The sequence below is a fragment of the Rhineura floridana genome, chromosome 17, assembly GCF_030035675.1.
Source record: "Rhineura floridana isolate rRhiFlo1 chromosome 17, rRhiFlo1.hap2, whole genome shotgun sequence".
NCBI classification, from domain to species: domain Eukaryota; kingdom Metazoa; phylum Chordata; class Lepidosauria; order Squamata; family Rhineuridae; genus Rhineura; species Rhineura floridana.
This window is the reverse complement of record NC_084496.1, coordinates 20,433,514-20,555,409: the sequence shown is the minus strand read 5'-3', so window position 1 is coordinate 20,555,409 and position 121,896 is coordinate 20,433,514. Positions and strand designations below refer to the sequence as shown.

Genomic DNA, 121,896 nt, shown 5'->3' with positions numbered 1-121,896 from the left:
TTAGGATGTTTGTCTCCAACTCTGTAGGTGCCTAGGAAGCTGCCTTATACTCAGACCATTTGTCTATCTAGCTCAGTATTGTCTACGCTGACAGCAGCTGTCCGGTGGTTCTCCAGAGTTTCAGTCAAGTCCTCCTGGTCCTAACTGGAGATGCCAAGAATTGAACCTGGGACCTTCTTCCTGTAAAACTGATGCGTTATCACTGAGCTATAGCCCTTCCCCATTTGTTTTTTACCCCTGTGAATAATTGCTCTGCATGTATTGCAGAAAATAGGCACATTTATTTCCAATTGTCATTAGAAATGTAGGCATTTCATTCAAGCGCTCTGGATGCTTTTCCTGTGAACAGACACTGTCTTCAAAGATGAATGCTGTTTCTTGCTAGTTTTTTTTTGCAAGAGAGACAATGTTGGGCTTTCCTCTTGTGGTGTTACACCAGTGGTGAAAATTCTAATGTAAGTAACTAGTATATCAGGGAGACATCTAGGCTATAGAACTCCTTTCTGCAGGGAATTCTTTCCACAGGGAAGAACTCAGGCATGCAGATCACCACCACCTCCTGTGGTCCTGAAGTGGTAGAGTCCAGGAAGTGATTTACCCATTGGATTCTGCAGATCGTATAAACTGGCTCTTGAAGGAGGCATGCCCATGGGAATTGTGCAGGGGAAGGACCTCAAAAATTCAAGCAGCTTCCTTAAGTGTGGAGTGTGGGCTTGCTCCTGTAGTATCTCATTGCCTCCCAGTTCAGCTCAGGTCATCTGCATCTTTTCTTGTGAGGGAGAGCATATTATTTGGAAGTGACCATCCTCAGGGGTAGGGTTGGTTCCTGCATTCCCTGCGCCTGCTATCCCTGCAGCAGTGGTGTCCCCTTGTGTTCCAAGTTGGTAAGTCCTATGACATGCCCTGGTTTCTTGAATGGCGGGGCTTGACTCGGGGAAGCAGAAGCCGCAGGTTTCAATGGGCTCTGGGGTCTGGCTGCCACTGGATCCACTCCTTACACTTCCTGCTTCCATTAAATGATCTGGAAAATAAGCCCATGTGCATTAGCATGGGAGGCATCCCAGAAGCTGCCAGTACATTGTAGGGGGTCATGTTAGATTAAGACAGGTGTGGAGAACCCTTGGCCCACCAGACGTTGCCGAACTACAACTCCCATCATCCCTGGTCATTGGTCATGCTTGCTACAGCTGCACCTCAAATGATCAAGGGGATGGAGCAACTTCCTTAGGAGGAAAGGTTGGAGAGTTTGGCGCTTTTTAGTTTAGAGAAAAGGCGATTATGAGGTGACATGATAAAAGTGTATAAAATTATGCATGGCACAGAGAAAGCGGACAAAGAAAAGTTTTTCTCCCTTTCTCACACTAGAACTCACTGACATCCAATGAAGCTGAGCGTTGGAAGATTCAGGACAGGCAAAAGAAAGGACTTCTTCACACCGTGCATAATTAAACTATGGAATTCGCTTACACAGGAGGCAACAATGGCCACCAACTTGAATGGCTTTAAAAGAGGATTAGAGAAATTTATGGAGGATATAAATGGCTACTAGCCATGATGGCCATGCTCTGCCTCCACGGTCGGAGGCAGCCTGCACCTGAAAACCAGTTGCCAGTAGATGCAGAAGAGGAGAGTGCTCTTGCACCCTGCTTGCTGGCTTCCTGTAGGCATCTGGTTGGCCACTGTGAAAAAAGGATGCTGGACTAGATGGGCCACTGGCCTGATCCAGCAGGCTCTTCTTATGCTCTTATGCTGGGATTCAGCAACATCTGGAGGATTAAAGGTTGCCCACCCCTGAATTAGGAGCAAGGAGACCAGAACTGAAATCTCAACTCGGCAATGAAGATCACTGAGTGACCTTGGGCCAGTCATTCTCTCTGTCTTAACCTTATCTCACAGGGTTGTTGTGATAATAAAATCGGGAGGAGAGAACCATGAACTCCTTGAGTTTCTTGATGCAAAGGTGGGATATTAAATACAGCAAATAGCAATGTAGTAAATAAATGATTCATGCATTAGAGCTTTGGTTCCCAAGCCTTTTACCCCACGGACCCCTTGAAAATTGCTGAGGGCCTTGGCAGACCACTTAATGATTTTTCTGCTTGTTGTAGCAACTGTAATGCACTGTGCTAGATGCTGTATGATTTTAAGTGTATTTTCATTGCTTCATTTGTTTCATTTGACCAATGCTCTCATATTACTGAATTACAAATGGTACATTGTAATTTCATTCTGCCTGGTATTTTTTTTTGAAACACTCAAACTCAAAATCACTTATTGGAAGGTGACAGTGGTTTTATGTTGGGAAATGTTTGTAAGAAACATAAAAAACCGAAACACGTTGCTTGCATAAGTATTCAACCCATGTGCTGTGGAAGCTCCCAGTTTACACAGATGAAAGAAATGGCCCTATCGAGGACACAATTACCTTACCATTGGTCTCCACCTGTGAACCATTAAAGTTGCTGTCACATTGTCAGGATAAAAATCCCACTGTTGAAGGCTCATTGGTCAGGCTGTGGATCTCAAGGAAAATGAAGACCAACGAGCATTCTGCAGAAGTGAGAGATAATGTAATACAAATGCATAGATTAAGAAAAGGGTCCAACATAATCAAGTGTTTGGATATCCCAGTGAGCACAGTTGGATCAATAATGAGGATGTGGAAGCTGCATCACACCACCCAGGCTTTGACAAAAAACGGCAGTCCCTCAAAACTCAGTGCTTGAACAACAAGACGTGAGAGAAGCCACAGAGAGGCCAACAACTTTGAAGGAGCTACAGAGTTCAGTGACTGGGAGTGGAGTAATGGTGCCCCAGTCAACCGTATTGAGAGCTCTGCATAACACTGGCCTGTATGGGAGGGTGGCAAGAAAGAAGCCGTTACTCAAAAAGTACCATCTGAAAGCACATCTGGAGTTTGCCAGAAAGCATGAGAGTGTTCCAGCTGCAATGTGGGAAAAGGTTTTGTGGTCAGATGAGACCAAAACAGAGCTTTTTGCCCAAAATTCAAAGTGCTATGTGTGGCACAAACCTAACACTGCCCATGCCTCAAGACACACCATCCTTACAGTGAAGTATGGTGGTGGCAGCATCATGCTGTGGGGATGCATCTCATCAGCAGGGACTGGGCATCTTGTTAAAATCGAAGGAAGAATGGATGGAGCAAAATACAGGGAAATACGCAAGAGAACCTGCTTCAGTCCACTAAGAAACAAGCTTGGGAGGAAATTCAGTTTTCAGCACAACAATGATCCCAAGTACCAAGGCTAAAGCAACATTGGAGTGGCTCAAGAACAAAAACGTGAATGTCCTACAATGGCCCAGTCAAAGTCCTGATCTCAATTCCATTGAGGATCCGTGACGCTCTTTGAAAATTGTGGTCCACAAGCAACTCCAGCCAACCTGAACAACCTGGAGTGAATCTGCCAAGAAGAATGGGCCAAAATTCCCTCCAACACTCTGTGGAAAGCTGGTACATATTTACCCCAAAAATCTTAAAGCTGTTATTGCCACGGAAGGTGACTCTATCAAATACTAATGTGTAGGGGTTGAATACTTATGCAAGCAACATGTTTCAGTTTTTATGTTTCTTACAAACATTTCCCAACGTAAAACCAATGTCACCTTACTATAACTGATTTTGAGTTTCAGTGTTTCAAAATAAAATATAATGCAGAATGAAATTACAATGTACCATTTGTAATTCAGTAATATGAGAGCCTTGGCCACGGATCTGATTACTTTTGCACTGTATTATATCCATAGAATTCACATTGTAATACCATAAAATACAATATCAGAAACGAAAGAAGCAATACAATTAAAAATACAATTAAAAGTCAATATCAATATTCAATGCGATGGATGCTCCATCTTCCATTTTCACCCACAAATCCACGGCATGCTGGGGACTACTTAAATGAAGCTTGTGGACCACTGGTGATTCATGGACCACAGTTTGGCAAGCCCTGAGTTAGAAGAAGGCTAAATACGTAAAAGAGACAATGACAACGGGCTGTACCAGTCCACAATTGTGTGATGCAAGTGAGGTATCCAGTAACCTCAAGCATACCGTTTGCTTAGGAAAAAGTGCAAGCCCTTATGGCAAAGAAACAGTTGGCAAATGTATGGAGACCAAGGCTGATGAAATCTCAGAAGACGGGTTGGGCTAAAGGAAGATATGTGGTGATTAGCGGGGGGTGGGGGTGGGGCTTCCATTCTCGGCATAGCTTTTTGTGGTTCCTTCTGGCTAGCAGAAGCAGGAGACAAACATAGTTTAAAGTGGGTTAAATAATTTATACAGATTTCCGTGGCACAGAGTAAGTGTGTGTGTGTGAGAGAGAGACAGAGACAGAGAGTGTTTAGGCTGTCACATGCTTAAAGAGAGATAGACGTTTGATTTATCGTATTTGATCACCTAATCTATTAAAATGCAGAAATTCACATCTGGATAGACAGTTCAAAAGGGGAGGGGAAATCATCATTTTAGGGTTTTTTAGTGACCTGAAACACATGCAAGCACTTTCTCCTGTGTATGAGTCACATTATTTGTAAAATTTAATTTTTATTTTAAAGGTGGTTTTTCTATTAATCTAATGAATTAATTTACTATGGGGTCACATCCTTATGCAGGATGACTTAGTGAGGCATAAACACAACTCAAGTCTTTTACAGGCAGTAGAATGCTGAAGTGGAAAATCATACTACACCACTTTTTAGACTGTCCATGTGAAATCACATTTTAAAAAAAATGTTTCTTCATATGTAAAATGCACTTCCCTGTAAACAGGGTTCTAACTCAGCCAACTCCCTGCTTTACTCTTCTTGCAGGGAAAGATTGCTTTTTTTTAATGTAGGGGGAGCATTCAACAATGTGTTTGCCACACCTGCTATCTAAAGTGTACAGTCCACGGCACCACCGTCAGATTCTGCTGCACGTATAAATCTGATCTAGTTCTATGATGGACAGTGTACGTTCTTGCGTTGGGGGGGTGCGTTTGGGAAATCTGAATTCTGCCACCTTGGATAAAATTTGAGAAAGTCTTTACCTTTTGGGTTGTCTTTCATTTTGTGACAAGCGATGGTGCTGGCTCGGCAGGTCACCTTGTCCCCCTGTTTTCTAAAGTAGACCCAAATCAACAGCAAGGAAAAGAGCAATGTACACAGACAGACTCCCAAGACCATGTAGACAGCCATCTTCTGGTCACACATAGGGTCCAGCTTGCAGTGGACACTCTGGAGAGCAGCCAGCGCTGGTAAGGTGGGTGCAGGTCCCTCTGAAATTCATGGATGGAGAGAGAGTTAACAGCTGCTTATCTAACAGGCATGTTAGCCTACACTGTGGAGCTTTGGTGAACATTCTGTGTATAGTATCTAACCCAGGGAAAGGGGTTAGATGCCCGAGGACCATATTTCATTTTGGACAACTTTCCAGAGGCCATCTGCCAAATGTCCGTGGCGGGCGGGGCCAGAGGCAAAAGTGAGCAAAGCAATGAATGTAAATTTTACGTATGTACAGTAGAGTAGGTTTTCTACACACACTCCTCTCTTTCATCCTGACAAGCAAGAGGCATTATCAGAGTTGCAGCAAACATTCTAGCCAGGCCCCTCCCTCTCCTCCTCCCAGCAGCAGTGACTCATCTCCTGGGAGGTCAAGTAAATGCCTCTACCCCATTACGCCATCTGACACTGGTTAAAAACGCACAGAAATGGCAGAGAACAATCTTTTGGGGGTGATGAAATGCAAAAGCTCCTCAAAAGACAGGAAAATGACAGGAAAGCAGCCAAAATTATCTCCCATGGCAGCGGTTCAACAAGCTCAGAGCACATCCCCTCCCCCTAATCCTGGGAACTGTAGTTTGATAAGGATGCTGCGAATTGTACCTGTGTGAGGGGTAAACTACAATTCCCACAATTCTTTGGGAGGAACAAAGTGCTCTAAATGTATGATGTGTATGCAGTCATTGATTGCTCTCCCCTGTGTTCCTGCAAAGGGTGTGCAGAGTACCCAGGAGAAGCCTTCCTCGCTGACCTCAAAGAAAAGAGCTCATAATCACGGGAAGCCCTCTTAAGTATACGTTCTGATCCCAAGCCATCTAGGTCTTAACAGCCCTCTGAGCCTGGAAATTAATCGGTAGCAATGGACTGAAACAACCGAGAAGTCATGTGCTCCAGAAGGACTGGCCCTGAACTATCCATCTACAGCATTTTTGAACTGACATCTGCACTATACATTTAAAGCAGTATCATGCCACTTTAAACAGTCATGGCTTCCCCAGAGAATCCTGGCAACTAGTTTGCTAAGGGTGCTGAGAGTTGTTAGGAGACCCCTGTTCTCATAGAGCTTCAATCCCTCATCCCAGGGAAGTCTGACAATTGTAGCTCCACCAGGGGAATAGGGGTCTCCTGATAACTCTCAGAACTCTTAATTTATTACATTTACCAGGATGCTTTGGGGGAAGCCATGACTGTTTAAAGTGGTATGATACTGCTTTAAATGCACAGTGCAGAGGGGGCCTTAAAGGGCCAATATTAGGGGTAGCCTGTGAGCCTCTAAATATTGTTGGACTCCAACTTTCACCAATCCCAGCCAGCATGTTCAATGGGCAGAAATGCTGGGTCCAGCAACATCTGGAGGACCACAGGTTAGCTGTTCTTAAATGTTTTTCAAAGGCAGCCTTGAGGCATGTGAGGCTGCAGCAATCTTATGCATACTTACATGAGAGTAAATCCCATTACAACAATAGGGCTATACTTCTGAGTGAATGCATTTAGGATCGCACTGTAAGTCATGAGTTTTCATTACCGGAGTTATGAACATGTTTCCGCAGCTTTTGATAGGTAAGTTACATCCAAGATTTAGTGTGAGGTCCAAACTAGGCCACTGACTACGTCATTGCAAACAAACATTTGACTGTGCCAGGTATGTATGACACAGCACAAATCCTTTTGCTTTTAAGAAATAAACAGCGGCAACAACACCTGTGCTGACAAGATTACTATAGTTCTGAGGTTTATAGGAAGTAAGGGCCCTTCCACAATGATGTAACTTTTCCAAATGATTCTGCAACATATTGATGCAATAATAGTGCATTTGTAGTGGATTTATTCTGGACTGTCCACACTTCATACTGCTTTATTAGGTGTTCTGCAATGCTTCCCCAGTGGTACCTACTGCATTATTGCTGTCCGGAAAGGCACTCTTGCGCTGTAGTGCAACAAAAGCAGGATAAAATGTAGAACATTTGTGGTATAAAAAGCTGCAGGATTTCAGCAGGAAGGTATGGGACATGCACCAATTGGAACAGAAGCAGTATGACCACTCTGAAACGTTTGCAGGAGGAAACAGTATTGAAAGCTGGGTTGTGTATAACTGCCCCAATGCCACCATGAGCACAAATCATCACGAATGCACACTAAAAAGGATGTCTGGAGGGGCACTATGTACAACATATGTTTTTAGAATATACTGCTTTTAAAGAAAAAAATATTGAATATATCTACAAGTGAGACTTTGAACTATTCTGTGCACTTGCCCCCCTCACCAGTGGGGAGGGTTTGCAGCTCAAAGATAAGTGCACATGCTTTGCATCCAGAAGGTTTCAGGTTCAATGCCTGGCATCTCCAGTCAAAAGGATCAGGAGGCAGGTGATGGGAAAGACTCTGACTGAGATCCTGTAGAGTTGCTGCCAGTCAGAGTAGATGATGCTGGGTTAAATGGACAAATGGTCTGACTTGGTAAGTCATAAGGCAGTGTCCAGCAAAATCTGGTGCTCCTGATTTGGGGAAACTCTGCAGATTTTAGTGGCTTTTGAAATCCAACAGTATAACCATTCTTCCCTTTCTATACTAGATACTAAATTAAACCACCAGCAGCAGCAGCTTAGAATTCTTTATTTTATTCCCTTCCTAGTTTTTCAGTTTCCACGCATGTCTTCTGACGTGAATGCTTTGCAACCTAATCCCAGTGTGCATTTGGGGGTGAGGTGTATTCACGCTTTGGTGTTGGGAAAGGCCCTCTGTGCATGCCTAGAGGCACGTTCTGCGACTGAGAATGGAGAGTGGAAAATTGAACCCTGCCTTTCAGCTGGGGTGTGCAGAATGCAACCCAGGTGCTTACTTCTGCAAAACGGCTGACATTCGCTGGGGTGCTGTCCACAGATGCTAGCGCAATTTATGCACGTTCTCAGGAGCTGATCATAGAAAAAGCCCACACGTTTGCTGCAGTCCATGGAACCTGAAGAGACAAAACAAGGTTTGCATCCATTGTATTAAATAAATAATGAGCAAGATGCTCCAGTTGTGAGTCAGCATCCTCCCCCCCCCCAATTCCATCCAATCTTGGGCTAGCCTGCAGTTCATTGGCTACCAGCTCATGTTGCCATGGGAACAGCAGCATCCTTGAGTTAGGCTAAAGTTGGAAGAGAGATTGCTCTCCTCCATTCCCTGCATGCTAGAGCATCTGGCTTGCCAGACGGTTCACCTTGCTCAGTGTAGGTTTTTGCACCAGTTTCCAGCTGTTAACTCAGTCTGCATCCATCGGGCATGGTTGCTGTGCTTTTCAGATGTTGCAAAGTGCTTCTTATCAGAAATAAGTGATGACGATAATCATAATTATGATTTTTATCTGCTTCATAAACTAGCTCATTGTAATTATTTTTTTCAGGGATGAAGAGCCTGTGGCCCTTCCCCAAACATTACTAGACTCCCAACTCCTGTCAGCCCCCACCATCATAGCCAATTTGTCAGGGATGATGGAAGTTGTAGTCCCAAATATTTTATTATTTATTTATTAGATTTCTATCCCGCCCTTCCTCCCAGTAGGAGCCCAGGGTGGCAAACAAAAGCACTAAAAACACTCTAAAACATCATAAAAACAGACTTTAAAATATATTATAACAAAACACCTTTAAAAAAATATGGAGATTAGCAGGTTTCACATCCTTGTGTTAACGGTCTTCACCAATTAGTCTCAGTAATCCATGCCAGTTCTAATTAGGGTTGCAACTATATTCAATTAATTGGTAGATTAATAGATTAAAACATTTTCAGACAAAGAAAATATGCTGCTTGGTTCAGAAATACGGTGTTTTCATATATGCAAATATAATAGATTAATCAACTAAAACTCATGTGAGTAATTGGTTAAAATTCTTTAAACTGGATTGCAGCCCGAGCTTTGATGCATTTCATCTCTACAGTCCTTGATAATATAAATGCAATTCCAGTAATCAGCAATCATAATAAATGTATGTCAGGTTCTTTCTAATATTCTATGCAAATGCTAAGTGTGTTCAAAAAGCTTCACATCCATTTATTTATTAAAATTGATGTCACTTGATTGTAAAAAGCCTCTAATGACACCTATTCCCCTCACAGAGCTGCAATAGTCAGATTTCCCTGGGAAGAGGAATTAACTGTTAAACCACTCTGAGAATTGTAACTCTGTGAGGAGAATAGGGCATCTCCTAACAATCCTCAGCACCCTTCCCAAACAACAGCTCCCAGGATTCTTTGGGGGAAGCCATGATTCTTTAAAGTGGTATGATACAACTTTAAATATATAATGCAGATGAGATCACATTCTTCCTCACTATGGAGAAATGTGCTGCATTTCTATTTAAATCATAGTTGTTATTGTTAAATTTACATCTATACTTACGAAGTGGCATGTGCACATTTTATCAGGGCCGGCACCAGAGGGCAGCCAGATTGGGCCCTGGCTGAGGGCCCCTGAAGGGCCCCTCCATAAGGTGGGTGGGTGGGTGGGTGGGTAGCGCTCCCTTCTGCAATTTGCAGCAGCGTCGGCTCCCGACCCTGCCATGGATCGGAGAGAGGGAGATCCCAGGGTCCTCCCGTACTACCACGCAGGCCCGCGATGCCCGCCTGCATGCTCCACCTATCTCTCCCTTAAAGTAAATGCTGGCTACGCTGTGGGTGCAAGCCTGCCCTCAACCAAGATGGCAGCCAAGGTTTTCCTAAGGGGCTAATGCCCCTGCAGCCATCTTGGTTGACAGCAGGTATGTGCACATGTAGCACGCATGTGCACCATCAACCAAGATGGTGGCTGAGGCACCAGCCCCTTATGGAAACCTCGGCCACCATCATCTTGGTTGATGGCAGGCATGCGCACACAGCGAGGGCAGCATTAACTTAAAAAGAAAGGTAGGTAGGTGGAGCATGCGTGTGGGTGCCGGGACCCGGCATGCCTGGTGCTGGCCTTGCATTTTATGCAAATATGTGTTCTCTCATCTTTTATTTTATTTGGGGGGGGAATGCATATAAGTGGCCACCCTACCCATCTCCCCCATTTCCTGCCCACATGTTTCTGGCAAGGAGAGCCAGGGGCCACATGATCACCTTGTTTGGGACCCTCGAGGGCATCTGGTATTTCAGAGCTGTCATTGTGAGGGCAAGATCACAATTTAATTTCAATTGAACTGATTTTCTTATTTGTGAAATGCTTTGGAGAGGCAGCACGGTTAAGAAGTATGCAAATATGGCAATGCTTTTTTAAAAAATAGAAAAACACATTTTCTGGACACTCACTGCAGATGTCGGCACATCCCTTGGACTGGATTGGCTGACACGCAATGGTGCAGGGCATGCACTTCTGCAAGAGCTCGTCCCAGAACTGCTCCTTCGGGCACAGCATGGCAACCCAGCAACACTGGAAATAGACAGGGGTGGGGTGAAAATCCCATTGCAAATGGCAAGGGTTCCAGGCTTGCTGTCTGGAAAGGAAAAACCAGAAGACTGTAAAGACTGAGACTAGTGGTAACCAAATCTGTCCATTTTAGATTCTCTCAGTTTCTCATTTTTCCTATCAGTTCAGTTCAGTTCTCCACATTAACACATCAGTGTGTGAATATTTTTTCAGTCCTCATGTAATTTTGTCTAATATACATGGTTTTAAAGTCAGGGAAATTCACCAGCATTTTAGTCTAATTTCTCCTAATATGCACAAGTTTATATGTAATTTTACATACAATGTAATTGTAACTGACATCTTTGCGAAGCAATTTTCCCTATTATAATGCATTTTTGTATGTCCGTTTCATGGACATATGCAATTTTATACTCACTTTACCACAGTACATACATTTTTGGAAGCATTATTTGGCTGGAGAACTGCCTTGCAATGGGTGGTTCTCAAATTGTTTTGGAAAGTGCAAATTAGTGAGGTTTGCCTTTAAGTGAGAACTTAAATCGAATTTCTCTCCCATCCCTGAGAGGGTTCTTCCCATCAGGACTTTATTTTGTCATGCAAACCAGCTGCAGGTGGTTTTAGGTTGACCTGTGTTATCCTTTTCTTTCCCAGTCATTTCTTTGCTCAGAATTCTTCCCCCACCACCCAATCTGGTCTTCTCCCGCAGAGGTGAACAATACAGTTCCCCATAGCTTTCCCCACTCAGGAAGAAAAGTAGCTTGTTGATAGTGATTTTTTTTCAGAGGTCAAATGGCCAGGAAAGAAAAAGGTTAATTTTCTGTCTTTCTCTTTGCCCCCTATCCCCCAACCTAAAACCACCTGCAGCTGTCTTACATGGCTAAAAGAAACCTCTTGTGGAAAAAACACTGTGGAAAGTTCAGTTCTGCAAAGACAGCACTTGAGAACGCTCCAGGACCCTTCAAGCACTGAGTGACATAGGAAGCTGCCTCACACAGAGTTTCTGGCTCAGTTTCATATATCCCAGGCACACAGGACCACCTAACTATCAATCACCTGACATCATTATGATGTCAGCTGGTTGAGAGCTGGGTGGTCCTGACCACCTGTTGAGGTCCTGTGGGGGTGAGGAGACGTAGCAAGCAGGACTGAAACACACACACTCCATGCCATTCAGCTGATGCACAGGCAGTTTAATCCTGCTTTCTGCAGGCTTCGGGTATGTGAGTAGGGTTGCCAGGTAGAAGATCTCTTGGTAGCCAGGCCCACCCTCCAAGACGTCTTCTGTATCTTTACAAGTTGTGCAGGGGGAAGGGAAAATTCCACCTTGTGGTTTTTCCCATTACAGGGTTGCAAGAACACATGCACTTGGCTGACTTTCTCTTCTCCTAAAGATACAGGATCAGTCTCAGGCCATGAACCTGGCAACCCTATAGATGAGGGAGTTCCCTGTGGTGGGCTCCCTCATGCACCTAGTCCAAAGCAGGATTGAACTCCCTGCCCATCAGAAAGGGAGGGTGCAATGAGGGATGTTTTATACAGAGTTTATACTGGAAGCTGTCTTATACAGAGCCAAAAGTTTGTTTCTCCTAGCGCAGTGTCAGAGGTTCCCAAGCTGTGGTCCATGAGCTTAATTCAGGTGGTCCACATCAGTGGATTTGTGGTTGAAGATGGCAGATCTATCAGATTGAATATTCCTACTAATTTTATATTTTATTGTATTGTATTACTATTTGAATCCTGTAGAATTACAGTTGCTACAACAGGCAGAAAAATAATTAAGTGGTCCACCAAGACCATCAGCAATTTTCAAGTGGTCCATGGGGGAGAAGTCTGGGAATCACAGCCCTAAGGTATTTATTTATTTATTAAATTTATATCCTCCCAGTAAGAGTCCAGGGCAGCAAACAAAAACGCTAAAAACACTCTAAAACATCATAAAAACAGACTTTAAAATGTATTAAAACAAAACATCTTTAAAAACATATTTTTACAAAAAAAGCTTTAAAAACATCTTAAAAAGCAATTCCAACACAGACACAGACTGGGATAAGGTCTCTACTTTAAAAGGCTTGTTGAAAAAGGAAGGTTTTCAGTAGGCGCCACAAAGGTTAACAGAGCCTGTTTAATATTTAAGGAGAAGGAATTCCAAAGGGTAGGTGTTGCTACACTAAAGGTTTGCTTCCTATGTTGTGCAGAACAGACCTCCTGATAAGGTGGTATCTGCAGAAGGCGCTCAACTGCAGAGCATGATGATCGACTAGGTATATAAGGGGTAAGACAATTTGTATGCATCTTCCCCTAAAATATGCATTCTATATGCTTTGCAATGTTGTTCTCCCTATTATGAATTCTTATTATTTTTTCCTGTACAATTTGCATTTTGTGCACATTTTTAACCAACACTGTAATGCAAAATTTAGTGAAGTGCATAATCTAATTGATAGCTGCATTCCGATCTACATATGAGACCAGAACTGGTGAATTAGTCTTGTTTGCTTCAAAACGTGCATCAGACAAGCTTCTCCACCACCCCAATTGCAACATCATTGAGGGCAGCGTCCAATACTGAAGAGAGCTTCCGCACCCACTTTGAAGTGCTGGTGCTTACAGCCCTTTTGGGCCTCAGAGCTGTTCTGTGTACAGGTCTCACTCCCTTGTTTATTGTTCATCAGACCCTGCTGAGAATTCTTATAACAAAAGAAGAGTGAGGCCCTCGACGGATAAAAAGAAGTGGGGCCATAACTGTGGTTGCTCCCAAGTCAACAGAAGGATTTGCCAGAGAAGGTCCAGCTGTGTTTTCTCTCTCTCTTGGCCTTGAAGCGGGAATCTGTAGAGATATCTAAACGAGTGGTGGAATGAAGCAACAGAGTTCAGAGTGGATGGATTAGTCTGTACTACTTCAGACAGCAGGTGAGAGATCACAGTGTTCCTTTTTGTGGGGGGGAAATCCCTGCAAGTAGAAAAGAATAATGGAGAGGGGGGATTGGGCTGGTGTGGGCTAGAATCTGGTCCAACATGCAAAGAGTTGTTTCTTTTCAGCAGTTTTGTCCCATCTGTGGAATGCTCTCCCATGAGAGGCTGGCCTGGTGTCCCAGGGAACTTTGAGATTTGTAGCTCTGTGAAAGGAATAGGGGTCACCTAACAACTCTCAGCACCCTTAACCAACTACAGTTCCCAAGATTCTTTGGGGAAAGCCATGACTATTAAAGTGGTATCATAGTGCTTTCAGTGTGCGGTGTAATTCAGAGTTATCATTTCCATTAGTTTTTTTTGCATTTATCAAATTTTCCACAATAAACTGCTGTGTGGAAGCTCCCTAAGGCTCTGTTAGATGGATTTAAATTGGAAGAGAGAGATGATCCATGCACTTAAAAAACTGACTATAAATAAATTTTCTCTGTATGAAACTGCTACAGCCAGGGATGGGAAACCTGTAGCCCTCCAGATGTTGCAGGACTATAGTTCCTATCCTTCCTGACTATTGGCCATGGTTGCTGGGGCTGATGGGAGTTGGAGTCCAACAATGTCCAAAGGGCCACAGGTTCTCCCAACCTTGGCTTGAAGCAATTTGACAGCCAGACCTGGCCATACGTGTGGGAAGAACACAATTCTGCCAGTCTCTTCACTAAGGCTGTGTAACTCTTGTATTAATTAGGGTCAGGCTGAATAACACTCCCCAAATTCATATGCTTTGTAAAGGGAAAAAGAAAATTGTCACAAGAGGGCAACTATTTGAGGTTTACGTAAAGCTTCTGTCATCTTGAATACAACATGGTTGGCTGCCTTGCCATGGCTTCGTGCTTTTTTTTTTTAACTGAAAGCTCTCGCCAAGTCACTCTCAGAATTAGGTCTGGTCGAAACTAAAGCTGCATAACTCAAGATGGTGTTCTTTCTTTCTTGTGCTTGATGTTGCTCTTAGGCAGAGCTTGCCAAACCCCTGTGTGTGTTGTGTGTGCTGTGTGCTGTGTGAAGGGCCTGCAAAAAACCCAAATTTCTGCCATTGTTGGGAGGGTGGGGTTATTCTGGGCTTGGAATTTCCACCACTCGTGCAGCTTTTAGATTTGGGAGACCCAAAAGGATTTTCGCTCTTGATTTTCATTTCCTTACATCACAGCTCACAATCTCAATGCCTGCAAAGTGTTCACCATTCTGTGTACAATGCCCCATTCCTCTCCTTGACCTTGCAACGTCCTTGACCTTGCATGGGAGAATGCAGGATTCTCTGAGCCAAATGGCCTCCACCCTTGTTGCAAGTGGTGAATTCTAAATGTTGTTATATACTGCCCTTTATCTAATGCTTTGAGAGATTGATATTTGGGAGAGATGAGATTAGGTCTGATGGTGAGTCTATAAGTTACTGACTGAGTGGACACGATAAATATGCAACTATAAAAATGGCACATTTTCTACCGGCAGTAACTAGCGTGAGAAAAAAAATCTTGAGAGAATGCTGGGTTCTGCCAGTGAGATTCAGAATTTGACATTTCCCCTGGTTTTACATACTTTCATTCTGATTTGTATAATTTATATTTTCTTTCATTTTAGTCATTTTAATATTTGTTAAAAGTCCTAACCTTTTTCCTTTTCAGGGGGCATGGTGTGATCTGCCAAGGAAGCTCAGCAGTCTAAGTTTGTTCATGTTGTAGTTTATTTACGTCCAAGTTAAATTCTATTTCTGTTACCTTATCTTTTATATTATTAAACTTTGTTTTGTAAAGGTCCAAGGCAGGGGCTCCCAAACTGTGGCCACCAGTGATCCACAAGCTTCATTCAGGTAGTCCGAGTCAGTGTGTTTGTGGAAAGATGGGAGACAGCACATCCATTGCATTGAATATTCACGTTGACTTTTAATTGTATTTTTATTGCCTCTTTTATTTGTTACATTGCATTTTATTGTATTGCAATTTAAATCCTATGAAATTAAGTTGCTACAGCTGGCAGGAAAAAAAATCATTAAGTGGTCAACCAAGACTCTCAATAATTTTCAAGTGGTGCAGGAGTTTGGGATCCTCTGCTGTAAGGACTAGGCACACAGATGAATGAATCCGATCAAACAGTTGCAGGTGGTAAAACTGGGAAGGGGGTGCTTTAGTGAATTCTTGGTGGAGGGGTGGAGGATTCTCCAATGGTGTGGATGGGGACAAAAAAAGAAAACTCTTGGAAAATGGTCTTCTGGGAAATTTTGGCTTGGTTGATACTTGTTCATTTTGGGTGGATGAAACTGGCGGTGCTGTGAGGGATCAAGGTTAGGACTTTGGAGCAGATGTTCAGGGGCCTCCCTCAGCTGAATGAACAGGAAGGTCCCCAAACCTAGCAGGGCTGGCATCTCACATTCTAAAATAACACAATACACATTGCCATCTAAAGGGGACGGGGTCACCATGAGATCATTTAGGCCAGAGTGTGAAAAGCTACCTAACTACATCAGTTGGGGAAAGAAGCAATCAGTGAGGAGAGGTGGGTTCAAGCCATTGCTTCTTTCAACAAAGAAAGATTATAGCAGAATGTCAGTCTGTCACTGCCCACAAATAAATTGGCCCTCCCAATTTAACCCCGTATGAATTGGATGGAGAATTTTGGGTGCAACTATGAATCCAGTTTTCATTCATTAAAACTAAATTCATAGTTGCACCCAAAATTCTCCATCCAATATTGGGGATTAGATTGGGAAGGCCAATTTATTTGCGGGGGGTGACAGACTGACATTCTGTTATAATTCAAGAGGAACTTAAGCAAGAATACCTTCAGAAAATTTATCTTGATGTCTGCCACCCTCTGCCCCCCTGAGAAATTTTGGCCCAGCAACCAGGATCATCTGCTGCCATGGTGAGACTGAGGGCATATTTTACATGGCAAAGTTTTAGACCCCTGCAATTGTTTTGGCTTCCCTTGAAGAATCCTGGAAATTGTAGTTTTGTGAGGTACTCAGAATTGTAGTGTTTCAGTCTCTCTGTTCAGAGAGAATTATTAAATTATGTAGATATCATACATTTAAATTACACCCCCCAAAAGAATCCTGGGAACCATAGTTTACCCTTCACAGAGTGACAATTTCCAGCATTCCTAGCAAACTACAACTCCCAGGATTCTTGTAGGGAGAGATGTGCTTTTGAATGTATGGTGTGTATGTACATTATGTAGTTTAGATATGTATCTCCTTCATGATCTGACCTGTTTGAGCCACCACTATTTCTTTTTCATTGCCAGTGCTCCTGCCCATTAATGTCTGGAACAGGTAACAATTTAACAGGTGAAGCTTTCTCAGAAATTGAAGTGATGCTTTGGGAAAGGATTCCCCTGGTGTTAAAGACCCACAGGAGCCTATTCAGGAAAAGTTAATATGAAAAATGTTGCTTGGTGCATTACACACATTTCTTTTTTTTTTTAATGCATAACTCTATTGCTAGATTAAATGTTTGCACAACTGCTAAATTGAGGGCCATTTGACAGCAGCCATTTTGTCTACATTGTAACAAATGCGATTTGCACAGATTGGTTTGAAAGGACTTTGGAGTTCACGTCCAGCAAAACCAGCCTACTTTATTAGGGTAGCTTTATTTATTTATTTAATAACTATATTTGTATACCACTATTTTGTTAAAAACATCAAAGCGGTTTACAACAAATTAAAACAGCAACAATCATACAATAAAAACAAAGATCAACTGTTGCAAAAAGACATTGACTTAATTGTCTGCATAAACCTGGTGGAACAGAAAGGTTGTCAGCAGGCATTTAAAGGTTAAAACAAAAGGTGCTTGTTGAATCTCTTTTGGCAGAGCATTCCAGAGAACTGGGCTGATGACACTGAAGGCTCAATTACATGTTGATGTTAAATGAGCCTCGCCAACTCAGGACGGCCAGGGTTTTCATGGTAAGCGGTGTTCAGAGGGGGTTTACCATTGCCTTTCTCTGAGGCTGAGAGGCAGTGACTGGCCCAAGGTCACCCAGTGAGCTTCATGGCTGGGTGGGGATTCAAACCCTGGTCTCCCAGGTCGTAGTCCAACACCTTAACCACTACACCACACTGGCTCTCCTGAGGGGAATAGGGGGTATCGTAACAACTTTCAGCTTCCTTAATATACAGTTCCCAGGATTGCACCTGGGACTTTCTGCATGCAAAACAGATGTTCTACCACTGAGCCTTTCCTCTAACACAGGGATGCTTCTCCTGAACTGAATTTGTGATATAGACCCTCAGTATTAGCTTCAGATTTTGTAGGGCCCCTTGGACAAGACACCCTCAATGGGCCCCAAATTCCTCAGTAAGGCTACTCTTCTCTTCCTACCACCTGGCAGAGAGCCATTACTCAAGCAGGCAATGGCATCTGTTGCTGCTCTTTCTTACCAATGCAGTTTCCTGGGCCAAACCAAGAGATGGGTAAACAAGCCAGCTGGTTGTAATGTTGACAAGGGGAGCAAATGCAGGGGTCTCTTGTCAGAGGGTCCCCATCTGTGATATGGACCCTCAGCAGATGCCTAGCCATGCCAACCTTTGACGCTAGCCCTGATATAGAAAAAGCCATGCTTGGTGAAATTCTCATACCTAGAAGCTCTCAAAGGTACCAGAGCTGTCTCCAGGACTGGGCTTAGCATCCAGTGGAGGCTGATCCATTAGGGCATGTGAGGCACTTGCCCCACCAACCGCAGTCAGCCTACTCCCCCACCTGCCTGCCTTCATTCTTACAACCAGTTCAGAGGATGACACTGGCTGTAGGCTTCCTCCTGCTTAGTCTCAGTGTTGCCCCATGCAGAACTGAGCAGGGAGTAGGATGGAGACAAAGCTAGGATGAGTTGGCTCTTCCTATCATTGGCTCTGGCTGTGCCAGACTTGGGCCTCCCTGCCTTCGCCCCACCAGTCTCAATGGGCACCAGCTGCCACTGCTGGCAACCTCACTAGGGAGTGTGGTGCTGATAAGGCTTGTCGCAACGTGATCCAGTTTCAGTCAGGGCTACATCCCAGACCATCGCCACCACCTAGGAAAAGAGACAGGCATTTACTCACACTTTTCTCTCGTCCTGGTCTTAGCCGAGCTTCTCCCAGCTGATGGTCATCTCCCTTTTGAGCCTTGAGCCCAGTCACTCTGCTCCTTGCTCAAGAGGTTTATTATTAGTGCTTGATCTTATTAGTTTCTCTGCCATGTGTTTCCTGGGGAATTTCCCTCGCATCCTTTTGATGCAAATGAACCCTACAAAGAAACTCTTGCACTGGAGGCAGGTCCTTTTTCTCAGCTGTCCCAAGGGGATATATTGATTCTAACCAAGAGAGATGAATCATAGGATCGTAGAGATTGAAGGGGCCTATGAGGCCATCGCGTCCAACCTCCTGCTCAATGCAGGAATCCAACTCAAAGTATACCTGACAGGTGGCTGTCCAGCTGCTTCATGAACCCCTCCAGTGTTGGAGAGCCCACCACTTCCCTAGGTCATTGCCAGAGCTTGGAAAAGTTACTTTTTTGAACTACAACTCCCACCAGCCCAATCCAGTAGCCATGCTGGCTGGAGCTGATGGGAGTTGTAGTTCAAAAAAGTAACTTTTCCAAGCTCTGGTCATTGCTTCCATTGTGGTAACACTCTTAACAGTTAGGAAGTTTTTCCTGATGTTCAGTTGAAATCCGGCTTCCTGTAAGTTAAGCCCATTATTCCCTGTCTTGCACTCTGGGATGATTGAGAAGAGATCCTGGCCCTCCTCTGTGTGGCAACCTTTCAAGTACTTGAATTTGCAAAGGTGCACTGCCAGTCAGTGTAGACAATACTGAGCTAGATGGACCAATGGTCTGATTCAGTATAAGGCAGTTTCCTATGTTTTTCATAAGGGTTTTCTTCATACACCTAGAAAACAAGCATGTCAAGCAGATATCTAGACTAGAGCCCTTCTGTCTCTTCTATATGGACTAGAGTGTCTACTTCCTCATTGCCAAAAAAAAGAGAGGTCGAAAGAAGACACATATTTGCATATGTTAATGTATATGTATATGTAATTTTATTGCCACCCTGGGCTCCTACTGGGAGGAAGGCGGGATATAAAACTAATAAATAAATAATAAAATGTCAATGCAAATTTATTGATATGTAAATAAGATTTATATGCCGCTTAATAAAATGGTTAAAGAAATCTCTAGGGCAGTGATTCCCAAACTTTTTTCCCCGTGGACCACTTGAAAATTGTTGAGGGTCTTGTTGGACCATTTAGCACTATTTCTGCCTGTTGTGACAAGTGTAATGTGCTGTGCTAGATGATACATGATTTTTAACTGTATTTTTATTGCTTCTTTTATTCAAAATGTATTTTATTACAGTTTGAATTCAAATTGTAATACAATAAAATACTGTATAAGAAACAAAAAAGCAGAAAAATACAACTAAAAATACAATTTGGAACAGCCTTGCTGGATCAGATCAAGAACCTATCTAGTCCAGCATCCTGTTTTCCACAGTAACCAGCCACATGCCTATGGGAAACCCTGAAGTGGGACATGAATGCAATAGCTCTGTCTTGCTGTAATTCCCTCATAGGAACGGGCAAATATGTCAATTGTGATTTTTCTCAGTTTCTAATTTTTCCAATCTTAAGTTCAGTTCTCCACATTTCCACATCAGTTTGTGAATTTAAAAATAAGTCCTTATGAAAATTCACCAACACTTCAGTGTGACTTTCTCTTAATATATACATTTTTCCAAAGCACATTTTACCTAGTAGTTATATTTCTCCCTAAAAATAATGCATTTGTCTGTTATTTTCACAAATATATGCTTTTTTATTTACACTTTTACTGCAGTATATGATCTTTGTATACATTACTTGGCTGGAGAATTGCATTGCAAAATTCAGAGATGTGCGAATTTTGAAGAGCAGTTGTTTCAGTTCTCGTATTTTATTTATTTATTTATTATTTGATTTATATCTCGCAGTTCCTCCCAGCAGGAGCCCAGGGCGGCAAACAAAAATGCTAAAAACACCTTAAAACATCATAAAAAATTACCTTAAAATACATTAAAACAAAACAATGTTAAAAACAAATTTTAAAAAACTTTATAAACATCTTTAAAAAAAGGTTAAAAACATATTGTATATATATATATATACAGAGATTGGAAGATTACTTTTAAAAAGTAATAAATTACAGCTACAGTTACATGCCCCCCCAAAAGTAGTAATTACCGTTACAATTGCTCTGAAAGTAACTGATTACTTTACTTTTCCTCCAAAATAATCACTACAATTACATTTCAGTTACTTAAAAAAAATGCCTACGAGGTGCTGGCCTTGGCTGCTGCACATCTAAGTAGCCTAAAACAACATTAAAAATAAACAAACACATACAGAGGTAGTAGAATAATTATTTTTATTCATAAGATAGCAATGGTGGTCTCTCCGCTGGTAAGGGTGGTGAGGAGGGAGGCTGAGGCCACTACTCAGATCTTTGCTCATCAAACCAAGTGCAACCTCCCCCCCAGCCAGCAAGCATAATCTCTCTCACTTAACCATCTCCCAGACCCTGCCCTGCCACCAACTAAGGGACACTCACTCAAAGAAACATTTTCCCCTGAGATACAAAAAAGTTAAACTACTGCAAATGCAGCACAGTAGCCAGAGAGGATGGTGGAGGCCACTTTGTGTGCCAAGTGCAAACACAGTATTCACACACAAACACACACACACACACACACACACATACATAGATACATACATATATACTTACATAAATACATATATATTAAAAAGCATTTCTAACACAGACTGGGATACGTCTCAAAAGGCTTGTTGAAAGAGGAAAGTCTTTAAAAGGTGCCAAAAAGATAACGGAGATGGCGCCTGCCGAATATTTAAGGGGAGGGAATTCCACAGGGTAGGTGCCGCCACACTAAAGGTCCGTTTCCTATATTGTGCAGAACGAACCGCCTGATAAGCTGGTATCTGCAGGAGGCCCTAACTTGCAGAGTGCAGTGATCGACTGGGCATATAAAGGGTAAGCCGGTCTTTCAGGTATCCTGGTCCCGAGCTGTATAGGGCTTTGTACACCAAAACTAGAACCTTGAACTTGGCCCGGTAGCAAATGGGCAGCCAGTGCAATTCTTTCAGCAGCAGGGTGACATGCTGGCAATACCCTGCCCCAGTGAGCAGTCTCGCCACCGTATTTTGCACCAGCTGCAGCTTTCAGACCAACCTCAAAGGCAGCCCCACATAGAGCGCATTACAGTAATCCAGCCTGGAGGTTACCAGTGCGTGGACAACAGTGGTCAGGCTATCCCAGTCCAGAAACAGCCACAGCTATCTTACCAGCCAAAGCTGATAAAAGGCACTCCTAACCACAGAGGTCACCTGGGCCTCTAGCAACAAAGATGGATTCAGGAGCACCCCCAAACTACGGACCCGCTCTTTCAGAGGGAGTATGACCCCATCCAAAGCAGGCAACTGACCAATTATCCAAACTCGGTAACCACCAACCCACAGTGCCTCCATCTTGCTAGGATTCAGACTCAGTTTATTGGCCCTCATCCAGCCCACCACTGAATCCAGGCAGCGGTCCAGGGCTTGCACAGCCTCTCCTGATTTCGATGTTACGGAGAAACAGAGCTGGGTATCGTCAGCATACTGCTGACACCTCACCCCAAATCTCCTGATGACTGCTCCCAAGGGCTTCATACAGATGTTAAATAGCATGGGGGACAAGATGGTACCCTGCGGCACCCCACAGCACAACTGTCAGGGGACAGAAAGACAATCAACCAATGCTATTCTCTGAGAGAGACCCTGGAGATAGGATTGGAACCACTATAAACAGTGCCTCCAATAGCCATCTCACCAAGTCTGCCCAGAAGGATAACATGGTCAATGGTATCAAAAGCCGCTGAGAGATCAAGTAACAGGCCGCACTCCCCCTGTCCTTCTCCCAATAAAGGTCATCCATCAGGGCAACCAAGGCTGATTCAGTTCCATAACCAGGCCTGAACCCAGACTGGGATGGGTCAAGATAATCTGTTTCATCCAGGAGTACTTGCAATTGCTGCGCCACAACACTCTCAATCATTTTTTCTGAAGGTATTGTTTTGGAAAGTGCAAATTAGGTATGTTTGCCTTTAAATGCAAACTGAACCAAAAACCTTTCCATTCCCTATTACCCAACAACTGTATTCAGAGGAATTCTGGCAGTGGCAGTGTACAGGCATCGGGACTACTAGCCATTTATAGTTGTATCTTTTTAAAGCCATCTAGGTTGGTGGCCATCGCCACACCTTGCAGAAGAGAATTCCATAGTTTTAGGGCCATGGTTCAAATATGCATACAAAGAGCCTTCGCAAATGTGCAACAGTGGAAGGGATGAAACTCTCAAAGTGATCTTTGAACATCAACTTCCTCTACAAGTACACCCCTCCTTTCACCTCTGAAATGTTGGAGGGTCTGTGTGTCTTGTGCATTCTAGCTTTCTGCTTCAGCTGCTTTTGAGATTTCTGTCACCTTAATGACAAGCACCAGGTGGTCGAGTGTCCAGGAGATGGGAGACCATACACCCATTTTTCTGTTCTGCCATGTACAATCTCCCCACCAGCCTTGGAGGCCTTTAGTGGGAAAGGTCCCTTGGCGCATTTGATTTCATGTGAGCATCACCAGAAAGTGTGTGTGTGAGAGAGTGTTTGTCTGCAAAACAGCAGCATTGCCCTAAGATTCAGTGGAGTAGCTGTCAACTGCTCAGTATGTTTAGTTAGGGACTGGCCTTTAAGGGGAGGGATGGGTAGGAAGATGCATCCTTTCGGTTGTGAAACTGTCATCTGTGGAGGCCCCAGGATTTCTTTTCTCTGTTTCAGCTTCACCACATCAGCAGACTTGAAACTGGCAAGATTTGTCTTTTGCATGAGGGGTGGCCTGCAGGCATGCTCTCCCATACATCAGGATTGTGTTTTATTTTGTTTTTAATAAAATAGAGAGATGGTGGGAGAATTCCAAGAAATGAAAGGATGGGCCAGCAAAGAACATAGGAGGCTGCCTGATATTAAGTCAGACCATTGGTCCATCTAGCTCAGTATTGTTTACACTGACTTGCAGTGGCTTTCCAGAGTTCAAGAGGGGGCATTCCAAATCCTACTTGGAGATGCTGAGGACTGAACCAGGGATGATGTTCTACCACTGAGCTATGGCTCTTTCCCTGAATAGGAACATAGAAAGCTGCCTTATACCAAGTCAGAGTATTGATCCATCAAGCTTAGTATTGTCTACACTGGAGATGCCAGGGATCAAATTTGGCACTTTCTTCGTTCAAACTGAGATGCTCTACCACTGAGCTATTTCTTCTCCTTGCTTAAGGTCAAGTCTGTGGATCAATAGTTGCAGGGACTTGTGTGAGTAGCAGGAGCTCTGGGGTGACTGAGGCTAGTAGGCTGGCCACTGATGCATTGTCAAGAAAGAGGTAATGCATCACCAAAAAGGGGACCAATGAGGGTGCAGGTTTTGTATAAAAATGTGCATATGCTCACTGATGCGTAGAGATGCAAACTTAGGAATCAGTATTATAATTTTAAACAGAAAAACAATTTCCATCTTTTCAGCCTAGTGGGGAACACTGTGAGCAGGTGGCCTTATTATTTATTTATTTTTTTATTTATATCCAGCCCTTCCTCCCAGCAGGAGCCCAGGGTGGCAAACAAAAGCACTAAAAACACTTTGAAACTTCATAAATACAGACTTTAAAATACATTAAAACAAAACATCTTTAAAAACATTTTTTTAAAAAGCGTTCCAAGACTTTCAAGCCTTGCAATGCTTGCTTAGTCTGCTGCCCACGTGATGCTGCCTGTTGAGGGGCAAGGCAGGCCCCTGTTCTCTCTTCATACGTTATTTATCTTTAAATGGGTCTTGGGCTAGACAGCCCTTCAAAGAGAGGATTGTCCTCTGTACAGCAAGACAAGCATGGCCACCCTAGGCCTGGTCTACACACATAGCTGAATGTGGTGGTGGAGGGCCCAGATATAGAATGGACTTTATCCCTTCAGAGAGCAGTTAAGGAATGCTCCGCTTTGCTCATCATCATCATCATCAGGGATGGGGGAGACATTTGATTCTGTTTTCATTTAAAGCTGAATTTATCAAATCCACACTTTCTGAAACAATATAAGTACGGAAATGAACATCCTTCAAAATTTGCACTTCTCCGAATTTTGCAATTTCTGCAACCAAGCAATGTTTACAAAAATGCATATATTAGGGGAAAGTGTGCACAAAATGAATATATTGATGAAAATAACATAGAAAAATTGATTGTATTAGGATAAATTGCTTGCAAAAAATGTGTACATTAACCAAAACTATATATAATGTATTAGGAGAAATTCACACTAAAATTTTCACAAGGATTTTTTAAAAAAAATAGCAAATTGTTGCAGGAATGTGGAGAACAGAATTTAAGATTAGAAAACCAAAATTGACATATCCTTCCATCTCTAATCATCATAATCCTGGCAAAAAGAAAACCAGCCCAGGAGGCAAAGAACTGTGATTGGAATCTTACTGTTTCATGAGCTAGCTTTCAATCTGCAGGGAGTTGTAATTTTTATTTGACACAGGAGCATTGAGAACTGAAATCATCCATTTGCAGTCTGCAGTGGTTTGGCCCTTTCTACACTGCCATTCCTATCTCATTCTCTTGCATTTGTAGACCAGGCCTGACCTTGGAGCAGGGAGGAAAAGAGAATTTCCTGCAATGGAAATCCTTTTTCTTTCTATCCTTTTTCATCCACCCACAATCACCTTTTGACTCCCAATTTTTCAACCTCTATGAAAAGGAGGTCCAAGCCCTTCTGCCTCCTCAGTTAACAATTAATTTGTTTTAACTTTTTTAATGCTGTTACACAACTTCACACAGTTTATGTTCTGTCTATAACATCTTATCTGAATCTAAATTCTTCTTTGCTTTTTGAAGCTTCTTTGAATAATGTTGATTTCTAGCTTATGTAGTCACTGTAGCGTGTCACTCAGTTAAAAACATCTTAGTCAGTTAATCGTGTGTATAGTTGCTTTTCATTATGTTGATTCACATTTGCATATAACTAATGACAATTCTGAAGAAAGTTCCAGTTTTTGCTTGGTGTTTAGATCAGGGTGGGGAACTTTTTTCAGACCTTGTGGCATATTAGTCAATTTCGGTTCATCTCAGTTTCTCATTTTTGCAATCTTAAGTTCAATTTTCTACATTTCCACATCATTTGGTGATTTTTTTTTATCAAAGTCCTCATAAAAGTCCGCCAGCATTTTAGTGCAAATTTCTGCTAATATACATATCTTTGTATGCAATCTTTCCTAATATACACAAGCATTTCCCCTATTCTCTAGATTTTTGTATGTTGTTTTCACTATTATGTACATATATCTTTTTAAGCACACTTGCCCTTAGTATATTCATTTTTGTATGCATTACTTGGCTTGAGAACTGCATTACAAAATTTGGAGAAATGTGAATGTTGAAGGATGGCTGTGTTAAAGTTTGTGTATTGTTTTGGATAGTGAGAATTTGGTAGATTAGCCTTTAAATGTTAACTGGATCAAATTTCTCCCCCATCCCTACTTGTGGGCAACCTTCTGAGGGCCAGTGGTGAGTAGGTGCAGAGCAATGGATGTGACTCTTACCTTTGTACAGTGGCTACATTTCAGCCATCCAAAAGGCTGAGGTTACACACATACAGGGCCGGTTCTAAAGGGTGGCCAGGTGGGACACTGGCCCAAGGGCCCCTGGGGCTACAGGGGCCCCTCTGCTCCCCTTCCCCTTTCTGCTTGCGCGCATCCCTGCCATGAACCAAGATAGTGACAGAGGCTTTAGCTCTTTACGGAAACCTCAGCCGCCATCTTTGTTAAGGGCACCGCTGCATGTGCAACCGCAGAACAAAGTAGGTTAAGCAAGGGAATGGGGGAACCCCTAAGCTTCCACTGTGTGATCCGCGGCAGCGATCCTGATGCAAATCGTGGAAGAGGAGCGCTGGGGCCTGGGGAAGGCTTGTGCCCAAGGGTCCCGACTCCCAGCATGTCTGGGGCCGGCCCTGCACACATACATCCCGCTCCACTCTCTTCCCAAGCAAACAAAAGGCATCATCACAGTTCAAGGATACACTCCAGCTAGGCAAAAGCACTCACTCAAGGAGGGTGTGGTCCCTGGGAGGAGGTGTAGCCTGGGATAGTCCCAAGGGCCACAGGTTCTTCGTCTCTGGATTAGTTGATGCAGTCTTGTCCATAGCTGTGCATGTGTCACAGTCAGTGTCAGCACAGAAGAGGCACCCCTCCTGTGTGTGAGAAAGGGGAGTTTGCCTCTCTTAAAATTGTGCTTGCCACCTATGTTTTATAAATTAATTAATTACATCTGCTACCTTGGGTACCTTATTGGTGGTGGATCAAAGGTATTCAGTAGTTTGTCCTTAGTAATCAGTTAAACGTTGCAACCATCTCAAAATTTAATCTGCGCCAATCATAGAATGGTGGAGTTGGAAGGCCATTGAGTCCAACCCCCTGCTCAATACAGGAATCCAAACTAAAGCATACCTGACAGGTGACTGTCCAGCTGCCTCTTGAAGGCCTCCAGGGTCATGATTTCATTGTCCCACCACCCCTTGCAGACGTCGTCATTTCATGGAGAATACACACTACACATAGCTATTACTAACAGGCACTGACATCACATATTGTACAACCTTGCAAAAATGTGGTCCATAAGAACATAAGAACCACTTGCTGGATCAGGCCAAAAGGCCCATCTGATCCAGCCTCCTGTTCTCACAGTGGCCAACCTGATGCCCATGAGAAGCCCGCAAGCACTCTCCCCTCCTGTGGTTTCCAGCAACAGGCATGCAGAGGCACACTGTCGCCAACCGTGGAGGGAGAGCACAGCCATCATGACTAGTAGCTATTGATAGCCTTTCCTCCATGAATTTGTAAAATTCTCCTTTAATGCTGTTCAAATTAATGGCCATCATTACCACTTGTGGGAACGGATCCCATAGTTTTAATCAACCATGTGCTGCATGAAGTAGTACGTTCTTTTATCTGTCCTGAATCTTCCAACATTCAGTTTAATTGGATGCCCATTGGCTGTAGTATTCTGAGAGAGGGAGAAGAACTTTTCTCTATCCAGAGTTTGGCTCTGCTTTGTTCAGGCAGCTTTCTCACCATGAAATATCCTTCATGTACTTTTTCAGTTGTGACTATTGTGGATATCACTTTATACTCACCTTCTGAATGTGAGAGCCAGTGTGGTATAGTGGTTAAGGTGCTGGACTATGACCTGGGAGACCAAAATATTATTTATGATTTTCCAAAATCCAAGCATATATTGTACACATTGGTTTCTAAAGTATTTTATGTTACAAGTATTTATACGAGTCATGCTGGTTTTCTTTCTGTGGGGCAAGGTTAGAGTTCAGGTATCTATGATACTCTTTTGGCTTAGGGTCCATAAAGACAGAGGGTGGTATTCAATGTTAGTCCTACTCAGAGTAGACCCATTGAAGTTAATAGACATTACTAACATTCATTGATTTCATTGGGTCTACTCTGAGTGGGAGTTAGTTCAATACAACCCCCAACTTCCTTTTTAAAATATACATATATAAGACAACCCACAGAAGCTAGGCCTATGAAATACTGTTACCCTTCTGATATTTTGTTGATGGCCTGATGATCCCCCGGATTGGAGCCAGGGGGCTGGGAGGCTAAGCACAGCCCTAATAAAATTATGCATGTCCTGGAGAAAGTGGATAGAGAAAAGTATTTCTCCCTCTCTCATAACACCAGAACTCACCGACATCCAATGGAAGCTGAATGCTGGAAGATTCAAGACAGACAAAAGAATGTTTTTCACACAGCATATAGGCAAACGATGCAATTCACTCCCACAAGAGGCAGTGATATCCATCAACATGGATGGCTTTAAAACAGGATTAGATAAATTCATGGCGGATAAGGCTATCAATGGATACTAGCCATGATGGCATGTTTAATCTCCACTATTGGAAGCAGCATGCCTCTGAATATCAGTTGCTTGGAATCATAGGTAGGAGAGTGTTCTTGTGCTCAGGTCCTGTTTGTAGACATCCCATTGGGGCATCTGGTTGGCCACTGTGAGAACAGGATGCTGGATTAGCTGGGCCATTGGCCTACTCCAGCAGGCTCTTTTTACATTCTTATGATTAATCTAGCTCAGCATGGTCTCTGCTGACTAGCAGTTCCTCTCAGGGGTTCAGGCGGGTGGTCTTCCAAACGTTCCCTGGAGATTGAACCTGGGAACAGGTGAGCTGCATATGAAAGAGGGGACCAAGCTTGTAAATATTTTATAGTTGCATAGAAGAGAAATTTCATTTGGTGGAGCGTGCATGATAACTAGGGATGGGTGAGTGTGTCAGTCTTGGTTTCCCTTAGTTTCTCATTTTTCCAATCTTAAATTCAGTTCTGCACATTTTTGCATCACTTTTGTGGATTTAAAAAAAAACTCGTCATGATAATTCATCTGAATGCAAATTTCTCCTAACATACACATTCTACTTGCCTTCTACCAAGTTCGGTTGGTGGTCCAGCTACGCCCCTATCTGGACAGGGATAACCTTGCTTCAGTTGTCCATACTCTGGTAACCTCCAAGTTAGATTACTGCAATGCGCTCTACATGGGGATGCCTTTGAAGACGGCTAGGAAGCTGCAGCTTGTGCAAAATGCAACGACCACATTGGTAACAGGGACCAGACGGTTCAAACATATAAAACCGATTCTGGCCTGCCTGCATTGGCTGCCTGTATGTTTCTGAGCTCGATTCAAGGTGCTGGTTTTAACCTACAAAGCCTTACACGGCTTAGGACCACAATACCTGATGGAACTTCGATTTGGATTCCTGCATTGAGCAGGGGGTTGGACTTGGTGGGCTTATAGGCCCCTTCCAACTCTACTATTCTATGATTCTATGAATGCCTCTCCCGACACAAACCCATCTGTACACTACGCTCAACATCCAAGGCCCTCCTCCATGTGCCTACTCCGAGGGAAGCTGGGAGGATGGCGACAAGGGAGAGGGGCTTCTCAGTGGTGGCCCCCAAATTATGGAATGATCTTCCTGATGAGGTGCGCCTGACTCCAACACTGCTATCTTGTTGTCGCCAGGTCAAGACTTTCCTCTTCTCCCAGGCATTTTAGCATGTGCTTTTAAATTGCTTTTTTAAAAATGTGTTTTTAAATTTGTATATTTGTTTTTAATGTTTTTAATTGTTGTAAACCATCCAGAGAGCTTTGGCTGTGGGGCGGTATACAAATGCGATCAATGGATGGATGGACGGATGGACGGACGGACGGACAGACAAGCAAACAAACAAACTTTAAAAGATACTTTTTTAAACAGGGGAAGGGTTGTAGCTCAGTGGTAGGGCATATGCTTTCCATGCAAAGGTCCAAAATTCAATTTCTGGAAAAGACTATTGCCTGGAAACCTGGACAGCCAATGCTAGTCCATGTCATCAGTACTGAGCTAGATAGTGTAAAATGGCCTGAGTCGGTATAAGGTAGATTCCTTTGTTCCTAAAAGTGGAAAGAGACCCAAGGGCCAAAGTGACTCCAAAGGTTATTTATGTATTTTATTTACAGCATTTATATACTGCTTTATTGTAAAAAAAAATCTCAAAGCGGTTTGCAGAAGGAATTAAAACAATAAAATTACTGGCAAAAACAGTTAAAGACAGGTATTTAAAAACATTCAAAATAATAAAACCAACAATGACTTAAAAACAGATTAACAGCATAATGGCTTCTATATATGCCTGGGTAGTCTTGCCTAAATAAAAATGTTTTTAGCAGGTGCTGAAAAAAGTACAATGAAGGCATCTGCCTAATGTCAATAGGCAGGGAGTTCCAAAGCGTAGGTGCTGCCACACTAAAGGACTGGTTTCTTACAAGAGCAGAACAAGTACTATGTGGTACCCGTAACATGGAAAGCACACCTTGAACTTCACCTGGTAGCAAATAAGCAACCAGTGCAGATTTCAGAGCAGAGGTATTATGTACTGATAGGGCCTCACTCGTGTCAGCAGTCATGCCACAGCATTCTACACTAAGTGCAGCCCTTGGGTCAGGTTGTGCTGCATGGGGATTTCTGTGACCTTGGTTAACTCGTTGCCAGGATTCTTTTAGTTTTGGTTTTCAGTTAGGAATTCTGACTGGTTGTGGGATGCTGAGTTTTCTGCCTTAGTCATGGGAATCTTGTTGTGGTTGGTATGGTATTGCATTTAGGAAAGTGATACTGCCTTTTGTTTTTGTTTTTCTATTTGCATTTCATTTACCTTTAGCCTCACTCCCTTACATCCATAGAAACAACAACAGAGGTTCCATGTGCTCAGCTCAACCCCCTTAAACCTACTGATGATGCACCTTGTTGGTTGCATGACTGTTTGTTTCTTGCCCAATAGTGGTAAAAGAGAATTCACATACTGGGAAGTGTGGCTGCAATTATTGTTGTGAAGGTAGACCAAACCATGTGTGTTTTCTCTCTGACAATTATTACTCACTGAAATTGGGTTGGCTGTCAAAGTGAGTTTATAGCAGCCCACAGGGTAGACAGAAAAAGGTAGAGAATCTTCTTTCTTTTACTCATTTCTCAGACCTCTTTCTGAAGTGAAGGTTCAAATCTGTAAAGAGGTTTGGAGCAACCATTTTAAAAGGTAGGAGCAGGGCATTCCAGGCAGAGAGTTGCCAACCTTGCTTGGATATGGCTATCTTTGCAGAGGATCCCTAGTCAAGCTTTACCAACAGCACAATCCAAACTATATCTACTCTGAGGTAAGTCCTATTGAGTTCTAAGGGGCTTAGTCCCTTAGTAAGTGTGTTTAGAATGGCAACCTTCAGGGGCATCCATCTTTACTCCTGAGTGCTCCCATCTAACATCTCCACAACACTAGGCTTTCGTCCTACAATGGCCTTCTGGTGACTGGCCTGGCCTGAGAGCACTTAAAACCTTCTTGCCAGAAGCAAGTAAGCTAGATTAAATGTTCCCGACCCAGGCTCCATCTTTTAGCTAAGATTTCTATCTTAATTTCCAATCAGAGAAATGTTTTTGTTTGAATTGTATGCTACAAGCAACTGTGGTTGATGCTTAATGTATCATGCCTAATGACATCACTAGGGCTCACCCCTGAAATCTCAGGGTTTGGGATGCTTCTGACCTGGCAACCCTAGCAGCAGTAGAGATAAAGATTGGTCAGGTAGGCTTATGGCTGACCCAGGCTAAGTAGCCCCAGTTACATAGTTTGTTGAAAGGAGAGAAGGCTTTAAGGAGGGATTCTGTGGCAGAGTAAGTGGCCTATTCTTGTCACAGAAAGAGCTCCAGGCCCACTGCATAGGGAATTTCAGCAGTGAGTGAGTGAATGCCACCTAAAATTTCCAGGAAAGGTCCCACTGGCAAGTAGTCTTCTATGACAGTTACCGCAGGGGAAGGCATAGGAGTGGCATGAGGCCTTAAGGGAGGAAGTGGAGAAGGGCATCACCAGTAAATCTTGAGACTGAGCCTCAGGAAGTAGAAAGAAGCTCTGCCAAAAGGCGTTTGGAATTTGGAGGGGGTATTTAGAAAAACCACCTCTGAATACCTCTTATCATGAAAACACTATTCATAGGGTCACCATAAGTCGGAGCCAACTTGAAGGCAGTCCATCATCATCACTTAGAAAAACAGAACCCGATCTGTATTCCCTTATCCCCATGTAAGAAAAAATCAAGCGCATCTATCATTCTGCTTGATCCCAGGGCAAGGAGGAGCTGCAGGAGAGTATTCTCACATGTAGTCCAGGTATGCAATAATTCTCACATGTGGCTCCCAGCTTTGTAAATGCTTGTGTGGGTCCTTGAAGGAGGCAGCAGCAGGACCCCCAACATCACACCTGTACCAGGCCCCATAGTTCCTCTGGGTGGCCTTGCAAAGCTGACCATGGGGGACACTGAAGGCACTATATCCTAGGGGTCTCTCTCTCTCTCTCTCTCTTGTCCCTGTTGAGAGTGGCACTTCATTCCTCAAAGGCACTAGAGCTCAGGTCGACTTAGGTCATTTCCAGACCACCTGTCTGTTGAGCATTCATTCACATAACAACAAAGGCAACACTACATTAAGCAAGTGTCATTCCATACTTTCCAGTGCATTTTTCCATCAGTTTCCTTATCACAAGTAGTCTAATAGTTTGGGGAAGCGAATCTGTTGCTCAAGACCTCCCAATCAGCTATAATTGTGCAACCTGAATTTGCCCATATGTGATTGACTCCCACCCCAAAATAGCGACAGTCGGGAAGTTGTTAAATATGTTTTCGATCCAGCGACCACTACAAATAATTGAACAAGCATTAAAACCAGTTGCCCTATAAACTGCTAATCAGTAAACATTTTAGCCCCAGTGGCAATAATAATGCTTAAAAATTTGGCAACATTTAAAATGGCATAGGGACTATTACAGTTTAAACATACTTTCAAAAGAAGTCCATCAGCTCGACCAGGAAACCTTTCCAAAATGGGATGCAGCAGCCTGTCCCTCCCACCCTTATAAAAATGACAGTACAAAAGCATGTGTAGTATGGACTCCACAGCACCAGAGCCACATGGTCAGAGTGTCTGATCGTGAAGTCTGGCTTGGAAACAGTCCAACAGTCTGGAAGTGCCCCTGGAGGCACTTATCCCTACTTCCTTAATCCCCGGTGTGTGGGACTAGAGCTGTTATTCAAGGTACACTTTGTGCATGCTTTGAGACATCTTTATTATTTCTTAGCCTGCTCTTTTTCCCCACTTCCTTTCTCTCGCTTTCTTAACAGAAGGAGGTTCCAGATTTCTTCTCCTGTTTTGAGCCTCAGTTCCAGCAGTGGAACTGGGCGCTGGTGCCTGATCCCCTGCTGGTGTGATACATCAGCTTGGAATTAAGCCCTGTTCACAAAGCACTTGACAGTCATCAAGGAGCAAGGACCCATCATGGAGCACTGCATCATGGGGAATGGTTTGCACAAGCCCCAAAGAAAGCACTTCTATCAGCCATGCAGGCCTGAGGCCTCATCAGGAGACAAGACCTGGTAGATTTCTGACTCAACTGAGGAAGGCAACCATCCGTGTCAGAAAAGCCAGTGCTCTATAAATTGTCAACTGAAACCCCCAGAGCATTGAGGCGGCCCCCCAGAAGGGATGGAAACTCCTGCGGCTGAAATTCAACCCATCAAGCCGACAGCAGAAAAAAAGAAAAGCCAGTCACAGATATAATATGATTCAGGTTTCACAAGAACCAGACCTTCTTTGTGCTAGAGAGCAGACTGGGAAAACCTAGGGGGGGAAACTGTGTTATAAACAACGTGGGGTGGGTGTGTTTTCCCCCCATACCAACTGTACAACTATAGCAGGGGCAGCCCATGTTTTCTGTCTCCGGTAAATGAGGGGCAAAGTAGCTGTGATGCTTGTCATGCAGTTTGGCCTTGCATAGCTAATTGTATTGTTTTGTTTTACAAATGGACTCTGCCCAGTGGAAGTGGGCGATTCCAGTCAGGAGCATAGTGGTAGTCTTTGGGTGCAGGGGTGGGAGAGGCGATGCCTTTTCAAAATGGTGCTAGGGGGTGAGAGAGTAGAGTGGTCACCTCTTGTCCAGCCTCTAGAAGTTAAATCGGGTTGGGAACCTTCTTCAGCCTGATGGCCGTATTCCCTTCTATACAACCTTCTAGAGGCCACCGGGCAGTGCTGGGTAGGGGATATACATTTTACCTTTGCACAGTTGACATGTTTCTACATATATCCCTCACTAACCACCATCCAAGCAAGTAAGATCCACAACCAGAGTTCAAGGACACGTTCCAGTAAGGTGTGAAATGATAAATACATTTATTTATTTATGTTAAATTTTAAATTATTTTTACCCTACTCTTTAGCTGAAATGAGAGCCAGTGTGGTGTAGAGGTTTGAGTGTTGGACTATGACCTGGGAGACCAGGGTTCAAATCCCCACACACCACACAGCCATGAAGCTCACTAGGTGACCTTGGGCCAGTCACTGCTTCTCAGCCTCAGAGGAAGGCAATGGGAAACCACCTCTGAGTACCGCTTACCACGAAAACCCTATTCATAGGGTTGCCATAAGTCAGAATCGACTTGGAGGCAGTCCATTGCCATTTTTTTAGCTGAAATGTCTCCCAGAGATGCTTCAGAACACTATTTTATTTATTCATTTAACAAAATTTATATACTGTTTGATTGTAATAAAGCCTCTAAGTGGTTTACAAGAAATATTTAAATTATCAATAAAACCAGTTAAAAATAAGTAATTGAAAGCATTGAAAATATAATTAAAATTGACAAACTAAAAAGAGATGAAAACACGTCAACATCTTCATGTCTGGTTAGGCTTGCCTAAACAAAACGGTTTTAAGCAGGTGGAAAGAACACACAGTGAGGGCCCCTACCTGATGTCAATAGGCAGGGAGTGCCAACGTGGAGGTGCTGCCACACTTAAGGAACAATGTCTTACAAGTGCGGAACGAGTGTGGCACCTGTAACAATGGGCTGTAACTGGGCTCCTGCTGGGAGGAAGGGTGGGATATAAATATAATAATAATAATAATAATAATAATAAACAAACAGTGCCTGTTCCACAGAGCAAAGTGCTCCAGTGGGCATGTATGGGGTAAGGCAGTTCCATAGATAAACAGGTCCCAAGCTGTTAGGGGCTTGATATATCAATAGCAACACCTTGAACTTGGCCCAGTAATGAATTGGCAACCAGTGCAGATTTCTGAGCAGCACTGAGCAGAGGTGTTAGATGCTGACAGGATCTCACTCCTGTCACCGACTGTGCACTAATTGCAGTTTCTGGGTCGAGTGCAGGGGAAGCCCCACATACAGTGCATTGCAGTAATCCAGTCTTAAAGTCGCCAATGCCTGAACTACTCTGGCCAAGCTCTCCTGGTTCAGGAATGGTCGTAGCTGTCGCAACAAGTGCAGCAGGTAAAAGGCATACATTTAAAGCACACTTGTACTACTTTAAACAGTCATGGGTTCCGCCAAAGAATCCTGGGAACTATAGCTGGTCAAGAGTGCTGAGAGTTGTCTCTATTTCTCTCAAAGAGCTAAAATTCCCAGAGTGGTTTAACTATCGATCCCTCTTCCCAGGGAACTCTGAGAATTGTAACTCTGTGAAGGGAAGAAGGGTCTTTTAACAACTCTTAGTGCCCTTAACCAACTACCATTCCTAGGATTCTTTGGGGGAAGCCATAAGTGGTGTCATAGTGCTTTAAATGCTTGGTGCGGATGTGGCCCCTCTCTCTCAGTTCAATGCTCTTGCAGAATTGTGGCAGCTCTGCCACCCTGCTCTTAGAGCAAGGCAGGATGTGGCCTCCACATTGCCTCACTGGCATTCCTACAACTTCAGCTGTTCTGAATGAGCCAGCTGATCTGTGGTGGGACGTCTGTGTACTTTCCCCCACTGTATCTTTTCTCTCAGAGAGGGAAATTGTGGGGAAAGCCTGTGCTGGTAAGCACCAGCTGTCGGTTTGCGCTCCTGCACACTCAGGAAGTGAGAAGCCCATGAGCAGAGAGGGAGGGCCACATTTCAAGCTCCCATCAGCCTCCACAGCAAATTTCTCTGCCCTCCTCAGTAGCATCTGCTGTGGCCAGACTGTAGTCAGTTGTGTTATGACAGGGCAACCTCCCTTTTGTCAGGAATACTTTTGTAGGGGAAGGCTGTAGCTCAGTGGGAGAAGGTCCTTAGCAAACTACAGCCCCCAGGATTCTTTGGGGGAAATAATGTGTTTTAAATGTATGGTGTGTACACATCCTTGTTCTATGGACAGTCCACACCCTCACCCCTTATCATCCAACAATCCACCTTCTTTTTGGTGGGTTAATTTTAGATATTTTTAGAATTTTAATATCAAAGCCTGGGGAAGAGGCTGCTCTTATGGATGTAGCCACTAGATGGCAGCAAGATTCCAGGATGAGTAGGAATTATATTCCTAATGTGGCAATGCAGAGAAAATGTGACGCTTTAGAGTGAGTGTAAATTTCATTTATCAGCATGAAAGGCTGCGGAAAGTGTTTGCTATAACCTAGAGTAGCCACGGGGAGGCAGCAGAGTCTCTGAATTGGGAACTCAGAGAAAGTGTTTGTATAAGTGCTGTTATCTGGCCACTGGGTGGCAGCAATGATTAAGAAAAAATAAATATGGCATGGATGTGACTGAGCCATGGAGAAAGCAGCAGGCTAGAGGAGTCTTGGGATGCATAGTGTCAGTTTCTAATGTTGAGTACTGCATCTGCTGCTATTTGGAGCACTTGTGCTTTTTTCCTCCATCTATGCACTACTTGTTTATATGTAAATAAAACAAATATGTTTTAAAAAATACCATAAGGGCATTTCCCAACTGTCCCTGTATTTGGGGTGGGATTCAATTGCATATTGGCAAATTCAGGATGATGCAATTCAAGTGGATTTAAAGTGGATGAGATAACGTGGTCACAGATGCATTATCTCGTGCTCCCACTCCCGACGATTAATTTTTTGGTTCTGATGACTTGTAGCTTGTTTGGACGCTGATTTTACAGTTTTGAGATTTTAACATGGTTTTTTGGATTTTGACTTGATTTTATGGCTTATGACCTTCTTTTGGATATTGGACCAGCTTTTGGACTGCCCATTTTTATTGTTATCTTTTTACTTCTGAAATAAAGTTTTTTGTTGTTGTTTTATTCTTGTGGGTATTTTAGGGGTCCTTTTTTCTTCCTAGGTATTGTTTGCTTTTTGGATTTTCTTTTTGTTCATTTTTTGGAACCTATTTTAGTAAGGCATAAGTCTTAAAGTAGCTAACACGCTTGGAGCATCTGTTGAAATATTCCCTTTTATTGCAATGTTAAAATGTTGTATTGTTATAGTTATTTTGTGTTTTTTCCCTTGTCTGGTGTCAGCGATGAAGCAGAACTGTTTGAGTTCTGAAGTCATCTTCTTGAAAAGGGTGTGTGTCATGAACGTGTAAATTTGTTAACCTGGTTTTCTTGGAACATGGCTCAGATACAGGGAATTGTGGGAGTTACATCTTGGAAGGAGACAGGCCTCTGTGAGAGGAAAATTTTAAGTTTCATTTCCAGCTGCAAGCAGTTGGGAGGCCTAAACAGAAACACCTGTTTATCTCTGCTAATCTGCTGGGAGCCTGGTACTCAAGGCCATGCGGGCCTGAGAAGGTTGAGATCGGAGATGAGAGGGGGGCCTGCAAGATGGGAAGAAGCTTCGGGAATAGGATTGCATCAGAAAGCCCCGATTGGTTAATTCATCCTGAACCGTTGTGTGTCTTTTCCCTTAAGTATAGGGGCTGAGACCCATAGCCTTTGTTCCCCTGTGGCATTCTCTTGAATGCCCCCCTGGTTGTTCCTTGAAGCCATATGGGGTTCCACTGCTTCTTACCAACCTGATGCTATTCTGTCTGAGGAGATATGAGATTCACCATCAACTACCTCTTCAGTAAGTAGAGCAGGCTAGTTAGTTTATTATTTTCTGTTGTGTGTTGAACTCTTTTATGTTATACCTAAACCCCTGGTTGGGTGTGGTTTTGAGGAATTGTTATGCTGCTATATATATATTAAATGTGCACTTATATTTTTAATAAAGCTACTTATTATTAACCTGGTGTGTTCATTGAGTGAGGTAAGGTTGGTTCTGAATCCAGCACCTTGACCACAGACCACAAACTAACAAGAAGAGAAGGAGGGAGTGTATTTTGGTTTTACCAGAGGTTTCTGGACAAGGAGTGTTTGTTTGGCTCTTGTCCCTTTGAACCTTGGTTTACCTATTTCTGGGCTCTGAGTTCCCCTAGCTCAGAGTTGAACCAGTTGAACCTTCTACCTTGCAGGGTTGCTGGTGGTTTGCACAGCCTTGGCAAGGGGAATTTGATGATTGGGTTCCAGATCAATTGCCCAAGGTGAGGGAATTAGGTCTGAAGCATGCACCCCGTGGCTCTTGGGGGCCCGAGGGCATGACATGATTAAATCCACTGTAAACCGCCCAGAGAGCTTCGGCTACGGGGGGGGGGATATACAAGTATAATAAAATAAAAATAAATAAATAAAATTTGGCATTCTTGCAGAACAAACCCACTTTTTACAATGAATTTGTTTGCAGTAAGGGAAGCGATGGGGAAATGCATTAGAAAGTGTAGGAAAGCCACTGCTGATACGCTGTCGTGTAACCTCCCTGCGAACAAATTTGAATGAATGCTCAATATACAGGGGGTGACGTATAACCTTCCTGCAAACTTTCTGCAAGCGAATCAGGATGGATGCTCAATAAATAGACTGGGTGCAGCCTAAGTCTCCAGTCATCTCTTTTCCAGAGGAGACCAAAAACAAACTAGTGCTATCTCTGGCGCTTCTCACTGCTCTGGGAAGAGGATCATGTGTAACAATAGTTCATGCTGCACTGGCCTAGTCAATAGGGAATGAGTCTGCCTAATGATAGGGCCTGGCCCTGGCAGGATAGATGCTGGTCTGGACTGACCATTTGGTCTTGTCCTGCAGGCCTCATCCTAGGTTCTTAATCTTACCATAGGATGCCAGTAAAAAGGATCAGAATGGCCAGATGGGGTGGTGGTGAGGAGGCTGCCAGTGACATTCCTCAACATCCACCTCCTGAGGAGGCAGCCTCACTCTGCCTAATGATAGGACCAGCCCTGCCCAGGGCTTGAACCCGGGACCTTCTTCATGCAAAGCATGTGCTCTGCCACTGATCTATGGTCTCTTCACTTGCTTTTGGAGAACAATAGAGGCTCCATTTAGGAACATTGGCAGCTGCCTTATACTGAGTCAGATCATTGGTCCATCTAGTCTACACTGACTGGCAGTGGCTGTCCAGGGTTTCAGACAGGGAGACTCTCCCAGCCCCACTGGAAGATGCTGGGGATTGAACCTGGGACCTTCTGCATGCAAGGCAGATGCTCTGTCATTGAGCTACTGACTCTCTCCAGTCCTTTCACAATTCTTTGCTATGCTTTGGGGAGTTTAAATTGTCCTAAGCATAAGCCCTTTTTGGTACTTTAGGGATATGTGTTTGCCCCTGAATAAAGATAAAAGAGTAACCCAAGATTGTTAATGACTGGCAGCCTCTGTCATTCAAGGCAGCCCAAGAATATTGTGCAACGAGTAAAACCTGAGGGCTGGAGATCTTAAAGAGAGTTTTGTTTCTGGTCAAAAGTAGGAACTGCACAGTGGATGCAGACCCAAAAGCCACAGCAGAGTGCTATGCAAAATGGTCTTCAAAAGGCATTGACTGCACAGAGCTGCTGATGGGAGTAGCATGACAATAATCTTCCATTTTTTTCCTGTCTGTCCTTACAGCTGCCCCATAGAAATTCAACAGGTGAAGCTTTGCACATTGCTGCATTTCAGTGGTGGGGAAAGTCACTCAGCACAGGCTGGATTTCTGCTTGGTCACGAAAATATCAACAGGGACCTTTCTACAAAAAAGAAAACAGCTCTAGATTAGGGACCTCCGTAATGCATCTCCGAGGGCAAAACTACACGAGATCTTAAGTCAGGGATGGGCAAAATTTCTGTGCATCATTCTGAACTGGAGTGCAGAGGGTTTTTAAAAAAAATCCTCCATCTTATTCTACATTCTGGAAAACATATATAGAAATTAATATGCTGGGGAAGGGTATTCATGTTTTCCACAGCTATGTAAATTTATGGGGTGCCTTTGTTAACAGTCCTGTGTGGCACCTTTAAGGCTAAACAATTCAGGCTGCAATCCTGTGGATACTTATCAGGGAGCAATCCCCATGGAATTTAGTGGTGGCCCCCAAATTATGGAATGATCTTCCTGACGAGGTGTGCCTGGCGCCAACACTGTTATCTTTTCGGCGCCAGGTCAAGACTTTCCTCTTCTCCCAGGCATTTTAGCATGTGTTTTAAATTGTTTTTATATTGTTTTAAATTTTAAAACTGTGTTTTAAATTGTTTTTAACATATGTGTTTTAAATTGTATATTTGTTTTAATGTTTTTGATTACTGTAAACCGCCCAGAGAGCTTCGGCTATGGGGCGGTAAAGAAGTGCAATAAATAAATAAATAAATTTAGTGGGGCTTGCTTCTATTATAGTCAGCCTTAGAAAGTGTGATAGCAGTGACCTCCCTAAGCCAAGGTAAGACACTTACATGCTAAGTATTGATAAAACTGAAATGTTTAAGTGTTCACTGTTCCTTTGCAAGGGAGGAGAAGAGGGAGAGATCCAGAACAGGTGGGAGCCACACAGCTTTTCTCCCAGCAGAAAGCAACTGTGACAGCAGTAGAGATGGTGTAGAATATTCGCAAAATCAGATTTGGTATCGAATTCTGGGATAATCTGCAAGCTTGTCTCATCATCGAACACGTTCCCACTCTTTGTGTGCATTTGTGGCTGTTAGCAACACCATAATTTTTTTTAATCCCCTGCAAGAATTATGTATTTATGTAATTATTTTTGTAGTCTGCTGCTGCTGTATATGTTATATAAATATATACCAGCATAAGGAACAAAGGAGAGGATTATGTAATTTTTTGGAAAAAATAACGAGAGAGAAAAAGGGAGAACCAGAATCATGATAACTAGCAGAACACAATTTATAGTGGATACGAACTGGCAGCCCATTTGATGAAGAGAAAAATGGAATGGAATCAGAGAGCAAACCCCATCCCTAGATAGCAGGGATCCCTTCTGAACCAAAGTAAGACACTTTTCAGTTTTGTTAGATGCTGTTTGCAAAACTGCAATGCTGAAGTGTCCACAGTATCTTTGCACAGGAGGAAGATGGGAAGAAAATCCATCAAAACACCTTAGCCATGCCGCATGACCCCTTGTTGGCCACACCCCTGACCTCTCATTGGCCATGCCCCTTGACCTCCTAGCAGCCCCATCAGGTCCATGCCTAAAATCCTGGAATGCTCCTGCCAGTCGATCCTGAACTAGATGAACCAATGGTCTGCATAAGGCAACTTGCTACGATCCTAATGTTTGGGGAGGGGACAGGGGTAAAGGAAACCACTGGGAGCAGGCTAAACAGAAGAACACAGCCTGTTCATTTTACCACATATTTCCGGTTCTACAAATTCTAGAAACTTGGTTTTTTTTGTGTGTTTTTTTAATGAAATGCGGGATTCATTGGTGGGTGGTGCCCACTGGGACTCGTGGGGTGGAAGAAGGAAGACTAAGCTGATGGGTAGTGCCAGCATCTGGGCTGATTGGAAATAAGGCAGGTGGACTTGGAGGAATCAAGACTGAGGCTGGTGGGGCTGTGCCCCTGGGCCCTAACGGACCAGCCTCCACAGCTGGGGAGGATGGTTCCTCAGTGTGAGAATGCCTCCCCTTGCCCTCTGGCAGTTGCCCATGCATGTGGCTCTGCCCACTTTCTCCCAAGTGAAGTCTGCTGTCGGCTGTGTGTGTGAAAGGTGCCCACCTCTCGGTTAGGGGCTGACAGCACTCGGTGGCTGCTGCACAAAATCAATTCACCTGCTACGAAAATCTAGGAGGAAGATAAATCAATTGACAATTGCGAGTGTGACAGCTGCCTGCGGGCAGCACCTGCTGTGCTCTTGGGCTGCATACATCCCATACATTTAAAGCACATATGTCCCAAAGAATCCTGGGAACTGTAGTTTACCCCTCACAGAGCTACAGTTGGCAGCACCCTTAACAAACTACAGTTCCCAGGATTCTTTGGGGGGAAATATCATATGCTTTAAATGTATGGTGTACATACATCCTTGTTCTATGGACAGTCCACCCACCTACCCACCCTTATCCTTATCCAGGAATCCATCCTCCTTTTGGTGGGTTAATTTTAAGTATTTTCCGGATCTTAATACCAACGGCTGGGGAAGAGGCTGCTCTTATGGGATGTAGCCACTAGATGGCAGCAAAGATTCCGGGATGGGAAAACTAGAGGCTAGGAATTATATTCCTAATGTGGGAGTGCAGAGAAAATGTGAAGCTTTAGAGCAAGTGTAAAATTAATTTGTCAGCCTGAAAGGCTGCAAAAAAATGCTTGCTGTGACCTAGAGTAGCCACTGGGAGACAGCAGAGTCCCTGAACTGGGAACTCAGAGAAAGTGTGTAAGTGCTGTTATCTGGCAGTAATGATGAAGAAAAAAATGAATAAGACCTTTTGAGTAATCTCCTTTTCCCCCTAAACAGCCCCAAATGTTATAACTTTTCCTCCATAAGGTAATTGTTCCAGCTCCCCAATAATTTTGCTTGCCATTTTCTGCACTTTTTCCAGCTCTATAATATTATTTTTGAGGTGCAATGACCAGAACCATACACAGTATTCCAAGTGTGGCTGCACCTCAGATGTGTTTAACGGCATAATGATATTGGCAGTTTTGTTTTCACAGCCCCTTTCCTAATGATCTCTAACACAGAACTCACAATTTTCACAAGAGTGCTACACTGGTGCAACATTTTCAGCAAGCCATCCACCACCCCATCCCCAAGATCTCTTTCCTGGTCCATCCCCACCAGTTTGGACCCTATTAATCTATTTATAAAGTTAGGATCATTATTGTTAGTAACTCATAGTGCGTCACTTTAAACTTACATTGAACTTGCCATCTTATTACCTGTTCAGCCATTTTGGAGAGATCATAGAATCATAGAGTTGGAAGGGGCCTTGTAGGCCATCGAGTCCAACCCCCTGCTCAAAGCAGGAAATCCACAGCTAGAGCATCTCCTGCAGATAGCTGTCCAGCCTCTGCTTGAAGACATCCAGCGAAAGGGATCCCACCACCGCCCTAGGCAGTCGGTTCCATTGCCGAACTGACCTTACTGTCAAGAAGTTCCTTCTAATGTCCAATCTGAATCTACGCTCCTGCAACTTAAAACCATTAGACCTAGTCCTACCCTCTGGGGCAGCAGAGAACAAATCTGTACCCTCCTCTATGTGACAGCCCTTCAGGTACTTAAAGAGTGCAATCATGTCACCCCTCAGCCTTCTCTTCACCAGACTGAACATGCCAAGTTCCTTCAACCTTTCCTCATAAGACTTGTTCTCCATACCGGCTATCATCCTCGTCGCCCTCTTCTGAACCCACTCTAACTTGTCTATATCTTTCTTAAAATGAGGTGCCCAGAACTGAATGCAGTATTCCAGATGAGGCCTGACTAATGCAGAATATAGTGGGACTATTACTTCCCTCGACCTGGAAACTATAGCTCTGTTTATGCAGCCCAAAACCACGTTTGCCTTTTTTGCCGCAGCATCACACTGCTGGGTCATGTTCAACTTGCGATCCACTACAATTCCAAGGTCCTTCTCACACGCACTACTGCTAAGCCGGGTATTTCCCATCCTGTACCCATGCATTTTGTTTTTGTGGCCTAACTCCTTTTGGAGTTCTTCATAATTGCTTTCTGTTTTTACCAGCAAGTTGGGCCACCTCACTGCTTATCCCTAGCAACCTGAACCAGTGAGGGGGGGGGTGACAGACAGAAAGGCAATCTATTCTTCCCTCTATTGATTCCTCCTCTAGTGTTGGTTGTTTTTTGCAGGCTTTGCTCCTCCCCCCTCCTCCCTTCTCTTCCTATCTTTGTTGTTAGTAATGGCTCATGTATGATTTTTCCTATTACTACTAAGGTAGTAATAAACCTTAAGTTTCTTTAGTCTTTCAACTACTGATCTTAACAGATCAGTTATATCTGCACACCGCTGAGATATATCATATACACCAAAAACTCTCGCAAACTCTAGGTCATTTATGAAGAAGCCTAAAAGCTCTAGTCCCAATACAGACCTTTGGGATGGCCCCCACTTCTCATGTCACTCCATTGTGAGAACTACTCTCTGCTTCCTGTTGTATAACTGGTACCACAACTGTGAAAATTTACTCAGGAGCCCCTAATGAGGGAATTCTGGTGTTTCCAGGCTGTCAGTATTTTGCAGGAGGGATTCAAGTGCATACCGGAACTTTAGGTTTGAGCATTTGAAATAGATTAAAGCACTCTGTCATACTAGCTAAATCACTTAAAAAAACAAAAACGGAGAAATACATTGAAAAGTGTGGGATGAATGAACAATAAACGGGAAGATAATAAAATAACAGAGTTGGAAGGGGCCTGAAAGGCCATCGAGTCCAACCCCCTCTCAATGCAGGAATCCCAGATGGGCAAGCAAATCAGGATGAATGCCAACTGATTGCTGTACAGCCAGTCCATAAACAAATCAGAACAAATGCTCAATAAAGACAGGACATAGCCTAACCACCACATAAGTGTGGTGCAAGCAAATCAGGATGAACGCTCAATAACAGGTCATCTGGAGGAGCCATTTAATCAAAAGCTTTCTGAAAGGCCAAGTATGCAATGTCTACTTCTCCACAAACTGCAGCATATAAAAGCACAAAGTATTAATTAGCAGTGACATGATAGAAGTGTATAAAATTATGCATTGCACGGTGAAAGTGTAACATACAAATATTTTGGAAACCAATGTGTGGTTAAAAAGCCTCCTTTTCAGAATGTGACCCTGAAGCTTTGGTCTTGCAGCAACAGATACAGTGCGTGTGAAAGTCCAGCAAATGTCTCACAAGACCGGTTGCATTCAAAATGTGTGTGTGGGTATAAAGTGATGTCCACAATAGTCACAACTGAAAATTTACATGAAGGACACTTCATGGTAGGGAAAGCTGCCTGAGAAACGCAGACCTGACTCTCATAACGCTAGAACTTGTGGACATCCAATGGAGCTGAATGTTGGAAGATTCAGGACAGACAAAAGAAAGTCCTTCTTCACGCAGCACCAAGTCAAATGATGGAATTCACTCCAACAGAAGGCAGGCATGGCCACCAACTTGGATGGCTTTAAAAGAGGATTGGACAAATACAGGGAGGGTAAGGCTATCAATGGCAACTAGCCATTGGCTATGTTCTACCTCCACTGTTGGAGGCAGTTTGCTTCTGACTACCAGTTGCTGGAAAGCACAGGGGGAGGAGAGTCCTCTTGCAATCAGGTCCTGCTTGTAGACGTCCCAGGGGCATCTGGTTGGCCATTGTGAAAAAAGCAGGCGGATGAGATGGGCCTTTGGCTTGATCCAGCAGGGCTCTTTTTTGTTCTACTGTTATGTTCTAGACGAGCATGGCAAAGGTCAGTTTGTTGGGAGGGCCGGTTGCAACTCCCTCTTGCGCAAATTAAGCTTTGCTGCAGCACAGGTCACAAATGTACCTGCTTCATCAAAGGAATGCCCTGTTTGAGATTCCCTCCCCCCCACACACACTATGAGCAAACGATTTGATTGCAGGGTCCTCATTACTCCCGGGGAATGGCACAAGTCGGCTGAGGCTGTGGCCTCAAAGTGAAGGTCGTCTTAGGGACGTTCAAGTCCAAGTCCATTTCTGTCAGCCCCGGTGGAGGTTGGAAAGTGAATGTCTGCAAGAGACCCGTGAAGAACACAAAGAGTTCCATCTTGGCCAGGCTTTCGCCAATGCAGTTCCGGCGCCCTGCAAGAGCAATGGTGCGTGGGGTTCACTAGTGACACACCTTGAAAAGCGTTTCCCTCATGGTAGAAAAAAAATCAGAGCTTGGAAAAGTTACTGTTTTTGAACTACAGCTCCCATCATCCCCAGCCAGCATGGCCACTGGATTGGGCTGATGGGAGTTGTGGTTCAAAAAAATAACTTTTCCAAGCTCTGAAAAAAAAGAGTAATAGAAATCAACTCTTATTTGAACTTTGCTCATTATGGCAGCCAATGTGGCATATATTTAATAAAAGAACAAAATACAAGGTGAACAAACAAACCTGAGCTGTGAATTAGGGAGCCCCCACTTCAAATACTGCCTCACTAGGCGGCCTTAGGGAAATTTTTTAGCCTGAGGGCCACATTTCCTTCTGGGTGACCTTCCAGGAGTGAAACAACAAATGCAGATGTTACCTTTGTACACCAGGCTCCCTTCTACACACACTCGCACACCCTTTTCTGTCCTTTTCTGCCCTCCAGGCAATCCAGAAGCACGATCAGGATTCAAGTACACGTTCCAATCAGAGAAAAACACTCAAGGAGTGTGTGAAACAGGACCAGAGAGGGGGTGTGGCCTCTGGAGAGTCCTAAGGGCCAGACAGACAGGTCTGGAGGGCTGCGTTGGGTTCCCTGGCCGGAGGTTTCCAACCCTTGACTCTTAGGCAAACCTCAGTCTCTCTTTCAGCTAGAGAAGTTTGAGGATTTGTTCAATGTGTATTTTTAAGCAAATTGACCTGATTTGCACTCCCTGGAGCAATATGTGGATCAGGACGTGGTGTTTTTTTTTACTTTTTTGTTTTGTTTTGTTTTGGCAAATTCTCTTCGTGATACAGCTCAACAATGTATCGAAATGCACAATACAAAATAGTTTAGGTTACAAATGTGTTCAAATGCGGTATATTAGGATAAAATGCCTATAAAATGAATATTTTAGGGCAAAATGGACACAAGAATATGTTTGTGAAAAAAAGACATATAAATGCAAGTTTTCCTTGCAGGTTTTTAAAAACAAATATATAAATCTCAGAATGGTGTGGAAATGGGACATGCAAAACGGACATGGACCAGAAATAGAATGATCCATCTGCACCCAAGTCTCACCCTGACCCTCATTTGCAGGATGGGGTTCAAATGGCCAACCTTGCAAGGCTATTGGAAGGATTATAATATATATGCACAGTTCACGTGTTGAACAGTTTACAGTGCCATATAAATGCTAAGTGCTGTTTTTACAACTCAGAGCAGATTTTGGCAATAGCCACACACCCACCTCACAATACAGAGGGCTACTTGTTCCATAGGCCAGTGGTTCCCAGACCTTTTCCCCCACGGACCACTTGAAAATTGCTGATGGTCTTGGTGGACCACTCAGTGATTTTTCTGCTTGTTGTGGCAGTTGCAATGCGCTGTACTTGGAGTGATATATTTTTTAATTGTATTTTTACAGCTTATTTTATTTCTTATACTCTATTTTATTGCATTACAATTTGCATTCCATAGAACAGATTTGCATTCCATTCCATAGATTTATATCTCTAAGAGTAATGAACCCTTTTAAGTACCTGAGGAGTAAGGCATGAAGGCCTCTTTCTTGATAAACTTCCCGTTGGCATCAAGGAAATGGTTAGGGTTGAAATCATGTGGGGTCTCCCAGTGATTTTGATCAAGAAGCACAGAAGTGAGCGAAGGAATCACCATTGTTCCCTGGAACATACAGGTTTAGGTGGGGTATTGTAAGTAGGGATGAGAGCAGTAGTGTAGTGGCAAATTCAGAAGTGCAGGGCCCTTGTTAAGGAATCCTTGTTAATGCTTTTTCCTACAACACACATCCCTAGGAGCCAATAAGCATGAAAGGGGAGAGTGTTGGCTGCTGAGAAGAGTCTTCTCAGTGGTTTACTCACCTCCTTTCACTCGGATTGGCTCCAATCTGCAGGAAAGGTCAAGGAAGCATGTTAGAAGACTCTTTTCAGTGGCTAACACACTCCTCTTTTATGCTGATTGGCTCACAGGATGCTGGAGACGTTGGGACCCTGCTCCCAAAAAAGTAAAGGGTCTAAGACCCCCCCAAGACCCTGGATGAGAGGATGTCAGTTTCAAAGTCTAAAAGTCGCTGCCTCATTTTTTTGGCACTGTTTTTTTCGCTTGAAGAGCAGCCTGGGACACACATATTAAATAAAATATTAAGCATGTGAAGCTTCCCTTCTCTGCAGGCCCAGAAAATCTTCTTCTGCTGTCCTGGACTGATGCAAAAAGGCAACAGGAAATACTTATCTCCTGACAAGGGATACCTGAGGATTTTATTTGGTCTGCATTTTTAAATAAATCAACCTGATTTGCACTTCACAGACTAATACATGGATGGGAACACAGCTACAGTTTCCTGTCTGCACTTATACAAATTTTGCTATAGAGTTCCCGACTCAAAAAAATACCAAAATGCATTTTAAAATGTGTATTTTATGTTAAAACTGCATCAGAAATGCTTAGTTTAGGGTAAAATACATTTTAAAAACAGTGTGTGCATGTGCATTTAATTTTTAAAAATTGCAGATTGATGGAGGGACAGGATGGAATGGACTTGCAATTTATTACATGTGAAACTGAAACAGGCTGGAAATAGACTGACTCGGCCATTCTTAAGTCATACCTCTGGTCAATCTAGCCCAGTATTCTCTACTCTGACTGGCAGCTAGGGATGGGGGAGACATTTGTTTCAGTTTACATTTCAAGCTGAGTCTATCAAATCTAAACTTTCCGAAACAGCATGAGAACCCACACACAGCCATCCTTTGAAATTCACACTTATTTGAATTTTGTAATGCAGTTCGCCAACAAAACAAGATTGACAAAAATGCATAGGGGAAAGTGTGCATAAAAATGAATATATGAATCAAAATAACATACAAATACAAAATATTAGGAGAAATGTGTACATTAGTCAAAACTGTCTACAAAAATGTGTTTTATGAGAAGAAATTTGCACTAAAATGCTGAAGAATTTTCATGGGGATTTAAAAAAAACCCACAAAATGCTGCAGAAATGTGGAGAACTGAATTTAAAACTGGAAAAATGAGAAACTGAGAGAACCAAAATTGACAGAACTTTCCATCCCTACTGGCAGCATTTCCTACCTGAGATTCTTTTACCTGGAGCTACTAGGGACTGAACCTCCTGGGAAGTGTCCTGTATACCAGGAGTGTCTAACCCTTTTCAGCCCAAGGGCTCATTGAGGTTTCAGCTGAAGGGCCGCATGCCAGTGAGAAGCGCGATCAAAGCACACTTGTGTACATGCACACTCACCACACATACAGGCCCCATAAACACCACACTTATACAGAAGGTAGGCAGACACTTAGGATGGAAGGACCTGTCGATTTTGGCTCTCTCAGGTTCTCATTTCTCCAATCTCAAATTCAGTTCTTCACATTTCAGCAGCAATTTCTGATTCTTTAATTTAAAAAATCCTCATGAAAATTCTTCAGCATTTTAGTGCAAATTTCTTGTAACAAACACATGTTTGTGGGCAGTTTTGACTAATGTACACTTTGTTAAATTATATTTTTCTTAATAGAATGTATGTTTATATGTTATTTTCACTAATAAATTCAGTTTTAAAGCACTAATATATGCATTTTTATAAACATTGGTGAGTTGGAGAACTGCATCACAAAATTCAGATGAGTGTGAATTTTGGAGGATGTCTGTGTTTTGGTTGTCATATTGTTTCAGAAAGTGTGAATTTGATAAATTTGGCTTTAAAGATGAACCGCCCCATTTCTAGAACTTGTGATATTGATAAAAATCCACTACCCATATACGGCAATTTATATTATGAAGAAAATATCCAATTGACCACAATGGGAACTTCCCCCAAATTTAAATGGGCAATGGGGGGGGAGGGGGAGTTTCACTGATATCACAATTGAGCAGGCAAGGTTGAAACATCCATTAGCACACTGCATTCCTGAGAACAACCCTTTCCCCCACACCCCTATGGCTGATATTAAATATTTGTTTAGAAGCCATGTTGTGATAACTAATTACATCATTCGCATCATGTACAGTTAGGCCTGCCCTGAGTTGCTGCTAAAGGCACAAAAGCAGACCAGGCTGATTTTCTGATCATTTGGCACACCTGGTAATGTGTTTCTGGTTAATCCAGTTCTCCAGGTAGTATTGTGCCACCCATTTCTGGGGGATTACTCTCTACTTAGACCAGAAACAGCCAACATGGTGACCTCCAAATGTCATTGAACTCCAGTTCTCATCTTCCCCAGTCAGATGGCCAATAGTCAGGGCGGATGGTAGTCCAGCAACATTTGGAGGATGCCATGTTGAGACATATATGTGGAAGGAGAATTCATAAGTACCATAATGAGGTGTGCTAGAATTCCACCCAATTTGGATTTGGTACTGAATTTTCCATTAATTTGCTCATTCTCTATCACTGAGGGTTGGATTTTTATGTAGCGATTTTCTGTGACTATTTTCAAAAACATTTTTTTAAAAAGAAATGGAAAAAGACCACCTCTAAAATATTGATATAAAGAATTATAATGTTATCGATATTTTTTCAGTTACCTATTTCCTTTGATATTTCCTTTCAAATTATTGATATTTCCTTTAAAAATTATTGATATTAAGATCAATATTTTTGCAAGGGAAAAAATGGCTTGGTAAAAGCCGTGGCTAGTAGACAAAGAACAAACTTGAATAGATACCAACCTATTAGGTCGATGGAATGCTTTTGACCTGGTACCGGCCAACAGATCCCATCCCTAATACTGATGCCGACTACCCCTGATGTAGACCAGCTGAGTCTGGTCCTACCAAATCTAAATAAGTGTTTGTTTCAGCAAACAAAACCAGGAGCAGAGGTGTATCCATTTGGATGCGGTACCTTTGGGAGAAAGTAGCCCCTGAAGTGAGTGTCAACCGAGGTGCAGCGTGGGACATGCGGGAGCAGTGTGATAAATCTCTGCACCTCGTGGATCACCGCATTGGTGTAGGGCATGTTTTTCCGGTCCTCGTAGGTGGCCCAGCTGCCTGCTTTCACAACTTGCCCGATCTCCTCTTGAACCTTCTCTAAAACAAAACCAAAGAACAGCACACAATGAAAGGCCTTGCAAAATTCTCCTGGCTCTGGGTTGGCAGGAGCAAGAGAACGCTTGCAAATTCGACAAGAGAGGCATCCTGAATGTGTGTGTGTGTGTGTGTACAGGTTTTCCATGATGGCATTAAAAGAGGATGAGAGATAAGGCTATGAATGGCTACTAGCCATGATGGATATGTTCTACCTTCACTGTTGAAAGCAGTATCCCTCTGAATACTAGTTGCTGGGTATCACAAGTGGGGAGAGTGCTGTTGTGCTCAGATGCTGCTTGGGGGCATCCCATTGGGGCATCCCATTGGGGCCTCTGGTTGGCCACCGTGAGAACAGGATGCTGGACTAGATGGGCCGCCTTTGGCCTAATCCAGCAGGCTCTTCTTATGTTCTTCTGTTTTATGGAGGGTTAGACTATCATGGCTACTAGCCACAATGGCTATGCTCTGCCTCTACTCTTGGAAATAATATAGCATGCCTTTGACAGTTGCTGGGAATCATAACAAGAAGAGACTGCTGGATGTGGCCAGTGGCCCATCTAGTCCAGCATCCTGTTCTCCCAGTGGCCACCCAGATGCCTATAGGAAGCTGGCAAGCAGAACCTGAGTGCAAGAGCACTCTCCCCTGCTGCGGCTACCGGCAACTGGTTTTCAAAAGCATATTGTCTCTGACTAGGGTGGCAGAGCACAGCCATCATGGCCAGTAGCCATTTGTCTAATCTTCGTTTCAAGCCATCCAAGTTGGTGGCCATCATTGCCTCTTGTGGGAGCAAATTCCATATGCACTGTGTGAAGAAGTATTTTATTTTGTTTGTCTTGAATCTTCCAACATTCAGCTTCATTGATTGTCCACGAGTCCTAGTGTTATGAGAGAGGAAGAAAAACTTATCTCTACCCACTTTTTCCATGCCATGCATAATTTTATACACTTCTGTCATGTGGCTTCTGACTGCCTTTTCTCTAAACTAAAAAGCCCCAAATGCTGCAACATTTCTTCGTAGGGGAGTTGCTTCATCTCCTTGATCATTCTGGTTGCCCTTTTCTGAACTTTTTCCAACTCTACAATATCTTTTATGAGGTGAAGCAACCAGAATGTACAAAAAGTCCAAATGCGGCTGCACCACAGATTTATACAAGGCATTATGATATCAGCAGTTTTATTTTCAATACCTTTCGTAATGATCCCTAGCATGGAATTTGCCTTTTTCACAGCTGTGGCATATTGGGTCGACATCCTCCTTGAGCTATCCACTATGACCCCAAGTTTTCGTTCCTGGTCAGTCACTACCAGTTCAGACCGCATGAGTGTATATGTGAAATTAAGATTTTGTGCTCCAATATGCATAACTTTACACTTGTTTACATTGATTTTCATTTGCCGTTTACCACTTAGTTTGAAGAGGTCCTTTTAGACCTGTTCGCAATCCCTTTTTGTTTTAACAAACCTGAACAATTTAGTATCATTGGCAAATTTGTCCACTCACTGCTCACCCCTAACTCTAGATCATTTATAAGTTTAAAAGCATAAGTCCCAAAACTGATCCTTGTGGGACTCCACTTTCTACACCCCACCATTGGGAGAAGTGTCCATTTATTCCTACTCTCTGCTTCATGCTACTTAACTAATTCTTGATCCACAAGAGGACCTCTCCTCTTATTCCATGATTGTTAAGCTTACTCAGGAATCTGGTGGAGTACCTTGTCAAAAGCTTTTTGAAAATCTAAGTACACTATGTCCATTGGATCACCTCTACTGTATCTATATGCTTGTTGGCACTCTCAAAGGATTCTAATAAGTTAGTGAGATAGGACTTTCCCTTGCAGAAGCTATGCTGGCTCTGCTTCAGCAGGGCTTGTTCTTCTATATGTTTGGTTAATTTGTCTTTAAAAATGCTTTCTACCAGTTTTTCCAGGACAGATGTTAAACTAGCCTATACTTTCTGGGATCCCTTCTTAAAAAATAATGTTACATTACCCACTTTCCAATACTCAGGTATGGAGGCAGATACATATTTTTGTTAGAAGATCAGCAATTTCACATTTGAGTTCTTTGAGAACTTGAGTGGATGTCATCCGGTGATTTGTCAGTTTTTATTTTGTCTATTAAGGCCAGACCTTCATCTCTCGTCACCACTGTTTGCCTCAGTTCCTCAGATGCCCTTCCTGCAAATATTAGTTCACGTTCAGGGATCTGCCCTATATCCTCTACTGTGAAGATAGATGCAAAAAATTCATTTAGCTTCTCTGCAGTCTCCTTATCCTGCTTTAGCACACCTTTGATTCCCTTGTCCTCCAAGGGTCCAATTGCCTCCCTAGATGTCAGGGAGAGTGCTCCTGTGCTCAGGTCATGCTTGGATGCTTCCCAGAAGCATCTGGTTGGCCACTGTGAGAAGAGGATGCTGGACTACATGGGCTTTTGGCCTGATTCAGCAGGGCTTTCCTTATGTTCTTGTGTTCTGCAGTCTTAGAATAAATAGTGAACTAGTATATCCACACAAAGTCTGATGTATGGTCTCCTCCCTGCCCTGCTTCTTATACAGCATGTGTTCAGAGAGGGCTCATGCCCTGCCTGCAGGCTTCCCATAGGCATCTAGTTGGCTGCTATGGGAAACAGGATGTAAGATTAGATGGAACTTTGGTCTTATCTGGCAGGGCTCCCCTTATGTTCTTATCTAGCTTCTGCCAATCTGGTGCCATCCAGATGTTTTAGACTTCAACTCCCATCAGCTGCAACTAGCATTGCCCATGCAGGCTGATGGAAGTTGTAGTCCACAAACCTAGAAGGTGCCAGACTGGCAAAAGCTGTTCTTATGAACAATCAGCATTTAACACTCAACATTAGCAGGACTCTTCTTATGACTAAAAGCTCACATCATTTATAATAGGTGGGAAGGACGAGGAGCAGAAGGAGGCTATCTACATAGCATATGTTTAAAGCACATGACTTCTCCCAAAGAATCCTGGGAACTGTAGTTTTTGAAGGGTGCTGGGAATTGTAGCTCTCTGTGTGGGTAAATTACAGTTCCTAGGCTCCTTTGGGAGAAGTCATGTGCTTTAAATGTAAGGTGTGTTTGCAGCCAAAGATTGTGAATGAAGTAGCCACTCACTTTGAATCGTTGGGTACTTCATCACCAGTAAAACAGCCCATTGCAATGTCGTTGCTGTGGTCTCTGTTCCAGCCATGACAAGATCCAGGATGGACGCAATTAGGTTGTCATCATTAAAAATGTTCTCTTTCTTGCTCGTATCCTGAGGTGGGGAGGGGGAGGGGGGGTAGAATGAAATTAAAGACAAAAATGCTCTTGTTTGCTGTAAGAAAGTATAAATTATCTCCAGTAATATAAAGCATATATTATATCCACCCACCTGTCAATCACCTGATGTCACAATAGCATGAGGCGATTGGGTGTTTTGAAGTCTTGACGTTGGGACTTCAAAGCACCATGCAGGGCTTGTAAACAAACAAACAAAATATAGGCTTTTGGTCTGATCCAGCAGGGTTTTTCTGTGATTAGGGATGGGCAAATCTGTCAGTTTGGTTTCTCTCCGGTGTCTCATTTTTCCAATCTTAAATTCAGTTCTCCACATTTCCACATCAGTTTGCATTTTTTAAAGTTCTCATGAAAATTCATCAGCATTTTAGTGAAGATTTCTTCTAATATACATATTTTTGTATGCAATTTTGCCTATTAACACACATTTTTACAAGGCATATTTCCCCTAACATTTATATTTCCCCCAACATAATGCGCTTTGTGTGCATTATTTTCACTTATATTTGCATTTTTATGTACATGTTACCCGAGTGTATGTATTTTTGTACACATTACTTGGCTGGAAAGCTCTCAAAAAATTTGGAGAAGTGCACACTTCAAAGGCTCCTGGGCCTGATACTTCTGATGTTCTGAAGGCTTGTGGACTGAATCAGCAAAATACCTCTTGTTGCTTGAAGACCAGTGCATCTGTGTAGCTTCTGAGGCTGTTGGCGTTGATATATTGCTTGCTCGTCTTGATGTAATTCCTTATAATGACACGGACATCTTCAATTTTTTTAAGTAAGATTTTGTGAGCGTTGAAAAAAAATCCAAGGAATGGGTAGAAGTTAAACAGCTAGTAAGGATGAATTTTTTTTTTAAAAAAAAGGGGGGGAGGATAAAATAAATGTTAATTAACTTGAAAACTAATATGCACAAAAACTGTTCACAGAGAAGAAGGTTTTAGAATGGAGCTTGTTTGAATGGCTTGTGGATTTCTTCATGGAGGGGTGTATGTTGGGAATGGGTTGTACTTTTTGATGACATCCACACCATGCATTTAAAAAACATGGCTTCTCCCAAAGAATCCTGCTAACTGCAGTTTACCTTTCACAAAGCCAAAATTCCCAGCACCCTTAACAAACTATGGTTCCCAGTATTCTTTGGGGAAAGTGGTGTGCTTTAAATGTATGGTGTGGATGTGATGTGGTTGGGAAAAGGCTTCTGTTAGCAAGTGGGTATTTCTCATAATTGTCTAACCCTGGAGGGAGTAAACTCCAGCCTAGTCCAAGTTGGCCCGTTAAGGCTATTTCCCCAAACCATGCCCACTTGTCCATTAGCTGACATTATTATTATTATTATTATTATTATTATTTCCATTTATAGACCGCTTACTATCTAAAAGATCTCAAAGCGGTTTACAATAGAATACACAAGGTACAATAAAAACATATCAAATTAATTCACAAAGCAAAATATATAAACAATATCCATATACATAAACATATACATAAACACAGTATAAAAGTCAGAATTCACCAAGGGAACTTTACTCTCCTATAGGAATTAATAAAAGTCAGACATGCTTAACTTTGGCCATATTGTGCCCTTATTTTTCATGTCATTGAGAAACATTGTTCTGCCCAATAACTACCAGCCCCTCTGGAAATTCTAGGTATTCAATATTTTGGGCAAGCGATCTTGTTCCTTCCACGACTACATGACATCACTAGGTAACATCACTGGATGGGCTGGAGGGCAGAGTTAAATCTTGCTGGGTGGTGCTTTGCCAGTGTGTTCCCTGCAGGGAATCTCCTGGTGAGGCAGACTGCTGCAGCTATCAATTGGTGCACAGAGACTTCAACCTGCTGGTTGCTGCTTCACCAGCTCATTTCCTGTGGGAATTGTAGCTCTATAAAAGATCTCCTGACAACTCTCAGCACCCTTGACAAGTTACCACTCCCAGTTTTTGGGAGGAGCTATGACTGTTAAAGTGGTATAATAGTGCTTTAAATGCATGTTGTGGATTAGGGATGGGTGAGAATTCTGCTGAATTCAGATTTAGTACTGGATTTTTCAATGGTCCGTATATTCTCCATCTTTGCAGAGCAATCCTGTTTGCTTCAAACTTCAGTGGCTTTATCCTGACACAAGATCCCCCCCAAATATATATATTTTTGTTGAATTTACTCACAGAACAGAACAGCAGTATAGCTCGCTGTCTCTCTCTGCCACCCCTCTCCACTCAAATAATCCAAGCTCCAGGCAGGGAGGAAGCAAGCCAAGCCTATAATAGCCTATAATAGCAGAGGAGGAGGAGGAGGATGCAAAGCTGCATTCCTTTCAAACTATCGATAATTCCTTTCAAAATATTGATAGTTTCTTTCAAAATATAGATAATTTCTTTTAAAATATCGATATTAATATTTATATTTTGGGGAGGAAAAAAATCGGACCAGTAAAAGCAATGTATAGCAGACAAAGAACAAATCTGAATGTTAGCAGCACTGGCCAAGGAATCCCATCCCTGGTGGGGCTGTAACCTCAGTATTAAGGCGAACTTAGCGTAGCAAGGCAAAGTGGGAGTGGGGGCAGATTTCACTCCCCTCTGCTGCATATTCATTTTCATGCAATGAATAGACCCCTCACTTCTCCACTTTCTATGTGAATGGAGAAGACACATGATGAATGCCTACCTTATTGCATCTAGTTCAGAATTTCTTCTAATTTATTAGTGGTGTACAAAATAACAGCCATAAAATTTTCTTACATGCAAGAATGGAGATCCAAGAAGGCACATAACTTCATCTATGAGTTTTAGCAGCGTGATAAATATTGGATCTTTGTAGTCAAATCTCTCTCCAAACAACAGAACAAAGGTAATATTGGTTGGGGCAATGTTAAAGGTTCTGAGGTTGAAAGGTTTACCTACATAGAGGAAGCAGAGAATAAATCAGAGACAAATCCTGGTGTGAGTTTAACAGTCAGGCTGTCAAGAGCCTATTGCTTACAATAACAAATGCAAAAATTGAGGATCGGTAACTGGAAGTTCCAGGGTCAAAACTGGAAGTTCCAGGGTAAAGAGATAAGAAAGAGTGATGACCATGTAGTCCACTGTGGACTCCATCTTTTCTTTAACATGGCTTTCCTGTACAACTAGTTGCTGACCAAGGCATCAGTGCAGCAGTTCTGTCCCATTGCAAGGGAAAGCATAAAGATGGAAGTTATAAAGAAGCCAGCTAGTATGATGACCCTTGCCATAAGGTGACCCCATTTCCCCATCAGCCCTGCCTCCTGTCTTGGATCAATATATTACCAGCAGTTCAAAACTTCCCTGAGCAGCTGCTGCGTGTGGCAGGCTCGGCACTGCCTGGTATCTTAATGTTCATGTGCATGCCTCTAACTACATGTACATTAGTGGCACCCACTGTTGAGATAAGCAAGCTTGCATGCATTTAATAGGGAGATGTCCCTTCTAGCAAGAATTTGGGGACACCTCTGTGCTTGTTTACTGTGATGTAACTTCCTATTGATAGGTATTGTTTCCCTTCTTCTCTTCCTCCTCTTTGTTAAGATATGTTGTTCTCTTATTAGCACAATTCTCCATTAATCCACAGGAGAGAGAGGCCTCCACAGGTTCTCCCCCAGATGATCCCAATCATGGACTAAATCTACTACCTACTTCTATCTTTTCTCTTCAAGCTAGAGCCTGTTTCCTGAATGTATGAAAGGTTGTGAGTAAACATTCTTAATACTTTTTACCAAAGAAGACGTGTCTCTGTTGCTTTTATTCAGCTAGTCTGTATGAGGGGAAGGTGGGCTGGTTAATTCTAATTCTGCTTTGCAAAATATATACGCTGCCAGGGCTGGTACCAGAGGGAGGCCAGGTTGGGCCCTGACTGAGGGCCCCTGAAGGGCCCCTCCTTAGGGTGGGTGGATAGCTCTCCCATTCTGCAAACTGCAGCAGTGTTGGCTCCCGACCCTGCTGCGGGTCACACACTGGGAGATCCCAGGTACCCCCCTACAACCATGCAGGGCCATGATGCCTGCCTGCATACCCCACCTACCTCTCCCATTGGGGTGAATGCTGGCCACACTGCGCACGTGTCTGCTATCAACCAAGATGATGGCTGAGGCTTCCCTAAGGGGCTGGTCTTTGCCGCCATCTTGGTTGATGGGCATGTGCATGCACATACGCGCATGCGTGCCATCAACCAAGATGACAGCGAAGGCATCAGTCCCTTAGGGAAGCTTTGGCCGTCATCTTAGTTGATGGTAGGCATGCGCATGCAGCACGGCCAGCATTTAGCAAAGTGGGAGAGGTAGGTGCGGGTGGACACCATGGGCCTGGGGCAGGCTGGTGCCTAAGGGCCCAGTCACACCTGGTGCTGCACCTGTACTCTGCTAAGAGACAGAACTACTAAACTGTTTCTATTTCATTTAAACCAAACACCCACCCCTCAGATATTTAGGACACTTCCAGATGGCCTGCTTATTGAGCATTGATCCTGATTCATTTGTTGGGAGATCAGACAATGTTGGCTATTTATTGGGCATTCAATCTGAGCTGTTTGCTGGGAGTTTAGGTGACATTTTGTCAAAGCAAGTGTTATCCTACACTTTCCACTAAATTTCCTTGCCACTCTCCTTTTTGCAAAAAGTCTGATCTTTTGGGGAAGAGGGTTTGTTTCACAAGAGCTCCAAATCAGCTTAAATTGCGCAACCTGAATTTTTCAATATGTAATTGAATCTCACCTGAAAATAGCGACAGTCTGGAGGTTTCCTTTGTTATTCATTAATTCTGGGGTTTCATTTTACTATTGTAATGATAATTTGTACATGTTTTAATTGTGTTATGTTTGTAATCCGCCCTAGGACCGTTCAGGGAAGGGAAGATAATCTGTGAATTTAAGGTGGCACAGGAATTGCTCTAACCTGCTGAGTTTCCCAGCTCACCTTCAAAAGATTTAATGTCCTGTACAAGGAAACTGAGTTCCTCTATAATCCGCTCCTCTATGAGCTTTTTTCCCATTCCAAGATTGCGCATGCTGGACATGGTGAATCGTCGGGTTGTTCTCCACAACTCTCCAGTGGAAAAGAAAACCCCTGTTGGAGATAGATATAAGACTTGGTCTCATTTGGATTAGGGAAGAGTTCCACAAAATGCTGATTGATATATTGTACAAAAAGGCATTCTGATAAACATTGGTTCAATGCTGACTGTTTCAACTTGGCAAGCTTATTTATATAGAGATGCAAATGGGTCAACATGCAACAGAATGACACTGTGTGGAGCGCTCATGTTCTGGGTTCTAGCCAGCTAGGCAAACATGCCCTTTCCCAGGATACTTCATTCCGTTGCCCCTCTCCCTGCTTTTATGCAACCCCCCACAGTTAGCATTCTGTGCCCACCAAGCACACTCAATCCCCATTGGGCTGCTTTCGGGGTTTTATTTGAACCCCTTAGGGTTCTCACTCACCTAGAGATATTTTTTTTTTGTTCTATAGACCTTGGGATTCCCCAGAGCCTGCTGAAACCTCTCTCTTGTGGGTGAGCGGTGCATGGATTGTCACTTGCTACTAGACATTATTGATTTTCTGTTAATTATAGAAGCTGCAGAGCTGCACAGTATAGGCATCAAACTCAAATAGGTTGGGGGACCAAACTTACCACCTAACAGTCCTTTTTTTCATCCATAAAAATCAGTCACTAAAAGCATAAGAGTTTCTTCTTTTTTTATGGGATGACCAATAGTTAACATTTAAAAATGTATCTCTAAAAGCATGAGAATATGGTGTAGTGGTTAGTGTGTCAGACTAGGGCTGTGTATTTACCCCAAACATTTAAAGCACACACACACACCCAAATGAATCCTGGAACTGTAGTTTGTTAAGGGTGTTGGAAATTGTAGCTCTGTGAGTGTCAAACTACAGTTACCAGCATTCGTTGAGATGTGTGCTTTACATGTGCTTTACATGTATGATGTATATGCACCCTAGAACTGGGAAGACCCAGGTTCAAATCTCCACTCAGATATGAAGTCTACTGGATTACCTTGAACCAGCCACTCTCTCAGCCTAACACGCCTCACAGGGAGTGTATACCATCTTGACCTTCTTATATAAGGGTAAATATTATTTATCTGAGGGATGTGAAACCTGTGGCCTTCCAGTTGTTGTTCGACTCCAACTCCCATCAGCCCCAGGCAGCATGGTCTATGGTCATGGATGATGGGACGTAGTATCAAAAAATATCTGGAGGGCAATGGATTCCCTACCCCTGATTTGATATCTTTCTCAAAGAGACATCAGGCTTTCTCTCCTGCAGAACCCTCTGTTCCCCTTGCAGTTCCAAACACCCTAACATCAAAGTCCCTCTTTCTCACAACTTACTGATTTGCCTTACAAAAGCACCTCACAGGTTTATAAGGGTCTTGTAGAGAAGCTTTCTGTGACCATACATAAGCCATACATTTAAAGCACATGGCTTTCCCCAAAGAATTCTGGGAACTGTAGTTTGTTGAGGGTGCTGGGAATTGTAGCTCTGTGAGGGGTGAATGACATTTCCCAGGATTCTGTGGGAGGAAGCCATGTGCTTTAAATGTTAATTAAGCCAATTCTGTTTATTCATTTACCATTTCCACGTTGAATCTCTTCGAATATTGGGATTGGCGGCCTGTCCACAAATTCCTCTGTAAAGTTCACAAGGGCGTCTCTCACAGCTTCGTAGCCAGTCAGCACTACAACTTTCTGGAATCCAAAATGGAGGGTGAACACTGGCCCATATTTCTTGGCAAGCTGAAAGGTAGGTAAGGGTTTACTTCTGAGTAGGGATGGAAGGACCAGTCCATTACACTTCTCTGTTTCTCATTTTTCCAATCTAAAATTCACTTCTCCACATTTCTGCAACAATTTGATTTTTAAAAAATCCTCAGGATAATTCTTCAGCATTTTCATTTGAATGTCTCCTAATAAACACAGTTTTAGTCTGCAGTTTTGACTAATATACACATTTTTGCAAGCAATTTCTCGTAAAAAATGCTTTTTTGTATGTACTTTTCTAATATTGCCGCCCTGGGCTCCTTCTAGGAGGAAGGGCAGGCTATTAAATAAATAAATAACATTCATTGTTATGCAAATTTCTGTGATTTCCCCCTAATACATGCATTTTTGCAAGCAATGTTTAGTCAAAGAACTGCATTTCAAAATTTGAATGACTGTGAATTTTGAAGGACGGCTATGTTTTGGTTCTCATATTGTTTTGCAAAGTACCAATTTGATAAATTCAGCTTTAAATGCAAACTGAATGTAATTTCTCCCCCATCCTACTTCTGAGCTCATTTTACTACAACCATTTTTACCTACAGAACTTGTCTCACCTTAGCAGAGGCAGAGAAGGATGGCTTGAATAACATCATCCTAACAAAACAAATCCACTTAAAAAAAACAACATAAAAAGAACAAAGATCTTTTTGCCATTAGGAAGGGGATGCACTGAAAAGCGTGGGGTGAATGAAAGCAAGATTTATAATCTCCAGCCATGGAAATTAGGATGAATGCACATTGTCATATATTGATTTTATTTTGTTATTTTTTTTATTAAATATGTTAATCTCTTTTCTACACATGCATGTACACTCAAAGCGACTTAATAAAAATAAAATAAAAGATTAAAACAAGTATATAACAAGTTAAAAACAAAAACAGCAGATAAAGGGGCGGAGCAACCCTTCTTAGGAAGGCTATAGCCCAGGGGTGGCCAAACTTGCTTACCGTAAGAGCCACATACGATAAACTTCAGATATTTGAGAGCCACAAGACATGAACAAACATTACACACACGTTTTTATTGTTACATGCACATTTTGTTACAAAACTTTTATATAAATATAAAGAAATATATGTACGTAATAATATTTATTCATGTATGTAGTTTTTAAACTGTTAATTTGTATTAGTTTCAATAATCACAAAATACACATGTCTATACCAAACGTTTTCAAAATCCTGAATGATTATTGTTTTAACTATATTGAGCATATTGAGCATATTTAATACGGTAATGAACTACAGAAACATCTAAGAAAAATATGCAAATAAAAGGGGTAAAAACAGATATTTTAATGATATTTATCATTAGTAAATATCTGGTCAAAACATGGAGGAAAATATGTAAACCAATAAAACTAGAGATATTTCAATCAGATACCACCTTACAAAATTACACATATATGTCAAAGTGCCGCACTTATATGTCAAAGAATTGCATGTGGCTCGCGAGCTGCGGTTTGGCCACCCCTGCTATAACCTCTCCACAAACAAACCAAAATGCACAATAAAGACCAGATATAGTCTAACCTCTGTGTAAATGTGCAAGCAAATCGGGAGGAATGCTCAATAAACACATCATCTGGAGGAGCCCAGAGTGTCAATAAAAAGGATTTGTTTTCTGATTAAGAAATAAAACCCAGCCAAAAAGGAGCAGTGTAACTGGAGCTACTGCTTAAAGCAAACTCTGAGATTGCTCTAAACTCAAGGCGGGGAGAGAAGGAACCCTTGATTGACAGGCTTCTTATCTGTATTAGATCTACAAATATGGGTAAGTGATATTTAACAACTTGTTAACACAGCAGAGGGTCTGGTTCTTGCTTGAACAGTAATATATTTCCTGCCTTTCATTTCTCCCCTCAGCCCCTAGGAATGAATGAATGAACATGTGATTTAGATGCTATCCACTGTTTTATTGTTGTTTTGAAATGGCTTTTAAAAATTGGTTTTGGTAGTTTTTTAAAAAAAATTGTTCAGTGTTTCTAAGTCGCTATATGAGGTGAGGTAGAAAGGCATTAACCAATAACACAATGAAAACCGCTCATGTATAAAAGCCAGCTTCCAACATTCCATCACACTGCAGCAATGGCTATGGAACGGAAAGAAAGGGGTGGAGCAGATCAAGTAAGAGGTTTGAGTTGTCATTGTCACCTGCTGTTGTTAAATTTCTATGGTGTCCCAGGGCAACAAAGAACAATAAAACTAAAAAAAAAATTAAATAAAAAATCTTAAAAGCAGAACATCTTTAAAAGCATCTTTAAAACAATTCCAACACTGACGCAAACCGGGATAAAGTCTCTACTTTAAAAGGCTTGTTGAAAAAACATCTTCAGTAGGCACCAAAAAGTCAACAGAAATGGCACCTGTCTAATATTCAGGGGTGTAGGTATCCAGGGTCTTGAGGGGGTTAGACCCCTTACTTTTTCAGTCCCAACCAGGTCCCTATGTCTCCAGCATGAAAGGGGAGAGTGTTAGCCACTAAGAATAATCTTCTAACATGCTTCCTTGTCCTTTCCTGCTGATTAGAGTCAATCAGAGTAAAAGGAGGTGAGTTAGCCATGGAGAAGACTCTTTTCAGTAGCTAACACTCTTCCCTTTCATACTTATTGGCTCATAGGGATGTCTGTTGTGAGAGGAGGTGCACAGGGGAAGGACTGAGGAATGTAGAGATGACAGAGAGCAAGCAAGCGAGGGGCTGGGGCTGTGGGGAGGCATGGCATGACTATTGATTCATGAAGGGATGCTGCACTTCTGAATTTGTCACTAATTACTGCTAATATTTAAGCGGAGGGTTGCTGGCTGCCTCTGGCTTGGTAGCCTAGTTGCCATTTTGCATCCTCCACAATGCCAGCACTCTGGAGCATCATTGGAGGGAAATGGAGAGTGGCCTCCAGAAAAAAGAAAAATAGTAGAGAATATTCTACCAAATGATGAAAAAAGGGCATTTTCAGAAATGCTTTTAATCTCTTCTGACAATTTTAGGCTCAGCTCTAATGCAAATAGTATCATCTGGGAAACATTACAGGCCTCCTGGTGTAGCTGAAACTAGGGACATCCTTATAAGACAACAGTTCTCATAACAAGGATAATGACCTCTCCCCCCTACACACACACACACACACAGAGTGTGTGGAAGATTCTACCCATCGGTATTGATTTAAGCTGTGTAAGCCTCCTACCTGTTAATATCTATATTCACGAATAGGCAAAAAAAGCCTTGGGGTTTAAGCACGTACCTATAGCTGACATATATTTCTGTCAAACTGGCTGCCGGTACACTTCCAAGCCCAATTCAAAGTACTGGTTTTGACCTATAAAGCTCTTTACAGCTCAGAACCCCAATATCTTCTGGAACACCTCTCCCAATATGAACCTACCCGGACCCTTACATCTTGTTTTGCGGCCCTTCTCCAGGTTCCCTCTCTGAGGGAGGCTCAGAGAGTGGTGACAAGGAAGAGGGCCTTTGTGACTCCCCATCTCTGGAGTAAGTATCTTTATTACAGTCAAAGACCAGCCAGAGTGTACAAAACATAAAAAGTATAATATATACAGAAAACAGGAACAATTTCCCAGTAATATTTCTAAGATATAAATATTAAATTGATAATTTCATTTTATACTAAGAAGGATAAAAACATCATTTAGCAATAGGAGCTGAGAGCTCAAAAGTTTAGTATCCATTAATTTCTCTGTGCTAGACACTACTGTAAAGTGTTTAATGATGTTAGAAGCTTTCTAGTGCGAATTGCTGCTGCACAAAAACTAGCCACCTTTAATGTAACCTGATGGGTCTTGTCCGCTAGGAGATAATGTACAATCATTTTTTCATCTTTAAGGGGGATTTGTTTTAGGATCGGAGCTAAGAATAAGGTACGTAAATCATAATAAAAGGGACAGTGGAGTAACACATGGGTAACCGTTTCTACTACTTTAGCACCACACGGGCAGACTCTTTCAGGATAGGCGATTTTCTTATACCTGCCCTGTAGGAGGGCTGATGGCAGCATGTTGAATTTTGCTAAAGTAAAAGCCCTCCTGTATCTAGGAATGGTCAGGTTAAACAAATATCGAGGTATAGAAAATACTTTTTGATTGTAACCAGAATTAAAAGCAGATGTTACCTGTGTTAAATGATTTTGAAGTTCTATATCATATACTCTTTGTCGAATCAGTGCTTTTGCTTTTATAAGGCCCCATGAGAGTATTACCGGTATGGAAAACCCTAATAAGGCTATTTTGTCGATTACAGATTTTAGCCATCTAGAACAAAAGACATCATTTAGAATGAGAGGGGTAAGGCCCACAGGCATAAACAAGATTTTCAGCCATAGGTTAATCTTAGCTAGCCAAATACGGGCTTCTAGAGTTATGATACCAGCTTCTAATCGTATGTTGGAATTTGAAACACAAGTAGGGGTACCAAGAATTGCCCTTAGGAATTTTGTTTGCACTTTTTCAAGTGGGGCCAAATTAGTAAAAAAGCCTATTTGAGCTCCATATAAAAGTTGGGGAATTACTTTAATTTCAAAAATCTGTATTGCTGAAGGGGCATGTTGACCACCTTTGTTGTAGTTAAAGGAAAGGAGTGCCTTGGTGGTTTTGTGGGCATTTAAAACAGCATAGTTTATATGATGCTGCCAGGAACCTGAAGTATGGAATACCATTCCCAGATATTTAAAAAGTGGAACCTGTTCTATGGGATGTCCATCAATCTGCCAAATATGTTTTGGCCTTCTTCTAGAAAAAACTATAACTTTTGATTTGCCATAATTAATTTCCAATTGCTCTTTTTTGGAATATTTGGCTAGCGCCCTTAGGAGACGCCTCAGGCCAATTTGAGAATATGAAAGGAGGGCCACATCATCAGCATATAGAAGTGCTGGGATTTAATTAAGGGACAGGTTTGATATATATTATATATTTATAGCTGATCTGTGAAAAGTCGAAAGTCAAATTTTTTATTTTTATTTTTATTGTGTTATGTTTTTGATTTTGTTTTGTTTGTTTTATGAAAATTTGAATAAAAAATTATTAAATAAAAAAAAGAAGTGCTGGGATTTGTCTCCCAGCCAGGTTGGGATAGTGTGAGCCATGCGGTGATAGGTAACTAACCAGGGAGTTTATATATATATTGAATAATGAAGGTGCCAAGATACATCCCTGTCTGACGCCATTAGGCGTTGGGATGTCTTTTGTTAGATGGCCAGCTCTATCACATCTAACTCGCAAGGAAGTAGATTTGTATAAACATTGAATCAAGGCTAATATGTGCCTGTCAATATTGGTGGACTCCAACTTATCCCAGAGCTTACATCGTGATATAGAATCGAAGGCTGCTTTAAAGTCAATGAAAGCAACGTAAAGAGCACCGTTGGTGGATGAAGTATATTTTTCTATTAAATGGTTTAAAATAAGACCATGGTCGGATGTAGAACGTCCAGCTCTGAATCCTGCCTGTTCTTCTACAAGGATGTTTTCTTGTTCCATCCAGGATATAAGTTTATCATTTAAATAGGTGGTATAAATTTTACTAATGATATTCAGTAGACTGATTGGCCTATAGTTAGCTGGATCAACTCTGGAGCCTTTTTTAAAGATCGGTATTACTATCGCTAAACCCCAATCACTTGGAATAGTGATATTCGAGTTGATATAAGAAAATAGGGCAGCTAATACCGGGGCCCACCAGTCCACATTGGCTTTGTAAAGTTCAGCTGGGATACAGTCCGAACCAGGTGCTTTTCCTGCTTTTAATCTCGTTATTAGGCAGCCAATTTCCTTTAGGGTGACCTGTGGCCATTCCGGAAGATCTTGGTGATGTAGTTCGATAGATTTAATGCAAGGTTGTACTCCGGAAAAGAGCTTTGTATAGTGATCTTCCCAGGTGTTTACTGAGATGTGATAGTCCAAGGTAGTTGACGAATGGGGCCAGCCTTTAGCAACCATTTTCCAAAAGGATGATGTATCTTTTTCTCTGGATGCTTTCAATAAACGTTGCCAGTCTTCTGTTTGAGCTATAGACTTTTTGGTTTTTAGTAGTTGTTTATATCGCCTCTTCTCTTCCAGCATTTGAAGAAATAAGATGGGAGAGTTTGTGTTTTTGTACGCTCTGTACTTTTCTGTTAGTAGTTTTTTTTGAGTGACACAGTCATAATCGAACCACGATTTAGACTGCCAAATGGATCGACAACAGCTGTATTTTTGGGAGCTGGTTAAACTTTTTTGTAGAACTTGTGTCAATTGATGAAGTGTATCAAGAGGCGATTGAGTAGGCAAAGAAGCTATAAGTTTGTTACGAAGTGAAAGGCAGCACTCAGAGTTTAGCAGATTCTTTATATTGGCATCCAGATGAGGGGACCATCTGGTCCGAATGGTACTTCTTTCAAATTCTACGACAGAAGTTGGAGCTTGTTCTGCAAAGATATTCTTGTTGCCACAGGACAGCGAAAGAGCAAGTGGTAAGTAAATGGTCACTTTCAGGGCGCGCTTCCACAGAACAACCAGAGATGGCCGGCAAAAGTTCTTGTGAAACATTAAAATAGTCAATAGTGGAAGTTCTAGATCCGACTAGAAAAGTGAATTCGCCAGGGATATCTCCATCAACCCGCCCATTTGATGTAATCATATTAAGATTATTTAGCATCTTCATCAAGTAAAGACCAGAGGGGTTAGTGCCAGTATCCTTTGACTGCCGGCCTGGAATAGAGTTCTGGTATAAAGTTACTGGCACCGGTTCATTGTAGCGAGAATAGAGAGATTCATCAGACGAGCCTATCCTAGCATTAAAGTCACCTGCTAGTATGATCATAGCATCTGGAAAAAGGACTATTAAATTTTCTATGTATTCTTCAAGATTTTTTATAATTGTCTTTGCTGATTTTTTTTGTCTACACACTGGAAGATAGACATTTATAATCAGGAGCCGCGTCCAAGAGAAGTTTATCATTGTTGCTATGGCCATCTCATCTAAGGGGTCCAGATTTACAGAGGAAGCCAGTATCATGGTTGAAATAAGTAAGCATAGTCCACCTTTGGGTCGGCCACTTTTCATACTGGGGGATGCATGTAGAGTATAGGATGTATACCCATTTAGAGAGATATTCTCACAAATCCATGTTTCTTGCAGTAAAATCATGTCGTATCTTTTTAAATAACTAAAGAAATTTGGATCAGCATATTTATTCCGCCATCCACAGATATTCCAGGTCACAAAAGTCAGATTATTCTCGGCAGTCTTGGATGGCAGTCAAACTTTATTAAGTTGATTGCTTATCTGCGTTGGGCTGTTCTTTTTATTAACTGATGGGTTGAGGAAGAGATTGTGGTCAGAGTAAGACTGTAAAATGGTTGGAGTAGTTGGAATTATCTCCTCTATATTCGAATTTTGTTGGACTGCATTCTTTTCCCCAATAGAGTCTATAGGGTCTTCTTTAGGTGTAAGAGCCCGCACATTAATTTCTTTTGCCACTCTGAGTGTGGCAAACCGAGTTCTTAAGGCCAAGGCTCAGTTTGTGAAGCTTGGAATTACCTTATCAAGATTCTTTGAAAATAAGGCAGCTCCGGTGGCTCTGATCCACTGCTGTAGGCCATGTGTTGACTGCATGAAATAAAAGGATGTAGAAAAACAAAAACAAAAACGAGAAAAACAAGAGGCCAATACTGAACTGGCCCTAGAAGACTCATTCAACAAACCTGGAGACACTGATCCAAACAATCATGAGGGGAATACAGATGCAATGTATCAAGAAGATAGTCAATCTTTTAATTTATTTGAGGATACTTTTGATGAGGATGAGAAAATGCTTATTAATTCCTTTGCCACGATACCTCCTCATAGTCAAATTGATATCCTCATAAGATTTGAACATCTAAAGGCACACTTGCTAAACATCTTTAAAGAAACAAAAGCTCCTCTAGACCCCAAGATTGGAGAGACCGATTTAATGTTAAGATCTTCCAAGGACAGAGACATATCTAAATCGCCAGAAGAGTCGGAAAATAAAACGATAACTATACAGGACATGGCTACACCTTCAACAGCGTATTTTAAAAAGCCTATAATCACGTCAACTGAACCATCTCTGGAGTATGCTTCCCAGTGAGGTCCACCTGGTGCCTTCATTGACATCTTTTTGGCGCCAGGCAAGACATATCTCTATTCTCAGGCATTTGATAGACTAAGATAATGTTGTGTTATGGGACATCTCTGTTTCCCCTATAGATACTGGTCATCTCGAGTTCTTCATGTTAAATAAATGATATAAATTATAGAAAATTATAGAAAAGGTAGTAGAAATGTAGCATAAAAGACAAGCATCTAGTTTTAGTTAAACTGTCCTTCCCCTGGATTGTGTTACTTTCACTTTGAGGGACACATGCAGACCCCTACCCAAATTTAAACCAGAATTCCCTGAAAAGAGGGACTGACTGTTAAACCACTCTGGCCACTGGAGCTATGTCAGGGGAATAGGAGTCTCCTCACAACTCTTAGCACCCTTCACAAACTACACCTCCCAGGATTCTTTGGGGGAAGCCATTATTGTTTAAAGTGGAATCAATGTCTGGCATGGGTGTGGCCCCCTGATCAGCCAAGCCAAACAGCTGTGAATCTGGCTTTTAGAACATTGATGGTTCTTACTGAGCATGCCTGCACTATCATAGACTCCAATGTCAAATTTCTTAAATTAATTAAAAATCAGCCATGCATGTTTTTGAACGTTTAAACTACAGAAGATGAAGGTCAGAGTATGGTGCAAGGTCAGTTATAGGATTACAGGTACTCTGTGAACATGACTGATTTTTAATTAATTTCAATAAATTATGAGGCCACTGACAGAAAAAAGTCCAACATGGATCTGGATTGTTTTACATTTGTTTTAGACTTTGAACTCTCGATTCTCTCTGAGCATTTTGTATATTGCCATGAAAACTTAGAGGGTTGTTAAGCAAGCGTTTCTGAGTTCAGGAGTATACGTTTTGTAAGATTTTGTTTTGAAATGAGCTTATGGGAAGCAGCAGAATGGCATGGGGGTATTTTCAATTTAACATGGCAGAATGTGAATGTGTGCTTGCTGTAGTGTACAGCCACTCTTGTAGCTGTATAATCTCTGTCTTGAAAGATTGAGGGGAGGTTAATCTCAATGTCATCTTGGGGTCCCCTCCTAGCCTACAGTTTTTAGATCTGAAAGAGGGGATTCTATAGAAAAAGACACTGCTAAAGTCCTCAGACCACTCTCTTCGTTAAGTGATGGCTCTAGCCAAGTTTGTTAAGTATCTCTTTGCATGACTAAAGAGGACAGGTGACTTGATGGCCAAGAAACTGCTAGCTGGAGATGTCTCCAGATGATGGGCTAAAATAGAGAGTCTCTCTCTCTCTCTCTCGCACACACACACACACACACACACACACACACACACACACACACACAAAATACTAGAAACCAATGGGGTCATCCAATGATGGGAAATACAGGCCAAATAAAAGGAAGTACTTCTTCACATAAGAAGGATTGAAACCACAAGAAAGATTTAATGTGAGATTAGACAAATTCATGGAGAATATTGATGGTTATGAGTTATGACTCTCTACCATTACTTCTAGGTTCTGGAAGCAACATCCCTCTAAGCACCAGTTGCTGGGGAACATAATCGGGAGTGGGTGATTGTGCTCATGTCCTGCTTGCGGGCTTTCCAGGGAGCATCTGGTTGCCCACTGTGGGAAACAGAATGCACGACTACATGGACCTTTGGTTTTATCTGGCAGGGCTCTCCTTTATGTTCTTAGGTAGCCTCTACCAGCCTGATGCCATCCAAATGTTTTAGACTTCCAGTAGCTGCAACCAGCATGGTCCGTGCTAACTGGGGCTGATGGGAGCTGTAGTCCAAAACATCTAGAGCAGGGGTAGCAAACCTTTGGCACTCCAGTTGTTGCTGAACTACAATTCCCATCATCCCCAGCAAGCATGGCCCATGGGCAGGGATGATGGGAGTTGTGGTTCAGCAACATCTGGAGTGCCAAAGGTTCGCCACCCCTGATCTAGAGGGTACCAGGTTGGTGAAGGCTGTTCTTGTGAATGATTAGCAATGAACACTGAACTTTTTACTTTGGAGAACCATCAGAAAATAGGGTACCCTGTCAAGTAATCAGCAACAGCTGGAACATACTAGTGGGCCGTGTGCCCTAATTCTGGCCCTTTATTTGAAAGGTGGTCAGAGGATAACCTATCTGTAGGAGTCCTCTGTTTGAAGGGTTGTCCAGTCCAAGTCTGTTTTAAACATAAAAACCCGTAGAAGAGAGAGCAGGATAACTTGACGTTGCCCATCAACAGTTAGCACTTGGACAGCAGACTGAGCAGGCATCATCTGGGTTGGATGGAACAACTGTCAGTTGGATCCACGTTGGCTACAGAATCGTACTCAAAGAATGCTTATCAATGGTTCCTTCTCAAACTGGGGGGAGGTAACAAGTGGGGTACCGCAGGGATTCGTCCTGGGCCCAGTGCTCTTCAACATTTTTACTAATGACTTTGATGAGGAGATGCAGGGAATGCTTATCAAATTTGTAAATGATACAAAAACGGGAGGGATAGCTAATACCTTGGAAGACAGAAACAAAATTCAAAGGGATCTTGATTGGCTGGAGCATTTGGACTGAAAACAATTTAACAGGGATAAATGCAAAGTTTTATACCTAGGAAAAAGAAACCAAATGCACAGTTATAAGATGAGGGATACTTGGCTTAGCAATACTACATGCCAGAAGGATCTTGGGATTGTTGTTAGTCACAAGCTGAATATGAGTGAATAGCGTGGTATGGGTGCAAAAAAAGGCAAATGCTATTTTAGGCTGCATTAACAGAAGTATAGTTTCTAAATCGCATGAAGTATTGATTCCCTCTATTTGGCATTGGTTAAGACTCATCTTGAGTACTGCATCCAGTCCTACTCAGAGTAGATCCATTGAAATTAATGGACCTTAGTTAGACATGTCTGTTCACTTCAACAGGTCTACTTTGAGTAGGATTAGCACAGAATACAGATTCACACATCATGCATTTAAAGCACATGACTTCCCCCAAAGAATAATGGGATTCAAATATAGCTTCTCAAGAGTGTTGGGAAGTCATGGCTCTATGAGAGGGAAACCATAGTACTCAGGATCCTTTGGGCAGAGTCATGTGCTTTCAAAATGTGCATTGGATGTGGTTTAAATGTATGGTGTGGATCTGCACTACCACCAGATATGTTTAAATTTGCAACCATACATATAAATTAGCATATACACATTTTGCACAAATCTGCATTCTCTTTTCATGATGGTTAAGTGGTCGCAGTCATCGTAGAGCAGGGGCAGTTAATGTGGTGCCCTCTAGCTGTTGCTGCACTACAACTCCCATAATCCCTCAACATTGACCACACTGGCTGGGAGTGATGGGAGTTGGGGTTCAACAACGTCTGAAGAAGGCATCACATCAGCTACCCTTGCTATAGAGCATTTTCAGCCTATGGTACTTTGATTGGTGGGGAAATGCTGTTTATCAGTAACACCAGCAGTTCCTTGTGGGCTTAAAGTCATCTCTCAATATACTCTGCATTCTTCCCTGGTTTGCCCCCTACCTTCATTTAAGAACATAAGAACATAAGAAGAGCCTGCTGGATCAGGCCAGTGGCCCATCTAGTCCAACATCCTGTTCTCACAGTGGCCAACCAGGTGCCTGGGGGAAGCCCGCAAGCAGGACCCGAGTGCAAGAACACTCTCCCCTCCTGAGGCTTCCGGCAACTGGTTTTCAGAAGCATGCTGCCTCTGACTAGGGTGGCAGAGCAGAGCCATCACGGCTAGTAGCCATTGATAGCCCTGTCTTCCATGAATTTGTCTAATCTTCTTTTAAAGCCAACCAAGCTGGTGGCCATTACTGCATCTTGTGGGATTTCTCCCCCCTTTCCTCCAGGGATATAGTTGTGGGGGGTCTCAGGAGGTCTTAGACCTTTTACGTTTTTGATAGCAGGATCCCTATGTCTCCAGCATCCCACAAGCCAAATAGCATAAAAGGGGAGTGTTGTTTGCCACCGAGAAGAGTCTTCTAACACGCTTCCTTGTCCTTACTTGCTAATTGGAGCCAACCGGAGTGAAAGCAGGTGAATCAAACATTGAGAAGACTCTTCTCAGCAGCCAACACTCTCCTCTTTCATGCTAATTGATTCCTAAGCATTAACAAGGATCTCATTTTCAACCCCACAGCAAAAAAAGGTGGGGAGGGAGCATGGCTGTGACTAACATGAAGGGACCCTGCACATCTGAATTTGCCACTACACTACTGCTTTCCTCTGCTGTCCCTCGTGTCACTCTCTAGACCAGCCTTTCCCAACCAGTGTGCCTCCAGATGTTGTTGGACCACAACTCCCATCAGCCTCAGCCAGCATTGCCAATGGTCAGGAAAGATGGGAATTGTGGTCCAACAACATCTGGAGGCACACTGGTTGGGAAAGGCTGCTCTAGACTATAAGACCCTTGGGGCAAAGACCTGTTTTCACATTCTTTGGAAAGTGCCTATGTACACAGGCAGTGCTATATAAATGTAGAAGAACTAAAAGGAAGTAAGAAACCACGTGCATTCAAAACTTAAACCATCTAAAGGAGCTCTTGTGCCTCTTTGGAACTGAAAATGTGTTACATAATTCCCATATGTGGCCTGTTCATGTGAGTCGTTTCCTAACGTAACAGCCCACGGCTGCCATTAGGGGATAGGATCTGCCAAATTAATGTATAAAGCCCCCACAGCTATAGCAAATATCATTAACCATTACATGGGAAGGAAACATTAGAGAGGGACCTATTGTAAAGGGCAGTGCTGCACTCCACTCTTCACTTGCTCTAGAGTAATTCTGCAAGAGTCAAAATTAGATGACATAATGTGGAGAACATGCATATAAAGAGATAACAACTCTGTTAAACTCTAACCGACATGCGATTATATTGCTGTTTCTGCTACAACTGAGCATTGTCCTACTGGTTTGGTTTAAAATAAATGTATCCCAGAAATATAATTCCAAATTTCATCATCATCATCATAAATAATACAATATTTTCACGGAACTTCAGCACAACTTGTGTGAATCTATTTTGCTACCTACCTTCAATAAAGACTTGTCTTGCCTTTTAATATCCAGCAAATGCAGGTTGCCAATAATAGGAAGAGGTGTCGGACCAGGTGGCAATTTAGAAGTCGATTTTCGGGAGCTGGCTGAAAAATAAAGTGATGCTAAAAAGATCAGCAGGCAGAGGAAACAAATACATGCAGGATAAGAGAGAAATATATTTAGCAATGACATCTTGTGTGGTTTTTTTAAGTTGCTTCTCCTGAAAGAATGGGGAAAAGGACTAAGTTGGCACAATGTGTTCACCAGTCCTGAGCTTTATATTTCTGCTTTGCAATTACTACCACCCAAAAAAGAAGAAGGAGGGGGAGTACACAGAGCTTGAGTAAATGCAGTAACCCCACCCTCTTGAAACACTTCAGGAGAATGTGGTCTAAGCAGTTTCTGATTGGAAAGGGAAGGAGGTTTTGAGTTACAGGCCCTGCCCGTGGGTGCAGGAACAGGCACATAAGTCACAAGGGGGCCACTGGGCTCAGCATGTGTGAGTTGAGTTGAGTGTATGAGTTGGGACCAAGTTATTGGATCCCTTTTTTTAAAAGAAACTGAAATGCAGTTGGAGGGGAGGCTGCCAGCTTCTTTAGAGTAGTGGCAAGGAGGGGGGGAAGGCAGGGGATTTATAGAGTAGATTCTGAATTTAGTTAGGGTGAGCACACTTACCCAGTGTGTTGTAGTGGTGAGCGTGTTGGATTAGTGCCTGGGAGATCTGGGTTCAAATCCCTACTCAGCCATGAGGCTCAGTGGGTGACCTTGAGCCAGTCACTGTCTCTCAGCTTAACCTACCTCACAGGGTTGTTGTGAGGATAAAACAGGGGAGAGAACACTGTATACCACCTTGAGCTCCTTGGAGAAAAGGCAGGATATAAATGTAATAACTAACTAACTAACTAAATTATTACAAAAGAGGGCACAGATTTGCATAAAATATGCTAATTTATATGTACAAGTAGATGTGACTAGAATTATGCTGTTACATATTGGTGCCTGCACTGATATGGCCTAGAACACAGCTTGGTGCCATCCAGATGTTTTGGACTACAAGTCCCATTACTCACAGGCAGTGGGCTAACCGGTGCTGATGGGAGTTGAAGTACAAAACAACTGGAGGGCATCAGGTTGGCAAAGACTGTCCTAGAACAACCTTTCCTTTGGTGATGGCTGCTTGCCTCCCATTGATTCTCAGTTTCTTAACTGTGTAAAGTTAAGCTGAAACAGGGAACCACCAAGAACAGCCGCAGCATGAATCCAGCCTGTTCTTTCATTGTATCCAAATAATGACCTCATTCTCCAAGTGTGAATCCTTATATGCACCCAAGATGGCACCATCCATACGAAAGGAGATCTCACCAGGCTCAGAAAAACCCTGAGGTTTGCAGAATGTTTGCAGAAGTTTAAGAAAAACTTCAGGGGAACCCCCCTAGGGTTAGGGAAACTCCAAAAACAGCCCAGTGGGGACTGAGCATGCTCGGTGGCCATGGAGTGCTGACTTACTTTTGGCGGGGGAGGGAATGGAATGAAGTATCTTGGAAGAGGGCATGGCTGGCTGGCTGGCTGAAACCCTGAACAGGAGGACTTGCGACCTGCTCCAAGTGAACAATTGAGAAGATACTGCCTGGGACTTGGGCAATGAGTGATCCGGGGTATTCCTGTCCTGTTACCAGCATGCCCCTTCTGTGTTCATCTTTGAAATCATGGAGTCCATGTTCCTGGTAATTTCAGAACAACCAAACATGTTTAATTGCTAATGATCATGTTTCGACATTTCCCACTTAACTTTTCCATTTGATTTCTTGACTTTGTATGTAAGTCACGCCCTGCAGCTTTCTCCCTGTGGTTGGCACTTTAGCCAGGCATGTTTTTTTTTGTTTTTGTTTTTGGCAGTGTTTGACTTGGAAGGTTTCATCAAGAGTAAATGTGGAGGATGGTTTGTCTTCCATCTCCTGCACAGGCAGTTCTCCAAAGAATGCGGACAGACCGAATTCCTGGTGTTTGCATGTCCCACGCAAGTCTGGAAGCCAGAGAGCTGCGTGTGATGGTCATGGAAAACACAGCTTCCCAAAGATGTGCTGTGAAGATTAAATCTCACCTTGATGGGTGTGCAAAAGGAGAAAGGGGATGTAATAAAGGTTGCCTCCAGATGACCTGATTACTGAGCATTCATCCTGATTTTCTTTCACAAACGTTGCACAGAAGTAAGGGTGGAATGACCTGTCAATTTCGGTTCTCTCAGTTCCTAATTTTTCTGGTCTTAAATCCGGTTCTCCACATTTCTGCAGCAATTTGAGCTTTTTTTAAAATTCTCATGAAAATTCTGAAGCATTTTAGTGTGCGTTTCTTCTAATAAATAATTTTTGTATGCAGTTTTGCTTAATGTATACGTTTTTTGCAAGCAATTGATCCTAATATAATGCATTTTTGTATGCTATTCAATATATTCATTTTCACCAATATATTCATTTTGTGCATACTCTCCCCTAATATATGCTTTTTTATAAACATCACGTGGTTGGAGAACTGCATCACAAAATTCGGATAAATGCAGATTTCGAAGAATGGTTGTGTTTCAGTTCTCATTTTCTTTTGGAAAGTGTGAATTCGATAAATTCAGCGTTAAATACGAACGGAATAATTTCTTGCCCATCCCGACACAGAATTTAGACAAAATCTGTGTACACACCATATATTTAAAGCACATTTAAAACACATGGCTTCCCCTAAATAATCCTGGGAACTGTAGTTTACTCCTCACAGAGCTACAATTCACAGCACTTTTAACAAACTACATCTCCCAGGAATCTTGGGTATAACTTAAGCCATGTGCTTTAAATGTATGGTGTGCACACCTCTCTCTCTTTTAAGAAAAGAGGTATGGGGTTCAAGTTTGCCTGAGAGAACCTTTTCCCCAAGACAGGAAGGGTCATAGTTCAAGGGAAGGGCCATAGCTCAGTGGCAGAACATCTACTTTGCATGCAAAAGATCCCGGGTTCAATCCCTGGCATCTCCAGGTAGGGAAGACTCCCTGTTTAAAATCCTAAAGCGCCGCTGCCAGTAATTGTAGACCATACTGAGTTAGATGACCACTGGTCGTACTCAGTAGGAGGCACCTTGCTATGTTCCTATGACCTGAAAACCCAAATGGCATCCTCCTCAAAAGTCATTGGTGATTGGCATGGTGGAGTCAATGGTAGCAAGTGCCAATTGCAGTGGAAGGATTCATAGGTGGTGCTAGTGGCTGACTCAAGAAATCCATGGCCCAGGTCTTTTCTTTTGGGACCTGGTTATCTTACCCATTTATCTCCCTTATTTTAAACTCTTTTTTTTTTTTAAAGATCCTTACTGACAGGGTGGCTGCAAAGCACAGTGCTGGTAAAATCTCCATCACCAACCATAAGTCAACCTCACCCCATACATATGGCTTTCCCCAAAGAATCCTGGAAACTAGTTTAAGGGTGCTGAGTATTGTAGCTCTGTTGAGGGATAAACTACATTTCCCAGGATTCTTTCCGGGGAGCCATGACTGTCAAAATGGTATTATATGTACAGTATGTGGATGTGACCAAATTGATTTGCCCATACGCATTTGCACATGTAAATTAGCATGTGCAAATTTTGTGTGAATTTGTGTCATGAGTCTTGGCCCCGAGTCCTTTAGGTACCTAGCAAGGCCCCTGTTTTAATTTAGGAAGGGGCCAGAGAGGGGCTGAAGTCCTTAGCTCCATTTTTAGAAGCCCTTCAGGGACCAATACAGTATTGAGGGGAATCAGAAGGCAGGGTTTGTGTATTCTTTTAAGGACCCCCTACCTTTTCCCCCATTGAAATTTTTCATGTAACAGAAGAGTAACGGCCATATGAATTAAATGCCCTGCCAAAAATGTATCTGTGTTGTACACAGAACCATGCCCTACACTAAGGTTCCATAAACATCACGCATTTAAAGCACATTTAAAGAGCATTCAAATAAAAGCACATGATTTCCCCCAAACAATCCTGGGAACCGTAGTTTGTTCAGGGTGATGGGGATTGGAGCTCTGTGCAGAATAAACTACAGTTCCCATGATTCTTTGGGGGAAGCCATGTGCTTTAAATGTATGGTGCATATCCAGTCTCAGGCCATGAGTCCATTCAGACTGAAGTCTTCCCCATCCCTGTTTGGGAGATGCTGAGGACTGAACCTGGGCCCTCCTTGACCGCTGAACCACAGCCCTTTCCCACACTGCACAGTGAGGGGAGGAAGAAGAAATGGGGTTTGGTGGTGCTAATGCCAAAGTCAGAACCACTAGAAGACTATGCGTTGTGTCATTTGTATATGACCCATGTGGCTACGTGTTTAAAAATAAGTAAATCCTGAGCCAGCTTGACATATATTGTCAGGGAGGATTTTTTTTTTTTGCTTACTGAGACGCACCTCTTACTCCCCCCCTCAAGAAATATGCACCCCTACCTGCTGCACTGGCCTTTTGCCCATGCTTGAGAGAGGGAATGTTTTCCTTCACAAGCGGGGATTGTCTTGAACAAAGGTCAAGAGATGTAGAGAAGAGCCGTTGAAATGACAAGGTTATGCAAGGCTGCTGTAATGAAAAGAAATTCCTGCCCAGAGAATGTCTCTGTTTTCTGTCGGTTTGTTGCACGGCTAGCGTACGTGCCTCCCAGGTTGAGCACAAACAGAAGGTAGAGGATTTTTGCACACCACCCCCAGAGTATGTGGGTGGCGGCAGTGGCAGCTCTTTCTTAAAAGTATGACCAATTGCTAGGAGGTAAGTAAGTGTCTGTAAACTAGGGATGGAGGAGAAATTCAATTCAGTTAGTATTTACAGGTGAACCTACTGAATTTGCACTTCCTGAAACAATGCACAAACTGAAACACACTCATCCTTGCCAATCTGCACGTCTCCAAGTTTTAGAGTGCAGTTTTCCACCCAAGTAATGTGTACTAAAATGCATATACAAGGTAAAGTGTACACAAAAATGTAGAGAAGTGTGAAAAGAGCCTACGAAAATGCACTGAATTCCTTGTTTCGTTTGTGATATTGGACATTGGACTGTTATTGTAATGTTATATAATAGAGAAAATTGCTTAGCAAGCATGTGTATTAGGCAAAATTGTGTAGAAAAATGTATATATTAGAAGATATTCATGAATGAATTGTCATCAGGACTTTTTTAAAAAAAACAAATAAATCTCAAACCAATGTGGAAAACCGACCACAAGACTGCAAAAATGAGAAACTGAGAAAAACAGAAATTGACAGATTCTCCCATCCCTACTGTGAACCCCCTGAACCCTATGGGCTCCTCCAGATGACCAGATTTATTGAGTATTCGTCCGGATTTGTTTGCACAAAGCTTATGTAGAGGTTAGATTATATCTGGTCTTTACTGAGCATTTTAAAATTAGTTTGCAGGGCGTTTATACGAAAATGAACATTCATCCTGCATTCATCCTGATTTGCTTCTGAGATGTTTCCTATTATTTATTCATTCATCCCATTAACAGCAGCACCAGACTGACCAGGCACACAGGTCACCTGGTCACAGTCTCTCCCACTATAACAAGAGGCATTTATCATTCATATTGCTTTTATGATATCACATTGTTTTTTATATTATGTATTTTCTCTTTTCTGTATACCGCCTTGATATTTTCTAATCATAACAGTTTTCAAATGTTGCAAATAAATAATAGATAGTTCCATATGTTTATTTGGTTCATCTGAATATTGTTTTTATATTGTTTTTACTGTATTATATTTTTGATACTATTTATTTTCTCTTTTCTGTACACAGAAACAATATTTTTCCAATAGAAAGTGGTTTAAACATTTTGCAAGTCAATCAATAAACGTATTGTATTTCTATTTAAATGACTGTAATAGTTTTAAATTGTGTATTTGTAAACCTCAGCACATGCACATTTTAATGAACTTCTTTGCCTTCGTTTGTCCACATATTTGGGGATTCATTTCCTCTTTTTTGACAATGTGCAGGAGGCCACCCTATCTGCTTTATGAAGGGATTCTGCCTTTTTAAAAAATATGGGGCAGCATTCAACAATGCAATCCCTGCCGGCTGTGAGGCAGAGCAATCCAAACTATAGGAAACCAGCATAATTTATGGCAGGGTAATTTACCCTGGCGTAAATTATGCCAGTGTAATTTACACCTGTTCTAAACTTCTTTCAGGAGTGTGGCTCCTGCTAGCTGAGCTGGCCCAAGCCTGGCAGTGGGGAAACAAGCCTCTAAAATAGAGTCTGACTTTTCACCATCATCATTTCTGCTGGGTTCTTGACCGACCTGAATAGAATTTGAAATAGGGGGAAGTCTTGCAGTGCCATATCCTGTCATGTCCTGGAATACCCCTTTTTGGGGACTTACTCCGGCCTTGACTAAGCCAGTTTTGGATGAGCAGGCTGAACTGTGGCTGAGCTGGGATGGAGGACTCATGGCAATGTATCTCCAGCTAAGCTGGGATGAGGCACTTCAGCCACAAAGCCCTGGCTCAGCCCAGGCTCAGTTGGAGATTTTCTATTCCAAACTCCACTCATGCGGGGGGATCTTGGGTTTGGATTGCTCCTTAAAGCAGTGTTCCTCAACCTTGGCTCCCCAGATGTCGTTGGACTACAACTTCCAACATCCCCAGCCAGTTTTGACAATGGGATGATGGGAGCTGTAGTCTCAAGCATGAAGAAGACTGGTCTAAAATGGTACAGTCTGGAATTCTACCACCTCGTCTCACCAGCTCATTAGAGCTTCTAATGAGTCCAAAATATTAAATATTAAAAATAAGTTAAAAGATCAAATATTATCTTTGCGAAATCATGGAGGACTGGTGAAGTGCTGGATGACTGGAGGAGAGCTAATGTTGTCCCGATCTTCAAAAAGGGCAACAAGGACGAACCAGGGAACTACAGACCAGTCAGCCTAACATCAATCCCTGGAAAAACTCTGGAGCAGATTATAAAGCAATCAATCTGTAAGCACCTTGAAAACAATGCAGTGATTACTAGGAGCCAACATGGATTTATGAAGAACAAATCCTGCCAAACTAATGTTATCTCATTTTTTTATCAGGTAACCTCTCTTGTAGACTGTGGGAATGCTGTGGACATAATATGTCTTGACTTCAGCAAAGCTTTTGACAAAGTGCCCCATGATATTCTGATTAGCAAGCCAACTAAATGTGGTCTGGATGGAAGAACTATCAAGTGGATCCACAGTTGGCTCCAGAATCATACTGAAAGAGTGCTTGTCAATGGTTCCTTCTCAAACTGGGTGGAAGTAACGAGTGGGGTACCACAGGGCTCAGTCCTGGGCCCAGTGCTCTTCAACATTTTTATTAATGACTTTGATGAGGAGGTACAGAGCATGCTTGCAGATGATACCAAATTGGGGGACACAGCTAATACCGTGGAAGACAGAAACAAAATTCAAAGGGACCTTGATAGGCTGGAGCATTGGGCAGAAAACAACAGAATGAAATTCAACAGGGATAAATGCAACGTTCTACACCTAGGAAAAAGAAACCAAATGCACAGTTATAAGATGGGGGATACTTGGCTCAGCAATATGACATGTGAGAAGGATCTTGGAATTGTCGTTGATCACAAGCTGAATATGAGCCAACAGTGCAATGTGGTTGCAGAAAAGGCAAATGCTATTTTAGGCTGCATTAACAGAAGTATAGTTTCCAAATCGTATGAAGTATTAGTTCCCCTCTATTCAGCACTGGTTAGGCCTCATCTTGAATACTGCGTCCAGTTCTGGTCTCTGCACTTCAAGAAGGATGCAGACAAACTGGAACAGGTTCAGAGGAGGGCAACAAGGATGATCAGGGGACTGGAAACAAAGCCCTATGCGGAAAGACTGAAACAACTGGGCATGTTTAGCCTGGAGAAGAGAAGACTGAGGGGAGATATGATAGCACTCTTCAAGTATATGAACGGTCGCCACATGGAGTAGGGCCGGGATCTCTTCTCTATCATCCCAGAGTGCAGTACATGGAATAATGGGCTCAAGTTGCAGGAAGCCAGATTTCGACTGGACATCAGGAAAAACTTCCTAACTGTTAGAGCCATACGGCAATGAAACCAATTACCTAGAGAGGTAGTGGGCTCTCTGACACTGGAGGCATTCAAGAGGCAGTTGGACAGCCATCTGTCGGGAATGCTTTGATTTGGATTCCTGCATTGAGCAGGGGGTTGGACTTGATGGCTTATAGGCCCCTTCCAGCTCTACTATTCTATGATTCTATGAAATGAAAGCTGCTGTGTGCACCCAAATGAATGTGCATAGGATTGTGTTGTTACAAGTCACATAAAAATTTAAAGGCTTTTGCACATCGTGTCCTCCTCATTTTTTGACACTGGTTCCCCCAGTCATCACAGCAAGGAAGATTGTGTTTGTCAAATGACAGATTAATCGCTGTCTGTCAGGGACTAAGGGCAGATCAGCCTGTACATTATCTCAATGCTTTTAAGACAAACTAAGGATGAGGCTTCTGTATGAACCATAACAACAACTTTGACAAGTAATTCACACACTCAACGATTTATAGTTTAGGTTTAAGCCTTCTCTAGCTGGTAAAAAAATTTGGGGTGGATTATATAAGTACTGTAACCTGTTTTTTTAATGCAGAAGAGATTAATGTTCTTAAACAAAACTGATTAAACATTGTTTTTCCATCAGGTGACAGGTGGACTTGATGGAATACACTTGCCTTTGCAAAACTGCAGGTGCGGTCAAGGAAGACACTGTCTTTTGCTTTCTGGGTATGTTCTCACTGGTGATGGTATAACTCTTTCTGATCAGGTTTGTCTTGCTGGGGTTTCCTGTCACCAGAAATGTTAATATTAGCTTGCAGCAACTTGGAAAAAATAACATTTCAACTCCCCAGTCTGGCTCCTAATTACAACCCCCACCTCCAATTTTCTCCTGTTCTACTTTCAAATCAGTCTAATAAGTTAATGTTGCTTTATACCACGGATGGGAACCATTTTCAGCCAGAGAGCCACATTCTTTTCCAGGCAACTTTCTGGGGGCCACTTGCCAGTGGTGGGTGGAGCCAAAGGCAAAGGTAGGTGGAGCAATGGATTATACATTTTACCTTTGTACAATAGGCTAGTTTCTACCCACACTCACACATCTCTATCCTCCATCCAGGCAATCTAGAAGCATTATCAGAGTTCAAGGAGACAGTCCGGTCAGGGGGAAAAAACCTCAAGAAGGGTGTGAAGTAGGGACAGTGAAGGGTGCGGCTGAGGAGGAGGTATAGCCTGGGGAGTCCCAAGGGCCAGATAGAGAGGTCTGGAGGGCCACATTTGGCCAGCGGGACTGAAGGTCCCAAACCCTGCAGTGGATACTTCTGATGTTGTTGAAATGGAAATGGGAATGGACTGCCTTCATGTCAATCCCAAATTATGGCTACCCTGTGAATAGGGTTTTCATGGTAAGCGGTATTCAGAATGGGTTTACCATTGCCTTCCTCTGAGGCTAGTCCTCTCCAGCTGGCTAGGGCCTGCTCAGCTTGCCACAGCTACACAAGCCAGCCCCTTTCTTGTCTGCAACTGCCAGCTGGGGGGCAACTGGGCTCCTTGGGACTATGTAGCTTGCCCACGGCTACACAGGTGGCAGGGCACATAACCCCTGAGCCACTCACTGTGGGGGTGATCTTTAGCTGGCCCTTGACACCAATGTGGTGTAGTGGACTACGATCTGGGAGACCAGGGTTCGAATCCCCACACAGTCATGAAGCTCACTGGGTGACCTTGGGCCAGTCACTGCCTCTCAGCCTCAGAGGGAGGCAATGGGAAACCCCCTCTGAATGCCACTTACCATGAAAACCCTATTCGTAGGGTCACCATAAGTTGGAATCGACTTGGAGGCAGTCCATTTACACCCAGGAGACATGAGCAGAGATTTGAACTCACAGACTCTGGACTCCCAGCCAGGCTCTCCTCCCCACTGTGCTATACCAGCTGCTTCTGATGTTGTTAGGAGGCCACTATTCCCTCAGAAAGCTACAATTCCCAGAGTTCCTGGGAAGAGAGACTGATTGTTAAACCACTCTGAGAATTGTTGCTCTGGAAATGGAAGAGAGGTCTCAGCACCCTTAACAAACTACAGTTCCCAGAATTCTTTGAGGAAGGCCATGACTGTTTAAAGCGGTATCTTGGTGCTTCAAATGTATCATGCAGATGGGGTTTTCGTGTTTGTGTGTGTGTGTGTGTGTGTGTGTGTGTGTGTGTGTGTGTGTGTGTGTGCTTTTAAGTACCAACATGATGATGGATAGTGTATTGTACATCAAGCTGATATGGTCCATGCCTGGCGTACTGTATTATTATTGTTGTTGTTGTTGTTGTTACCTACTCTTCACAAGGAGTCACAACAATATACAATACATTGCTAAAAATAATTTAAAACAAATTAAAAGTGAAGTAATGCACATTACCATCTTAAAAAAAATGGCAGGCCCCTTTAAGACCATTAAGTCCAGAGTTTAAAATAACTGCACCACTGCCAGCCTTTCCCAACCAGTGTGCCTCCAGATGTTGTTGGACCACAACTCCCATCAGCCTCAGCCTCGTTGCCAATTGTCAGGAAAGATGGGAATTGTGGTCCAACAACATCTGGAGGCACACTGGTTGGGAAAGGCTGGATTAGACAGACAAGATGAAGAAAGAAGTGAAGGGTAGGATGAATGGGAATTAGCGTGATGGTATCTGTGGGGCAATGAAAGTGGGGATGGTGGAGGGAGGTCTACTTCTTGTTGATTTATCGTAACTCATCCGTGCTTGAAGAGAGGAACTGTCAAGGACCTACAACGGTGTCTGAACATGTTTGTGATTCTTATCATCAAGTGTACCTCCAGCAAAGTTTCTTGACTAACCTCTGCCCCCGGCTACTCTTGCAAGCATTATAAAAGTATTCTGAAGGAGATGGAGGACTGTGGTAAGAAAACTGGCCAACTAGGGATTATTCACAAATTACAGGTGGCTCCAGAAGGGGGGGCAGCTGTGGTGGTTCTGAGGTGTTAGGAGCCAACGGAATGAAAACACTAGGGGAAGCCGAACAAAGCTTTGTTCAGGTAATCTTTGCTTTCCCCTTAACTGTACTGCTTGAAACAGACACTACATTTTAAGAATTCCAAAATCCATTACTAGGGCACTATCTTTGTTAGGCCTATGAAAATATCACAAAATAGTTTGTTTGCAAACTTTCTAGTTCAAATTATAATCCCCCAGATTCAGTTAGGGTAGTAATGGTGGCTGGTGCCCATTTGACTGCTGGGGCGGAAGGCAGCGAGGGAGGAGGTGGAGCTAGAGCCAATAGAGCTGAGAGTGATGAAGCAAGAGAGGAGGAGGCTTGAGTGCAGATGGAGGCAGACTCCCGACGAATGCAATTATGCCTTGGTAAGTGCCTGCTCTAAGCGATATACAGCAGCGGTGAGGGCAGCAAAAAAGAGATATTTTGCTGCCAGTATTAAGGCATCACTCTCCCACCCAGCGGAGCTTTTTAAAACTGTACGAGGGCTTTTACATCTTGGCCCTCGGGATACTATAGAGTCATCTGTAGCCCGCTGTGATGAGTTCGCTGGACACTTCCAGGACAAGATCGCTAGCATTCGTCGGGACTTAGACTCCAATATTATAGCAGCTGGATTCAATGAAGCATCCAGAACACGGTCTTGTCCTTATTTATTGGATGAGTTTCAGTCTGTGCAGCTTGAGGATGTTGACAAGATCCTTGGACTGGTGCGGGCGACCACGTCGGTGCTGGATCCTTGCCCCTCTTGGCTGGTGAAAGCTGGTAGGACCGGAACCGCCGACTGGGCCAAGGAGGTAATCAATGCCTCTTTGCGAGAGGGAGTGGTCCCTGACTGCCTAAAAGCGGCGGTAGTGAGACCACTCCTGAAGAAACCCTCCTTGGACCCAGATAACTTGAACAACTATAGACCTGTGGCGAATATTCCGTTCCTGGGCAAGGTTCTGGAGCGGGTGGTGGCCGGCCAGCTCCAGGGGCTCTTGGATGACACTGATTATCTCGATCCGTTTCAATCCAGTTTTAGGCCTGGGTTTGGTACCGAAACAGCCTTGGTCGCCCTGTATGATGACCTTTGTCGGGAGAGGGACAGGGGGAGTGTGACCCTGTTGATTCTCCTTGATCTCTCAGCTGCTTTTGATACCATCGACCATGGTATCCTTCTGGGAAGACTCACGGAGTTGGGAGTTGGGGGTACTGCTCGGCAGTGGCTCTGCTCCTACTTGGTGGGTCGCCACCAGAAGGTAGTGCTTGGGGAACATTGCTCGATATCCTGGACTCTCCATTGTGGAGTCCCGCAGGGATCGGTTCTGTCCCCCATGCTTTTCAACATCTACATGAAGCCGCTGGGCGCAGTCATCAGGAGTTTTGGAGTGCGTTGTCACCAGTACGCTGATGACACGCAACTCTATTTCTCCTTTTCATCTTCTTCAGGTGAGGCTGTTAACGTACTAAACCGTTGCCTGGCCGCGATAATGGATTGGATGGGAGCTAACAGACTGAAGCTTAATCCAGACAAGACCGAGACGCTGTTAGTGAGTGCCTTCTCTGCCCAGATGGTGGATGTTCACCTTGTTCTGGACGGGGTTACACTCCCCTTGAAAGAACAGGTTCGTAGCTTGGGAGTTCTTATCGACTCTTCCTTGTCTCTTGAGGCTCAGGTAGCCTCAGTGGCAAGGAATGCTTTCTACCATCTCCGATTGGTAGCCCAGCTACGTCCCTATCTGGACAGTGACGACCTCGCCTCAGTCGTTCATGCTCTGGTAACTTCTAGATTGAACTACTGCAATGCGCTCTACGTTGGGCTGCCCTTGAAGACAGTTCGGAAACTACAGTTAGTCCAGAATGCAGCGGCCAGATTGTTGACGCGGACAAGAAGGTCCGCTCATATTACACCCGTTCTGGCTCGTCTGCACTGGCTTCCTATTTGTTTCCGGGCTAAATTCAAAGTGCTGGTTTTGACCTATAAAGCCTTACACGGCATGGGACCGCAATACCTGGTGGAGCGCCTCTCCCAATATGAAACTACCCGTACACTGCGCTCAACATCTAAGGCCCTCCTCCGAGTACCATCCCATCGAGAAGCTCGGAGGGTGGTGACTAGAAATAGGGCCTTTTCAGTTGTGGCTCCCGAACTATGGAATGGTCTCCCTGATGAGGTGTGCCTGGTGCCGACGCTGCTATATTTTCGGCGCCAGGTGAAAACCTTTTTATATTCCCAGGCATTTTAATGCGTTTTATTATATGTATTGTTGTATTTTGCTGTTGTTTGATTATTTTTGTTTACCTTTGTTGGCTTGATTTTATTGTATTATTGTATTTATATATTCCTGACTGTTTTATTTTATGTACACCGCCCAGAGAGCCCTTGGGCTTAGGGCGGTATATAAATTAAATTAAATAAAATAAATAAATAAAATAAATTACAAGAAGTGCCACAGCCAATGACAGGCAGGGCCAACTAATTCTAGCTTTGTCTGCATCCTCCCCCCTGTTACAAGGGCAACACTGAGGTTAAAAAAGAGGATTTATTTATTTATTTATTATTTCAATTTATATACCGCCCTTAGCAGAATAGCTCTCAGGGCGGTGAACAAACAAGATAAAATACAATATATCATAATAAAAATCATAAAAACATATACAAACAAACAACAACAAAAACTACAAAAACATAATACGACAAAAATTAAAAATACGGATTAAAAGATTAAAATGGTTAAGAAAATTAAAATGCCTGGGAGCATAAAAAGGTCTTTACCTGGCACCGAAAAGATAAAAGTGTAGGCGCCAGGCGTACCTCTTTGGGGAGGCTGTTCCACAACTCAGGGGCCACCACAGAAAAGGCCCTAGATCTAGTAACCACCCTCCGGGCTTCCCGATGGGTTGGTACCCGGAGGAGGGCCTTAGATTCTGAACGAAGTGAACGGGTAGGTTCGTATCGAGAGAGGATGCTGGCAGCCAGTGCTGCACCCTAGCGACTTTTAAGTAAGAAGGCAGGCAGGTGGGGGGCTGGCTGAGGGCAGACTGAGGCTGGTGGGGCAGTGCCCCATTTGCTCTAATGGAGCAGCCTCTGCTGTAGGATGGGCATTTGGCTTACTTCACAAAGGACTGGTCTCTGTTTGAAAGGTCATCAGGGGACACTCCTCCATTTGAAGATGTCCTCTGTTTGAACAGGCTATCTGGCCAGTTTAAAGATAAAGGGTACTTCCAGACTGTCAATATTTTGGGGTTGGATTCAATCACATCCCAGCAAAATCAGGTTGCGCAATTAAAGCTAACTGAAAGGTCTTGTGCAACAAACCCACTTGCCCAAAAGATCAAACTTTTTGCAATGAGGAAAGCAACAGGAAAATGCCCTGGAAATTGTGGAATGTCACTTTGGTTTGAAGGGCAGGATGCAAATAAAATAAAATTATACACACACACACCACATGTAGAGACATACCCATATCAACACCAAGAACATCAGATGACACAGGGATTAGAGAGCACCCAAAATGCCTTTACTGATTAAATAGGGATTAGACCTCATTCTGTCAGAACAAGCTTGGTCCTGTTTAGGGATGGAAAGATCTGCCAATTTCAGTTCTGTCAGTTTCTTATTTTTCCTGTCTTAAATTCAGTTCTCCATATTTCTGCAGCAATTTGTGGGTTTTTTTTCCTAACTTTCTCCTAATGAACACCTTTTGTATGGAGTTTTGACTAATGTGCACATATTTGCAAACAATTTCTCATCAAGTAATGCATTTTTGTGTCTTGTTTTCACTCATATATTCATTGTTATGCACAGTTTCCCCTAACATATGCAGTTTTGTAAACATTGTTTGGTTGGAGAACTGCACTGCAAAATTTGAATAGGTGCGAATTTCGAAGAATGGGTATGTTTCACTTCTCATATTGTTTATTTGATAGATTTGGCTGAATTTAATTTCTTCTCTATCCTTAGTCCTGTTCCTCTTCCCATGTCTTCTCATCCTTTCCTATTTATTTATCACATTTGTATCCTACCTTACCCCCAAAGAACTCAGACTAGAACATCCACCTTTTCCATTTAATCATCACAACAACTCTGTGAGGTAGGCTAGGCTGAGAAACTGTGATTAACCAAAGGTTCTGAGTTGAGCGGGGATTTCAACAAAAGTCTGTCCAGCTGTAGCCTAACACCCTAACTCAGCCTTCCCTGGTGCCCTCCAGATGTTCTTGGATGACAACTCCCATCAACCCTAGCCAGCATGACCAATGGTCAGAGAGGATGTGAGTGTAGTCCAATGTCATATGGACACTACATTGGAGAAAGGTGCTCTAACCACTCCACAATAGTTGCTCTGAGGTGACTGTTGACATTTTTAATTTTTCAACACTGAAAACTGAAGTTCCCAATGTCCCTTGAAAATGGGATACTTTGTATAGCATTGCTACCTAATAAAAGTTCTATTAAGTTTAATTCTGTTGACTGGATTTCTTGAATGGGATGGGGGAGAAATTCAACAGTTCACATTTAAAAGCGAACTTACTGAATTTGCACGTTCTGAAACAATACACAAACTGAAACGGAGCCATCCTTCAAAGTTTGCACTACATTTTGCAATGCAATTCTTGAGTTAAGTAATGTGTACAAATAAGCATATACTAGGGTAAAATGTGCATAAAATGCATATATTAGTGACTAGGGGCTGTGCCCTGGCTCGCTTTGCTTACCTACACTACTGGCTCCCCACCTACCCCTCACCAGCCCCCTTGCCAAAGCCAGAGCCCCCTCCTTTTAGCCCTCAACAAAGCCAACCCCCTCCCATTATATCTACCTGCCTGCCTCCATCTCCCAGCAACTTTCTTTCTCTCTCTCTGTCTGCCTCCCCCCTGCTTCAACCTCCACCTGAGAGTGGCCAGGCCAAGATGATGGTGCTGAGCAAGTCCATCCCCCACAGCTGCTATGAGGTGGGGCACACCTGGGACCCCCAAAGTGAGATGCTGGGTGAATCTGGGACCCCCACTAGGGGGTGTTGGGCGAATCTCTCCGCTTCTATAGAACCCTTTACCTGATTGTTGCAATTTTCTGGGAGCAAAAAAAAATGGTAAAGGTGTCCCCGCACTTATAATGCAAGTTGTTTCTGACTCTTAGGGTGATGTCTTGCGATGTTTACTAGGCACTATATGGGGTGGGATTGCCAGTTCCTTCCCCGGCCTTTCTTTACCCCCCGGGCCCCAGCATATGCCGGGTACTCATTTTACCGGCCACGGATGGATGGAAGGAAGGCTGCGTGGATCTCGACCCCTTTTACCGGAGATTCGACTTCCTCCTTCCGTTGGAATCGAACTCTGGCCGTGAGCAGAGCTTCGGCTGTGTTACTGCCGCTTACCACTCTGCGCCACGGAGCAAAAACTTGATTATTATTTGCACAAACTGCTCCCTGAGATCCTGCAATCAATAGCTTTTCTGACAGTGAATGGAAGTCTGTATACTGCATTTTTTTGCATTTTAAGGGGGATACTTGGAAATTTTTATTTTTGGACTCCTGGTTTTGGTGCTGCTTTACCAGCTTCTTATATGGTTATTCTTATTGAAAGGAAGAGCAGGAGAGGACTGCTTACAATTTACATGCCTAATCTGACTTGGGTGAAACTCATCATAGGCAAAAGTCCTCAGCACAATTGCTGTATAAATGTCTAAGAACCAGCATATCTGCTCTCTCTTACTACTTTGCTTTGCAATCAATGCCACAATCTTGCTGTAGTCATTGCATTGTGTGGTTGGTGAATGTTTTGTATGCTGACTGGTTGGCTGCACTCAGACAACTGATTTCTGTACCAGGTGATAGCCTGTTGGTGCACTCTGTCTCCCTGGGTGAGAGGCAGGAGGGGAGCATGTGCACCCTTGCTGATTGATGAGCATGGCTTGATTTTTTTTCCTGCAGGATTTTCCTGGCATTTATCTAGCATGATTGATTCATATTTCTGTAATTTATACTGTTTTGATTCATTTATTGTACCTGTTATTGTTTTTATTTGTTTATTCTGCTTATTGTATCTCTATTGTATACTTTTTAAATTAGGAAGTGTTGTTTTTGTTTCTTAATGATCTGTTATTGTGAACCACTTTGACCTCAGCTTGGTTGTTGGAAAAGTGGCATACAAATATTAATTCAAATCAAATAAAGTCAAAATCTTAAGTCTGTCATCACACTGTAGTTCACAGTGCCACCCGTTTGCAGCCAAGCGAATTGCTGTGTGATGACATCCTGAGGCAAACATATTATACTAGAATAAAAAAGAGCATACAAAATGCATTTTTTTAACTAACTCAGAACAAGTTTTCAGTTCTCTGTGTAAAACAGCAACAGGTAACTATGTTTTATCATTGCTTATTCATTTGATTTTTGTTCTTGCTGTTCTTGCTGTTTGTTTTGTTATTGTTATTGTTTTTCCTTTCTTTTTCTTCTTCCTTGATCTTTCTTTGTTCTTTCTTCCTTTCCTTCCCTCCTCCATCTCCCGTATTAATAATTTAGGATCTGATTTGACCAAAAGTATTCTTATGTCTGAATGCCTTCATTGCTTTTAATAAATATGTACTATTTGGCTATCATGGCTACTAGCCATGATGGCTGTGTTCTGCCACCCTAGTCAGAGGCAGTATGTTTCTGAAAACTGGTTGCCGGAAGCCTCAGGAGGGGAGAGTGTTCTTGCACTCAGGTCCTGCTTGCAGGCTTCCCCCAGGCACCTGGTTGGCCACTGTGAGAACAGGATGCTGGACTAGATGGGCCACTGGCCTGATCCAGCAGGCTCTTCTTATGTTCTCCCTTTTAATTACTTATTTTCTTCTCTCCTTCTACCCCTTTTCCTTCTTTCATACTATTCTTTCTTACTTCATTTCCATATAATACATAGTTACCATTCAGATAACCTCCTCAATGAGAACAAATCCTGCTGACCTAAATAATTCCCATCAAATAGAGAAAGTTCACATCTGCAAAACAGAAAATTGGAATAAACAAGTTAAAGTAAATACATGGTAAGGAGAAAAGGGCCCACCTCTCAGTGAACCAATCTACTTGTAGATTATTTAATGTTATTCTCTGGTTTGTTACCTTACTTCACAGAGCAACTTCCCAGACTTTTTTCAACCATACAAATGCAGTTGGAACATTTTTATCACACCACAGTTTTGCAATGCAGCTCTTTGCCACAGTTAATAAGCTCATCAGGCATTGCACAGCTGTAGCTGTACAATTTCTGTTTTTAGCATACCCATATAAAAGAGTTTTAGGATTATTAACTAGATTGTATCCTGTCCTCTCGAGTATTATATCAAGAACTAACTTCCAGAACTTTATTATCTTGCAGCTCCAGAAAATATGGAGCTCTTGGCTTCCCACATCTCTAACAGGAATGTGATGCCCCTGTAAATGTTGTACAGTAATTATGGTAATTGTTGGTTTTGTAGAGTAATTGTGGTAAGCAGAGTGAGTGAGAGGGGGGAGTACATGGGTTGGAATGTTGAGGAATGCTGAGTTGTAATTTGTTGAACGTCTGGGTGACTGAAGGTATAAATGACAGAATGACAGTTGGTTGCTGGTTGGGGGGTTGTTGGTTCTGAAGGGGTGGATTTGTGGGTTTAGGTGGGTAGTGAGGCAGGTTTTAGGACTAAGAGATATAAAGAGGAAACTATTATATGTAACCACACACATGTTGACTGAATTTAAAGTAATCTTACTCCTTGTGTTATTAAATAAATAGTTTTGGTTTAACAACATGCCTGATCCTTGGCTGGGACATTACAGACCAGAAGGGTGGGCAGAACAAATACCAAAGCTGGGAACAGTCTCAATGGTAGCAGTGGTGAAGGGATAGTGTAACAGCAGCAGGTATCCAAAGCAACACAGGGCTGTAATCTTTAAAGGAACAAAGATACAGGTGGGTTGTGGCCTGTAAGTGAACCCAGACACTATGTAGCAATCTGTGGAGGAGACTAAGGCACAGTTTCAGGGCAGTATTATGTTACAGAGTGTCAGGTGGTGGTGCCTAGTAGTGGGATCATGAGAGACCTGTGCTGGGTCCAGACTGCAGGTGGGGTAATAAGCTCATCAGGCATTGTACAGCTATATCCTCAATTTCTGTTTTTAGCATACCCATATAAAATAGTTTTAGGATTATTAACTAGATTGTATCCTATCCTCTCTAGTATTATATCAAGAACTGACTTCCAGAACTTTATTATCTTACAGCTCCAGAAAAAGACACACACACACACACACACACACACACCTTAGTGTATATGGTGTCAGGTGCCACTGATACACAGCCTTAAAAAAAGGTCTCTTTTTGGTGAACATTTATCAACAATCTTGGCACTGTTCAAAAAGCCAATCCCATTTGATTTCTTGTATAAAAAGGTTGAAGCTATTCAGATCTTTGTCCCATTAATTATTTTTTTAGATGGACATATTATGATTTAAAGCAAACTATGCCATTAGGGGAAACTTTAGAAGATTGCCTAGCCTGTACTTGTGTTGCATGTAGGAATGCTTGGATTGTTCATAACGTTCAACCACCATTGGAGGTTGCTTCCAGACTACCTCTTTATTGAGCATTCATCCTGATGTGTTTGCACAAAGTTTACAGGAGGTTAGATAAATGTGGACTGTTTATTGGGCATTCATTCGGGGAAGTTAGATGCTGCTGCGTCATGCAAAAGTTATCTCAAACTTTCCTTATAGTAAAAAGTCCCATTTCGGGGAGGGGGATATCAGGTTTATTGCACAGGAGCTGCAAATTGGCTTTAATTGTGTAATCTGAATTTGCCAGTATGTGTTTGAATCCCACCTGAAAATAGCGAGAGTCCTCTTTGCAATTTCTCCCTCCCTGTCATGCATCTGCTCAAATAGGTTGTTGAAATCCTTGTAACAGCAAAACCAGTTGGCGTCTCTTAGCTGGTCCCATGAATCACTCTGTCTTCCTGTTGTGACAAAGTCTGCTGTTTTCACAAGGAAAGCTCAGCCATGAAAATTGAAATGCACTGCCTTCAAGTCGATCCCGACTTATGGCAACCCTGTTGTAGTGGCCAGTGGGCAAAGGCTCAACATCTTCACCAGCAGAATAGCTGCCTGTAGGCAAGGGCGGCTTGTATTCCCCCCCCCCACCTTAGTTCTCTGTAGAGTTTAGCATTCAGCATCTAAGCAAGCAGGGAGATGGGTCAAGGACGGCCAATGTGAGCTCAGAGCCACCTGGGGCCTAATTAGAGATTCCTAATAGGCATTCCAGTCTGATGCTCTGCCAAGAGTGCTGTGTGATGCTGGGAAGGTGCCTTGTTAACCAGATAGTGTAGACCCTGGAGCAGTTAACGCCCCGCCAGGGAGGTAGAGGCTGTGCTTATCAGCCATTGTTATGATGTATGACCCTGGGAAGGAACCTTCATCACTGGAGGGCTATGGTGGGAAAGCTGTGACTTAATCCTTTGTAGTAATTAGTTGCTCATGACTATGCTGTAAACATGTATCCTATAAAAGTTTCCTGATTGCCCAGTTTGGTTGTTCAGCCTGGTCCATGTTCGTGCAGAGCCTGGCAGCCTGCTCCACCTTATTGGGTACACCTGCAGATTGAAAGCTATTCAATAAACTTTGTCTCCTTTTAAGTAAACCTGTGGCTGAGTCTGCCTTATTCGTCTCTCTGGTATCTTGGAAACCTGAGTGCCCAGGCCGGGGCAATACACCTATGAATAGGGTTTTCATGGTAAGCGGTATTCAGAGGGGGTTTACCATTGCTTCCCTTTGAGGCTGAGAGGCAGTGACTGGCCCAAGGTCACCCAGTGAGCTTCATGGCTGTGTGGGGATTCGAACCTTGGTCTCCCAGGTAATAGTCCAGCACCTTAACCACTACACCACAGTTGTTGCAATTTCCATGACTCTAATTCAGCCTTGCAACTAGGTCCACAACAGTTACTCACTTGTTAGGAAGCTAGTATCTTGCATTTCTATGCTGGCCATAGTGGAGGGGGCTTCCTCTTGGCAGGTTAGGACTCTTAGCTAGCCTCTTAGCAGGCTAGTTTTTTTTAAGCATTCTACCAAAGAGGCTGGTGGAAGAACAGAGCTAAAGGATTGGCTTCCCTTCATCCTCAGCCAGTAGGGAAACCAAGTGGACTAGTTAAAGAATGGAGAGATTTGTTCCTCCTCCACCAGCCCACTTACGTGCCTGAATGGAAGTTTCTATGTACTCGCTTCCATGGAATTCCTGATCACCTATGGCTATGAGGCAGGTTGTGAAATATATGGCTGCAATAATTTGAGTGTTTTTTTCCACACTCAAGTGTCCATTCCAGACAAAAAGGCATGTTTGTCCCCATTTGTGACAATGGGCTTATCCACATGGGAGCAAAGCATTATATTAGACACTGCTTTTACCTCTGTTTTCTGTTTGCACAGTCCACATAGGAGGCTCAAAGCCAGCTGCAAACCCAGTGCTTCTCATTCACACTGAAGGAAAAGGATTAATCATGCAGCTTCCTAATGACCATGGCCTCTTAAGGTCAAAATTTCACTTCCTCTGGTTACCTTGCCAACTGAGCATGCTCAGTTTGTTCCAGAGTTTCATAAAGTGTAATTATTTGTATTTATATTTTCACTGCAACAATCCAGCTGGAATACAAATATTTACTTGAACAGTGTTATGCTTTTGTGCACAAATCAGGGGAGAAAGAAAAATAAAGGAGAGTTTCAGCAGGCTTGCAGAATGGGAGTCAGCAGCCAAACAGGAAATGAAATGAAAGAAGGGAGAAGGAGGGAGTGGGTGTGGAGAGGGGAATGATTGACACACCCACCTAAAGCATCAGGGTAAGGCATCTACAAGCACTCAGAGATATGAACTGAAGTTTTTTTTACCTTCCCTTTTTGAATTAAAAGAGCATTGATATACTATGGATTTAAAGGGGAAAACTGCAATCTAGTTGCTGATTGCGTGCAACATGGTGTGATTCATGCAAATTAAAAGGGGCTGTGAGTAGCACCAGACCCACACTAAAGCTCTGTGTGAACCCGCCCAATGTCTTCATTAGACTAATTCTTCTGGAGGCTTGTTGTTTTATGGTACTATCATCAGTTTAACTTTCAGGGGTTGATCAATTAAAACTGTATTTATTGTATTTGTATCTTGTTTGTTTCTTGCTGTCCTTCACCCCAAAAGAATTTAGGAAAGCATTCAAGATTCTCCCTTGCTTTCTATCCCCAGAGCAACTTTGTGAGGTACGCCAGTCTAAGAGATGGTGACTCACTGGTCCATCTAGCTCAGTATTGTCTGCGTTGACTGGCAACAGCTTTCCAGGGTTTCAGACAGGGAGTGTCTCACAGCCCTACCTGGAGATGCCGGGGATTGAACCTGGGTCCTCCTGCATGCAAAGCAGATGTTCTGCCACTAAGCTACAGCCGTTCCAGATATTAGAGTATAATAATCCTAGCTATAATCATCTGAATGCAACTTGCGTGCTTTCTTTTCTCCTGGCCTTTTGAAGGAGGCTATCATAATCTTATTGGGAAATGGTAATAATAAGTCAAATTACAAAGTATTATTTGTATTCTCGTAAACAATCAGATGTTCACATACCCAGAAAAAATCAATTCTTCATGGTTCAGAGGAACAACATAATAAAGATCTCATATTTCAAGATGCATTAGCTGGTGGTTATGTAATTGAACTGAGTGTACATTTCCATTTAGTTTCAACTTCTAGGGTGGAGAAGTATCAGAAACACAAATGACGACATAAAAACCTACTTGAACGGTGGTGCTATTTCTGCAATGACTATGTTAGGATCTGGAGCCAGGAATGTAAGACAGAGCATCTAAGTTAGTGGTCCACAAGCTTCATTCAAGTGGTCTGTGTCAATGGATTTGTGGTTGAAGATGAGAGATGACACGCCCATTGCTTTGAATATTCTTGTTGATTTTTATTTGCATTTTCATTGGTTCTTTTATTTCTTATATTGTATTTTATTGTATTACAATTTGAATCCTATCAAATTACAATTCCTACAACAGGTAGAAAAATCATTGAGTGGTCTGCCAAGACCCTCAGAAATTTTCAAGTGGTCCATGGGGAAAAAAGTTTGGGAACCACTGAAACAAGTAATTCCTTGCCTGTTAAGGTGTTACAGGCCATCTTTTCCATTGTCGATTAAGTTGACAATCACTGCTAAACAAGCATTTTCAGTGCTGGACCCCAAACTTTGAAACTACTTCCTGCTGCAGTGCATCACATCCAGAAACTAGACCCTTTACTATGAAGACTTTCTTATTCACATGGGCTTTTCAGGTGAGTGCTTTTTATTGTATGTGGATAGTGTCATTCTATCATCTGGTCACTAGGTGGCACTGGGCTTATTTCTCTGGGTAGAGACAGGAGGAGTTCTTTGTTACTATTCTGTACTTGTCTGTGACGGAGAGGTAGTGAAGTTCTTGTCTAGCCTCCAAGCTCATATGTTCTCTTAAAGAGGAGTGGACAGACTTCAGGCTTGCACAATCTATTTTGTTTCTTACTAGAATCCCAAGATCCCCCAGCAAAAGGTGCAAAGTAGTTGCTCAGCCAGGTGGACAGGATACAACTTCAGGGAAAGGGTGTTTCTGAGCACATGCACAGGCCAGGAATTTATAATAAGTACTAGTACCAAGCTCACAAGTCCTTTCACACAAAAATCTTCTTTGGTTTCATTCCCCCACCCAATTCCCCAAGCATTTTTTTTAAGCAACCTATTTTTTTGGGGGGGGGGAAGTGTTTAAATTGCTGCCATTCTTAAGACATTGGAAGTCAGAATCCTGTTATTGTTCTATTCCAAATCACATGATCTACCAGTAGATCCCAAACTACCTTCTGTTCACCTCTGCTCTTCGATTTTCATGACAAGATGCACCCAGATGGGGACTTGATGTCACAAATGGGTCATGCAGAGAGCCACATACTCCCTTTGTTGTCTCAGGGTGCTTCCAGATGGAGGTTTGTTGCGGAATTGGTGCTGAGGTTTTTCACACTGTCCATGTGATGTCACCCTCAAAATGCCAGCCCACACTTTTTTGACATATATTCTGGATTTACCATGGACAATCGATTAAGTAAAAATAACCCATTATACTTCTGTAGTCAACTCTGATGTGGAATCTAGGAAGCTGAGCTTTGCAGAGTGAGACCACTGGTCCATTGGTAAGGCTATCAATGGTTACTAGCAGGGCTGTGGAGTCGGAGTCGTGGAGTTGGAGTCGGAAGCAATTTTGAGTCGGAGTCGGTAGAAATGTACCGACTCTGGCTTCAAAATAAAATTAATATTTTAATATTAATATTTTAACATAAATCAATATACATTTGCCATTTATGAAGGAGTCGGAGTTGGAGTCAGACAGCAGAAAAATAGCCGGAGTCGGAGTGTAGAAATATAGGGGAGTTGGAGTCGAAGGTTTGACATACCGACTCTACAGCCCTGGTTACTAGCCATGATGGCTGTGCTCTGCCACCATAGTCAGAGGCAGTATGCATCCGAAAACCAATTGCCAGAAGCTGCAGGAAGGGAGAGTGCTCTTGCACTTAGGTTCTGCTTGCAGGCTTCCCATACGTATCCGGTTGGCCACTGTGAGAACAGGAAGCTGGACTAGATGGGCCACTGGCCTGATCCAGCAGGCTCTTATGTTCACCTTGCTCATTATTGTCTACACAGACTAGCAGGCGCTCTCCAGGGTTTCAGGCAGGGTTCTCTCGCAGCCCTACCTGGAGAAGATGGGAACTGGTCATAAGTATGATCCTGTTGCAGTGGGTGGTCCCTATCACCAAACCCTTGCTTCGGGGTCTTTCCCACCTGAGTGCAGCCTTGCCCTTTTGTTTCCAGCAGCTAAACATTTCCACCGACAACCCCATTCAAAGGAGCTATTCTCTCCAGATCTCAACATGTTTGTGTTGAGAGGATTACTTTGGAGATTGTAATCACAGTACTGTACATACATCAGGAAGAATTTACCCCCCAAAATGGCAAATATCTCATTCAAGATCCCTTGTTTCTCAGAAATTTGGTATGGCTAAATATCAGCCTTGTGCCTCTGTTTCAAAATAAAACCAAGTGGAAATAGATGTCGGTTGCCCCCCTCCCCCCCATTTTTGCCTATAGTGAAACATGATATCTACAGGTTTGTAATGTTTGCTCTTGGGCACTTCCTCTGAAAGTTTTTTAAAAGGTGCCCAGAATGGGCAAAGTTCATAGACTTTAAATAGGGGGGGTAGAGAATGAGGGGAGGGGCCAGAAAAAACAGCATGGAAACTTTCTGTCAAGGGTGACCCAGTGTTGCAGCTGTGGAGAGGGGAGAGGAATGCTTGTGATTTGCATGGGAAACTGCCTTATAGCAGATTAGACCATTGCTCCACTGAGCTCAGTGCTGTCGACACCGACTGGCAGCGGTTCTCCAGGGGTTCAGGCAGGAGTCTTTTCCAGTCCTACCTGAAGACTCCAGGGAATGAACCGGGGACCTTTTGCATGCAAAACATATGCTCTTTTCCTTCCCCATTCTGGCTCTGGATTTGTTCATTTTTGGATAGTTTGATTTTTAAAAATATATATATCCTATTTTTACTTTCATCCTTCATTGTGAGAATTTTACACTGAGGATGCAAAGCATATTTTATACTCCTTTTTGCATATCACACACACACACACACACGCCTATACATTCTCAGACAGTGTCGGTGTGAAGCTGGTGGCAGACTCGCAGTTCAGTCCTGGACAGATCCCAGCAAGTTACAATGAGATGGCGGATTAAAAAGGGGGACATCCTATGCACACTTTTGTGAGAATTAAGCCCCACTACCCACAGTGAGACTTCTGAGTAGATGTGCACAGAATTGAATTGCTTTGCACTCCTCAGTCAGTCAGGTACCTTGGTCACCTTTTCTAAAAAATAACATAAAATCAGAATTTCTTTTTCTCTGGAGAATGTTTTGTTCAGATGACAGGTAAGAAAGAGCTAGCCCAAAGCCAAATTTTGGTAAGAGTATATTAACTAGATCTTATGCAATGAATACAACAAAACAATGGCACAACCAGGTGAGGTGATGGCATTCTTCCACTAAATCAGATTCAGCATTTCATTCCCGCACAGGCAAAGTTGCTAAAATACCCATTTTTATGCAACTGTTGTATCACATGTATGTCCTACCCTTCCTCCCAGGAGCTACAGGCAACAATATAGATAGGTATCCTCTACTTTTTTTAGTCTTACAACAACTAGCGGTGGCTGGTGCCCATTGGGACTGGCAGGGCAGAAGGCAAGGATGCTAACAGTAGGTGGCTCAGGAACAAAGGGTAAAAAATACCAAGTGGTAGTTGAAACAAAAGGAGACAAGTTTGGGTGCCGTGTAGACAATTTATTACATGTTCTACACATTTCGGAGAATAACAAAAACATTCAATTGGACAGATTTAATAGAGACAACACCGTGGTCATCATGATGAACTTGTCTTATTGCAGAAAGTTAAATGGTTGAGGAAAGTTACTTTTTACCAATGGATGTGGTCTTTGGAATGTTGTACGTTCATAACAATGATCACGGTGTTATCTCTGATATTCTGTCCAACTGAATTTCTTATTTTTAGCTCTTGAGGAATGATATACATTCTCTGAAACACATAGAGCATGTAATAAATCATCCACACAGCACCAGAGCTTGTCTCCTTTTGTTTTGACAACAGTAGGTGGAGCCAGAGCCAACGACAGGCAGAACTAACTAATTCTAGCTTTGTCCCCATTCTCCTCCCTACTGAGTTCTGCAAGGGCAACACTGAGGTCACGTGCACACCATACATTTAAAGCAGTCTTATACCACTTTAATAGTCATGGCTTCCCTACAAAGAATCTGGGGAACTGCAGTTTAAGGCTGCTGACCTCAAAAAGCTACAATTCCCAGCACCCTTAACAGTCTACAGTTCCCAGGATTCTCCATGATGGCTGATGGGAGTTGAAGTCCAAAACATCTGGAAGGCACCTGGTTGGGGAAGGGTGGGCTAGTATCCCTTGAGGCCCCTGCCAACACTACGACTCTTTGAAAGCGAACACTCTTCACTCAAGAAGTTCATTTACAAGAGCAAACTATAACAAGTATGCAGGTGTGGCAAACTATAATTAAAACTTAAGTTAATTGTAATTAAGCAGTCCTGATGGTGTTTTTATTATTAATTTTATACTCTGATGCTGTACAGCCTGAGTCTGTAGTTGCCAAGAGTGTAGGGTCCAGCTCCTCAGCCTTCCCTACCCTGAACAATCATCACATACTCATTTCAATTCCGGGGGTAGACACTGAAGAGAGTACCCACATATACATAACTCAGAGCTCCTTGCAGGAAGGGTGTAATCATTAATTAGGAACAATCCAAATCAAGACCGTGAAATCTTCTGCCACAATAAGGTAATTTAGTCCTTTAAGGATTGTATCGAATTATATTAGTCCTACTCAGAGTAGACCTGTTAAAACTGATGGACATGAGTAACTTAGGGCCATTAATTTTAATAGCTCTACTCTCAGTACGGCTTAGTTGGTGACAACCCAATGACACCCCAAAATTCCCTTTCCCCCCTTTTCTTTCAGAACATATATGAGAAAATCAAAGCCAGATCTGGAACTCCTAAGACCAGTGCTAACATCCTGAGCCTGCACCGCCCAAAGGAGGCGGGGCTAACTGCATGGTTCCTCCCCGATCGATTAGCTCTTCTGTCGTTTCCTCTGGCCTGGCTCGGCGCTCCACTCTGTACCCTGTGACTTGACAACCGGAAAACCCCGGAAGCCAGGGGAGCTTCGGTCATAGGCGCAGCAGCTGCCAGGGGAGAGGATCGTCGCCATGTCTACGGCTATGAACTTCGGGGCTAAAAGCTTCAAGCCGAGGCCACCAGACAAAGGCTCTTTCCCTTTGGATCATTTCGGTGAGAGGGCCCCAGAGGACGTGCCGTCTCACACCCGCAAACCCTCCGCTCACACCCACAAACCTTCCGCTCCGCCTGTCCTTTTGTCCCCTAACTGCGCACGCGCAATTCCTCAACCGGTCATAGAGAGGGAGAGAGAGAGGAAGAAGTATCTCAGGCATTTTCGGTCTAAAGTCGAACTCCCAACTAGATAAAGCGTGTTCACCATAGAGGTGCAAAGGGTAGAACGGTACCACTGGGACCCCGTAGGAAGGTAGCTTCCATTAATAGAGAAACTCCGACTACGTAGTATGTCTAGGTTTACGCCCTCTGTGATAGGGACTGGGAACTTGTGACCGTCCAGTTGTTACTTATTTATTACATATATATCCCACCTTTCCCCCAAAGAGCTCAAGGTGGCGTCCATGGTTCTTCCCCTTCCCCATTTTAACCTCACAACAGCCCTGTGAAGTAGATTAGGCTGAGAGCCTGTGACTGGCCCACGGTCACCCAGTGAGCTTCAAGGCTGAGTGGGGATTTGAACCCTGATCTGCCAGGGGTCGTAGTCCAGCACTCTAACCACCGTGCCATGCTGGTTCTCTTGTTGGATGATAACTCCCATCATCTTTGCTGGGCCATGCTGACTAGGGACGATGGGAGTTGGAGTCCAACAACACCTGGGCACTCAAGGGTGGGGGGAATTGCTGGTGTTTCACTATAAAATGGAGGAGGAGCATGCAAGAAAATGATTTTTAAAGCCCCAGAAGAAGAACTGACACTGGGACAATTGAGAGAGGCAGCACATTGGGCAACTAACAGACTTCTCTATCAATAACCCTCATGCCATTAATATTAAGGAAAGGCTGTAGCTCAGTGGTAGAGTATCTGCTTTGCACGCAGAGGGTTCCTGGTTTAATGCTTTGCATCTCCAGGTAAGGCTGGGAATGTCCCCTGTCTGAAACCCTGGAGAGCTGCTGCCAGCCAGTGTGGTTAATACTGAGCTAGATGGACTTTTGGCCTGACTTGGAATAAAGCGGCTTCCTGTGTTCCTAACATATGGTTGCCATTTACTTATTTATATAACTTTATATAAAATATAAAAAGCTATTTACATAAAATATAATCAGGAAAAAGTAAACATAAAAATACAACAGCAATAAAACAAAACTTTTAAAAAGCTAAAGAAGAACCGAATAAAACTATATATTGTAGATAAAGCTGAACAGTGCACAGAAACAGGGAAAAGGCTTTAACCATTAGGAATCAAGAGTACAGGAAAGCATGGGCAAATGTATAAGTCTTTAAGAGGTATTTAACACTGGTTACTGCCTTCACCTTTGAAATATGCAGGGGTGGGCATCCCAAAGGGTGTGTGCTACCACAGAGAGATCACTTCTATGTTGTCACCAAGTAACAGTCAGCTACTTATGGAATAATCAGCAGTATTTCCTCTGAAGCTATTAAGGCTTGGTGTGGTCTGTACTGGGGGAGGCAGTCTGGTAGATACCCGGGTCCCAAATTGTTCTGACATAGATCTGTTCCTCTTAAGGATACATAATGATCGTTGCCTTCCATTATAAAGTAACAAATTAAATAAAAATAATGGGAATAAGAATTTTAGAAGAACTTTTTAAAAATTATGGACAATCATAGAATTTATATTTATTTAAAGCATTTCTATGCCATTTAATCATTAGCGGTGTGCATAAAAATAAGCCATGCAGAGAAATAAAACAATAAAACGTCACCGTAATGCCGAACACTGCTTTAAAATGCCTGATGGGACAAGAAAATCTTAAAAGTTCAGCAAGGAGAGTGCCAGGCTAATGTCAGTCGGGAGGGAGTTCCACAGGCTTGGGCCCAAATGCAGAATGCATCCATCTGGGCCACCAACAGAGACTGCTCCAAAGATGTCAGTGGTCTAACATGGATATAAGGGATCAGGTAAACCTTTGAGTAGTTCAGAGTTGGAAGGGCCTTTAGGATTGGAAAGGATCTTAGAAATAATCTAATCCAGGAGTGCAACAGTCTCACAAGAATTTGGAAATTCTTATTTGATTAATGCATTGTCAGGTTTATTAATATTTTATTTCTATCCTGCCTTTTCATATACAAGGTTGCTTTACAGCAAAGCTGACACAATGTAACAGTAGCATGGAAACAGCAAAAACAGTCCACAATAATTTTTAATATGTAGAATAATGCAAAACAAAACAAAAACAGTTTATAGTAAAGCTGTAGAGGAAGGAAGAAGGGAGACATCAAATGTCCCTTACCAAATAACCCAGAAATAGACTGCAGATTCCAGAATATTTATTTATTTAATAAGATTCTTCTGCTGTCTTTTGCTGTCAAGTCGTCTTAAGGCAGGCACTGCAGTAATAAATAAAAATTCAGTATCAAGAAATGTTAAAGAAGTAAAAATAAAACTTTGGAATATATAAACAACAGCACAGATCTATACATGAATATTCAAAAGAACAGCACAATCCTTTTCCACCTGAAGCCAAGGAAGCTGTACAGGTCCTAAACCAGTGTCTGGCATCAGTGATGGACTGGATGAGGGCAAACAAGTTGAGATTAAATCCTGATAAAACAGAGGTACTCCTGGTCAGTCAGAGGGCAGATCAGGGAATAGGGATTCAACCGGTGCTGGATGGGGTCGCACTCCCCCTGAAGTCTCAGGTTCGCAGTTTGGGTGTACTCCTGGACTCAGCTTTGAATTTGGAGGCCCAGATTACTGCTGTATCCAGGAGCGCATTTGCCCAATTAAAACTGGTGTGCCAGCTGCGCCCGTTCCTGGAGCTGCCTGATCTGACTAGGGTGATGCATGCCTTGGTTACATCCCGCTTACACTACTGTAACACGCTCTACGTGGGGCTGCCTTTGAAGACTGTTTGGAAACTTAAATTGGTACAAAGAGCTGCAGCCAGAGTGCTAACCGGGGCTGGTTACAGGAACCATACAACCCCCCTGTTACAACAGCTCCACTGGCTGCCAGTTTGTTTCCGGTCACAATTCAAAGTGCTGGTTTTGACCTACAAAGCCCTATACGGCTCAGGTCCAGGTTATTTGACAGATCATATCTCCCTACATGAATCTGTCCGGGATTTGAGATCTTCAGGTGAGGCCCTTCTTGTGCTCCCCACACCTTCGCAAGTACATATGACGCGGACACGAGATAGGGCCTTTTCGGTCGCCGCCCCTAGGTTGTGGAATTCCCTTCCGAGTGAGGTGCGATTAGCTCCCTCCTTGCCGTCCTTCCGGCGACAAGTAAAGACTTTTATTTTATTTTATTTCAACGGGCATTTGGGATAGAGAACGACCAGGATTAAGTGTCATAGGATTGGTGACTATATTATATGATTTTATTATTTTAAATTGTCAGCTGTTTTTAACGTATGTTTTATGGTTTTAATTTTTCTCATAGTTTAATTCTTTTTTAATTGTATACTTCTGTATGTTTTAATGGTGTTGTTTTTAGTTGTAAGCCGCTCTGAGTCCTATTGGAAAAAGGGCGGGGTAGAAATAAAGTTTATTATTATTATTATTATTATTATTATTATTATTATTATTATTATTATTATATATGTGTACTGAGAAGTAAGCCCCAGTGAGTTCAAGGGTGCTTACTCCCAGGTAAGTAGGAATAGGATTGCAGACAAAGTCCCACTGATTTCAGTTGAGCTTGCACCCAAGTAAATGGGCATAGGATTGTAGAGTAGAGCATTAAGGTGACAATCCTAAACCAATGTGATGCAGTGGTTAGATGGCTGGACTAGGACCTGGGAGAGGCCAGGGTTCAAACACCCACTCAGCCATAAAGCTTACTGGGGAACCTTGGGCCAGTCACTGCCTCTTGGCCTAGCCTACTTCACAGGGTTGTTGTGAGGATAAAATGGGGAGGGGACAAACCACGGAGGAAGGGTAGAATAGAAATATAAGAAATTAAAAATTAAGAAGAATAAACTATATCATGACATTGAACTTAGTGATGATAACGCATAGCGTTCTTGAAGACATGGCCTAGGGGACAACTATTTATTATCATTATCATCATCATCATCATTATCTTCATCATCTGCCCTTCACCAGCAGGTTCTAAAGCAGGTTACAACCATTTAAAATTCACTGTTAAAAACAGTTAAAACAAATTACTGTCACAGGAATAGGGTGGGTCCTGAAAGCATATTTCAGGGGTCAGAGGCCAGGGTAAATAAGTGCATCTTCAACATATGACCAGAACCATAGAATGAAGGTGTCAGACACACTTCTGTGGGGATGCAATTCCACAGCTTCGGGGCCAGCCACCACAGAAAAAGCCCTGTGCTGGGCTGCCACGCTCCCCAACTTTTGCGGGTGGCGGAACTACAAAGAGGGCCTCGTCTGCTGATCTTAACACCCGAGAGGGGCTGTAGGAAAGGCAGTGGCCACCTTGCTGGAGCTAAGCAGGTTTGGATTTGGTCAGCACCTGGATGGAAAAACACCTGGAATCTCCTTGTAAGCCACCCTGTCCCATGAGGGAAGAAAGGTGGGATTATGAATGTATTAAATAAAAACAGGAAGAGCAATAGTGTAAGCATAAACATCTAAAGAGGGGACAGTTTTAATGAGCGAGACACTCCCAATCTCTTTTGCAACCAAGATCCATATTGTCAAATTTGCAAATGAATTCCAAATCAGCATCTTCACTCTGAACTCCCCTTGGAAACTACCTTTTTTTTCTAAGAGCACAGCAACCTGAAGGTCTGCTACAGCCTGGGAGGTTTCAGTGGGAGAGGGATTGGGGTTTGACCACTTTTCAGGTGGGAGCTGGGAACTGGTGGCTGATGGCTAGGCTGAGAGCTTGGTTTCTCAGCCATAGACAATAACCCTTATGCAATGGTGGCTGGTTCATTAGGGTGAATGGGGCATTGCCCCACCTATATCAATTAATCAATCTGCCTGCCTTCTTCTGGCTCCACCTGTTGTTTATTTATTTAATTAATTAATTTATTTGTTTATTTATTTATTGCACTTGTATACCGCCCCATAGCCGAAGCTCTCTGGTCTCCCTGCCTTTTGCAATCCCAATGGGCACCATCCACCATTGCCCCATGTGAATGTGAGTGAGCAGTTGGGTGAATGGCATGAGGTTTTTACTGGGGTTGGTGGAGTCCTAGAATAAAATTGATGTTAGCCTCATAGTATTATGCTGCCAGTGCTGTAGTGCAGTTTTTCTCTATGTACTTAGGGGACTGTTGGGATTGGTTATTGCTGAGTGTGTGTGTGTGTATATATATATATATATATATAATAATAAGTGTGTATAAGTGTAGATGAATGTATGCAGATGTAGGTTGGTATAGATGTGGAATTTGTGAGGGTATTAAGTGAGTGGAAGTGCATTAAGTGATCTGTTTTATGGATTTTGATGATTTATCTGCTCCAAATACTGTATAATTTTTTTTTTTATATATATACTGAATTTTATTTATTTCTTACATTTCCGTCCCATCTTTCCTCCAAGGAGCACAAAATAGCATAAATGTTTTTCCCCCTCATTTAATCCCCTCAACAACCCTCTGAGATAAGTTAGGCTGAGGGACAGTGAGTGGCCCAAGGTCCCCTAGTGAGCTTCATGGGTGAGTGGGGATTCAAGCCCTAGTCTCCCAGGTCCTAATCCAACACTCTAACCACTGCACCACACTGGCTCTCTTTTTTTGTTTGATTTCCTTTGTAAACTGCTTTGCCATCTTTTCTAGTGAAAAGCAGTATATAAAATAACGATAAACAATAATACATTGCCACTGCGGTTTTCCTCCTTGTTCTGAGCCAGAGCCATAGAGCCCCTTGAACAGCATGCTTGTTTTGTCTGGCTCTTTATTCCATGTCTGTTTCTTTTCTTTCTTTCTGTTTCAATATATATATATTTTCCTTCTCTTAACAGGTGAATGTACAGCATTCAAAGAAAAATTCATGAAGTGTCTGAAGGAAAATAGGTTTGAGAATGCTTTGTGCAGACAGGAATCAAAAGAATATTTAGAATGCAGAATGGAGAGGCAAGTGCTTTCTTTCCTTACACTTCGCTTAAGCAGATGGATGTTTGCTCTTGATTTGCTGGTGCCAGATTGACTTATGGCAGGCTGTCAGCATCTGGTGGGTCTTTGGCTCCACAAACTTTCTTTTTTCACATCTGTAAAATCACAGAAGGTAGTTGGTTCCACTTTCTCCTCCCACTTCCTTTTTTTGATGAAATTGGTTGCTTGCTTACACAAAACCTGAGCTGACATTTCTAAAAAGTGTTGCTGCCGGTAGTAGTGACAAATTCAGAAGTGCAGGGGAGGTCCCTTCATGGTAGTCACAGCCATACCACCACCACCACCCCCTTTTTACTGTTGTGTTCAGAATAAGATCCAGAATGAGAATGAGATAATGCCTTCTCCCACAACAACAGATGTCCCTAGGAGCCAATAAGCATGAAACGGGAGAGTGTCAGCTACTGAAAAGAGTCTTTTCAGTGGCTGACTTACCTCCTTTCACTTTGATTGGCTCCAATCAGCAGGAAAGGACAAGGAAGCATGTTGGAAGACTCTTCTCAGTGGCTAACACACTTTCATTCTGATTGGCTTGTAGGATGCTGGGGATGTAGGGACCCTGCTGGAACCCTGCTCCCAAAAACATAAGGGGTCTAAGACCCCCTGAGACCCTAGATGATCACACCCCTGCTTGCTGGTCTTCTTCATGTACCGTTTCCTCAATCACCTCTCAGACTTAGAAGTGAAGTTGCCCCAGTAGAGCCATTTCTGATGAGGTGATATGGAAAGACTTGGAATTTACTCTGTTAACCAGCCTTCCCCAACCTGGTGCCCTCCAGATGTTGATGGACTACAATTCCTATCATCCCTGACTGGTAGCCTTGCTGGCTGTGGCTGATGGGACTCATGGCATGATGAGTCTTCCTTTTTTCTTTCTTTTTCTTTTTTAAAGGTGCATAGAATTGTTCAGCATTAGAAAATGACACTGCTAAGCATGCTGGTTTCAAGTTTAATGCTTTCTAAATTGTTTGTTTGTTTAGGCAACTTATGTCCAAAGAACCGCTGGAAAAGTTGGGATTTAAAGACCTAATAGAAGAGAAATCAGAAACCCAACCTAAGACATTGTAATGAAGAGAAAGGAAAAGGGAGAAAATCCTGACCATCTCTTATGGAAAGCAGCAAATCTGCAGTAGTACATATTGTACATTGTATATTTCAAATGTGATTGCAACATGAAGTGCACCTTCAAAGAAAATGCTGTAACTGTTGGCCAAATAGAAGAGTTACAGTGCAATCCTATATGCTGTCTACTCAACAATAAGTCTCATTGAGTTTAATGGGGCTTACTCTCAAATAAGGGGATAGGATTACTGCAATCCTATCACCAATTTATTGGGAGTAAGCCCCAGTGAACTCAGTGAGAAGTACTTCTGAGTAGACATGTGCTGTTTGTGTGTGGAAGGAAGACTTCTTTACAATTCAAATCTGCAGTCCAAGTTTCTGGATCTCTTTGTTTTGGAGACTGTGACATACAGATACTGCACACTCCTTGGATCTAGCCAGCACAGATATGCTTGTACTACCCTTGTATAGGGGACCAGATTGCCTTGTCACAGGTGGCTTTACAAACATGGCTTAGTGGTAAAATCTAGTCATTCAGGATATTCAGCTGTTGTGCATTTCAGAGAAATGCTTCCCAGGATCTTAAGTATACTTGCTTAGAAATAAGGTGTGCTGAAATTATTCAGTAGGATTTGCATTCAAGTGAAAGGTGTCTAGGATAGGCATGTAAATAAATGGTAGTTTTTGAATCATATTATTTCTTATGAAAATGTTTTACTCCCAAACGCAGCCTTCCTCTCTGCTGCCTGTAGCTCTTTCAGTTACAAAAATATTTCACATTAGAGCTGACACTATTTCACTGTCCTTTTGTTCAAGACTTCAGTATTTCAGCAACAGAGACTTTATTCAATAAAATGGAACTGCATTGTCCTTTTTCCAATGTGAACAGTGTATTTATATACCAGTTTTTCTCCAAGGAGCTCAAGGTGGCATATACAGTTCTCCCCCTCCTCATGTAAACCCCACAACAACCATGTGAGGTTGGTTAGGCTGAGAGGCAGTGACTGGCCCAAGGTCACCCAGCAAGCTTCACGGCTGGGGGGATTCAAACCCTGGTCTCCCAGGTCCTAGTCCAACACTCTAACCACTTAAATTACACTGGTGATTGTTGTTTTGCTGTTTTAAAATAAAATAAAATAAAGTATTGCAGTGCATATTTGTACAGTGATAGAACACCAGGCTCATGTAAACATAGATCACAATCCCAGGCCAAGTTAAGCACACTTAAGCCCTTAATACACTGTAATGTAACCCATTGTGTGCTGGATTGTGGCCATGATGTGCACGACTTTGAATTGTGTGTGTGCACGTAGGTGTACATTGTGCTTTTTGAACAGTATGGGTAGACCTATTGAAATTAATGGCCATTACTTATTAATTTCAGTGGATCTACTCTGAGTAAAGCTTGGTTGGGCATAATCTTGCATCCCTAGATTTGAAGTGTTCTGCTGTGTTGACTAGTACTTGAATTGAGGGGGAAAGATAGAAAGGCCCTTAATTGAAACCCACAATCCCCACATTGTCCTTTCCTTTGCAACCTGAAGCTGCCTTGACAAGAGGAGCAGGACATCTTCCTCCATACCTCCCCTGTGCCTCAGCTGGTGCTGGATGGGTTACCAGGCGTTGGCTGATATAGACAGTAAAACAAGCCTTATTATCAGAGGACCACTGAGTTGGAGGGGGCCTCAGGTTGCCCAACCCCCTGCTCACAGCAGGAAATACAAACCTGGAGTACCCCCAACAGATGTCTGACCAGCCTCTAGTTGAAGGCCTCCAGTGTGGAAGAGCTCAACAAGTACCATTGTCAAAGTGCTCTTGGTACCAGTTTGTACCAGTTAAGGGAAGAGCTTTAGCTCAGTGGCAGAGCATCTGCTTTGCATGCAGAAGGTCCCAGATTCAGCCCCGGCATCTCCAGGTAGGGCTTAAACCTGTCTTAACCTCTGGAGAGCTGCTGCCAGTCAGTGTAGACAATACTGAGTTAGATGGACCAGTGGTCTGGTTTAGTGTAAGGCAACGACCGGTCTTCCTGTTGATACCAATTGTCAAACTGCTCTTCATAACTGTCAGGAAGTTTCTCCTAATGTTCCACCAAAATCTAACGGCCTGTAAGTTAGGACCCATCTGCACTATACATTTAAACAGCTGTTACTGATTCGTTGTTTAAACGCTCTGGGAATTGTAGCTCTTTGTCAAAGTCATTATTTATTAGCCAAGGGCTATCAATTGTACAAAAATACAAAAAGAGTATTTCTGAAATCTCCATGCTCCACAATGCTAAAAGACAGTAGCTCTTTGAGGGGAATAGGGTGTCAACTCCTAACAATACTCAGCACCCTTCACAAACTATACTGCCCAGGATTCTTTGGGGGAAGCCATGACTGTTTAGATACACTGTACGTCAGGAGTGGGGAACCTTTGCCCCCAGATATTGCTGAACTACAACTCCCATCAGCCCCAACAAGTACAGTCAATGGCCAGGAATGATGGGAGTTGTAGTTCAGGAGCCTCTGGCGGGCCAAAGATTCCCACACCTGCTTAAATGTATAGTGCAGATAGGCCTTTAAACTCATTAGATCTAGTCCTGTCTTCTAGGGCAGAAGACAACAAATCTTTGCCCTCTATAACGTGACAGCCCTGCAGGTATTGGAAGAGGGCAATCATGCCCCCCCCACTTGCAATCATTTTCAGATTAATACATAAAGGAAGTGACTATGTACAATTTTGTCTCTGAAACGGTGTCATACCAAACTGAGGCATGAAAGATTCCCCCACCTCCACACCCCCCTAGCAATACTCTGAAAATCTGAATACAATCTCCAGTATCTTGCAAGAAGATAAATGGCATTTCTTGCCTCTGTGCTTGCTGATTATTATGAAGAGAATCTGCTCAAGGCTATAATGGAATGAAGTTACTGGCGGCGGCAGCAGCAATCGACTAACAATGGTGGCCTGTCTTCAGAGGGTGCCTGTTAGATTTTATCCTGTATAATAAATGGAGGGGATAGCTAACCTGAGCTCCCAGGTAAATTGGTGGGAGTGAGGAGAGAGGCATTAGTTCCAGCATTTGTGAGATAAAGCGCAAGGACGAATATGATTAAAAAATGTGACATGGAAGGAAAAATGTTTGCCTGTTGAAGGGCTGGGATGATGCAGGCCGCTTAGGCAGTATTTTTCTGCCCATTTTGCACATAATGCAAACCATGGTTTTGTTGCGTGTGTGCGTGTATAGATCATACAAGGATGGAATCCAAGAGTCGCATAGAACAGGAATAAGCCAGGCCAGGCAATCTTCTTGTAAGAGTCTTTACTAGGCAAAGACATTAGACACAGTTCTTTTCACAGACGACTATTCCCCCACACTGAGCTTTTCCAAACATCCCACCTTATCAGGCTTCCCAGCCAGCTACTGACCTTGGCAAACCTGGCGCTCTGTTCTCACAGCTTAACCCTTCTGCTTCAGGTTTCACTCTCTTTGCTAAACACCCTGTCTGTGAGTCTCACAGCCTGCTTCACTGACCAACAGCCCCCACCTGAGACTCACAGATTAAAAAACTTCATTGTTCATTATTACATTTCTACAATATTAACTTTTCATTACAATACATATCAGTACATGGTTTGTTTTCTTACAGTTTCTATTTACATTCTTCAATTCAGTTCAGGTTTCTTTATTTCTTTATTCACACAGGTTTTACAGAGTCATTTTGTTCACTTTTATTTGATAATACATTTATATTTCATTCCTCAACACAAAACTTCCACATGAGATCCATTGTTTCTTTATCTATTGGTCCTTCTTTTTCCCATTCTACTGGATATTTATCTGTTTCATTATTCTGTTGTGTTACATTAAATGTGAATCTCTGAGGTGGTTGACCTTTCGTTTTTCTTTCTGATCTTCTAACATTATCTATTTCCATTTCTTCCTCACTCTCTATTTTACTTGGACCTGCACCTGTTCCTGCACTGGTACTTGGCATTTCTGTATCTTGCATTGCCATGTCTTCACTTCTCAGCCTTTTTACAGTACGTTTGCCACCGTGTATTAGATCAGTCAATGCAGTTCTTAATGGAATTTGCTGCCCAAAAGGAACATCTGCTGCTTCCTGCTTGCTTGCACTATCTAGGATAACTGTTTGACTGTCTCTCCAAGGTTTATCTATCACCTTTATGCTTCTGCTTAACACTACTTGTTGTTTCTCAGGCAACCAAACTCTATAATATGAATTCTGAAATCCCAAAATGCGTCCTGCCTGAGCTCTTGAGCCTAATTTACCATGCCTTTTCTGTTTTGCAACATGTACCCAGCATTTTGCCCCAAAACGTTCTATGTGTTTCACCCTGGGCTTTCTTCCAGTCAGTTTCTCATAGGGAGACATGCCTATTGTTCTGTGCATAAGGCGGTTCTGAATATAAACAGTGTACAGAATACATTCACCCCAATAAGTGTTATTCATATCAGCATCTGCTAGCATGGCTCTCATTGAATCCTGCAATGACCGGTTCCTCCTCTCTGCAGTTCCGTTGGAGGATGGGCTGAAGGGAGCAGTGAGACTCTGTATTATTCCCTTCTTTTCCAAATATGTTTTAAATGAATTACTGGTAAATTCCCCACCTTGATCTGATTTGATATTTTTGATAACAACCCCATATTGTGTCTCTGTCCTCTGTATAAATGCCTTTAATTTCTCTTCTGCTTCACTTTTCTTTTTCAATAAGAACACATGTGTAAATCTGGAGAAGTCATCCACAATCACTAAATAAAACCTTGCTCCACCTTTTGAGCACTGGAAAGGTCCAGCCAAATCCACATGTATGAGCTGATAGGGTTCAGTGGTCGTGCTTTCACAGCTCTTATTTACCGGAGTCACAGTCATTTTTGTTTTATAGCATACCTCACACTCATCCACATGCTCACAATGTGTTAATTTCAAATCTTGACTATGCTTTGGGGTGTTTTGTACCTTTTCGAAATGTGCGTGTGCTAATTTTCTGTGCCATTCATGTAAACAATTATCATGTTTATCTTTATTAACTCCTATCCAAGCACACGTGGGTTTATCAAGATTGCACTCAATCATAAACATTTGGTTCTGTAATTTCCCTTGCATACATATTTCACCATCTTTTCTCACAAAACATCTATCCCCTTCAAATGTAACTTTACAACCTATTTGAGCCAATTTTCTTACTGATAGAATGTTATATTTTAAACCAGAAACCAATAACACATCTGTTAATATAGTTCCCAAATTACTCAACCTGAGCGTGCCTTTTGCAATCGCGTCCTGAGTCGATCCGTCAGCCAGATAAATCTTCTCCTGCGTCGGCTTTGAAGTGTAAAATAAACTAGAGTCTGTGATTAGGCAATTAGACGCTCCACTGTCGAGAAGCCACTTAGAGTTAATGAGTTTATTGTCCTCCTTAGTAACAAAGTTCACGCTTGTTCTCTGACTTCCAAAGTCCCTGTTATTCCTCTTCTTTAAACAATGTCTCTGTATATGTCCACGGGACCCACAAAAATAACAGATTTTTTCCTTTTGCCTGCTTCTTTGATTTTGTTGTTGTTGTACAGCCACAGTCTCTTTTAACTCTGTTTTCTTATTTTCTTGTCTTCTATTCCACTCTTGTTGAAGTTTCTGTTCTACAAAGTCCAAATTCAGATGTCCGTCGGGTAAAGTTTCCAGACTAGAGACCGTGACATCCCATTTTTGATCAAATGAAGATAACAGTATATAGACCATCTGAATGTCACTATGATGCACTCCTCTATCTTGCAGCTCAGCATTTAATCTACGGAATTCAGCCAGATGCTCTGTCATAGTCACTTCATCTGTAAAACGCATCTGATAAAGTTTCCGTGCTACACACAGCCTGCTCCCAGCAGTTTGCTGCACATGAGCGGCTCTTAGCTTCTCCCGCATCTGATTAGCTGTCGGCTCATTACTCACCAGCAACAGTTGTGAATCAGACAGCCCCAGAGTAATAAAAGCCTTCGCTTTCTCGTCTTTCTTCAACCACGCTGCTGAAGGAGCTGCCGGAGGGGGGTTTTCTACGACATCATTCAAATCTTCTTTAACCAGAACTGCTCTCATTCTCCACTTCCAGCTGGAGTAGTTTACAGCATTCAGTCTCTCCATCGGCATCCCGGATGACAGGTTTACAGCCATGTTGTCCACTCTTACTTGCCTCTTTCTTGTACTTTGGTTCTCTCTGCAACAACGTCACGTCAACAGCTCTCGAACCCGCTACCTTGTATGATAAGCTGGGCCCATAACCCCTGTTGCGTGTGTGCGTGTATAGATCATACAAGGATGGAATCCAAGAGTCGCATAGAACAGGAATAAGCCAGGCCAGGCAATCTTCTTGTAAGAGTCTTTACTAGGCAAAGACATTAGACACAGTTCTCTTCACAGACGACTATTCCCCCACACTGAGCTTTTCCAAACATCCCACCTTATCAGGCTTCCCAGCCAGCTACTGACCTTGGCAAACCTGGCGCTCTGTTCTCACAGCTTAACCCTTCTGCTTCAGGTTTCACTCTCTTTGCTAAACACCCTGTCTGTGAGTCTCACAGCCTGCTTCACTGACCAACAGGTTTAGCACAAGCTTCTCTAAGCTAGTGCCCTCCAAATGTTGTTGAAGTACAACTGCCACCCCACCACCACCACCACTGGCCATGTTTGCTGGGGCTGACGGACCTTACACAGTCCAACAACATCTGGAGGGCAAGAGGGTTGTCATTATTTCTTAGATGTACTGGTTGCTTGTTACCCAAAGATCTCTAAGTGATTTCTAACATTATTAAAAGCCAAAATAAATATATTATACATAAAACAAAATAATAAAACGATAACTCCCATACAGCCACAGAAAGCTTTGGCAGTACACTAATACAAACTACTGAGATGGCCTCAAACCATCTCTATCTGTAAAGCTATGCACCAGATTGAGGATTCTTGCATCTCCCCTTGGTCCATATCCACCCAAATAATAAACATTGTGGTCACCGAAGCTTCCACTGTTATTGCCAGTGGTTAGAACTTACTAGGCGAACCAAGTGGGCAGAGATCCCGTTTTTATTTATTCATCTATTATTTGATTTATATCCTGCCCTTCCTCCCAGCAGGAGCCCATTTGAAAGCCTTCTCAAGTCTAGGGATGTTTCAGGTAAAAAAATGGTCCTAAACAGCACAGACAGAGGGGACGTACACTAATACATTACATTTCATGGTATTGCCTACATCACTTCACCTCAGTAAAGGAGTTTTCTCACCCATGGAGTGTGTGGATCTCAACACCCAGAACAGATGTTATCTTCTGTTTTCGGTCAGAGACAACAGACCCCGATCTTCACAGCTGGCTGGCTTTTATAGTGTTTGCTTATTGCTCACCCATGAGAGTGGCTGTGTACTATAGCCAGCATGGATTTTTTGCATTCCGCAATGTTAAATTGAAAATACCCCCCATGCCATTCTGCTGCTTCCCATAAGCTCATTTCAAAACAAACCCTTACAGAACGTATTGTCCTGAACTCAGAAATGCTTGCTAAACAACCCCCTAAGTCAGCCTTTCCCAACCAGTGTGCCTCCAGATGTTGTTGGACCATAACTCCCATCAGCCTCAGCCAGCATTGCCAGTGGTCAGGAAAGATGGGAATTGTGGTCCAACAACATCTGGAGGCACACTGGTTGGGAAAGGCTGCTCTAAGTTTTCATGGCAATACACAAAACACTCAGAGAGAATTGAGAGTTTAAAGTGTAAAACAAGAGGGAAAAAAAAGTCAGTGGTCTCATAATTTGTTGAAATTAATTAAAAATCAGCCATGTTCACAGAGTACCTGTAATCCTATTACTTACTTTGCCCCACACTCTGACCTTCATCTTCTGTAGTTTAAAGTTTAAAAAATTCATGGCTGATTTTTAATTAATTTAAGAAATTTAACATTGAAGTCTATTATAACATTGGACATGCTCAGTGAGAACTGTCAGTGTTCCAAAAGCCAGACTCACAGCTGTTTGGCTTGGCTAATCACGTGGCCACACCCACACCAGACCTTTATTTCACTTTAGACAGTCATGGCTTCCCATCCAGGGAAGGGGGAGGGGAAGAGATTGGGTGGGTGGGCACTGGGCAGAGGAAAAGCCCCTTTCCTTTCCAAAAGGAAAGCATTGTAAACAATATCGTTGTTCTTCAGGGTTTCCCCCACCTTTTTATTCTACAGCAGGCATGGCTTCTAGTAGTCACTTAATTGTTTTCAAGGTGCTTACAGACTGACTGCTTCATAATCTGGTCCAGAATTTTCCCAGGGATTAATATCAGGCTGACTGGTCTGTAGTTCCCAGATTCCTCCTTTCTGTCCTTTTTGAAGATAGGGACAACATTAGCCCTCCTCCAGTCATCTGGCACTTCACCCATCCTCCACGATTTTGCAAAGATAATAGACAGCGGTTCTGAGGGTTCTTTAGCCAGTTCCTTCAATATTCTAGGATGCAGTTCATCGGGCCCTGGAGATTTGAACTTGTTCAAAGTGATTAGATACAGAGCTTGGAAAAGTTACTTTTTTTAAACTACAACTCCCATCAGCCCCAGCCATCATGGCCACTGGATTGGGCTGATGGGAGTTGTAGTTCAAAAAAGTAACTTTTCCAAGCTCTGATTAGATATTCCTTGACCATTTGTCTATCAATCTCAAACTGCAATCCTGCCCTTCAACTTCATGTTTGTCAGGAGGGTCATAGACCCTCTTTTGGAAGAAGACTGAGCCAAAGTAGGAACTGAGCACTTCTGCCTTTTCTTTGTCATTTGTTATCATTTTGCCATCCTCACTGAGTAACTGAACCATCCCTTTTCTCTGTTTTTTGCTATGGACGTACCTGAAGAAAGCTTTTTTGTTTCTTTTAGCATCTCTCGTTAACCTCAGCTCATTCTCAGCTTTAGCCTTCCTGACACTATCCATGTAATTCCATACTATCTGTCTGTACCATTCCTTTGCGGCCTGGCTTTCCTTCCACTTCCTGTATGTGTCCTTTTTTGTTTTCAGGTAATCTCTAAACTTTCTGTGAAGCCACATTGGCTTCTTCTGATGTCTTCCCCCTTTTTTCCTTGATGGAATTGTTTGCCATTTTGCCTTTAGAATTTCCTCTTTTAGAAACTCCCACCCATCTTGGACTTCTTTTCTCATCAGGATCGCTTGCCATGGAACCTTACTTACCATTGTTCTGAGTTTATTAAAATAGGCTTTCCGGAAGTCCAGGGTACACGTATGGCTACTCTCAGCTTTTGCTTCCGTTAAAACGGGAGAGGTTTGGATTCTGGGACCATGGTCTAAGCTTCTTGGAGGGGGGACTGTTGGCAAGAGATGGGCTGCACCTCACGAGGACTGGGAAGAATCTCTTTGGCAGAAGTATGGCAAAACTCATCAAGAGGGCTTTAAACTAAAGCCTCTGGGGGATGGAGATGATAGCTTAAAGACCGATCCAAAGACAGCGGGTTGTAAACGCAAGGATTTGAAGGGTACAGGAGACACTGGGAGAGAGAAAGGGATGCACGGCAAAGCTCACGGTATATTAACGGAGGAATCCAATCAGGACAAAAGAGACTTCTGGTGTCTATATACCAACGCGCGCAGCTTGGGAAACAAGCAAGAGGAGCTTGAAGTCTTAGTGCATCAAGGAAATATGACTTCATAGGGATAACAGAGACTTGGTGGGATGACTCCCATGATTGGAATATAGCCATTCAAGGATATAAACTCTACAGAAAGAATAGAAGCAACAGAAAAGGAGGGGGAGTAGCGTTATACGTCAAAGACAAATACACTTCTATGGAAATCCAAGAGAGCGAACAAAGTGGTCCGGTAGAGACCATTTGGGTAAAAATAAATGGAGAAACAAATAAAACCGACATGGTAGTAGGTGTCTACTACAGACCCCCTGGCCAAGAAGAGGTGGTAGATGAGGCCTTTCTCAAATAAATCTCTGAAATCTCAAGGAGGCAAGAAGTAGTAGTGATGGGGGACTTCAACTACCCGGATATCTGCTGGGAGACAAACTCTGCGAAGCACAAAGCCTCCAACAAATTCCTGATGGGCCTTGCTGATAATTTCCTCTTTCAAAAAGTAGAAGAAGGAACAAGGGGATCGGCAATCCTGAACCTGATCTTAACTAACAGGGACGAATTGGTCACGGGAATTAAAGCGGTCGGTACCTTGGGGGAAAGTGACCACGTAATGCTGGAATTCGGGATTCTGGGGAAAGCCAAAGAAGAATATAGTCAAATATGGACCTTGGATTTCAGGAAAGCCGATTTTAGCAAGCTCAGGGAAATGATGGGTAGGATCCTGTGCCTAGATAGACTAAAGAAAAAAGGAGCCCAAGAAGCATGGGAGTTCATGAAGAATGTATTACAAAAAGCGCAATCGCAAACAATTCCAAAGAGGAAGAAAAACGGAAGACATCGGAAAAAGCCAATGTGGCTACACAGAAGACTGGTGGAGGAGGTAAAAATAAAAAAGAGCATGTATAAAGAATGGAAGGAAGGACGTATCACCAAGGAAGAGTACCAACAAGTGGCTTGGGCTTGCAGGAATAGCGTAAGGAAAGCTAAAACCCAGAATGAGCTGAGGCTGGCGAGGGAAGTGAGGAACAACGAAAAGGGGTTTTTCAGATATGTTCGAAGCAAGAGAAAGACCAAGGAAACTGTGAGACTGCTGCTCAATGAGGATGGCAAAATGTTGACAGATAACAAGGAAAAGGCAGAACTGCTCAACGCCTATTTTGCCTCTGTTTTCTCCCAAAAAGGGAACAGTGTGCAACCTTCCATCGGTAGCAATCTCAGTAAGGGGTCGGGACTGCAGTTCGAGATTGATAAGGAGATAGTCAGGAAATACCTAGTTAACCTAAATGAGTTCAAATCTCCAGGACCTGATGAACTGCATCCCAGAGTATTGAAGGAACTTGCTGATGTACTCTCGGAACCTCTTGCCATCATCTCTGAGAAATCCTGGAGAACGGGAGAGGTGCTGGAGGATTGGAGACGGGCAAACGTCGTCCCACTCTTTAAAAAGGGTAAAAAGGAAGATCCGGGGAATTACAGGCCGGTCAGTCTGACTTCAATACCGGGAAAGATATTAGAACAGATAATAAAAGAGTCCATTGGCAACTATCTAGATGACAATTCTGTGATTAGTAGGAGCCAGCATGGGTTTGTCAAGAAAAAATCCTGTCAAACTAAACTCATCTCTTTTTTTGATCGAGTCACTAGCTTAGTAGATGGTGGAAATGCTGTAGATGTCATCTATCTAGATTTCAGCAAAGTGTTTGACAAAGTCCCCCATGACCTTTTGATTAGCAAACTGGTCAAATGCGGACTAGATGGAAATACTGTCAGGTGGATTCACAACTGGTTGGAGAACCGTACTCAAAGAGTGGTTGTCGGTGGTTCTGCTTTGGACTGGAAGGAGGTTTCGAGTGGAGTGCCACAGGGCTCTGTCCTGGGGCCGATACTCTTCAACATTTTTATCAATGACTTAGATGACAGGGTGGAGGGAAGCCTTATGAAGTTTGCGGATGATACGAAACTGGGAGGGATAGCTAACACAATGGAAGACAGGAATAAAATCCAAAGGGACCTGGATAGACTAGGAAATTGGGCTGAAATTAATAAAATGACATTCAATAAAGACAAATGCAAGATTCTGCATTTAGGCCACAAAAACAAAATGCATGGGTACAGGATGGGAAATACCCGGCCTAGCAGTAGTGCGTGTGAGAAGGACCTTGGAATTGTAGTGGATTGCAAGTTGAACATAACCCAGCAGTGTGATGCTGCGGCAAAAAAGGCTAACGCGGTTTTGGGCTGCATAAACAGAGCTATAGTTTCCAGGTCAAGGGAAGTAATAGTCCCACTATATTCTGCATTAGTCAGGCCTCATCTGGAATACTGCGTTCAGTTCTGGGCGCCTCATTTTAAGAAAGATATAGACAAGTTGGAGCGGGTTCAGAAGAGGGCGACGAGGATGATAGCCGGTATGGAGAACAAGTCTTATGAGGAAAGGTTGAAGGAACTTGGCATGTTCAGTCTGGTGTAGAGAAGGCTGAGGGGTGACATGATGGCACTCTTTAAGTACCTGAAGGGCTGTCACATAGAGGAGGGTACAGATTTGTTCTCTGCTGCCCCAGAGGGGAGGACTAGGTCTAATGGTTTTAAGTTGCAGGAGCGTAGATTCAGATTGGACATTAGAAGGAACTTCTTGACAGTAAGGTCAGTTCGGCAATGGAACCGACTGCCTAGGGCGGTGGTGGGATCCCCTTCGCTGGATGT

The 121,896-nt window shown here is 42.8% G+C and overlaps 3 protein-coding genes and 1 long non-coding RNA gene across 10 annotated transcripts; 2 read left to right on the top strand and 2 right to left on the bottom strand.

Annotated features, from left to right (window-relative positions):
* Positions 1–245: 245 nt before the first annotated feature.
* On the bottom strand, positions 246–18,755 carry TNFRSF13B (TNF receptor superfamily member 13B). Of its 4 annotated transcripts, none has more exons than XM_061599504.1 (5): positions 18,675–18,755; positions 10,549–10,733; positions 8,120–8,236; positions 5,049–5,276; positions 246–1,021 (listed from the first exon to the last, which is right to left on the bottom strand). In XM_061599504.1, exons 2-5 carry the CDS (start codon positions 10,652–10,654, stop codon positions 750–752), a joined length of 723 nt encoding a protein of 240 aa, XP_061455488.1. In that variant the 5' UTR covers positions 10,655–10,733; positions 18,675–18,755; the 3' UTR covers positions 246–749. The 4 variants fall into 4 exon arrangements, with proteins under 4 accessions (XP_061455488.1, XP_061455489.1, XP_061455490.1 ...); XM_061599505.1 differs by having other exon boundaries at positions 10,549–10,669; positions 18,675–18,754; XM_061599506.1 differs by lacking the exon at positions 18,675–18,755 and adding an exon at positions 11,102–11,160 and having other exon boundaries at positions 10,549–10,669.
* On the top strand, positions 11,803–59,862 carry LOC133371755 (uncharacterized). 2 transcript variants are annotated; one of them, XR_009759374.1, is made up of 6 exons: positions 11,803–11,885; positions 12,413–12,519; positions 12,865–12,941; positions 13,342–13,579; positions 58,128–58,244; positions 59,386–59,862. It is a non-coding gene; the product is annotated as an uncharacterized LOC133371755 (long non-coding RNA). The 2 variants fall into 2 exon arrangements; XR_009759375.1 differs by lacking the exons at positions 58,128–58,244; positions 59,386–59,862 and adding an exon at positions 15,259–16,220.
* On the bottom strand, positions 44,959–74,783 carry LOC133371753 (cytochrome P450 2W1-like). Of its 3 annotated transcripts, XM_061599501.1 has the most exons (9): positions 74,470–74,783; positions 61,146–61,308; positions 59,467–59,616; positions 57,281–57,438; positions 55,193–55,366; positions 54,364–54,505; positions 51,054–51,238; positions 47,715–47,856; positions 44,959–46,134 (listed from the first exon to the last, which is right to left on the bottom strand). In XM_061599501.1, exons 1-9 carry the CDS (start codon positions 74,665–74,667, stop codon positions 45,944–45,946), a joined length of 1,503 nt encoding a protein of 500 aa, XP_061455485.1. In that variant the 5' UTR covers positions 74,668–74,783; the 3' UTR covers positions 44,959–45,943. The 3 variants fall into 3 exon arrangements, with proteins under 3 accessions (XP_061455485.1, XP_061455486.1, XP_061455487.1); XM_061599502.1 differs by lacking the exon at positions 55,193–55,366; XM_061599503.1 differs by lacking the exon at positions 47,715–47,856 and having other exon boundaries at positions 45,939–46,134.
* A 27,477-nt stretch (positions 74,784–102,260) lies between these two features.
* LOC133371745 (cytochrome c oxidase assembly protein COX19) lies at positions 102,261–110,447 on the top strand. The gene is made up of 3 exons (XM_061599486.1): positions 102,261–102,454; positions 108,363–108,474; positions 109,491–110,447. The coding sequence occupies exons 1-3, from the start codon at positions 102,373–102,375 to the stop codon at positions 109,576–109,578; spliced, it is 282 nt and encodes a 93-aa protein (XP_061455470.1). The 5' UTR covers positions 102,261–102,372; the 3' UTR covers positions 109,579–110,447.
* Positions 110,448–121,896: the final 11,449 nt, after the last annotated feature.

Coding starts and splice junctions, on each gene's coding strand:
- LOC133371753 (XM_061599501.1), bottom strand. CDS start 74,667: ATGTCATTGCTAAATATATTTCTCTCTTATCCTGCATGTATTTGTTTC. Junction 54,506..55,192: donor TGGTCTTCAAGCAACAAGAG/GTATTTTGCTGA, acceptor TCCCCACCTCAG/GATACGAGCAAGAAAGAGAA. Junction 47,857..51,053: donor GGGGCTACTTTCTCCCAAAG/GTACCGCATCCA, acceptor TGTATGTTCCAG/GGAACAATGGTGATTCCTTC.
- LOC133371745 (XM_061599486.1), top strand. CDS start 102,373: ATGTCTACGGCTATGAACTTCGGGGCTAAAAGCTTCAAGCCGAGGCCA. Junction 102,455..108,362: donor TTTCCCTTTGGATCATTTCG/GTGAGAGGGCCC, acceptor TTCTCTTAACAG/GTGAATGTACAGCATTCAAA. Junction 108,475..109,490: donor TTAGAATGCAGAATGGAGAG/GCAAGTGCTTTC, acceptor TTGTTTGTTTAG/GCAACTTATGTCCAAAGAAC.
- TNFRSF13B (XM_061599504.1), bottom strand. CDS start 10,654: ATGCTGTGCCCGAAGGAGCAGTTCTGGGACGAGCTCTTGCAGAAGTGC. Junction 5,277..8,119: donor ATGTCAGCCGTTTTGCAGAA/GTAAGCACCTGG, acceptor CATGAATTTCAG/AGGGACCTGCACCCACCTTA. Junction 1,022..5,048: donor AATGAAAGACAACCCAAAAG/GTAAAGACTTTC, acceptor CTTATTTTCCAG/ATCATTTAATGGAAGCAGGA.